Raw genomic sequence first — 123,382 nt, forward strand, 5'->3', positions numbered from 1 at the left:
CATACACACACACACTCTCACACACAGACACAGACTCACCATCCCCCGGCTCGGCTCCAGTACTCTCCGGTGCAGCACTGCAGGCCAGGCGCGCACTGCGTGACGTCACAGCTAGGAGACACGGCCGCGCATAGGGCCGTGTCTCCTAACAGTGACGCGGCCAGGCCAGCACACAGGGAAGTTAACAGCTGCAGTGCTGGCCCGGCCGGAGAAGAAGCAGTGGCCGTGCGCCGCTGCTGGGGGAGCGGTCCGGGGGCCCCCCCGCCACTGTCTGCCAGTATGTGCCGCAGCGCCGCACATATAATGAGGGCAATCCGGCCATAGATACCACGGAGCCCCGGGCCTCCTGGAGGCCCAAGGCCCCAGGCAGTAGCCCGGATTGCCCTCATTATAATCCGCCTATGCTGTCACCCAAAATTTTGAGAATGCGAGGGTCATGGGAAAGGCAGCGTAACATAAACTCAGCCATGCGTGCCAGACTACTAACAGGCAAGACTTCCGTGTCCTCACCAAGAGGATGACTGAACATGCTCTCCTCCTTCTCCTCCTCCTCTCTGTCCTCTGGCCATCCATGCTGAACAGACGGTATGACAGCTGTCCAGGTAGTACGGTCTATAGCGCATGAAACTAGCTCCTATCCTTCCTCCTCCTCCTCCTCTTCCTCATTGTCACCCAATCCACGTTGGGATGAGATGAGACTGGGCTGTGTGTAATCACCCTGTATGGTTCCTTGCTCCATCTCATCGTGCTCCGCCTGCAATGCATCCTCTTTGATTGTGAGCAGAGAGCACTTCAGAAGACAGAGAAACGGGATGGTGATGCTAATTATGGCGTCACCATCTTGGTGGAGTCCTGAAAGTTTTGGAGGATGGTACATATGTCTGACATCCATGTCCACTCCCAAGGTCTTATGTGGGGAGTCTGAACTGAATACCGACAGCCTTGTTGATGCTGGTACTCAACAACTGCCCTCTTCTGCTCACAAATCCTTCCCAACATCTGCAGTGTAGAGTTCCAACGTGTGGGGACATCACACACCAGTCTGTGAGCCGGAAGCTGCAAATGCTGCTGAAACACGGCTAGGGCGGCGGAAGCTGTAGGTGACTTTCTAAAATGGGCACATAGGTGGCGTACTTTAACAAGCAGATCCGGCAGCTCCGGGTAGGATTTCAGAAACTGCTGAACCACGAGGTTAAGCACATGGGCCAGGCATGGTACGTGTGTGATCTTGCCTCACCTCAGAGCCGCCACCAGGTTCCAGCCATTGTCAGACACGACCATGCCTGGCTGTAGGCTCAGCGGTGTGAGCCACAGATTTGCCTGCTCTTTCAGAGCTGTCCACAACTCTTCAGCATTGTGCGGTTTGTCACCTAAGCATATTAGCTTCAGCACAGCCTGTTGCCGCTTGGCCGAGGCAGTGCTGCAGTGCTTCCAGCTTGTGACTGATGTGGTCATTTCGGAGATGGAGGCTGAAGAGGAGGAGGAAGCTGAGGAGGATGAGGTGCAAGAGCTGTAGACCATGGGGGCAACCCTGATTGACCTAGGGCACGCAATTCTTGGCGTCGGTAGGACGTGTTCCGTCCCAAGGAATGACTGGGTCCCGGCTTCCACTATGTTAATCCAGTGTGCCATCAGCGAGATGTACCATCCCTGCCCACAAGCACTTGTCCACGTGTCCGTGGTTTGGTGGACTTTCCCGATAACTGCGTTGTTGAGGGCACGGCTAATGTTTTGGGACATGTGCTTGTGTAATGCGGGGATGGCACACCGGGAGAAATAGTGACGGCCGGAGGACCGAGTACCGAGGGACGGCCGCCGCCATCAGGTTGCGGAATGCTTCCGTCTCCACGAGCCTAAAAGGCAACATTTCGAGCGCAAGCAGTCGTGAAATGTGAGAATTTAGTAGTGTGGCCTGTGGGGCGTTGGCTGCATATTTGCGCTTGCGTTCCAAGGACTGTGGTATGAACAACTGAACGCTGCGCTGGGACAAGGACATGGACGTGCTTCCTGATGCTGCTACTCGAGAGTGTGCAACGACAGGTGCAGGGCAGGAGGCATCTTCGCATGCACCATGGACAGGGGATTGGCTTGCATGCACAACAGCGGAAGAAGCAATGGTGCCACCCGCAGACACTGTTCCTGGACCCTGGGGTTCGGCCCACAAAGTCGGGTGCTTTGCTGCCATGTGCCGGATCATGCTGGTGGTGGTCAGGCTGGTCGTTTTGCCACCCCTGCTGATGCTGGCCTGGCAGGTGGTGCAAATGGCCTTTTTGGGGTTATCGGCAGAGTCTTTAAAAAACAACCAGACTCAGGAAGACTTAACAGTTGTACTGGCACCTTCCTTCGTGTTGGTGTTACGGGGAACGGTTGGTTGCCTTCTGTCTGCGGCCACCACACTGCTTCTTCCTGCCTGTTGGGGTGCTCTGCCTCCCCTGTGTACTGCTGTCCTTGCTCTGCGTGTCCTCCTCCAGGTTGGGTCAGTTACTATATCATCCACAACTTCGTCTTCCACTTCCGCACCCTGGTCCTCCTTCTGACTTTTTGGCAATTGTGTCTCATCATCGTCCACCTCTTGTGACACTTTCCCACAGTCGCCTTCATGTGACCGTTGCTGCTCAAATATTTGGTTATCGCTACATGCGATCTCCTCTTGCCAAGCTTCAAGTGGACCGGGCGAGAGGCCCGAATCTATAAATTGAAAAGTGAACAGCTCTTCAGAGTGTCCAAGTGTGGGATCAGTTGTCTCCGGGCACTTGGCATGGTGGGAGGAAGGAGGATCAGGGTGAGGAATATGCGGTCCAGACTCACAGCTACTGAGACTTGACCGTGTGGAAGACAGGGTGGTGGTGGTGGCTAAGTGACTGGAAGCATTATCCGCTATCCAACCAACAACCTTTTGACACTGCTCTGGGTTCAATAGTGGTGTGCTGCGGTCCCCTAGGAATTGGGACAGGAAAGTCGGGCGAGAAGATGTGGGTGTTTGTTGTGGCACAATTTCAGCTTGCTCACGGCCTTGTCCTCGGCCTCTGCATGCACCATCACCATCACGTCCAGTTCCCCGTCCCTTGCCATGTGCCTTGCCCATTTTAAATGGAGGACAGTATCTTCCACGCTGACTACAAATAACTGACTTTGGAGCGAACTTATATCATAGAATCATAGAATCATAGAATGGTAGAGTTGGAAGGGACCTCCTGGGTCATCTGGTCCAACCCCCTGCTCAAAGCAGGATTCACTAAATCATCTCAGACAGATGTCTGTCCAGCCTCTGTTTGAAGACGTCCATTGAAGGGGAACTCACCACCTCTCGTGGCAGCCTGTTCCACTCATTAATCACCCTAACTGTCAAAAAGTTTTTTCTAATATCTAATCTGTGTCTCCTCCCATTTAGTTTCATCCCATTGCTTCTAGTCTTTCCTTGTGCAAATGAGAATAAAGATGATCCTTCTACAATGTGACAGCCCTTGACATATTTGTAGACAGCTATTAAGTCTCCTCTCAGTCTTCTTTTTTGCAAGCTAAACATTCCCAAATCCTGCAACCGTTCCTCATAGGACATGGTTTGCAGACCAGTCACCATTCTGGTCGCTCTTCTCTGAACTTGCTCCAGTTTGTCTATGTCTTTTTTAAAATGTGGTGCCCAAAACTGTACACAGTATTCCAGATGAGGTCTGACCAAAGAGGAGTAAAGACCGATAATGACTTCACGTGATCTAGACTGTATGCTTCTGTTAATACATCCCAGAATTGTATTTGCCTTTTTTGCTGCTGCATCACACTGTTGACTCATGTTCAGTCTATGATCTATTAGTATACCTAAGTCTTTTTCACATGTACTGTTGCTTAGCTCTATTCCTCCCATTCTGTATATGCTTTTTTCATTTTTATTGCCCAGATGTAGTACTTTGCATTTTTCCCTGTTAAAAACCATTCTGTTGGTTGCTGCCCACTGCTCCAGTTTATTTAGGTCTTTTTGAATCCTCTCTCTCTCTTCTCTAGTATTAGCTATCCCTCCTAGCTTTGTGTCATCAGCAAATTTAATCAGCTTACCCTCAATTCCTTCATCTAAATCATTGATAAAGATGTTGAACAATACAGGTCCCAGGACGGAGCCCTGTGGTACCCCACTTGAGACATTCATCCAGCTGGATGTGAAGCCATTTACAACCACCCTTTGAGTCCGATCACTAAGCCAGTTATGAATCCACCTAACAGTTGCCTGGTCCATTGCATACTTGGTCATTTTTTCAATAAGGATGGTGTGAGATACTTTGTCAAATGCTTTGCTGAAGTCAAGATATACTATATCTACAGCATTTCCCTGATCCACCCAGTCAGTGATTCTGTCATAGAAGGAAATTAAGTTAGTCTGACATGACTTGTTAGTTACAAACCCATGCTGACTCTGGTTAATCACTTCATTCTTATCCATGTACTTACATACATGTTGTTTAATAATTTGTTCAAAGATCTTTCCTGGTATAGAAGTCAGACTCACCGGCCTATAGTTCCCTGGGTCCACCTTCTTCCCCTTTTTGAAGATAGGAACAACATTTGCTCTTCTCCAGTCTTCTGGGACTTCTCCTGTTCTCCAAGAATTTTCAAAGATTATGGAGAGTGGTTCTAAAATTTCTTCTACGATCTCCTTCAGTACTCTGGGGTGTAATTCATCTGGACCTGGAGACTTGAACTCATTTATGTTAGCTAAATATTCCCTCACAATCTTTCGGTTTACAGATAACTTGGATTCCTCTATTCCGTTAAAAGGACAGTGAAGATCAGTTGATGTTACATTTTCTTTCTGAGAGAAAACAGATGCAAAATAGGAATTAAAAAGTTCGGCCTTCTCAACATCCTCTCTTACCATTTCTCCATTTTCATCCTGTAAAAATCCTATAGCATCTTTGACTTTTCTTTTACTTTTGACATACCCCCAAAATCCTTTTTTATTGCTTTTGACATCTCTTGCAAGCCTTAATTCATTGTCAGCTTTAGCTAACCTGATACGTGCCCTACAGGATCTGCAGACTGCATTATAATCTTCTTTAGATATGCCTCCCTCTTTCCATTTAATAAACATTTCTTTCTTTCTTTTTAGCATGTGTTTAAGTTCTGTGTTCATCCATCCTGGTTTCCTTAAATGCTTCCCATTCTTCCTACTTTTCGGGATTGTTAACGATTGTGCTTTGAGAATCTCATTTTTAAAAATTTCCCATCCTTCCTGGACATTTTTGTCCTTAAGGACATCCAGCCATTGGATCCCTCCTATTCTCTTTCTGAGTCTCTTAAAATCTGCCTTTCTAAAATCTAACCTTGAAGTTTGAGTCTTCACATGTCTTCCTCCTCTAGTTATCCAAAATTCTATAATAGCATGATCGCTGCCTCCTAGGGTCCCAGCCACCTTTACCTCCTCAACCATTTCCTCCCTGTTTATAAGGATTAGATCCAAAGTAGCAGATCCCCTTGTTTTCTCCCCTACCTTTTGGAAGATAAAGTTGTCAGCAAGAGAGGATAAGAATTTGCTTGACCTGTTAGTTTTACTTGAGAGAGATTCCCAACAAATGTCTGGATAGTTGAAATCTCCCATGACCACTACGTCATATTTTTTGGAGAACTTGGTCATTTGATACATAAAGAGTTCATCCATATCTTCAGCTTGCCCAGGTGGCCTGTAGTAAATGCCTTCAATGGTGTCCTTTCCGTTGTTCTCTCCTTGTATTCTTACCCAAACAGTTTCCACAGAACTCCCAGTCTCTGAAGCTTCAATCTCTGTGCAGATATACGCTTTTCTAACATACAATGCAACACCTCCTCCTCGTTTATCAAGTCTGTTTCTTGCAAATAAGTTGTATCCTTTTAGCCTTTTATTCCAATCATGTGTATCGTCCCACCAAGTTTCAGTGATTCCAATGACATCATATTCCTTTTGCTGCATTAGTAGTTCCAATTCTCCTTGTTTGTTGCCCATGCTTTGTGCATTTGTATAAAAACATTTTAGTTTGTGATTGGTTTCTCTTCCTCCCATATTTTTATTATTTAAATTGTTTTGTCTTTGTTCTTCTTTTCCACTTCCAGTAGCAGAGATCTCAATAGTATTTGTCAGCTGTATGACTTTTTCTGGCCTTTTGCTTCCCTTCCCACATTGTTCTATGTAATCCATGTGATAGAGAAAACAGTTTTAAATACCTGGCATGTAGGTAAGTAGTTTGAACAGCAAACTGGTGTGAATTGCTGCACTGACACACTGAAAGAAATTTTTAATGGAGGCCAGAAATAGCAGTATTTTCTGACAACGAATATGTGATCCATGTGACGGAGAAAACAGGGTTTTAAATACCTGGCCTGTAGGTAACTAATTTGAACAGCAAACCGGTGTCAAAAACTTCGCTGACACAGTGAAAAAAAAATTGGAATGGAGGTCAAAAATGGCAGTATTTTCTGACAACGTATATGTGATCCGTGTGACGGAGAAAACACAGTTTTAAATAGCTGGATTTCTAGCGCTGTAATATGCAAAGCACCTGGCTGTATTCTGCAGTGCCAACAAGCAAATGGCGCAGAAAAACGGTGTTCTCTGGATTGCTTTTTAAGCAAATAATGAGGATTAAGATCCAAAAAAAAGTATTCCTGGCCCGTGAGACCTGGACCTTTGTATAGAAATATCTAACAACAGCAGAAGGCAGAATTGGAATGGAGCCTCTTGTGCTATATGCACTGCAGTCTGCTATATACACTGCCTGCCTATATACTCTGCCTGCCTGATATCTCTGCAGATGGATTAGTTAGTCCTCAAAAGGACTGTTTGTTGAGATGGATATGTGTTATGTACGGTTTTTCTCCCTACATAACCTAATACACAAGCAAATCTCTCCTTAGCTTAGCTGCATCTCTCTGATACGCCCCCAGGGCCGTGGGGTACTCGGCAGCCAGGCCTCTGGATGCCGGTGGGGGATATCACGGTGGCTGGCCCGGTCCGTGGCCCAGGGCGGTCAACAAAAGGGGGGAATTATTTATAGAGGATTTGTAAAGTTTGTGACGCCACCTGTGGAATGCGGCTAAAGGGGGCTGCCGCTGCGGAGCAGTCCTCTGAGGCAGATGTTAGGGCAGCTTATGAAGGAATGGCTCCCCACAGGTGGAGCAGGCCTCAGGGCAGCGTGGGGAAATGTATGGTGGAACAGGTGGGAGACGGCCAGGACTGTCAAGGGAGAAATGACAGACACTCACACGGGGGTTCGCTTCGGTACCTTTACTGGTTTAGATGCAGGTATGGTCCAGGGTACTCGGTAGGCAGGGTGCACTTCTGGACTCTCCCCAGTGAGCAGGTATAGGGCCTCCTGATTCGTTGCTTTCACTTGCTAAGCTTCTGACCTGCCTGGAGCTAGGCCTGGCTTTATTACTGTCTCTGTCTCTCTCTCTTGCACCTGCTGACCTGGTGGTAGGGCCTTCTCTTGGAGATCACTCTCCCTGGACGCTGGGGCCTCTGTGACTCCTAGCCCTGGTACAGTAGTCAGCGTTGGTCAACCTGGGTCTTGTAGTCCTCCAGGTATCCGGTGGTCCCTACTGGGGATAAAGGGTCCCTGTAGGCACGGACCCGGTGTCCGGTGTATAGTTCGGGGTGAGCCTGGTACGCTCCTCTGCCCCCTCAACTCCTCTCTCCTTTCCTCCTTGCCATCAGCCACACTCGGGGCCCTCACTACTCAGCAGCAGACGAGCTGCATCTTCGCTGCTCTCAGCGTCAGCACGCTCTCTGAACTAAACACTGAACTAACTGAGCTGCCTGGCTCCACCCTCACTTTTTATATGTCCCTAACGGGCTCCCTCTGGTGGTCTGAGGTGGTAGAGTGGAGGTGTGTGAATGTGTGAGGGCCTCTTGTGGAGAAGTCCATCCATGCACCCTACTGGGTTCTGTGGCACCTGCACGCAGCAGGGCGCCACATTCCCCCCTAGTACAATTCAGTACTCCTGGACTGAAGCATTTTGTAACAGGTTAACAGCAATAATTATAATAATAACAATAAGTGTGACAACATTAATAAAGTTACAGTAAGTCCCGTAACCTGGTGTCCATTTCACCGAAGAAAGAACATGAGGGACCCGCATGAAAACCCTCAACGTAGGCCCTGGGTGTGGCTACAGGGCATAAGTGATCCAGGTGCTGGACCACGTCTTCGGCCACGGCAAACGGGTTTTTGTTCTGTGGTCACTTAAGAGGCACTTCAGGGAGTGCAACTATGTGCAGGAACAGTTTTTGGGCTGCTCACAGTCCTCAGCCAACAAGTCTTTATACTCTGACGGGTAACTAAATAAACACATATATTTCAGTTTATACAATAAACATTAGTAGGCAAAACCCCACTGGGTAACTATCTACACTGCAGGTATTTCTTACTTATTCCTTGTACCTGGCAGGGATCTGGCCTTTTGTACTGTGTGTTGACCTACGTAGTACTGGGGTGTTGTTGCTGTCTGTGTTTGCACTGTCTGCTACCCTGTCAGATCTAAGTGTGGGCAAATTGTAGAACTGCCTTAACCTCTCGATGGGACTGGCAAGTACACCGTTTACTGGGCCTTCTGGCTCTGCTTCTACCGGTGATCCTTCTTCCAGGGATTCTTCCTGAGCAGGCTCTTCTGGGGCACTTACAGGTCTTACTTGCAGTGGAGGGTCTTCTGGCTGTTGGTAGAAGTGCATCACAGGTATTATTACTGGCTCCATCCAGTTGAGGTCAATCTGCCGGGAAATCTCCTAAGACAGTATGGAGTACATCTTATTTGGGGTCTTCAGTCACGATAGGAGGTACTTCTTCCTGTGGTTACAATAGACCTGAGCACAACTTCAAGTGGTCTCTTGAGACTGTTACAGCTGTCTTACCTCCATCTTTACTGATTAGACAGGTTTTTCTATTGTCAAAACTGGAATCCAACACAGTGTAAGGCTCTCTTTCCCACTGGTCGTCAAGCTTGTGGTTTCTTCTCTTTCGCTTCAGCACAACTTCTCCAGGTGTTAAGGGTTCTGCGGGTGTACTCTTGTTGTACTGTGCTTCCTGCTTGTCTCTCACCAAATTTAGACTGTCTTCGACACAGGCCTGTACTCTCTTGTACTGCTCCTGTCGGGTCGTATCCCAGTCTTCAGTGGACATGTCTGCTTCTGGCTCTACCACTCCAAGCTCCAGGTCCATGGGCAACTTTCCGGGTCTTGCTCTCATGAGGTACGCTGGAGTACAATTGGTGGAACTCACAGGCATGTGATTGTACAGATCTACCAGGTCAGGTAGTCTGTCTGGCCACTGATTCCTTTCTTCTAGAGGTAAGGTCTTCAGCAGGTCTATGACGATATTGTTCATCTTTTCACATAGACCATTAGTTTGAGGGTGGTACGGCGTAGTCTGAATCTTCTTACACCCGTACAGATGGCAAAACTCCTTGAACAATTCGGCTTCAAAGGCAGGGCCTTGATCCGTCAGCACCTTATCCGGGTATCCATGAGGCCTGCAGAAGTATGCTTGAAACGTCCTTGCTGCAGTTTCTGCCGTCAGATCCTTTACGGGGGCTACCACCAGGAACCGGGAGTAGTGATCCACCATTGTCAGGGCATAGGAGTAGCCTGACCTGCTGGGCGACAGCTTGACGTGATCCAGAGCGACGATCTCCAGGGGCTGGGTTGTCTTGATGGACTGCAAGGGTTCTTTCTGGCTGCTGTAGTCTTTTCTTCTGAGGCTACAGGGTCCACAATCCCGGCACCACCTCTCTATGGAACTTCGCATTCCAACCCAATAAAACCGACTCTTCAGGAGGGTTTCCAGCTTCTTCCAGCCAAAGTGCCCTGCTTGTTCGTGGTAGGCCTCCAAAACCATCTGGATGTCTGTCCTGGGCTTTTCGATCTGCTATACCATCTCATGGGTCTTAGGGTTGACATACCTTCGGCACAGCTTCTCTCTATAGATGAAGAGCCAGCTTCTCTCATTCCACAGTTGCTTGGCTTGTGGAGGGAAGTCCTTCTCCAGGAAGGAGCCTTCCTGGGTTATCAGTTCTTTGATATGGCTGACAACCGGGTCGCTGTCCTGGGTCTCCTTCCAACTGTGATGAGGTAAAGGGTTTAGTGCGCTGCTCGTGGACCATCCCATTTCTGTGGAAGGCAGGTAGCTCAATCTCCTTCAGGTCATCCACTTCTTCTTCAGTGTCCGACTGGTGAGGCATTCTGGATAGGGCATCGGCATTGGCGTTCTTGTAGCCTGCCCGGTACTTGATGGTGAACTGATAGTTTGACAGCCAGGCCATCCAACGCTGTTCATTGGCTCCCAACTTGGCTGTCTCTAGATGTGTCAAGGGGTTGTTGTCAGTATAGGCCGTGAACTTAGTGGAGGCCAGGTAGTGCTTGAATCATTCAGTGATGGCCCAGACCAAGGCCAGGAGCTCCAACTTGAAGGAGCTATAGTTTTCTGGATTCCTCTCGGCAGGACGGAGCTTCCTGCTGGCATAGGCAATCACCTTCTCTTTGCCCTACTGCTTCTGGCTTAACACAGCTCCTAGTCCCTCGTTGCTGGTATCAGTGTACAGCAGGAAAGGTTGGCTGTAGTCAGGGTAGGCCAGGATTTCTTCACCAGTCAGGATCTCTTTCATCACTGCAAAGGACTCAGCCTGCTCTTTACCCCACTGGAAGGGATTTTTTTTGCCTTGTTTGGACTGTCCTACCAGGAGATTTTGCAAAGGCGCTGCCTTCTTGGTGTAGTCCTTTACAAACCTCCGGTAATACCCGACCAGTCCCAGGAACTGACATACCTCCTTAAGATTCTTCGGTTCCAGCCATTTCTGGATGGCAGTGACCTTCTCCGGGTCTGGTGCTACTCCTTCTGGACTGACGATGTGCCCCAGGTACTGAACCTTCTGTTTGAGCAGGTGGCACTTGGAAGGTTTCAATTTCATCCCATACCAGGACAATGTATCAAATACCTCCGCCAGGTGCTTCAAATGGTCCTCGTACGTCTTGGAGTACACTATCACGTCATCCAGGTATAGCAGCACGGTCTCGAAGTTACGGTGTCCAAACAGCACTCCATCAATCTCTGGAACATTCCAGGGGCGTTGCAGAGTCCGAAAGGCATACTGTTGAGCTCGCAGAATCCCATCGGGGTAGTGAAGGCCGTCTTCTCCCGGTCCTCCTCAGCAACTGCTACTTGCCAGTACCCACTAGTGAGGTCAAGGGTAGAGAAGTAATTTGCAGACTTTAGTGCAGCCAGGGATTCCTCTATACGGGGCAAAGGGTATGCATCTTTATGTGTTATGCGGTTTGCCTGTCTGTAATCTACACACATCCTCATGCTTCCATCCTTTTTCCTGACCAGGACCAGTGGAGCTGCCCAGGGGCTACAGCTATCTCTTATTACCCCTGCTTTCTTCATGTCATGCAACATTTCCTTCGCTTTCTGGTAGTGTGCTGGTGGTATGGGCCTGTAACGTTCTTTGATGGGTGGATGGTCACCTGTGGGTATATGGTGTTGTACCCCTTTAATCCTCCCAAAATCAAGTGGGTGTTTGCTGAATACCTGTTCGTATTCCTGGACCACCCTGTGTACACCTTGTTTTTGATGGACAGGAGTGGCGTCAGTCCCAACATGGAGCTGTTGACACCAATCCCCCACCTGGGTTTCTGAGTCATTACCCTCCACTGTGTCTGATGAGATTAAAGACTCTACTGTGTGTATGGCGTCATCATTCACAGTATACAACCTGGCAACAGTGGCGTATTTTGGTAATTTAACTTCATCCTCCCCACAATTTAGGAAACGTATGGATACCCTCCCATTGCGTACATCAACTACCCCTCTAGCAGTTAGGAGTGTAGGTCTGTGCTCTGACCTAATGGGCTCCACTACCGCCTGGTAGTTCTGTCCCTTGAGACCTATTGCTGCCCTACACCAAATCAGCATCTCGCTCATTGGGAGAATCACAATGAGTATCGGGTCTGTCACCCGTACATTACCAATCTCACCACCTGTTAGCTTTACCTGTTGCTGGTACAGGAGGGCTTGAATCTCTCTCTGGAGCACCTTCCTCTGCCCTGGTTTGGCAGTGTCAGCAATCTGTTGGAGTAAAAAAAACACTTCTCCCAAACAGTTACCAACAATATTTGTACCAAGTATCATATACAAGTCTGTATCACCAGGGTTAGATTCTACTACAATCAGTCCCTGGTCCTTTAGTTCCGCTCTCCCCACCTTCACTGTCACGTCCTTAACCCCGACTAGGTTAAGAGGAAGGCCGTTAGAGGCATACACAGAGAGGTTCGGGGCTGGCGGGCGGAGTTCATCTACGGACCAGTACCTTTTGTAGAGGACATCAGGTATGATGGTTACCTGTGAACCGGTGTCCAGTAACGCAGGTGTAGCAATGCTGTCCAGCACGATGGACAGGAAAGGCCTCCCTCCTACGAACCGATGGTACCAGCTTGATGGGCCTGGTTGACTTACTCCTGGGTGTCGGCCCTTGGCCCCAGGGTTTGCTCGTTTAAAGGACAGTTCTGAGCTGTGTGGCCTGCCTTGTGGCAGCGGTAACAGATGAAGTTTTCTAAAGGGCGACGTTGGTTGTTGGTCCTCCCACGGGGTGGCGTTGTCCTCCTCCGGGGTGGCATTGTCCTCCTTCTTCTCCTCATCCAGGGGACATCCTCAGGGCTATCGGCGAGTAGGATCCTCCCTTCTGGCTCGGGCTCAGTCTGTAGCTGCAGGGTGCTCTGGACAGTGGCCAGGGTTTTACTTAGCTGGCGCACTTCAGAGCGCATGCTGTCCAGCTCGCTAGAGGGCACTGTTTGCGTCTTTGTTTCAGCCGTTAATGAAGGAGCAGTGGGTGCTGCGGCCACTGGGGTGGCCCCACCCTGGTAACGCTGGATAGCAGTCCCTGATGTTTCCAGGGGCTGTAGACCCTTAATAGCCATGTCCTTGAGGGTGTCAAAGGTGGCGTCTGGATGATCTAAAGCCCACCACAGTACAGTTCTGCTCTCCTCCTGTGACCTCAACCCTCGGATGAACTGTTCCGTCAGCATTTTATTCTCATCCTGGATGCTGGCTGGACTAACCCGTTTTAGGGCCCGCAGGGCTTCCTGTAGGCGCCAGGCATAGTCCCGGATACTGTCCTCAGGTTTCTGGACACAGTGGTAGAACCTCATCCAGAGATCTGTCTCAGTGAGGTTTTCAAACACAGTTTGCAGTCTCTTAAAGAGGATGGATACTGATTTCTGGTCTGCGGCTGGCCAGGTTTCAACTTCCCGCTCTGCGGCACCAGTCAATTGTCCCAGCACAACAGCGGCTCTCTGCTTACCAGTCAGAGAATACATGTCCAGTTCACCGCATATTTTTCTCTTGAACCCAGACAGGGTGTCTGGTTTGCCATCATACTGGGGAAGCCATTTTGCTCCAGGGATATACGGCAGGGCCATGGGTATCAACGGAGTCATGACCCCTGCTGGTGGGGCGGCCGCTCCGGCCTGTGCAGCGCCGGGAGCAAGTTGGGCATCAGGAGCGTTAACCGGTGCTCCGGTGGCTTGCTGGTCGTCGGCCATGGTTGTGCCCCCCTAGTAAACCGTAGCCTACCTTCTTCACTTTTTATCAGGTAGGACGCAGCTCCGCGGGTGACTGTCTTCTTCCAGGACCTTGCGTCGCTCGCGTCTGACGTCAGAACGTCCACTGGACTCCTTCCAGGGCCTGACGCTTCCTGGTTCGACGTCAAGGGTGGGGCGTGTCCTGGGCTTCGCGCGCTTCCAGCGGTTACACCTCTCCGATTCCTGCGGTTCCGCCCCTCTTCTTCCCACACGGAGACTGGAAAAATGGCGGAAAATGACGGGAAACCTCAGGAATGGCGGGAAATCTTCACCACAGTAAGTGCTACAGTCTTTTAAGGCGCACAGTACGGGCACGGAATCCTGTTCGTGATGCCAGAAGCTGACGCGCCCCCAAGGGCCGTGGGGTACTCGGCAGCCGGGCCTCTGGATGCCGTTGGGGGATATCATGGTCGCTGGCCCGGTCTGTGGCCCAGGGCGGTCAACAAAAGGGGGGAATTATTTATAGGGGATTTGTAAAGTTCGTGACGCCACCTGTGGAATGCGGCTAAAGGGGGCCGCCGCTGCGGAGCAGTCCTCTGAGGCAGATGTTAGGGCAGCTTATGATGGAACGACTCCCCACAGGTGGAGCGGGCCTCAGGGCAGCGTGGGGAAATGGATGGTGGAACAGGTGGGAGACGGCCAGGACGGTTCAGGGAGAAATGACAGACACTCACACGGGGGTTCACTTCGGTACCTTTACTGGTGTAGATGCAGGTATGGTCCAGGGTACTCGGTAGGCAGGGTGCACTTCTGGACTCTCCCCAGTGAGCGGGTATAGGGCCTCCTGATCCGTTGCTTTCACTTGCTAAGCTTCTGACCTGCCTGGAGCTAGGCCTGGCTTTATTACTGTCTCTCTCTCTCTTGCACCTGCTGACCTGGTGGTAGGGCCTTCTCTTGGAGATCACTCTCCCTGGACGCTGGGGCCTCCGTGACTCCTAGCCCTGGTACAGTAGTCAGCGTTGGTCGATCTGGGACTTGTAGTCCTCCAGGTATCCGGTGGTCCCTACTGGGTATAAAGGGTCCCTGTAGGCGCGGACCAGGTGTCCGGTGTATAGTTCGGGGTGAGCCTGGTACGCTCCTCTGCCCCCTCAACTCCTCTCTCCTTTCCTCCTTGCCGTCGGCCACACTCGGGGCCCTCACTACTCAGCAGCAGACGAACTGCATCTTCGCTGCTCTCAGCATCAGCATGCTCTCTGAACTAATCACTGAACTAACTGAGCTGCCTGGCTCCACCCTCCCTTTTTATATGTCCCTAACGGGCTCCCTCTGGTGGTCTGAGGTGGTAGAGTGGAGGTGTGTGAATGTGTGAGGGCCTCTTGTGGAGAAGTCCATCCATGCACCCTACTGGGTTCTGTGGCACCTGCGCGCAGCAGGGCGCCACATCTCCCTACTCTGCCTGATTCCAGAGTGACTGTGGCGAGCATGGCAGCACCAGGTCTGATATAGACCTGATGACACTGTGCGGCCAACCAATTACTGTTATGCCACAACCACCATGGCTGCGGCATTACATTGAGTGGCAGGCAATCCCTGCATGTTGATTGAAGAGCCAAACATGCAGGGAGGGGACCCGAGCATACGCCCGAGCATCTCGCAAGTACTCGGCGAACTCCGAGCATCTCGAGTACTGAGATGCTCGGGCGAGTACCAAGTACTTGCGAGTATGCTCGCTCATCACTAGTTATCAATAATGATGAGCAAGCATGCTCGGCACTGCATTGAGCATCACTGTTTGAACGTCAATTTTCAACCACGAAACATGCGACGACTGCCTGCCAATCAGGGTAATGCCGTAGGGTAATGCCATAGCCATATTGGCTACTGGTATTAATGTGACTGGCCAGCCGGATAGTTTAATTGAGTCTATATAAGACCCGGAGACGCCATGTTGGACGCATTGTACCCGGATATAGTGTAGGGAGAGTTGCTGCTGCAGAAGGGGCAGTGTTTTCTCTAGCGTTTATTTACCTGCTAGATTAAACCAACAGCCCTTTTTAGGGCTAATTAAAATGTATTCTATTCTATAATACCGCAGTTAGCTGCAATTAGGGTAGGATTAGCTGCTGTAGTAGGAAAAGTGTATTACAGGCGCTTAGAGCAGGGTTGATTGCATAGCCCTAGGTGCTGCAAGGTTAAATCTTTTTAGGGTTAATTCAAATATATTCTATTCACTAATAATACCGCTCATATCTCAAAATAATTTAGGGTTTGGTGTTGGAGTAGGGATTAGCCCATTAGAGACATTTCAGCAGGTTTGATTGCGTTCCAGAGTTTGTTGCTTCACGTACAAGAAAAAATCCTTTCAGGGACAGTTACAACAGATTATACTCTAATATCACTGATATCTGAAAATAATTTAGGGTTAGCTGGTGAAGTAGGGATGGCGTATTACAGGCATCTAGTCAGGGTTGATTTCTTTACAGTCCTTGGTGCTGCCATGTACAAGCAAAACTCCTTTCAGGGACAATTTAAATATATTCTATTCTCTAATAATACTGCTCTTATCTGCAATTCGTTTAAGGTGAGCTGTCACAGTAGGGATAGCGTACTATAGGCATCTAGTCAGGGATTATTGCCTTATAGTCCATCTATTTTATTCCCTATTAATACTGCTGTTAGCTTCAGTTAGTATAGGGGAGGAGGAGGGATAGTTTTGAGTTAGAGGAGGAGGACGACAAGAAAAAGAAGAAACCATGGACCGTATGCCAGTTTTTTTAACCCCTTTAAAGCCTGGGGCATATTAGTACGCCCCAGGCTATCACTCTCGGTTCAGTGAGTGCTCCGGCGCTGAGCCCCTACTGAACCGGGCACATGTCAGCTGATTCTTACCACCCGATCTACCCGCGGCTGTTAACCAGTTAATCACTGCTGTCAATCTCTGACAGCGGCATTTAACAGCACCGCTCCAGAAGCGCGGCCTTATCCCTGCCCATCAATAACCCAGTCACGTGATCGCGGGTCAGCAGACCCCTGAGGTTGTCATGTCTTGCTAACTATGAGTGCCACCTAGTGGTCGGCGCTCATAGCACAGGAGCATTTCTCCTGCATACAGGCGATCTGCTCGTTGCCTGTATGCAATAGAAACGATCAGGAAACTGCAGCTTATAGTCTCCTATGAAGACTATTGAAGCAAGCAGAAACTGTAAAAAAAAATGGTATTAAAAATATAAAAAAAACTAAAAAAAATATAAAAAGTTTAAATCACTCCCCTTTCGCCCCATTGAAAATAAAATAATAATAACAAATTGTCAATATAGTGAATCTCATTGAAATAAGAGGTAATAGAGATGTATATATAATATGTACTATATGTGTCTCAAATATAAAATTTGGAAGGGTAGGTTGCCTGTAGACATTTAGTGTAGTCCTAGATGGTAGATTCTCTGGCTCAATAGCTACCTCGAGGTAGCTATTGAGCCAGAGAATCTACCATCTAGGACTACACCTAATGTCTACAGGTAACCTACCCTTCCAAATTTTATATTTGAGACACATATAGTACATATTATATATACATCTCTATTACCTCTTATTTCAATGAGATTCACTATATTGACTATAAGGTAGCCTCTTATATTTACTCTACTGCCCATTATCCTATACCCTAGACTCATGGTTTAAACAACATTGTAGTCCTGCTCACTGGTCTCCTACTCTATTGTATTAAGTTATGTCCTACTCCTATGTATATGTATAACTTTTTCTATCATGGTTTTAAAAATTTCTTTGATAAAATAAATTTGTGATATATAAAACATATTGATCTATTGCTCCCTCCTTTTGCTCGTGATTGGTAATACACGATATGGTAAAACTAGTGATGACGAGGTTTAAAAGTACAACTCGTCCCGCAAAAAATAAGCCCTCACATGGCCATATTGACAGAAAAATAAAAAGGCTATGGCTCTGGGAAGAAGGGGAGCAAAAAATGAAAACGCAAAAACGGAAAAACCCAAGGTCCTTAAGTGGGAAGTGGTGCATGCGAAAACACCAGAAAAAAAAGGACAAGTTCAATTGGCTTTATGTTCCTCTGCTTTCATCCGGTGGATTGAGAAGTCTGGGCCAACCTGGCCTTGTTCATTTTGATAACAGTCAGCCTGTCATGAGCATCCGTCTATCACCTGAAAATGCTATCAGTTATGCCCACGGTGGCACAAAAAACCCACTCTGACAAAAGGCTAGTGGCAGGGCAGGCCAGTACCTCCAAGGCGTAGAGGGACAGTTCATGCCACGTGTCCAGCTTACCCAATACTTTTACGGCACAGAGGAATCACAGAGGATGCTGGTACGGTCTTTGCCTCCTTGTCAGACTACCACGGGCATCAGGGCCTGGGCGCTGGCAGGGTCTAATGAAACTGTGCCAGACCTTTGATAGTGTTCCCCTTGCCTCTGTTGGACATGGTATGTCTCCCTCGTCTTTTTTCCTTGGTTTACCAGAAACTGTGACCTCTATCGCCAGTGTTGTCATATGGTAATTTTTGTACCAATTGTTCGACTCGCGCCTTCTGGTGTTGCACCATTTAATTAGCCTTCTCCACCTCAAGAAGGAAACATGGAAAGTTCTTCTCGCAGCATGGGTCGAGAAGGGTGAACAATCAGTAATCATTGCTTGTCAAAACTTGTATAACGTGACGGTCAGGGGAAAGGCAGCCGGACACAAAGTCAGCCATATGTGCCAGAATCCCAACATGCAAGACTTCCCTGTTGTCATCTGGAGGACATCTTTCCATCTCCTCCTCCTCTCTGCTCCTCCTGCTCTTCAGTCCATCCATGCTTAACAGATGGGACAAGTGGGAAAGCTCCTATGCTTACAAATGGGACATCCCCTGATACCATCAGGAGGTGCTCAAGTTTTTCAGCGAATACCAACTGGAGGGACACAAACCCACCTGGTAGAAAGAAACCAAAGACCATCCATAAGCTTATCAGAACAAAGGACACAAGGGAATCTATTCCAAGGCTCCCTGTGGCCACAGCTGAGACTGTGTTGAAAAACTTGGCTTCTAGCAGTTTAACCAATGGGCATAAAGACCTGGCATGGATGACTATTCAAGGAGGTCTGACCCTGAGAACTTTCATGCATGACCGTGGACTGTGTAATACTAGGTACTGCCTGAGATGCCCTTTTTCTGAGGAAACACCTTTGCATCTCTTCTGACAGTGCCCATTCACCCGAGCCCTGTTGGAAACCCTAGAAAATTATCTCAGAGTCTCTGTCCCCAGGAGCAACCTAAAGCACACTTCGGTGCAGAAACGGGATGGCTTCTCTGGTTATGGTGTCATCACCACTCATCATATTGGTTGATTCCTCAAAGTTTTGTCTAACCTCACAGATGTCAGACATCCATGCCCACTTGTTGGTTTTTATGTGCGGAGGCTGACCGGAATACCGATGGACATGTTGTTGCTGTTATTCAACTACTGCCCTCTGTTGCTCACAAAGCCTTGCCAATGTGGCGCCCCTCAGGGTTCAGTCGCCACAGAGGTACTGCACCTCACCCAGAGGTGTGGTGTCTCTTCTCTCAGGTAAGGAGGGAGTGCTGCCCGGAACCCCAAACACCTGCATCCAACACTACACTGCTCCAGGCCGGCTGGAGGGGCAACATGCAGAGCGCAGCAGCTGAGCCCTGTCCCTGGCTGGAGTGGGGGGAACCCAAAGATAGGGGGAACCAGTAGTGGGTGTGGGTGGAGGAAGTAGTTAGAGGGAACACTTTGGTAGGAGTATAAAATAGGGAAGCCATCTTAGAGTGGCAGATCAGTGCAGAAGATAAGTGAGAGCTGTTCAGAAAAACTGCTCGGGACAGTTCAGAAGAACAGTCCGGGGGCAGAGTCTTATTAGGAGCTCTGCTCCACAAGTAGGGCCAAGTCTGGAGGCCCAGGAGGGGAGCAGGGAGAAGGCTCTATTCTGTCAAAACGGATCCTAGGGGGTACGGTGAGTGCAGGACGGCACCCGTACGCCCCGAATCTGTCAGAAGACAGAGGGATCGTAAGCCGCATTCTAATCCCCAGGAGGGTCAAGCAGGTCCGAGATCCGACGTACAGGAAGGACTTCAGAGCACCCGAGTGGGATTGAGAGTGGGCAGCGCAGGGCTGGAGGGAGAAAGACCCAGTGTGAAGTCGGTCTAGAGAGGAACACGAGAAAGTGGGGTTCTGTCACGCATTCCTAATTCCCCTGAGGTAGAGCTGAACCCCTACCTGGTGAACGCAGTGCGACGTGGGAGGCTGTAAGCTGACAGTGCACCCTGTGGAACTAAAGAACTGTGAGTAAAGACACGGATGACTGCACTGCACCGCCTCTGTCCAGTTATTCTGTCCGCGCCATCATTCCCTCCCTGCACTACAACGCCCAGCGCAACCACCACACCACCTTACACTGCCCTGGAGCTAGCTCTACCCGTGGAGAGCCACACCATCCCTGCTGCTGTAACACCAGCTCCAGAGGACTGCTCCGCAGCGGCGGCTCCCTCTAGCCGCGATCCACGGGTGGCGTCACACACACTTTAAATCCCTTGTAAATATTCCCCCTTTTGAGTGACCGCCCTGGGCCACGGACCGAGCCAGCCACCGTGATATCCCCCGGCAACCAGAGGCCCAGCTGCCGAGTACCCCACGGCTCTGGGGGCGCGTCACCAACATATGTAAAGTGGAGTTCCAGCAAGTGGTCACGTTGTGTACCAGTCAGTCAGCAGGCACTTGTAAGTGCTGCTGCAGCACTGCCACACTAGCGGCAGCTGTAGCTAACTTGCGGAAAGGGGCGCACAAGCGTAAACTTTGAAAAGTAGCTCTGGCAAATCTGGGTAGGTTTTCAGAAACCGCTGAAGACTAAGTTCAGCATGTGGGCCTGGCAGGGTATGTGTGCGAGGTTGCCAAGCTTCAGAGCTGCCACCAGGCTAAGGCCATTATCACATACAACCACACCTGGTTGGAGGTTCAGCCACAGATCTGTCTGATCTGTTATTCATTTCAATAACTTGCTGCAGTGTGCGGTTTGTCTCCTAGACAAATTAGCTCCAGCAGAGCCTGTTGCCGCTTCACCGAGGCAGTGCTGCAGAGCTTCCAGCTTGTGACTAATATGAACTTCAGTTTGGAGACAGAGGATGAGTCCCTCCAAAAAGTATGAGTGAGGGCTGCCTCATGGCCCTCCAAAATGTATGATTGAGGGTGAGGTGGAGGAAATCCTGATGGAACTATGGGCCGCAATCCTCGGCGTTGGCAGCATGTGTATCATCTCAGGGTCCAACTCGGTCCCGGGCTCCAGCAGGTTCACCCAGAGTGCAGCCAGGGAAATGTATCGTCCCTGGCCAAAAGCACTTGTCCACTTGCTGGTTGTTAAATTGACCTTCCCAGTAGCTGTATTGGTCAGGGCACGGGTGATGTTATGTGACACATGCTGGTTTAAGCAGGTGCAGCTTTCCGGGAGAAATAGTGGCGGCTGGGGACCAAAAGGTTGCAAAAAGCGTCAGTGTCCACAAGCCTAAAAGCAACATTTCCAGGGCAAGCAATAATTTAGCATGAAGACCACCGTATGACCCTCCAAAATTTATGAGTGAGTGCCACCTGATGACCCTCCAAAATGCATGAATGAGGGCCGCCTTATGGCCCTCTACAATGCATGAATGAGGGCCGCAAAATGGCTCTTCAAAATATATGAGTGAAGGAAGCCTGCTGGCCCCCCAAAAATTTGGAGCGAGAGCCGCATGATAACCCTGTTGATATGGTGTAGGAGGAGGACAAGAAAAATACTAAACCATGAACCGTATAACCTTTTTGGAGTGGAAAGGAGTACATGAGAATACACCAGAATTTTTTTTTTAAATTGCCTTTATGTTCCTCTGCTGTCATTCGGTGGGGTTAAGAAGTCTTGGCCAATCAAGGCCTTGTTCATTTTGAGAACAGTCATGTCAGCATTTTCAGTTGATGCCTATTAGTTATTATGCCCCCGGTGGCACTAAAACCCACGGAATCAACTTAAGCAGGGAGGGAGCAGTGACTACGGCCATCCTTTCAGTTTTTGATAGGCCTTGCACTTACTGCATAGGCTTCACCAGTGTAGGAGTCCCACTCCTTACAAATGGGAAAAAATGTCAGAAATCTCATGCACACGATTCAAAAATAATAAGGAAAGCAATGAGCGAGTGCAAAAACGCTTTGTGTAAACATAGCCTAAGGGGTGGAGGAGGCTTTTTTTCTCTTTTTAATTTTGCCTTATATACAAGTCATTATACAATAAAGAAGCTTTCCTAATATTTTTTCCTGCAAAATCCATTTTATCTTCGGTTTGGTATGTTTAATTGTCAGTCTGTAAAAGTGGAGTAATACTTCCCATTCCTGTTTTCATTCCATTTCAGCGTGGTTTCCATCCATTCAGCGATTTTCCTCCCCCAATCAGACATCCTGGGAGGGTCCACCTGAAAAATGCTCCAGTTTCCCATTGACTTCCTTTATGCTCTTTACTTAAGATTGTAACATCCCTGGCGGCGTGCTTGCATGGTGCTCCACCTCCCACCATGCAAGACCGCAATCTTACCTGTCAGCCCATGCTGCACTCTTTGCTCCAGTACCTGCTCTGTCCATGTCTCTTGTCTCATTGCTTAGGGCGTCGGAGCGGCTCTCTGCTTGTTTCTTATAGCTACTGTGTGCACAGTCCTAGTGCATCCCCAGCCTATTGCTGTGAGTCACTGGATACTTAAACCCCCTCCACCCAGTAGGAGGTGCCTGAGCAACACTTTCACTCAGTTTGTCTTTTGCAACTGAGGTGCCAGGTCCTGTCCTGACTCTAGTCTGTCCGCTACCCTGGGGGCTGAGTACCCAGGGCCTTTTCATGTACCTGTGACTTCTAGTCTGTTTCTGCCACCCTGGGGGCCGAGTACCCAGGGCCGCTACCTGTATCTCTGACTTCTAGTCTGTTTCCGCCACCCTGGGGGCTGAGTTCCCTGACTCGTTCCTGTATCTTGTTGCCGGTTCAGTTCCTGTCTGAACAGTGTCCTAGCCCGTTACTTGTTTCTCTCTATGTCCGTACCTTCCCTTTTCCTGCAGTGTTTGAACCTGCACCTAACTCCAACTCGTTGTCTCTGTACTTCTGTTTGTGTGTTTTGTGTCCACTCTCTACTTCATTGTAAGTACCTTGCGTGTATCTGGTTATGCTTGTGCCCTTTCCCTGCCTCCGTATCTACCTTTTGTGTTCTACTAGGAGGTTCTGCCTTCACCTTCTGCTCTGTTCTGCTCTACTTGTTCACCGCTCCGGCGGTTCCGCTCTGCTCCGCTTGTTTAACGCACCTGCGGTTCTGTTCTGCTCTGCTCGTTCATCGTTCCGGCGGTTCCGCTCTGCTCCGCTTGTTTACCGCACCTGCGGTTCTGTTCTACTCTGCTTGTTCACCGCTTCGGCGGTTCCGCTCTGCTCCGCTTGTTTACTGCACCTGCGGTTTTGATTCACTCTGCTTGTTCACCGCACCTGCGGTTTTGCTCCGCTCTTCTTGTTCACCGCACCTGCGGTTTTGCTCCGCTCTGCTTGTTCACCGCACCTGCGGTTTTGCTCCACTCTGCTTGTTCACCGCACCTGCGGTTTTGCTCCGCTCTGCTTGTTCACCGCAACTGCGGTTTTGCTCCGCTCTGCTTGTTCACCGCAACTGCGGTTTTGCTCCGCTCTGCTTGTTTACCACAACTGTGGTTTTGCTCCGCTCTGCTTGTTCACTGCACCTGCGGTTTTGCTCTGCTCTGCTTGTTCACCGCACCTGCGGTTTTGTTCCGCTCTGCTTGTTCACCGCTCCTGCAGTTTTGCTCCGCTCTGCTTGTTCACCGCTCCTGCGGTTTTGCTCTGCTAGTCCACCGCACCTGCGGTTTTGTTCCGCTCTGCTTGTTCACCGCTCCTGCGGTTTTGCTCCGCTCTGCTTGTTCACCGCTCCTGCGGTTTTGCTCTGCTAGTCCACCGCACCTGTGGCTCTGTTCCTGTATCCTGTATCCCATGCCTGCTAAGTACCCACCTGCTGTCATACCAGCCGTGCCTGTCAGTACCCACCTGTCTGCATACCAGCTAACCTGCCTGTTCCTGCATTCCCCAGTGTGGGTCAACAGCTGTGACCGGGGTCTGACCTGGAGAAGCACCTGGTCCCTCTGCTCGGTTCCTCCCTGGTTCACGGAGTCGACTGAGCCGCCGTGCAACCTTGGTCGGATCGGGTTGATACTTAGTTACGCCCCTCCAGGCACTCCTCGGTTCATGATACAGTGGGATCACTAATCACGCTCACGCCAGTCAGTCCGGGTGCGAGCGCAACAGTTTGCTCAGGCCATGGTTCCAGTTGAGCCCCACGGCCCTTCGCTCTCAGAGACATTTGAATCCTTGTCTAGCGAATACGTGCACTAAGAAAAAATTTTTTCTCAAGCTGATGTTCAGGCGATTTACGCACCAGCCCCAAATGGAGCTATCAGCACTCGTTCCTGCGGATCCACCACGGCACTATGGGGATCCAAAACGAAGGCGTGCATTTGTGGAGCAATGCATGCTGCATTTCAAATTCTATGCTCACTATTTTCCTACTGATTGGGTTAAAGTAGCATTCATGATGTCCTACCTAGCGGGTGATGCCTTGAAATAGATCACCCCCCTATGGGAAGCATGGGATCCTATCATCTCTGACCTGCAGGCCTTCCTGGTGGCCTTTCTAATGGTCTTTGATGACCCTTATCCTGAAGCTTCTGCTAAAGCTTCCCTTCCCAATATCCTGGAGCAGCCCCGATGGGTGATGTGTGTAGGTAGCCTACCAGTTCTCCAGCCTGAAGAGACTGCTGCCCACACAGAATCCACACAGGATGACAATGCTCCACAGAATACTTCCCTTCCCAACCTCAAGAGGCAGTCCAGACGTGCAAGGCGTAGAGGTAAACCGTCACGCCAGGTTCTGTCCTCCCAAAGACCTCCTGTTCCCCAGCCTGTAGAGGCAGCTCTCTGCACAGAATCCATGAAGGATGACTATGTTCGTCAGGCAAAGCAGAGGCCAGTACTCAGTCACAAAATCGGATTGCGGTCCCGCTGCCGTTGTTTGGGACCTCCTGACGGTCTTTGTCCAGCGAAGGTTGGAGAATCCCAAGACATTAGGCCTGTAGGAGAGGCTGCCCTTGGCGTTAGTGTTTCCTCTCCACAGATGACCATGACTATCTCCGTGGCAAGTGAAGGCCTCGGATTAACCGGAAGTTTCGCGCTTTAAGCCTTGAAGAGTCGGTGTCTGATTCCCATCCGACAACTCCAGAACCCGGTTTGGGCATTGTCAGCAGAAGGACGAGCCCTACTCAGAAACAGTCAAAATATGTCTGTACAAATTAAGCTCCAGATTGGAGCATTACACATGAAGAAGTTCACATTCCAGGTGCTGTCTGGTTTACCCACAGGTCGTCCAGAGCCGAGAGATCTAGTGCCCGCTCAGGTCTGGAGATCCTGTATGGTGTTTCCTGGGGGAGTGCTGAGGTGCAAGGGGTGTCCAGTCCCCATATCTTCAGGACAGTCAGCAGTTTCTTCTTCTTCTTCACCAGATCTGCTAGTCACTGACTCGCTGTGCACTGAAGTCTCCGAAGGAAGGGAAGCGGAGGCATTGTTCCCACACAGTCTCGACGATTGTACCATTGATCTGGCTTTAGGCACCGCCCCGCCTCGCAGACATGTCATCTCAGAAACCAGACTGAAGTTGGTCCCTAATCAAGGATCCTCCATCTCTAACAAATCTGGCAATAAGTCCATCAAGACGGTGGCAACCTCCAAGTCTCTGCACCCCTCCAACCAGGCGGAGGATCTCCAGTTGCCTCCTGAATCCTCCGGGGTGCTATCTGATAACAAATGGAGAGAGACTTTTCTGCACCCTGTACCTGGTACTTTGCCCACTTCATCCAGTAAGCTTGGCAAAGTGCACGTCAAGGCAGTGGTTTCCCTCGAGTCTCTGCACCCCTCCAACCCGGTGGAGGATCTCCAGTTGTCCCGTGAATCCTTTGGGGTGCTACCCAATATTAATAAGTGGAGAGAGACATTCCTGTGTCCTGTTCCTGGTACCTCGCCCACTTCATCTGTTGCTGAGGATGGCCCGATGGAAGGAAGCATTCTAGTTACCAAGATGATGAGACCACCTTTGTTCCCTCTAGTGGACAGAAGAGGAAATCTTCTTGAGGAGAAGGATCGGCCTCCAAATTCTTTGCAGAAAATCCTTGCTGGCTGGAGGAAGAGGGGGCATAAAGGGGGGGGGTACTGTAACATCCCTGGCAGCGTGCTTGTGACTCGCCCCCTGGCCGTGGGGCACGCGGAACCGGGCAATAGGGAGACGCTAGGAGTAGTAGTGGCGGCCCGGTCCCGCGGCTCAGGGTGGTCAGACCAATGGTAGTCTGCTACTGTACTTTAGATAATGTCCGACTACGCCACCCGTGGATTGCGGTTATTAGGAACCGCCGCTGCATGCAGACCGCTGGGGCTGATGAGGCGTGCAGCTGGGGTAGTGTGACTCCCCACGGGAAGAGTGCGGCCCCAGGGCAGTGTAGTGGATGGTGGGAGTGATGGTGGTGAGAGTCCCAGTACCGGTAGTGCCGGAGGAGCGAAAAAGCACACAGACAACGTACTGCAGTCCAGGGTCTTTACTCACGGTTAATATTCAAGTCACTTCAGCTGGCAATGACTGCCCGAGCCGTGCTGCGTCCACCAGGTGTGGGGCTCGGTCAACTCCCAGGCAGTTCAGGAATATGGCACAGGACCCCCTTCTTTCCTTTCTCTGGCCTGCCTCACCAGTGACCCACTTTTGTCCAGCTGCCGCGGACCTGCGCAGGTAAACGTGGGCCCCGTTTCCCGCTGTCCTATATGGTGCCTTCCTAGCAGGTTTGATGAGGTGTCGCACCAATAAATGATCACGACGTCCGGTCTTTGGCTGAGGGTTGTTTCTCCTCCACCAACTTGGGATCCGGTACCCTTAATCTGCCTGACCCTTCACCCTGTATTCTCGTGGGTTCTTAGGGTCCCTTCCACCTTCTTGTTCCTGAGCCCCTCTGTTCCTCTCTCTCTTCCTTTCTTGTTCCTTCTCCTCCTGTTCCCACTTCTCCTCCTTCCTCGGCCTCTTCTCTAGGCCCACTTCTCCTTCTCCTCTCAGGCTCCGGCCTCTTCTCTAGGCCTGCCTCTGGAGCAGCACTCAGCCTGAGCTGCTGCTCCCTGTCAGCTCTCCTCTCAACTTCTCCTCATAGACTGAACTGAACCCAGATCTAAGATGGCTCCTCTCTTTTATACTTCCCTCTAGCCATGAGCCCAGGTGACCAGCAACCAATGGGCTCCTACCTACGCTCAGGAACCAACCCCTATCTGCCCCTACAGCACTGGGTGTTCCACCCCCCCTCCCCACTCCAGACAGAGACATAGTCGGTCGTGCCTGTACTTCTGTCTAGTGGGAGCACCGTTGAGCTGTCCCTCGGAAATGGGGTGTGTGTGCTGTATGCAGCTAACTGAGCCCTGGTCCATACTCCATCCTTTCCCGGGAGTGGAATATCACACCTCTGGTCTGAGGTGCAATACCCCTGTAGCGGCCGAACCCTCGGGGCGCTACATTCCCCCCTGGTAAAGCACAGCACGCCCTCGGGCTGGAAAAGAGCAAAAACAGTTGATTACAGGACATGCAAAACTTTTTAAAACTTTTTACATTTAGAAACGGACGACATTGTTCAATTCCTTTTATGGGACACACTTTTCTTTTCACTAGACATTATGAAAACACTTTCAATACTTCCGGAACTCTTTTGTATAAAACATCTCGTAAAACATTTGCATTATCACCTAGCAGCATATAAAACTTTCTCATGTAAAGCATTTTTAGGCAAGACACATTCTTGTATTCTTGGATCATGGCCGATGTGCAACTTGCGACCAGGTGTTCATTCTTCTAAGTGCAAAAGCTTTAGCAAACTTGTAAACGTGAGGGACTCTCTGTCCCGAGGTAGACGTGGTAGTCCTTCTTATAAAACCAGTAGGGGGCACTTTAGGAAGCGCAACTATATACAAGGGATTGGCCGTTCCCAGTCCTCGGCCGGATAGAAAGGGGGTGTGGCTGCTCTCAGTCCTCAGCCAAATAGGGGATGTAGGGGGTAACGTTAAACAGTTTCACGAAAGTCCTTTGTACCCCGACGGGTAACTATGTACATTGGCGCTTTTTCTTACTTTCTACAGTCGTCCTCCATATGCGCTTTGCTCCTCCTGGTGATGATCTTCAGGCCCGTCCGGGCCCTCTTGGTACTCAGAGTCCAAGTGGTACTGCTCCTCCTCTTCTACCATTCTGTGAACGTGCAGGGCGTACCATCCCTTCACGCCTTGGTGTCGGGTGTAGGACACCACGTCTCCTGGATATAGATCCCGCCCTCGATGACCTTCTGGCAGGTGGCTCTCTGCATCCCTCCTAGTCACGAACACGTTGCTGATGGTCTCAGGATCTTTAATGAAACCCCAGCCATGTTCCATGTGAAATTTCACGACAGTCCCGGTGACTTGGGGACCGCGGGCAGCTCGGGGATCTCGCCGGGTCTTCATCTTCCGCTCCGCACTCTGGACCTGCAGCTCCTCCTGTTTCATGCGCCGCTCCCGCTGCTCCCTCTCGAACATCTCCAGCTGTTGGCGGCAGTACTCCCGTCGACGGGCGGTGTCCGGGGGCGCTAGGCCTTTCGACCGGGCCTGCGATTGTGGTCTACTGATCACGCCCGGGGTCAAAGGGCACGGCGTGGGGCGGGGCTCGCTGGCGGTGTCGATGGCCTGGGAACCGGTTGGTAGCGGTGGAGGCACGGTGTCGACGGCGGGTTCAGGTATGTTGGGCTCCGCAACAGGGTGCAGGGGCAGGTCGGCGGCCCCAGGGTTCGGGGTAGGGGCGTCTCCGTTACCTGCCTCTGCTGTCGCGGCCTGCTCCGCGGCCTGCTCCTCGGCCTCCGCTCTGCTTTCACTGCCCTCGGTGGCTGGTGTGCCGCTGGATGTCGACGGCGCCTCCTGCTGCAGGATCACGGCCCGCCGGGCCATTTCTTCTTTCCACCCGGCAATCACGTCCCGCTGCGCCCGGACCATCCTCCGGTCCAGCTCCTCCAGCGCAGCCCGCACATACTCGGGGTCTTCCTTGGGGAGGTGTGCTAGCAGCTCCGTGAAGCTGCATGGGGATTCGGCCTGCAGCAGGCCACGCGCCAGGGCGCTGGAGCTGGTTCCTGTCTCTATCTTCGGGTGCGGCCTGGCCAGACTGATCCAGACCGCGCCCTGCCCCACAGTTTTCTTCTCTTTCCGCCCCCCAGAGGGGGTGGTCCTGGGGCATTCTGCTGACAATCACTCTCAGGGGCAGCACCCCACGTTGACGGACATCTCCACAGCCGCGGTCATGGCTGTTGGGGGTGGGCTCCTTCTTTGGCGCCATTCTGGGACCTGGTCCACGATGGGAGGTGGCTTCCTGTTGTCTTTTGGCGCGCACATTATGGCGCTCGTTCTTCTGGGGCGGGCGCCATCTTTGGTACAATAAAACAGTCTCTTTTCAGGCACGCAATACCCGCTTGTGGCGGGTGGGTAACGATCCTGCCGACTACGCCAAAGCTGACTCGGCCCCTGGGCCGTGGGGCACGCGGAACCGGGCAATAGGGAGACGCTGGGAGTAGTAGTGGCGGCCCGGTCCCGCGGCTCAGGGTGGTCAGACCAATGGTAGTCTGCTACTGTACTTTAGATAATGTCCGACTACGCCACCTGTGGATTGCGGTTATTAGGAACCGCCGCTGCATGCAGACCGCTGGGGCTGATGAGGTGTGCAGCTGGGGTAGTGTGACTCCCCACGGGAAGAGTGCGGCCCCAGGGCAGTGTAGTGGATGGTGGGAGTGATGGTGGTGAGAGTCCCAGTACCGGTAGTGCCGGAGGAGCAAAAAAGCACACAGACAACGTACTGCAGTCCAGGGTCTTTACTCACGGTTAATATCCAAGTCACTTCAGCTGGCAATGACTGCCCGAGCCGTGCTGCGTCCACCAGGTGTGGGGCTCTGTCAACTCCCAGGCAGTTCAGGAATATGGCACAGGACCCCCTTCTTTCCTTTCTCTGGCCTGCCTCACCAGTGACCCACTTTTGTCCAGCTGCCGCGGACCTGCGCAGGTAAACGTGGGCCCCGTTCCCCGCTGTCCTATATGGTGCCTTCCTAGCAGGTTTGATGAGGTGTCGCACCAATAAATGATCACGACGTCCGATCTTTGGCTGAGGGTTGTTTCTCCTCCACCATCTTGGGATCCGGTACCCTTAATCTGCCTGACCCTTCACCCTGTATTCTCGTGGGTTCTTAGGGTCCCTTCCACCTTCTTGTTCCTGAGCCCCTCTGTTCCTCTCTCTCTTCCTTTCTTGTTCCTTCTCCTCCTTCCTCGGCCTCTTCTCTAGGCCCACTTCTCCTTCTCCTCTCAGGCTCCGGCCTCTTCTCTAGGCCTGCCTCTGGAGCAGCACTCAGCCTGAGCTGCTGCTCCCTGTCAGCTCTCCTCTCAACTTCTCCTCACAGACTGAACTGAACCCAGATCTAAGATGGCTCCTCCCTTTTATACTTCCCTCTAGCCATGAGCCCAGGTGACCAGCAACCAATGGGCTCCTACCTACGCTCAGGAACCAACCCCTATCTGCCCCTACAGCACTGGGTGTTCCACCCCCCCTCCCCACTCCAGACAGGGACATAGTCGGTCGTGCCTGCACTGTCTAGTGGGAGCACCGTTGAGCTGTCCCTCGGAAATGGGGTGTGTGTGCTGTATGCAGCTGAGCCCTGGTCCATACTCCATCCTTACCCAGGAGTGGAATATCACACCTCTGGTCTGAGGTGCAATACCCCTGTAGCGGCCGAACCCTCGGGGCGCTACACTTGCATGGTGCACCACCTCCCACCATGCAAGACCGCAATCTTACCTGTCAGTCCTTGCTGCACTCTTTGCTCCAGTACCTGCTCTGTCCATGTCTCTTGTCTCATTGCTTAGGGCATCGGCGCGGCTTTCTGCTTGTTTCTTATAGCTACTGTGTGTAACGGGTCCGGGAGGCGGACTGTAACGGGTCCGGGAGGCGGAACCTCTGAGCTACTATACAAGGGGGCGGCCCTTGTAAGGGAGCGGGTGGCAGTCTCTGGGTGAACGGACAGGGAGTTACGGCAAGTGATCAGGGCAGTCTCTGGGTAAGGGGTAGGTACGACCTGTGATGGCAGAGCCTCCGGGTAGGCTAGCAGGCAGGTGGTAGATGTGTGCTCCCAGGTGAGCAAGCGAGAGTCTCTGGAATAGCAGGTGGTCACGGCACGTGACGGCGGAACCTCCGGGCTGGCAGGCAGGTAGGTAACGGAGAAGCGCTCCCAGGTGAGCGGGCAAGAGTCTCTGGAATAGCTGATGGTCACCGCACGTGACAACGGGACCTCCGGGCTGGCAAGCAGGCAGGTAACGGAGATGCGCTCCCAGGTGAGCGGGCAAGAGTCTGGAGTAGCTGGTGGTCACAGCACGTGACAACGGAGCCTCCGGGCTGGCAAGCAGGCAGATAACGGAGAAGCGCTCCCAGGTGAGCGGGCAAGCTGGTCCATAGACAGACTGACCGGAGTAGTAAGGCAGACCGTCGGACCTCAGGCAAGCAGGCAGGTAGCTGATATGCGCTCCCAGGTGAGCGGGCAGGCTGGTCCTTTAGACAGACTGACAGGAGTAGTAAGGCAGACCGTCGGACCTCAGACTGGCAGACAGGTAACAAGTATTCAGGCAGGAATCAGGCAGGTAACTGGCAGGTACTGGCAGGTAACTAGCAGGAAACTGGCAGGAAACTGGCAGGTAACTGGCAACGGGACCTGAGGGCTGAAGCACAGGTGAGACACAGGTGCAAACAACATTGCTCGGGCACCTCCATTTTGGAGGAGGTGCCTTATATATGATGAAGTCCTCCGGCCATTGGCCGGGGACTCTTTAGGGCGGCGCGCGCGGCCCCTTTAAGAGGAGGGGAGCGCGCGCGCGCGCCCTAAGCACAGGGACCGGGAAGGAGCGCGCGCTGAGAGCAGAGCAGGAGGAGGACGCCGGGACGGAGCGCGCGCTGACAGCAGAGCGGGGGGAGGAAGCCGGGCACGGAGCAGAGCGGTGAGAGGAGCAGCGTCCCTGCCTAGCAGAGGGCAGGGACGCCGGCACTACACTGTGTGCACAGTCCTAATGCATCCCCAGCCTATTGCTGTGAGTCACTGGATACTTAAACCCCCTCCACCCAGTAGGAGGTGCCTGAGCAACACTTTCACTCAGTTTGTCTTTTGCAACTGAGGTGCCAGGTCCTGTCCTGACTCTAGTCTGTCCGCCACCCTGGGGGCTGAGTACCCAGGGCCTTTTCCTGTACCTGTGACTTCTAGTCTGTTTCTGCCACCCTGGGGGGCGAGTACCCAGGGCCACTACCTGTATCTCTGACTTCTAGTCTGTTTCCGCCACCCTGGGGGGTGAGTTCCCAGGCTAATTCCTGTACCTTGTTCCCGGTTCAGTTCCTGTCTGAACAGTGTCCTAGCCTGTTACTTGTTTCTCTCTATGTCCGTACCTTCCCTTTTCCTGCAGTGTCTGAACCTGCACCTAACTCCAACTGTTTGTCTCTGTACGTCTGTTTGTGAGTTTTGTGTCCACTCGCTACTTCATTGTAAGTACCTTGTGTGTATCTGGTTCTGCTTGTCCCCTTTCCCTGCCTCCGTATCTACCTCCTGTGTTCTACCATCTTCCTGTATTTTCCAGTCTGTTCTATGTGAACAGAGCCCTGTCCTGTCTGCCTTCACCTTCTGCTCTCTTCTGGTCTGCTTGTTCACCGCCCCGGCGTTTCCGCTCTGCTCCGCTTGTTTAACGCACCTGCGGTTCTGTTCTGCTCTGCTCGTTCACCGCTCCAGCGGTTCCGCTCTGCTCTTCTTGTTTACCGCACCTGCTGTTCTGTTCTGCTCATTCACCGCTCCGGCGGTTTTGCTCCACTCTGCTTGTTCACCGCACCTGCGGTTTTGCTCCGCTCTGCCTGCTCACCGCACCTGCGGTTTTGCTCCCCTCTGCTTGTTCACCGCTCCTGCGGTTTTGCTCCTCTCTGCTTGTTCACCACTCCTGCGGTTTTGCTCTGCTAGTCCACCGCACCTATGGCTCTGTTCCTGTATCCCAGTCTGTACTGGTCCCTATCCAGCCTGCATTCATACCTGCCAGTATCTGCCTGTCTGCATTCCGGCCGTGCCTGTCATCACCCGCCTGTCTGCATTCCAACCGTTCCTGCCAGTAGCCACCTGCCTTTATACCAGCCGTGCCTGCTAAGTACCCACCTGCTGTCATACCAGCCATGCCTGCCAGTACCCACCTGTCTGCATACCAGCTAACCTGCCTGTTCCTGCATTCCCCGGTGTGGGTCAACAGCTGTGACCGGGGTCTGACCTGGAGTAGCACCTGGTCCCTCTGCTCGGTTCCTCCCTGGTTCACGGATTCGACTGAGCCGCCTTGCGCCCTTGGTCGGATCGGGTTGGTAATTAGTTACGCCCCTCCAGGCACTCCTCGGTCCATGGTACAGTGGGATCATTAATCACGCTCCCGCCAGTCTGTCCGGGCACGAGCGCAACAGAGATGAGCACGTAAGCATTACGGAAAGCTTTTTACAAGAAAAGAGCATCCAAGCATTTTAGTGCTCTCCCATCATCAGTTATCAACTAATCTGTTATTTATTATTTATTTATAATTAGTGATATCATAAAATATAGATGATGAAGAAAGAGAGGTGTCTCTTTAAGGCGGTACATTATAATTTGCATAGTTGACACTAGGCTTAAGTTTTAATCCTGTATTTGTGTATAAACAGGGGAGTAATTCGAAGCCTCTTGGTCTTTAAGGCTGTGTAAACTTTTGCACAGATTTGTTTTATTGTTTCTTTGCTTCCTAAATGCAAAGTTAAGCAAATTTCAAAATAGTCTTCATTATTATACTGTTTTTCTGGTTCAAGTGTTTGTAAGTTCTTTATCTGGCTGAGTACTTTTGCAGAAATGTTACCAATCCTTCAAAGCTCTTGCTCCTGGTTTTGATAACTCTATGATCCCCCTCTCTTCTCTCAGTGTTAGGATAGCAGGAGGGAGGTGGTTGTAGTGGAGAGGAGCGAAAGTGTCTCAGAGGGCACAGAAAATAGGCTAGTACAGACAAAGAGGAAAGAAAATGGTTAGTAATACTTTGTATATATCCTGCTGATACATAAAAGTAAGTGAATATAGCAGCACAGTGAATACATATACAGCCTGTAATACTGGAGGATACACTGGGAGAGGTGCAGAGCTCACATCCAGCCTATATTACTGGGAGAGGTGCAGAGCTCACATCCAGCCTATATTACTGGGAGAGGTGCAGAGCTCACATCCAGCCTAGATTACTGGGAGAGGTGCAGAGCTCACATCCAGCCTATATTACTGGGAGAGGTGGAGAGCTCACATTCAGCCTTTATTACTGGGAGAGACGCAGAGCTCACATTCAGCCTTTATTACTGGGAGAGGTACAGAGCTCACATTCAGCCTTTATTACTGGGAGAGGTGCAGAGCTCACATCCAGCCTATATTACTGGGAGAGGTGCAGAGCTCACATCCTGCCTATATTACTGGGAGAGAGACAGAGCTTACTTCAAGCCTATATTACTGGCAGAGCTACAGAGATCACAATCAGCCTATATTAATGGGAAAGACACAGAGCTCACAGGCAGCCTATTTTTCTAGGAGAGATTCAGAGCTCTTGTCCAACCTATTTTACTGGGAGAGCCATTTGTTTAATTGTAGCTGTATATGTTGAGGTCACTTTTACACTTGAAACGGGTTCGATACAGTCATAGGAGACCTCAGAGTGTTACATACGTCTTTCAGGGCTGCAAATTAATTCTCTGGAAATATAATTTTGGGGAAAAATTAGGTGAGCCAAGTGAGTTTGAATTTCAAACAATTGCCTCATCTCTAATCAGTGAATACGTGCTGCTTATTCAATTCTGCTCTCGTTTACCAGTTCTGTGGGATTTACTGAAAACTCTTCTGCCTATTAGTTACATAACCCTGGCTACTGCAGAATACGAAGGTCATGTTACATCACTATTGCTAAGGAATTTTCCATTTGATGAGACATTTAGAAATAAGGGCTTCCCCATGTAACCAGTTCAACCAGTTTCATTTGCGACTCAAGCACTGATGTGCTTATTATTTTACTAAAATATTATTTTACTGAAAGTGTAAGTGAATGTGTAAACACGACCTTAGAATAAAACTACAGAGTTTGTAAAATACATTTGTTGCACAAAGTATTCAACCTTTGCATTTTTTCAAGTACCGTACTTTCTTTTATGACTTGTGGTGTTTGTTGCTGCTTTTGGTTATTTTCTTCTTTTTATTTTTTGTTTAATTCTTCAGAAGGGCACATGTACGGTAAATCAATTTTATGCCAAAATTTAAGATGCTCCTTTTTAGGTCTTAGATTTTTTGTGCCTTTTTTGGAGCAAAAAGCTGGCTGATCCTTTCAAATTTCACAACTTAGTCTTCAACTGTGCAAAAATAAAAAAAATTACATTATATCCTATTCGCGCTCTGGGGTGCAATGGCGCAAAAATTTTGCAACATTTTGAATTAAAAGGTGCAAATGAACAAATGGGCTAAAACAACTGGATAACCAAAGCCAGGCCCCTGATGCCGAACAAAATGAAAAACAGACCAAGCCAAATATAAGTCAACTTAAAAAAAGGTGTAAATTAAATAATGAATAACACACAAACATAAAACAATTTTTCACCCAGAAAAAAAAGGTACAAAAGCAAGGATGAACAGGCATCAAAGTGTAAAAATTGTTCACTTTATTATTATTATTTTTTTATTTACAGAAACCATCAACAAGCGGATTTACTAATCTGCAGTTCCCGGGTCGCATTGCCATATCTGTAAGGTTACGTTCACACCATGAGTATTTGGTGAGTTTTTGATGTTGCAGATTTTCTGCACCATTTCTGCGCCTATTAGGTAAATTAATTTACTTTTCATTGCATTTTGAGTGCGGTTTGTTTACATGCTTTTTTTATAGCATCTTTGACTGGCTTTTGCCTCTTTTTGGTGTGTCATGTTTTCATTATTTCCTGGTATTTGGCTTTGACAAAACTTTTTTGGTACAGTCATGTGGATTATATGCCTTTTTTCCTGCGGATTTTTTTTGCAACTAATGCAATTTTAAGGGGGAAAATCAGCACATGTTGCAGATTTCAAATAACGTACCGATGATCAGTTTATGCAGCGAAAAAAAAAATAAGCACAGTGGGCATGAGGTTTTTATTTATCCCATCCAATTTTGCTGGAATTATAGGGTTAGGGTTAACCCTACACCACTGACCATGTGCCATTTATAATGCTAATGTTTTCCTATGTGGAAGAAGGACCTTGACTGTTACCTCTGCACCTTGACTCTGAGGACACTCGTCAATCATGAACGGAACAAGGTTCGCCTGAACCATGGAGACAACCCCAGTTCACATCTCAGCTTTCCAGGATGGTACCTGATATACCCATATCTCTGGAACCATATGGCGGATTTAAAAAAAAAAAAAAAGAAAAAAACACACAAAAACAGAATTTTTGGGCTCAGCGAGAATAATGTTAGAGCAAAAACTGGTCACTTCGGACTTGATGATCGGTACTCTTTAATGTTGCCATCAGTGTAGGAAAACGAGCAGGAGGTTTGTGGCTTTGTATCAGAAATCACGTTCCAACCTCAAGAAAGAAAAGCTTTTTAGCTAAAGTAAAATGACATTCAAGGGTGAACATGGCTTTTTTACCGTACGAGGTTTTGGAGTCTTTTTCAGGTGGATTCAGAGCTGGAGAAAATGGACATAGTTCACATCAATAGCAAAACAACATTGCTGTCCACATTCCATCTTACAATGCCTTGAAAAAGTATTCATACCACATGATCTTTTCCACATTTTTTTTTTAAATTTCACCCACATACTTACCGGTAAGTGTATTTTACTATGATATACCAACGCAAAGTAGCAAGTGGTGAAGTGTAAAGGAAATCATACATAGGTTTTCTAATTGTTTTCTAATTATTTTAAAAATCTAAAACTGAAAATGGTGATGTGCATTTCTATTCATCCCCCTGGCGTTCGATACCACTAAATAAAATCCTGAATGACCAATTCCAGAAGTCACCTGTGTGTAATTTATTCTCAGTATAACTACCGTTGTTCTGTGAAGGCCTCAGAGGTTTGTTTGAGAACATTAGGGATCAAACAGCATCATGGAAAGTAGGGTTAGGTTATAAAAAAATAGCCCAAGATCTGAACATCTCAGAAAGCACTGTTCAATCCATCATTCAAAAATGGAAGGAGTATGGCACAACTGAAAAGCTACTAAGACATGGCCGTCCACCTAAACTGACATCACAAGCAAGGAGAGCAGTAATTAGAAAAGTAGCCAAAAGGCTAATGGTCACTCTGGAGGAGCTGCAGAAATCCACAGCTCAGGTGGGAGAATCTGTCCACAGGACAACTATTAGTCATATACTTCACAAATCTGGCCTTTGTGGAAGAATGGCAAGAAAAAAACATTTTTGAAAGCAAATCATAAGAAGTCCCATTTGCAGTTTGCAAAAAGCCATGTGAGAGACACAGCTAATATGTGAAAGAAGGTGCTATGGTCAGGTGAAACCAAAGTAGAACCTTCTGGGGCTAAATGCAAAACACTATGTGTGGGGAAAATGTAACACTGCACATTATCCTGAAAACACCATCCCCACCATCACACATGGTGGTGATAGCATTATGCTGTGGGGAGGGATTTTTTCAGCAGGGACAGGGAAGCTGGTTAGAGTTGATGGGAAGATGGATGGAACTAAATAAAGGGCAATCCTGGAGGAATACCTGTCAGAGGCTGCAAAAGACACGAGACTGGGACGTAAGTTCACCTTCCAGGAGGACAACGACCCTAAACATCCTATCAGAGTTACAATGGAGGGTTTCGATGAAAACACATTCATGTGTGTGAACAGCCCAGTCACAGTCCAGACTTAAATCCCATTGAGAACCTGTGGCAAGACTTGAACATTGCTGTTCACAGACGTCTCCATTCAATCTCACTGAGCTAATTCACAGGGTATGAATACTTACTCAAGGAACTGTATGTCACTTCCTTTAACCGCTTTATAGTTCAGAAATCCTTAACCTTAAAAGAAGGCACATGCTCATATTTGGGGCAGAATCTGCCCAGAAGCCACCCGCTCTCTACAGTATACTTCACAACATAGCCGCCACAAATACAATGGATAAGCCACCTTAGGAAAATGACAGCCCGCATTCCCCTGAGGCATCTTTACCTGGGAAAACTCAACAGTTGTGCCAGCATGTAAAAGGAGCTTTATACACATAGCCTAAGTGCAAACTGAGTTTTTTGAGGAGTTTTGGGAGCAGAAACCTTCGTCCTAATTCCTCATTACTGTTTCTCTGGGATTCTGGAGTAATTTGCGCCTTTTTAGTGGCGTTAGTATTTACGCCACTTTTTTTTTTGCATTTTTTTAAGTCTGTTTATTTTAAAATCGACAACTCTGCTTCTCCAGATGTGATAGACAGATCAATGAATTGTGACATTTACCAAATGTCACCTTTTTTTTTTTGCCGCATCTCACTCCAGTCTCTGAATGGAGTAATGTTTCTGGAGTTCTCAACTTGGCTAATTTCTGCGACTTTTTAAAGGATTTTTGACCATCGGTGATTAAAAGTTGCTAAAACTAGAGACAAAAATAAAGAGCATTTTTTATTTTCCGCCAAATTCTTGAGCCATGTGAGCCATTTTTAAGAATTTAGAGCAAAAAAATCTCAGCGAATACCATAAGACAAAAAAAGAAAAAAATTATGTCGATAAATTGCAAATGAGGAATTGGGTCTTTTGATTTTCATTCAGATTCACTTTCTTCTCCGAAAACTCAGCCAAAAGACTCATTGTACACAGAATAAATCTAAATAATCATTCATCCTGGGAACCACCGAGGGGTTGGATTATAGGAAATTTTGCTCTTTCTTCCCAATTTCATATTATTGTAGAGAAGTAGAACTTCTTCATACTATGACCAGTAGATGGCAGTATACTGGGCACTGTGGGACTACCACTGCCCACTGATGTTGATCATGGTTCGGATTCTCAGAGGTACAACCCCGGGATTACATTTTTGTGCCAAACTAATCAGCCAGGTACTGTGTAAGCGCATTACAGGTTCGCTAATCTCCGGCACTGTTGTGTGAGTGTTCTCAAATGTTTTGCAAAGTACATCGCATTATCCTCTATGGGCAGATTTAGTTCTTCCCAGGTGAACTTAAATGCAGCTCAGCTTACTATATGCAAAGAAGTATTATTAGTAGAAAAAGTGACAGTGCCGGCCATCGTAGAGTGACCATCACAAATCCCAGTAATAACTGCCTGTAAGTTTTAGTTGGACTTAGTAATGCGTCGTTATGAGATTACCATGTACGGGGATGTTATTTGGTCCCGGCGCATGGGTGCAATATTAGGTATTTATGTAGACACAGACTGGCAATGCTGCATTCTTCCTTGTATGACCTGTTGCAGAACTCAGGAACGCTCAGCCCTGTGCCCCACCGATCACCCTGGTAGGCCATTGCCCACGTTAGCCCTGTAGCCTACAGGATGCACATAATACATAGTATGTACGTGCATTTATGGCAGCAGAGTGTCTCTGCTATCCAGCAGACTGCTCAAACTACAGGCACCAATGCGTGCAACGTGAGAAAGGGGTTTGTTTGTATTATTGGGTAGCTTTTTTTTTTTTTTTTTTTTTTTTTACTACTTTCTGGCACAAAGGTTTAGCGGCATCTCACCCATTTATCATCATTCCGGGGGTGACATCCTGAAAACGTTGAGAGACCCAAAATATCCATCTGCGTATGATGGATTGGGGAAAAATTCCTTCCCAGCTCTACATACGGCAATCAGACTAGCTCCTTGAATCAAAGTCCTATCACAAAGTCTAGTACCCATAACCCATAATATTATATGTCTCCTTGCACTTTTGTAGTGAATCAACCATTACAACATTATGTGGCAGAGACTTCCGTAGTCTCACTGCTCTTACAATGAAGAATCCATAGTCTCACTGCTCTTACAGTAAAGAATTTATAGTCTCACTGCTCTTACAGTAAAGAATCCATAGTCTCACTGCTCTTACAATGAAGAATCCATAGTCTCACTGCTCTTACAGTAAAGAATCTATAGTCTCACTGCTCTTACAGTAAAGAATCCATAGTCTCACTGCTCTTACAGTAAAGAATCATCAGTTTCACTGCTCTTACAGTAAAGAATCCATAGTCTCACTGCTCATATGGTAAAGAATCCATAGTCTCACTGCTCTTACAGTAAAGAATCCATAGTCTCACTGTTCATACAGTAAAGGATCCATAGTCTCACTGCTCTTACAGTAAAGGATCCATAGTCTCACTGCTCTTACAATGAAGAATCCATAGTCTCACTGCTCTTACAGTAAAGGATTCATAGTCTCACTGCTCTTACAGTAAAGAATCTATAGTCTCACTGCTCTTACAGTAAAGAATCATCAGTTTCACTGCTCTTACAGTAAAGAATCCATAGTCTCACTGCTCATATGGTAAAGAATCCATAGTCTCACTGCTCTTACAGTAAAGAATCCATAGTCTCACTGCTCATATGGTAAAGAATCCATAGTCTCTCTGCTCTTACAGTAAAGAATCCATAGTCTCACTGCTCATACAGTAAAGAATCCATAGTCTCACTGCTCATACAGTAAAGGATCCATAGCCTCACTACTCATACAGTAAAGAATCCATAGTCTCACTGCTCGTACAGTAAAGAATCCATAGTCTCACTGCTCTTACAGTAAATAATCCATAGTCTCACTGCTCGTACAGTAAAGAATCCATAGTCTCACTGCTCTTACAGTAAATAATCCATAGTCTCACTGCTCTTACAGTAAAGAATAGTCATCTGTGATGATTAAACCTTCTTTCCTGTAGATGTAGAGAATGCCGCCTTGTCACTGTCGCAGGCCTAGGTTTAAAATAATGATTAGAAAGGTCTTCATACATTATAATTGGAGACATTGCAGTGAGTTGCAGGTTGTATTGCAGCTAAGGGAAAGCAACTGTATTTAAGGCATCTGATATAGTGAGTGTGAAAGAGTTTGCGAGTGATTTGTTTTTAAGTGTGATATGGCTTAACTATTTGGAAATCCTGCACCAAATACCGGTGTGCATTTCTACCTGTTTAATTTAATTGTGCTTTCTTTCTGGTCTCAGATGGGAATGGCCTTTTTATTGTGGCTCTTTGGAGTGGATCTGACAATTTTTGCCCTTTAGCCACTACCCCAGTACCACACTAGACCACCATGGACAATTGATATCAATATTAACCAGTTTTTCTAACTTGGCGAATTATCACCTATCCTGCCCTTGCTGTTTGCTGGAGGTCTGAATTCTCTTACCCCCCAACGATCCCAAGAAAGATCCCATCCCAATAGAGTAAAGCAGTGGTCATGCATGATGTACTCTGCCATCACCGCCAATGTTATAGACCATAAAAGTGGTGGCATGTGCAGCCACCTCTATTCTAACAGGATCTTTCAGATTCTAGTCCTCGGAAAAAGTAAAGGGACCCCCAGCAAACAGCTAATTATCATATACCCTGTGGATAACTTTTTAATGATTTGCTTACCATGCACCAACAAAAATACAAAACATTATCTTTCAAACCAATCTAGGCCACCAGAAAAACGATTTGCTAACTCGTAAACCACCCCATGTAAAAACGTGTGACGTAACAACTGGAGAAAGAAGGTAAAGTGATTAAAATTTAGGGGAATTTTGCTATGTTCCTTGTAAGGAGCTAAGCATTTTGAATCCCCCCTCCCACCCCTCAAAAATAAACAAAATATCACGTTTGCCACTGAATTCGCCCTATAAAGCGACTCATAAAATGAAAGGACGTCCAGCATTCTTGAGAGGATCTGTACACTCCCGTATGTGGGTGTCATTGCCTTGTTAATAGGGTCCCTTTAAATGGCACCATTCGGAAACGCTCTAGAACAGGTTCTAGAAGTGATTTTGGATTTTATTTTCAACGTTGAAGGACCTTTCAATTTTTCTTTTATTGTAAAACTCCCATACAAACATAATCAATATTACAATGTACAAAATCCACAGGTCCCCCTGCTCTCCGCAGGGCGGTCGTGTGTAAGTGACCGCCTGTGGATGTGCCTACAGGGAAATGTACATCAGTCTTTTCGGGCTGTAATGTCTCTGATGCCAGGATCATCCCCCGAGTGACATTTGTAAGAAACCCATTACATATTCTCTCTCTTTTCATCTATTGGTGGCTATCAGATTCCAGCGGGTCCGTCTGGTTTGGCTCGTTCCAGGTTGTTATTGCCTCCATCTGCGGAATCCCAGGACTGTGCTGCACCCGTAGCAAGCAGTGGCAGCGAAGGCAAAAATCTGGGGAGAAAGGAGGAAAAGAAGAAAAAGGATTGACTAATGTGCATCGACTTTTTTTTTTTACTATATACCAAGGTTAAAGGGGTTCTCTATACACTCTGTGGATGTATGTGCGTCGTGGAAAAGGGGATCCTCTCAAGCCAGATTGGCACAACTTTAACGTCCGCTGACTTAAAGGGGTGCACCAAGATTGGAATTTATTCCCTACTAGAGTTGGTACGACGCAATTCACAGGACCAAGTCAATCGGCCACGACTGTAACCTTTGTTCGTTGGACGGAAGCCAGGAGAGCCATCTTTTACCGGATGGCATCCGTGCCTTTACTTTTGACTTGCCAGCCGTGACTGACATGTGACATCGCACCAGATCGGCTAATCAAAACAAGAGAAACCGATGCAGTCAGGTAGGAGGAGATTCTCAGGACTCCCAACCAGTGGCCAGAGATTACCAATGTGGTCGATGGACTGAGTCAGGAGAATAGATTCGCACCAAATCTATTCCCCACTCATAGGATAGGGGATAACTTGCTGATCGATGGGGTTCGACTACCAACTCAATCATGGGGGCTCTGCATAGCCGCATCGGAATAGAGTGGAGGTCAAGTATGTGCATGCAAAACCTCCACTCCATTCAGATGAGGCTTTCGCAGAGTAATGTCTCAAGAATTGTGGGGGGTCCCAGTGGTCAGACCCTCAGCAAACAAAAGTTATGTCCATGGAGAAGGGATAACATTCACTGTAGGAAGTATCCCTTTAAAAGGAGTTTTACTAAGATTTAAATGTATCCCCTGTCCATAGGATGGAGCAGAACTTACTGTTCGTTGAGGCTCCTACTACTGGAGGTCAGAGCTCTGCATAGCCTTGTCTAAAGGGGGTCCCAATGGTCGGTCCCCCAGCGATCAGCAAGTGATCTCCTATTGTATGGGTAGGAAATAACGCCTACTGGAGGCAGACTTCAAAACGCCGACTACGTCTTACTCTCCGCCTCCAATAAACGTATACAGACGGAAATGATGCACGACAGAGCACACGGTGACTCTGCAACATTATAGTCAATGTCCCTGTCGGTGCAGTCGCCATTTTTGCAGGGGTTCAGACATAAGCCCTACTGAACGTCTGACCGTAGCCTCAGGGAAAGACCCTGTGTAATCATCTGATAACCAGGACTGACTTTTATCCACTGGATGTAAACACAACCGGTTTCAATTCAATGATCAAGAACAGAGATCTTGAACACAGTGAGGAAATTGGACAAAAAGTTTATTGAAAAATTATAGAACTTTTTTTCTAGTATTCAAAAGAATAACATTTATTTGTGGAGAGCAGAATGCAGATGTAAGTAGACATCGCGTAATGCAACATTATAAATGCACTTTCTCGCAGCAATAATTAATGCAATATTCACTTTCTGCACATGCCCAGGAGCATGTTACATTTTCAGTCAAACCTCTTTCCCCTCTAAACTACTCCCCATTGTCGAATAAGCCACAATGAAGTGTCTAAAACATGTAACAGGTCTAAAACTTGATGTGATATTATGCCTAAAATTTTGTTCCAAACGCATTATTAGATACTGTATGTAACCGCTATGGGATCTGTTCACATTTACATATAGTAACTTTCACGAGACTTCTGTATTTCCAAGGCAAAACCAAGTACTTTTTTTATGCAACTTTGAGCGCTTCATGTACGGAGCGGCTATACAGATGTATCTACTTTCACAAATTAGGTTAAAGCCTCGACTTTCTCACCAAAATAATTCAATACAGTATTGCAGCATGCTACCAAAACCCTTTGCAGGTTGTAATTCACATCACAACAGCCACTGGATGGCAACATTTAGTAACATAAAGCACAAACGTCTCCTGACAGAGCATCTGAAAAATCGTTTTTTTTCTATGTTTTGATGATAGGACACCAAGTTGTCCACAACATTTTATTATTGGTTTGAAATGTAATACCCAAAACGAAAAATGTTTGGAGCCTTGACGGGGTGTAGATTCACATAGGAATTAAAAAAAAAAAACACAGAAAAGAGAAGGCATCCTTGTGCCATGCATCGCCCGGATAGTGCTTCAACTAAACACGAAATGATGGGAGAGATAAAAAGGCCAAATGTCGGTTTCATTTCCGTAGAAAAACAGGGGTACATACCTGGCAGCACATTGTGTTTTAGACACTTTTTTGTGCCTCACTTGACAAGTAGGCGTGGCCTTGTTAGAGATGGGCGTGGCTTAAAATGCAACAATGCATGCCAAAATTTAGCCTTAAAATATTGCCTACATGAACTGATTGACACACATTATTTGTTTATGAGCAGATACAATTTGCTACTGAGAGCACGGAGTGACGACATAGATGAAACAAGGGACTGGGAATAAAAATGTAAAAAGGGAGAACTTAGAAAAATTAGATTAGCGAGTCAATGTAATAGGCCTGCCTAAAAAAATATAAAGAAATAGCAATAGCAAAAGCCCCCTGACGAAGGGACATCCAATACGCGCGTCGGGGCTACAGCTCCACATGTGCATCTCTTCATCACCGCCCCTGTGCCCTGACTGCTTGCCCATAGGCTTCTCCTGTGACCAATACACTGGTACGTATAGGGAGGGCCCTTATGGGCTCTATATTGTTGATACATGGCTATCATCATTATATATATCTACTATTAAGGGCATACTACGATACTATATGTGTATTATATATATATATATATCTATATATATGGCACCCCAGGGGTCTGGTTACCACAGTAATAGAGATATTATGTCTGAGAGCAAGTGGGAGGTTTCTCTGGTCAGGAGCCCTAAGCATGCAACACGGCCCACCCAGACCTGGGAGGGGAGGAATCTGCCCTTATAAACTGGATCTGGGGCGGGATTAGGACAGTTCCAGACACAAGGAAAGGAAGAACTAGGAGCTCTGTAGGAACAGGAGCGAGTGCCAGAGGCTGGAAGCTAGAAAGCTCGCCTTGGCTGAAGACGCTAACCCGGACACGGAGTCCGAGGCTGTGGGGACATCCAGGTCCAGCAGCAGAATCCAACCGGCAGGGGATTGCATGTCCTCTGGCCTTAGAAACCCGAAGGCACGGTCACAAGTAAGGGACCAGCACCGCCATCGTGAAGCGAAGGCTGACGGAAGGCCCCAAGTCACCGGCCATATGGGTGAGCACCACATGGTATACTCAGGGACGTGGGCTACTTCTACCTGCATAGAGCAAGGTAGCCAGGAAAGAGTGCAGATAGTCGGGGAGGCCTACAACTCCACCTGGCCAGGGGAGATCCTGCTTGCTCACAGACTGACCAGGCCCCTACTGCTAACCAGTACTCCCGGGAGGGTCTGCTTTATACCATCAGTAAAGACCCTGAACTGCACCACACGTCTCTGTGATTCCTTGCAGCACCAGCACCATTACTACTGGGATGCTCACACCATCACTCCCATCATCCACATTAGCTGCCCTGAGGCAATACTTCTCCCGTGGGGAGTTATCCCATACTCGGCTGCGCAAACAACATCAGCCTCAGCGGTCAGCAGCGGCGGTCCCCACTGACCGCAATCCACGGGTGGCGTAGTCGGACAATTACAATACCAATAGACTGCCACTGGTTTTACCGCCCTGGGCACGGACCGGGTCACCGCCATGGAGGACTACAACCCCCAGCAATCCGGCTCCGGGTATCCCCCTGTACAGCACAGGCCCAGGGGGCGCGTCAACTTTGGCGTAGTCGGCAGGATTTCGTGCCCGCAACCACCGGGTACTGCGTGCCTGAAAAAGACTTTTGAACTTACCTGTGGTGAAGTTTCCCGCCATCCGGAGCCGATTCCCGCCATCAGACGCCATCTTGGACCGTTTCCCGCCGTCTTCTGCCTTCTTCCCGCCATCCGCAGCCGCTTCCCGCCTTCGGACGCCATCTTCAAGACGCCGCACGGGAAGAAGAGGGGCGTGGACGCCGAAAGCGCGCGAGATCCGAAGCTCCGCCCCACGCGCTGACGCTGCGTAAGGTCCTGGAAGGGAGGAAGAGCGACGCTGACGTCATCGGAGCGCGACGCCAGGTCCTCAACCCCGACAATCGACTGCGGAGCCGCGGCCTACGGAAGAAGAGCATCGCAAGGTAGGCCACGGTCCACTAGGGGGGGAAGGAGGATGTCGGACACCGAGGGGAGCTCCACTGCCACAGCCACCGCCAGCGCAACCGCTGCAGCGGTCATGCCATTCACCATGCCCTATATCCCGGGGGCAACCTGGCTACCCCAGTACTCAGGGGAGTCACATACCCTGAGTGACTTTAGGGAAAGACTTGATAGCCTCTTCCAGGTATACCCCCTCACAGAAGAGCAAAAAGTGAGCATTCTGGTGGCCCAGTTAATCGGGGCTGCCCAAAGGGAGGTAAAGTCCTGGTCACCTGGGAAGAAGAGGACTGTCAGAGAGATACTAGCCCGGCTGAAAGACACGTTTGACACCCGCACCTCAGCCGAGATAAAACTAAGATTTTATGGGTGCAAACAACGGGCACATGAAAGTATAAGAGACTATGCTCTAAACCTACAAGAGGCCCTGAGAGCCATTAAGCAGGCAGACCCTGACAGCATGGGAAATGAAGACAAGCTGTTGACTGAACAATTTATTGAGGGTCTACTGTGCAATGCCCACCGAACCCAGTTGCGGGCTATGGCCTTACAGGACCCTGACCTGGACTTTGCACAGTTCAAGGACAGAGCCATCCGGGTGCTCTGAGAACCGGCACCAGGTGGCGCTGTGACCCACAGGCGCCCTGCTATCACTTACCACCAGGAGACGGCGCCCTTGTCTGCAGGTCCTGTGGGAGCTGATGCGCAGGCTTTGAACAATGACCCGGCAACAGACCTGCACCACCAGGTCCAAGAGCTGACTAAGAGTGTTGCCGCGCTAACCAGAACTGTGCAGTCTTTACAGGTCTCTTCTCCAGAAAAGATCCAGCTGGCATCCGGACCGGAGGACGTCCCGTGGCGCCGACTGAGGAGGACCCCACCGGCCAGAGGAAGACCCAGCGACAGATACAATGAGGACGGACGACCCATCTGCCGCCGCTGCAACCAACCCAGACATATGGCAAGGTACTGTCATTTAAACGGGCACAACCTGGGGTAGAGGGCCAACCCCCAGGCATAAGATCATCAGGCCCATCAAACTGGCGTGACAAATACGTAGAAGGACGTCCAGTCTTGCCTGTGGTACTGGATGGCATTCCTATGAGTGCCCTACTAGACACCGGGTCACAGGTCACCACCATCCCGTACGTGCTCTTCAAGCAGTACTGGAATGACTCGGACATAACCCGCTACCCAGATGACGACCTGAGCATTATCGCCAGCAATGGTTAGCCTGTGCCACAGATAGGATTTAAGGAAATGACCATCAAGGTCAGTAAAGTTGAACTGCCGGCACAAGGACTTATCATTGTGGACATTGACCGTCGCGAGAGTCACCCAAAAATAACCCTAGGTACTAACGTAATTGAAAACTGTCTGGCAGAGGTGATTCTTGGCAACCTGCTGCAAAATAAGAACGCCAGTTCCAGCCAGCAACGTGTGCTCCAAAAAGAGATCCGGGCACTGATGAAACGGCAACAGGTGGAACTATCTGGTGGTGAGATAGGTAGCGTGAGAATGTGTGACCCGTTCCCTATTGCCATGCCCCCAAAAAGTGAGATGATGATTTGGTGCCGGGCAGCTATTGGTCTAAGAGGTAGAGACTACCAAGCAATGGTAGGACCCGTCTACTCAGACAGTAGGCCCACCATTTTGACAGCACGGGGGGTGGTCGATGTACGCCATGGGAGGGTGCCCGTCCGCATCATCAATATACCTGCCCCGGTATGCCACGCTAGCCAAATTGTTCACCATCAACCAGAACTCTGTACAGGCCGTGGAACCCTTGCCTCCATCTCAACCAGAGGAAGGTAACGGCTCTAAGAAACCAATGGAGGACTGGTGTCAGCAACTGCATTTGGGTACTGACTCCACTCCCTCACACCAAAAACAGGGAGTCTATCGGGTGGTTCAAGAGTATGAGAGAGTGTTTAGTAAACACCCGCTAGACTATGGGCAAGTAAAGGGGGTAGAACATCACATCCCAACGGGAGACCATCCTCCCATAAAGGAGAGATATCGACCCGTACCCCCTGCACACTATCAACACGCCAAGGGGATGCTAAAAGACATGAAGGAGGCTGGGGTAATTAGGGACAGCTGTAGCCCCTGGGCAGCTCCACTAGTCTTAGTGAAAAAGAAAGACAACACCATGAGAATGTGTGTAGACTACAGGAAGGTCAACTGTATCACACACAAAGATGCGTACCCTTTACCAAGGATAGAAGAGTCCTTAGTTGCCTTAAAATCTGCTAACTTCTTCTCTACTTTGGATCTCACTAGCGGGTACTGGCAGGTTCCTGTAGCAGAGGCGGACCGGGAGAAGACCGCATTCACCACCCCGATGGGACTCAGCGAATTTAACTGTATGCCGTTCTGGCTCTGCAACGCACCAGGAACCTTCCAACGGTTGATGGAATGCTGTCTGGGACACCGGAACTTCGAGACGGTCCTATTATACCTGGACGACGTCATAGTTTATTCCAAGACCTATGAGGACCATCTGGAACACCTGGCAGAAGTGTTTGAAGCCCTGGCAAACTATGGCCTAAAGGTAAAACCCTCGAAGTGTCATCTACTGAAGCCAAAGGTACAGTACCTGGGACACGTGGTGAGTGCTGACGGAGTAGCCCCCGACCCTGACAAGATCACCGTGATTAAGGACTGGCCAAGACCATCCAGTATAAAGGAAGTGCGGCAGTTCCTCGGGTTGGTAGGCTACTACCGAAGATTAATTCCCGGTTTTACCAAGAAGGCAGCTCCTATGCAGGACCTCCTGATTGGCCTTCCTGGACTGGCCTAAAACCAGAAGCCACCCTTCAAATGGGAAAAGTTGGAAGAGGAGTCGTTCCGCCAGCTTAAGATGGCCTTCACGGGGGATGAAATCCTGGCGTACCCTGATTACAGCCAGCCCTTTATCCTCTACACGGACGCAAGCAACATCAGGCTAGGAGCCGTACTGTCCCAGATCCAGCAGGGGAGAGAACGGGTAATTGCTTACGCCAGCCGAAAACTGCGACCCACGGAAAGAAACCCTGAGAATTACAGCTCGTTCAAGCTAGAGTTCCTGGCAGTGGTGTGGGCAGTAACCGAACGTTTCAAGCATTACCTTGCCTCTTCCAGGTTCACCGTGTACACGGACAACAACCCGTTGACACACCTGGACACTGCAAGACTGGGTGCCCTGGAGCAGAGATGGATGGCCCGCCTGTCCAATTTTGAGTTCACCATCAAATACCGGGCAGGACGCTCCAATACCAACGCGGACGCCCTGTCCAGGATGCCAAACCTACCGGACGAAGGTGAGGATCCAGAAGAATTGGAAGAGATTGAACTCCCTGCATTTCACCATCATGGGATTACCCAGTATTCCCACCGTGTGAGGGGCCAGCGAACCACTACGTTCAACCCCTTACCCCACTACAACTGGGCGGAGACGCAAGACAGTGACCCTGCAGTCCGTCTGGTGAAGGAGATGCTGACCCAGGCTGACGCCCGCCTTGACCCAGACGCTCCGGAAGAGACCAAGCAACTGTGGACGGAGAAGAGCAGACTGTTTCTCTACAAGGAGAAGTTGTGCCGCTGAATGGTCAATTCCCGGACACATGAACTGATCTGGCAGGTGGTGGTACCGAGACGGGACGCAGCTATGGTGCTGGAGGCCTACCACAATGGGACAGGGCACTTCGGATGGAAGAAGCTGGAGTTCCTGCTGCGTGAACGGTTCTACTGGATAGGCATGAGAGGAGCCATTGAGAGGTGGTGTAGAGACTGTGGCCCGTGCAATCTAAGAAGAAGGGACCGTGCCAGCCAGAGGACTCCCCTGCAGCCCATCATCACCAGGCAGCCGCTGGAACTGGTCGCTCTGGACCATGTTAAACTGGCTCCAAGCAGAAGCGGGTATGTCTACGCCCTAACCATCGTGGATCACTACTCCCGGTTCCTGGTGGTGGTCCCTGTCAAAGACCTGATGGCTCAGACAGCAGCCAGAGCCTTCCAGCTGCACTTCTGCCGCCCACACGGGTACCCGGACCAAGTGCTGACGGACCAAGGACCAGCCTTCGAATCGGAGGTCTTCCAGGAGTTCTGCAACCTGTATGGCTGCAAGAAGATAAGAACAACGCCCTATCACCCCCAAACCAATGGACTCTGCGAGAAGATGAACCAGGTGGTGATAGATCTGCTAAAAACATTGCCCCTGGAAGAACGCAGTCTGTGGCCTGAGAAACTGCCCGATCTGGTGGACCTGTATAACCACATCCCGGTAGGTTCCACCAACTGTACCCCGGCTTACCTAATGCTAGCAAGACCTGGTAAGCTGCCTGTTGACCTGGATATGGGAGTCCTGATACCCGAGGACACCTCACCAGAGACAGACTGGGATACAGAACGGCAGCAGCAGTACTGGAAAGTACAAGAGAGCGTCGAGCGAAGTCTCTGTCAATCAAGAGAAAGGCAGGAGAGAACTTATAACCAACATGCTCCCGTTGTTCCCCTGGTACCTGGAGAGCAGGTCTTGAAAAGAAAAAGGCGGCTCCATAAGTTGGACGACCAGTGGGAAAAGGACCCGTACACCGTACTGCCCTCAAGCCACAATAATCCAAAGGTGTACATCATCAGCAAGGATGGAGGAGAGACCACAGCCATTGTCTCCAGAGACCACCTGAAAAAGTGCCCCGAGAAGTTGCAAAGCACGGATGAAGATCAGGAAGACCCTCAACCCGTAGAGGAAAAGGAGGAAATGATCAGCACCGTACTCGGAGACTTTCCCCGGTCCTGGACACAAGTAAACAACGCTATCGTGGTGCCCGTCCTCACCTTTCTCCAGCCAGCCCCTCAAGTGCCTACAGAAGACCAGGTAGAGCTGGAAGAGCAGCCGGCCCAGGAGGCAGAAGAGTCCACACCAGCAGCACAGGAGGATCAACCCTCTGCTAGTAGTGAGCCTGCCGTGCCCCTAGTGAGCCAAAGAGTGTGCAGACAGCTGCCCAGCTTACTCATAACACCACCTACACCCTGTAGTGCAGGACCAGTTAGTGAGCTCCGTAGGTCCACTAGAGTCACTAGAGGTCAAATGCCCGCTCGCTGGAGAATCTAAACTAATGCACTGTGAATTTATCTGTTTAACTGTTTATGGTTTATGTTTGTTGCCTGTTATTAATTATGTTTCTCAGTTACCCTGCAGATTTATTTGGACTAACAGGTTATGGACACTGGATAACCGGAACAGTTTTGTAGATAGTTGCACCTTGGTGCCTCTTGTGAAGACGGCCGCGGAAGAGAAAACCTGTCTGGCGTGGCCTACTTGCGGCCCAATGTAGCTAGCTCCAGCCTTGCAGCCACGCCCAAGGACAACGCAAGGGGTTTGCTTTGGACAGGTCCCCTACCTCGCTTAAAACTTCACCTTGGGTGATATGGACACCCGGTTGCGGACACGCCGTAACCTTTAAAGAACTAAAGCTTCTTGTAAATATGTTATTGCATTATTGTTATACCCTGTATTTATGTTTCTTTAAAAAAAATGTGTTTAGTCCCGGAGTACTAAAATTTACTAGGGGGGAATGTGGCACCCCAGGGGTCTGGTTACCACAGTAATAGAGATATTATGTCTGAGAGCAAGTGGGAGGTTTCTCTGGTCAGGAGCCCTAAGCATGCAACACGGCCCACCCAGACCTGGGAGGGGAGGAATCTGCCCTTATAAACTGGGTCTGGGGCGGGATTAGGACAGTTCCAGACACAGGGAAAGGAAGAACTAGGAGCTCTGTAGGAGCAGGAGCGAGTGCCAGAGGCTGGAAGCTAGAAAGCTCGCCTTGGCTGAAGACGCTAACCCGGACACGGAGTCCGAGGCTGTGGGGACATCCAGGTCCAGGAGCAGAATCCAACCGGCAGGGGATCGCATGTCCTCTGGCCTTAGAAACCCGAAGGCACGGTCACAAGTAAGGGACCAGCACCGCCATCGTGAAGCGAAGGCTGACGGAAGGCCCCAAGTCACCGTCCATACGGGTGAGCACCACACGGTATACTCAGGGACGTGGGCTACTTCTACCTGCATAGAGCAAGGTAGCCAGGAAAGAGTGCAGATAGTCGGGGAGGCCTACAACTCCACCTGGCCAGGGCAGATCCTGCTTGCTCACAGACTGACCAGGCCCCTACTGCTAACCAGTACTCCCGGGAGGGTCTGCTTTATACCATCAGTAAAGACCCTGAACTGCACCACACGTCTCTGTGATTCCTTGCCGCACCAGCACCATTACTACTGGGACGCTCACACCATCACTCCCATCATCCACATTAGCTGCCCTGAGGCAATCCTTCTCCCGTGGGGAGTTATCCCATTCTCGGCTGCGCAAACAACATCAGCCTCAGCGGTCTGCAGCGCAGCGGCGGTCCCCACTGACCGCAATCCACGGGTGGCGTAGTCGGACAATTACAATACCAATAGACTGCCACTGGTTTGACCGCCCTGGGCACGGACCGGGTCACCGCCACGGAGGACTACAACCCCCAGCGATCCGGCTCCGGGTATCCCCCTGCACAGCACAGGCCCAGGGGGCGTGTCATATATAATATATATATATATATATCTCTATATATAAAAAATTAATGTATTGGGGTATTGGTGAGAATTCACTTTGCAAATTTGCCACTATGTATTTTAAAATGAAGCACATGGAGCTGTCAGTCTAAGGTTCACTCCTATTGTACCTGTACCTTACCCCCCCCTGTTATCATTCTCTAATAAACTTTGATATATTTTTGTATTGATGGCTTATTGATCGTTTTTTGCTTTTGCTATTGCTTTATGTCTTTCCCACGATTTAGCCTACAATAAGTCCATATCTTGGTAGTTTTTGACATTGAAATATTTAACGATTATGATATATACGATTCCCCTATTGGGGCAAAATATACTACCTCTTCCATGAATTGTGTGTACTGCCTAAAAAAATGCATTTTCACGGGCTCTTGTAAAACGGAGTACACTGAAAATTAATCGGATTGTCTGGGGAAGTGCATTTCACAGAACTGGCACAACATGAGAAAAATCTGGGCGACAGGAATGTGAGGTTCAAATTTTAGAGGATGTTAGGTTTAGGTCATAAAGGGAACGGAGAGCATCAGTAGGATGATAGACAGAGATGAGGGAGTTGATGTAAAGCAGTGCACAACTTTGTGGGTGACCGGGATAAGTTTATATTGTACTCTGTAATGGATGGGCAACCAGTGCAACAACTGGCACAGGATGGAAGCATCAGTGTAGTGGCTGGACAGAAATGTGATCCTGGCTGCTGCAATCACTATAGATTTGAGAGTGGAGAGGGGAGAGTTTAGTAAGAGGGAGACCGATTAGTACAGATGCAATAGTCCAGATGAGAACGAATCAGAGCAACCGTAAGAGTTGTAGCTTCAAAAAGGTAAAGAAAAACGTTAAAATCTGGCAATTTTGTGGGTTGCATATGACATTAGCATCCTAGCGATTGACTATAGAGTGTGAAGGAAATATCAGAATGAAAGATAACCCCAGGAGGGAGGTTAATATCAGGTTTAGGTAGGCTAGTAGAGGGAGGAAATACAAGAAGTTCAGTTTTTAAAATATTCAGTTTTACATACAATGAGGACATGATGTTAGAAACGGAGAACATGATATTAGAGACAGCTGACAGATTTCACTGAAATTTTGTAGTAATGCCAGGAGTATGTCAAGAGAATATGTGTATAATTTGGTGTCGTCAATATAGAAATGGTACTGTAATTCTGCTGATGGTTTCTCCAATAGGGGCGGTGTATAGAGAGAAGAGGAGGGGATCCAAGACTGAACCCTGAAGATTCCCGGACAGTAAGGGGAAAAAAAGCTGGCAGATGATACAGTGAAGGAGCGGTCAGAGAACTAGGAGGAGAACCATGAAAGAATGTTGTCTTTAAGGCAGATAGAGTGGATCATAGTGAGGAGTTGGTGGTCCATAGTCTCAAACCTCAATATTAGTTAGGATTAATAAAGCTGCCCTATTGTGTCAATGCTCCTTTAAGATATTAAGAAATCATGCGACCACATTTCCATTCCAATTTTTCCATCCTCAAGGAAAGAAACCTTTGAAGGTTGTATGCTGATATAACCCAGGCATCAAGTGTCCCGTAATTGCACTACAAATACTCAAATGCATTGAAACCTTATCTGCAGAATTCCATCACCGCATTCCAGGGTGGAGTATTAAACACTTACACAACAGTGCAGGACCTTGTACTCCAGAGGGGAACGCAAGACGAGAAAAATGTACACAGAATAAATCACAGGACCAGAAAATCAATACATAACTCCTACAAGAAAAGGAAGACTTTTGTTCAGATCACAATGTAGAGACGACTATACTATGTTAATAGCAGGATTTAATGAATGAAATTGCCCACAATTCCATTTCTCTCATGTTTTCTGTAAGGCAAGCATAGTGCTATCTATAACCATTGTGGTAGATCGCTCACTCAGCTGCACACGGAGGTAGACACAGGTACACAGTCTCTTTAAATCTTTTGTTGGTTTATTGTAATGGGGCATAAACCAACATTTAGTCCATGAAAATAAACACAGCCCGCTGGGCAAAAATGGGAAAAACAAGGCAAAATGGTAACACAAAAGCACAGTCTTTGTAGTAGCAGGGATCTGCCTGGTGAGAATTCAGCAACTCCAAGTGGTTCAGGAACTAACAAAACACAAGCTCTCCTCTGGAGCTCATTTCTCCAGACACTGAACTCTGAATACCTCAGCTGACCGAGTATTTAAACCCCCCAGACCACACCCTGGGGTGGAGATATGGTGAATGGCTTCCCGCCCTGCACTACGCCATTCACAAAAAACTGGCCTATTTAAATATGCCTGATTAACTCTCTCAGCACATACCCTTCAGGAGAAGACTTCCAGTTTCAAATCACTGAGGCTAATATCCTCAGTGAAACATATCTCCCTTCCGACATTCTGCCAGTGACTTTGTCACATATTCCCTTTCCCTGCTCAAAACCAGGGGTTTTGGCACCTTCACTCGTTAAACAGGGAAATCTGGACAGGGCATCTGCATTAGAGTGTAGTTTCCCGGGCCTGTGCTCCATATGAAAGTTAAAGTTCTGGAGCGCTAGAAACCAACTAGTCACCCGGGCATTCTTCCCCTTCCTTTCCCTCATCCATCTCAGGGGTGCATGGTCTGACACTAACCTGAATTTTTAGCCTAACAGATAGTATCTTAGTGGCTCAATTGCCCATTTGATGGCCAGGCACTCCTTCTCTACAATGGCATAGTTCTTTTCACAGGAAGAGAGTTTCCTACTCAGGAACAGGACTAGATGTTCATCCCCATCTATTTCCCAAGACAACACAGCTCCTAAACAGACCTCGGAGGCGTCCGTCTGCACCACAAACTCCTTAGTGAAGTCAGGCGCGACTAATACCGGCTGCTTACATAAGGTGAGATTCAACTCCTGGAATGCCATCTCCGCTTCCGAGGGCCATTTGGCCATCGATGTCTTCGTGCCCTTAAGAAGATCAGTTAGGGGGGCGGCTATCATGGTGAAATTTGGGATAAATTGCTGATAATATCACACAATTCCCAGAAACGTGCAAACTTGCTTCTTGGAGTTCGGTTGCGGCCACTTTTGGATAGCCTCCACCTTATTTACTTGCGGCTTTATTTCGCCCTCCCGACGATGTAGCCCAAAGTATTTTGCCTCTTCCTTCCCGATGGCACACTTTTTTGGATTTATCGTAAACCCTGCCTTCCTTAGCGAATCCAGTACCACCTGGACCTTCTGTGAATAACATCCCCAATCCGGGCTGAATATTATGATGTCATCCAGGTAAGCTGCGGCGTACTTTTTATGAGAGACTAGGAACCGGTCCATGGCCTACTGGAAGGTAGCTGGGGCTCCCTACAGACTGAATGGCATACTGGTGTACTGAAAGCACCGTCAGGAGTAGAGAAGGCCATCTTCTCCTTGGCATTTGGGAACAGGAGGATTTGCCAGTACCCTTTCAGTACCTGCAGGGTGTTGATACATCTGGCTGACCCTAGCCTCTCAATGAGCTCATTGTTGCGGGGCATCAGATACTTGTCAAACTTCGACACATTATTCAGCTTCCTGTAGTCATTACAGAATCGCCATTCTCCATCCAGTTTTGGCACAAGGACAATGGGGGTTGACCAACCACTTTTTGACTCCTCGATGACACCCAGGCTCAACATTCTCCTCAGCCCTTTGGAGGTCACCTCACGGTGGGCTTCGGGAATCCGATACGGCCTCCGATTCACCCTTACATGCGGCTCTGTCAGGATGTCATGCTCGACCACCTGCGTGCAACCTGGCAGCTCTGAAAACAGGTCCCATTTCCGCTGAAACAACTCTCAGCACCTGTTGCGTCTGAGCCGGCTACAGTGTCTATGCCACAGTGACATCCTCGACTCGTGCTTCGGGATGGGCCCCCAGGCATGTAGCTTCCACTGGTTCCCTGTCTCACCAAGGTTTGAGCAGGTGAATGTGGTACACCTAATATGGCTTTCTTCTCCCTGGTTGGTGGACCTTGTGGTTGACGTCACTCAACTTCTCGGCCACCTCATATGGCTCCTGCCACTTGGCTAGGAATTTACTCTCCACTGTGGGGATCAACACCAATACCCGGTCTCCAGGGCTAAATTGTCTCAGTCTCGCCAACCGACTGTAGACCCTTGTCTGCGCCTCTTGGGCTTGAAGGATGCTTTCCCTTACAATAGGCATCACCCTCGCGATCCAGTCTTGCATCTGGGCCATATGCTCGATGACGCTCTGGTGGGGTGTTACCTCGGCTTCCCAGGTCTCCTTCGCAATGTCCCAACAGTCCCCAAGGGAGCCATCCATAAAGTAGCTCGAAGGATGAGAACCCGTAGAGGCCTGGGGAACTTCCCTAATGGAGAATAGCAGGTAGGGGAGTAGGCAATATCAGTCTCGGCCATCCTTCTCCATGACCTTTTCAAGCATGGACTTCAGGGTCTTATCGAACCTCTCCACCAAGCCGTCCGTCTGAAGATTGTACACAGACGTCCTGAGTTGTGTAACCTGGAGAGCTTTACACAACTCTCTCATTACTTTCGACATGAAAGGAGTTCCTTGGTCTGTCAGGATCTCCTTTGGCAGGCCCGTCCGGGAGAAGATATGTACCAGCTCTTGGGCTATACCCCTGGCAGAGAAGTTTCTCAATGGTACTGCCTCGGGGTACCGTGTTGCATAGTCTAGCACCACTAGGATGTATTGGTGACCCCTGGCGGACTTAACTAAGGGCCCTACAAGGTCCATGGCAATTCGGTCAAACGGGACCTCTATAAATGGGTAACGGAACCAGGGGACTCCGGAAATGGGACATGGGAGCAGTTAACTGACACGTAGGACAGGACCGACGATAGTTGACCACCACCTGGTGACACCCAGGCCAGTAAAATCTTGGAAGGACTCGCTTTTGGGTTTTGTCTACTCCCAGATGCCCACCCAAGACATGAGAATGGGCTAGGTCTATAACTCTATACCTATAGGGCCCTGGTACCAACAGCTGTTCTAACACTTCCCCTTCTGTTTAGTGACCCGATATAGCAAATCCTCATTGACTGAAAAATAAGGAAACTTGGTGTCAGCCCCCGGCTCCTGGGCAATCCCATTTATCACCGTCACATTGTCCCATGCCCCTTTCAAAGTAAGATCCTGCATTTGTGTAGTACCAAAATTCCCCCCAGAAACCCCCAGTTCAGGAATCTTATCCTCATGGGTCCCTGTCTCGTCCTCGTCACCAGCAAGGACACACAAGGGGAACTCATCCGCCTCTGGATGTAATGGGGATTCTTCATTGACGAACCGGCTCCCGTCTGAGCTAGTGGGCAACCCTGCCTTTCCTCACAAGTCCCAGAACAGCCTGAAGTCCCGCCCGATTATGACTGGGTGTAACAAGTCTCTGACTGCACCGACCTCATGGGACTCAGTAACAAGGTTCGTTTTCATAGTCACTTGTGCGACAGGGTAGTCATTGGCATCCCCGTGGATAGAGCAGACTCCCACATATTTCCCAGGGATCAACTAGTGGGGCAGTGTGACTCTTATGAGAGTCACCAAACTTCCCGAGATCAAAAGTCCCGACACCAGTACCCCATTTATGGTCACTGGACATGACTACGGCCCCTCACTGGGCTGATTGCATACCCTACCTGCAGGTTGGACTAAGTATGAATAGTGCCACCCAACACTATAGTCCATCTTCTCAGAGGATATTGAACAATGGGGGGCTAGGTATCCAGGCCCGCGGCACCTCCAGCAGATCAAGTCTTTCCGAGCGGCTTTTGGAAGACCCTCAGCAACCCCTTGAGACCTCGAATTCCCTCCAGTGGCTCTAATACCCCTCTTTTGGGACTTGGGCTTCCTCAGAGTTCCCCAGTATGGTGATGCAGCACCACCCGGCTTCCTTATGGACCTCTCAACCACCTGGTATCTTTCTACGAGGCCGACCAGGTCATCCAGATTCCGGGGGTCTCCCTGGGCAACCTAGGTCTGCACCAGCCTAGGAAGGAAGTGCACAAATCTGTCCATGACAACCCGCTCGACCATCTGGGTTGGAGTGGAGGACTCCAGTTGCAGCCACTTCTGCACAAGATGCAGAATGTCAAACATTTGGGAGCAAGGGGGTTTATTATCATAATACGCCCAGTGGTGAACCCTTTGGGCTCTCACTAGCATAAATACTGGCACGTGCTGGAGTGACTAAGTTTTAAGTTGAATCCTGTAAGGCCAAGTCGTAATAGCCTTCTGGGGCTCATCAGTCAGATAGGGGACCAACACCTCCAACCACTGCCTCGGCGGTAGCTTCTCCAGCTCTGCCACCCTCTCAAAGACAGTCAAAAATGCCTCCACATCAGCACCCGGGGTCATTTTTTGCATGGCTCATCTTACCGCTTTCCGGACGTACGAGTCATCACCTGAAGTTAGGGGAGGGGCTGACGGCCTCCCACGAACCGCCTCTGCGAGCAATTCCATCTGCTGCTGCTGTTGTCGGAGCTGGTCTTGTTGGTGCTGTTGCTGTTGGTGAATCTGTTGCAATAGTAGCTTGCTTGTCTCCTGCTGGTCTAGCACAAGATGCGTGACTAGGTCCTCCATACTGTCTGTCTTAGTTTCCTGGCTTATGGCCGTCTTTACCCAGGACATGCGGTTTGTCCTCAGCCCTTACACGCACCTCCTGGGGATCTTGCCCACACTTCTACCACCACATGTGGTAGATCGCTCACTCAGCCGCTCACTGAGGTAGACAGAGATACGCCATCTCTTTAAATCTTTTGTTGGTTTATTGTAATGGGGCATAATCCAACATTTAGTCCATGAAAATAAACACAGCCCACTGGGCAAAAACAGGGAAAACAAAGCAAAATGGTAACACAAAAACACAGTCTTTGTAGTAGCAGGGATCCGCCTGGTGAGAATTCAGCAACTCCAAGTGGTTCAGGAACTAACAAACACAAGCTCTCCTCTGAAGCTCGCTTCTCCAAACACTCAATTGTGAATGCCTCAAGTGACCGAGTATTTAAAAAACCCCAGACCACACCTTGAGGAGGAGATATGGTGAATGGCTTCCCGTTCTGCACTATGCCATTCATATAAAACTGATTTTTTTGTGCTCCTCACTTTAGCCACTCTGATCTAGACGCTTCACTGCTGAGGAGACTAGATCATAGTTGCTGGAGCGAGGGCCTCAAAAAAATCCCCTCCGATGTACAGTACAGACCAAAAGTTGGACACACCTTCTCATTTAAAGATTTTTCTGTATTTTCATGACTATGAAAATTGTACATTCACACTGAAGGCATCAAAACTATGAATTAACACGTGGAATTATATATTTAACAAAAAAGTGTGAAACAACTGAAAATATGTCTTATATTCTAGGTTCTTCAAAGTAGCAAACTTTTGCTTTGATGACTGCTTTGCACACTCTTGGCATTCTCTTGATGAGCTTCAAGAGGTAGTCACCGGAAATGGTTTTCACTTCACAGGTGTGCCCTGTCAGGTTTAATAAGTGGGATTTCTTGCCTTATAAATGGGGTTGGGACCATCAGTTGTGTTGTGCAGAAGTCAGGTGGATACACAGCCGATAGTCCTACTGAATAGACTGTTAGAATTTGTATTATGGCAAGAAAAAAGCAGCTAAGTAAAGAAAGACGAGTGGCCATCATTACTTTAAGAAATGAAGGTCAGTCACTCTGAAAAATTGGGCAAACTTTGAAAAGTGTCCCCAAGTGCAGTTGCAAAAACCATCAAGCGCTACAAAGAAACTCGCTCACATGAGGACAGCACCAGAAAAGGAAGACCAAGAGTCACCTCTGCTTCTGAGGATAAGTTTATCCGAGTCACCAGCCTCAGAAATCACAGGTTAACAGCAGCTCAGATTAGAGACCAGGTCAATGCCACACAGAGTTCTAGCAGCAGACACATCTCTACAACAACTGTTAAGAGGAGACTTTGTGCAGCAGGCCTTCATGGTAAAATATCTGCTAGGAAACCACTGCTAAGGACAGGCAACAAGCAGAAGAGACAAGTTTGGGCTAAAGAACACAAGGAATGGACATTAGACCAGTGGAAATCTGTGCTTTGGTCTGATGAGACCAAATTTGAGATCTTTGGTTCTAACCACAGTGTCTTTGTGCGACGCAGAAAAGGTGAACGGATGGACTCTACATGCCTGGTTCCCACCGTGAAGCATGGAGGAGGAGGTGTGATGGTGTGGGGGGTGCTTTTCTGGTGACACTCTTGGGGATTTATTCAAAATTGAAGGCATACTGAACCAGCATGACTACCACAGCATCTTGTAGCAGCATGCTATTCCATCCGGTTTGCATTTAGTTGGACCATCATTTATTTTTCAACAGAACAATGACCCCAAACACACCTCCAGGCTGTGTAAGGGCTATTTGACCAAGAAGGAGAGTGATGGGGAGCTATGCCAGATGACCTGGCCTCCACAGTCACCAGACCTGAACCCAATCGAGATGGTTTGGGGTGAGCTGGACCGCAGAGTGAAGGCAAAAGGGCCAACAAGTGCTAAGCATCTCTGGGAACTCCTTCAAGATTGTTGGAAGACCATTTCCGGTGACTACCTCTTGAAGCTCATCAAGAGAATACCAAGAGTGTGCAAAGCAGTCATCAAAGCAAAAGGTGGCTACTTTGAAGAGCCTATAATATAAGACATATTTTCAGTTGTTTCACAATTTTTTGTTAAGTATATAATTCCACATGTGTTAATTCATAGTTTTGATGCCTTCAGTGTGAATGTACAATTTTCATAGTCATGAAAATACAGAAAAATCTTTAAATGAGAAGGTGTGTCCAAACTTTTGGTCTGTACTGTAGATAGTTCAGCACTGACACCACTAGATCGAAGTAGATTCCAGGATCCTCATACTCACTGCTAGTCGCCTCTACTGGCTTTTTAATGCTTTTCTTATGCTTTTTTATGCAATTGCTCATGTTTTTAATGGAGCAAACATCACAAGTCAAAAATGATTTCTTTACACTGTTATATAATTTATGTATTTTTACGCTGTTATTTATTTTACATTTTTATTGTCGCTTTATGTAATATAAAAAATTCCCCTTATCGCTGATTGTTCAGTTTTGCCAGAATGTGACTCTTCCGATTTGTCCACAGTCCTGTCCGCAGCACCGACATTGTGAAGAGTGGGCGGAGCTCCGCGGGGAGAGGAGTAAAAGAGCGCCCCCGACAGCCACCATAATGTACAACACAGAAGTGACAAATTATTACAGGAATGTCTAAGGTCACTGGAGAACTGTTATAATTTACACCACTTTTGTGCTGTACATTCTGTAGGCTGCTCCGTCATTGGCTGAGACTTGTGGACATACAGGAATAGGGGATATCCGGGACTTTATGAAAAACAAAAAATGTGCCTAAGCACGAACAGGCTGGTAATTGCTACTTACCTGCCTGGTGTGCCCGGCGGTGTTCTTCTCCGGCACAGAGCAGTCACAGACCGTTCCTGTCGGCAATTCAGCTGCCTCTGCTGACGGGGCAGAGAATGATATCCGACTCATTCTGATTGACAGCCTTCTCCCCCAGTTAGACAGTGGGAATCCAGCTGTCAATCAGAATGACGTTGCCAATCTCGCCCTGTCAACACAGTGGAGCGGAAAAGAAGCCTCCGCTCTGTCGACGTGACGTCAGCAGAGGCAGCTGAACAACAGGAACGGATATCCCCTTTAATGAAGGGTGACAGGGAGAAAGCTCGGCCACTTTGTAAAATTATTTTTTTTTAATTAATAAAGTGAGTTTTTTTATTATCGCTTTCTGTAATATAAAAAATTACACATAGCTCTGATTGAGCAGTTTTCATTGAATTCAAATTTTCCTGTATGTCCACAAGTCTCAGCCAGTGACGGAGCAGCCGACAGAATCATCAGAATGTACTGCACAAAATTTATATATACATATATTATAAAATTTATATACAGTCATATGAAAAAGTTTGGGCACCCCTATTAATCTTAAGCTTAATGTTTTATAAAAATTGGTGTTTTTGCAACAGCTATTTCAGTTTGATATATGTAATAACTGTTGGACACAGTAATGTTTCTGCCTTGAAATGAGGTTTATTGTACTAACAGAAAATGTGCAATCTGCATTCAAACAAAATTTGAAAGGTGCATAAGTATGGGCACCCTTATCATTTTCTTGTTTTAAATACTCCTACCTACTTTTTACTGACTTACTAAAGCACTTTTTTTGGTTTTGTAACCTCATGGAGCTTTGAACTTTATAGACAGGTGTATGCAATCATGAGAAAAGCTACTTAAAGTGGCCACTTGCAAGTTGTTCTCCTGTTTGAATCTCCTCTGAAGAGTGGCATCATGTGCTCCTCAAAACAACTGTCAAATGATCTGAAAACAAAGATTATTCAACATAGTTGTTCAGGGGAAGCATACAAAAAGCTGTCTCAGAGATTTAACCTGTCAGTTTCCACTGTGAGGAACATAGTAAGGAAATGGAAGAACACAGGGACAGTTCTTGTTAAGGCCAGAAGTGGCAGGCCAAGAAAAACATCAGAAAGGCAGAGAAGAAGAATGGTGAGATCAGTCAAGGACAATCCTCAGACCACCTCCAGAGAGCTGCAGCATCAACTTGCTGCAGATGGTGTCACTGTGCATCGGTCAACTATACAAGGCACTTTGCACAAGGAGAAGCTGTATGGGAGAGTGATGCGAAAGAAGCCGTTTCTGCAAGCACGCCACAAACAGAGTTGGCTGAGGTATGCAAAAGCACATTTGGAGAAGCCAATTTCTTTTTGGAAGAAGGTCCTGTGGACTGATGAAATCAAGATTGAGTTATTTGGTCATACAAAAAGGCGTTATGCATGGCGGCAAAAAAACACAGCATTCAAAGAAAAACACTTGCTACCCACAGTAAAATTTGGTGGAGGTTCCATCATGCTTTGGGGCTGTGTGGTCAATGCTGGCACTGGGAATCTTGTTAAAGTTGAGGGACGCATGGATTTCACTCAGTATCAGCAGATTCTTGACAATAGTGTTCAAGAATCAGTGATAAATATGAAGTTACAAAGTGGATGGATCTTTCAGCAAGACAATGATCCAAAACACCGCTCCAAATCTACTCAGGCATTCATGCAGAGGAACAACTACGATGTTCTGGAATGGCCATCCCAGTCCCCAGACCTGAATATCATTGAACATCTGTGGGATCATTTGAAGAGGGCTGTCCATGCTCGGCGACCATCAAACTTAACTGAACTGAAATTGTTTTGTAAAGAGGAATGGTCAAAAATACCTTCATCCAGGATCCAGGAACTCATTAAAAGCTACAGGAAGCGACTAGAGGCTGTTATTTTTGCAAAAGGAGGATCTACTAACTATTAATGTCACTTTTCTGGTGAGGTGCCCATACTTATGCACCTGTCAAATTTTGTTTGAATGCAGATTGCACATTTTCTGTTAGTACAATGAACCTCATTTCAAGGCAGAAACATTACTGTATCCAACAGTTATTACATATATCAAACTGAAATAGCTGTTGCAAAAACACCAATTTTTATAGAACATTAAGCTTAAGATTAATAGGGGTGCCCAAACTTTTTCATATGACTGTATATATTACAAAATGTATTATATATGTATATATATATTACAAAATGTATTATATATGTATATATATATTACAAAATTTATTTATATATATATATATATATATATATATATATATATATATATATATATATATATATATATATATACACACACACATACATATACATACACACACACACACACACACACACACACACACATACATATATATATATTTTGACTTGTGATGTTTGCTCCATTAAAAACATGAGCAATTGCATAAAAAAGCATAAGAAAAACAATAAAAAGCCAGTAAGCCAGTAGAGGCGTCTAGACAGCAGTGAGTATGAGGATCCTGGAATCTACTTCGATCTAGTGGTGTCAGTGCTGAACTATCTACATCAGAGGGGATTTTTTTGAGTCCCTCACTCCAGCAACTATGATCTAGTCTCCCCAGCAGTGAAGCACATTGCATCACTAACAAATCATTGGGGGCAGTGTACATAGCAACTAGGACATGACAGGTTCCCTTTAAATATGCCTGATTAACCCTCTCAGCACCATGCAGGAGAAGACTTCCAGTTTTACATCACTGAGGCTAATAGCCTCAGTGAAACATATCACCCTTCCGACACTCTGCCAGTGACTTTGTCACACCATCCATTTTGTAGAAGTTCCATTAAAATTGAATTCGGCATTAATAGGCCAATTTGATCCGCTAACCCACTGTGTCACTGTTTTTTTTATATACAGTAGAAAATGAATCACTACATAAATAAAAAAAATTCAGCACTTTCTAATATACTATACTTTTCAATTTTTTTTCCATATTTCGAAAAATTAGTTTGTTCAGTGCCATTTCCACCATCAAAATTGCCGTATATGCCGATGGAGCTGCTGACTGGGCTGCCAAAGGAACGCTGATGTGAACAGAGCCTAACAATTAGTATATTTCATCATTCAATATCTTACCGTTGCTGCAACATTCAGTCCAATCCTGCGATTATCTAGATGGATAACAGTCGAGTTTTCATATCTCATTAGACTTGCTAGAGATGTCACAGCAGCTTCCAGAACGAAGGCCCCAAAATAAAATACAAAGGCTAAAAAGTGGTAGGCAAGGTCCTAAAAAAAAAAAAATGTGAAAAATATAATTAATCTCATATCAAAGAAAAAACTAGTGTAGAAACATCACAAATATTGCTCAACCTAAAATCTAAGGCATGGCATATCAGCGACACCTACACATCATTGCTTTCTGATGTGGTGATGAATACGGTACTGTGGTCTTCTCTTTTTCTATTGTTTTGAAACTTTCCAATAGGTTTAAAATCTCTATTGCTTGCTATCATTTATCTGGAAGGCCTACTCTCCAACTAATTATTACTAACTAGATGGTGGCCTGATTCTAACGCATCGGGTATTCTAGAATAGGTATGCGGCCGACCAGGCGCAATCAGCAGAGCGGTGTTTAAATTTGGCGCCAAAATCACTGATTGGTCGAGGCCGGCAACCACGACCAATCAGCAAAGCGGTGTTAAAATTTGGCGGCAATAACGCTGATTGGTTGCGGCCGGCGGTCGCGACCAATCAGCAGAGCGGTGTTTAAATTTGGCGCCAATAATGCTGGTTATTCGTGACCGGTAACCTCGACCAATGAGCAGAGCGGTGTTTAAATATGGCACCAATATCGCTCATTGGTCGTGGCTGTCGACCGCGACCAATCAGAAGAGCGGTGTTTCAAATTGGCACCAAAATCGCTGATTGGTTGCGGTGGCCGGCCGCGACCAATCAGCACAGCGGTGTTTAACTTTAGCGCCAAGATCACTGATTGGTCGCGGTCTCCGCACCCGACCAATCAGCGAATCGTATTGGTGAGGACTGGGGAGCGCCGCTGCCTGTACCGCTACTTCCGCTGCGAGAAGCCGGCACATGAGCGACTGCTCGCAGCAGAAGTATCCCGACCCGCAGCGCCGCTCCCCGGTCCTCCCTTGACACCCTAGCCGCTGATCTCCCGACAGTAGCCGCATGGTGTTACTAAGGTCCTGACATTTGTGTTCAAAATCGCTGATTGGTCGAGGGGCGCTGCCCGCGACCAATCACCGATTTGGGCGCCACATTTAAATAGCGTCCGCGACCAATCAGCACAGCGGTGTTTAAATGTGTCTGCAAGATCGGTGATTGGTCGCGGGCGCTATTTAAATGTGGCGCCCAAATCGGTGATTGGTCGCGGGCAGCGTCCGCGACCAATCAGCACAGCGGTGTTTAACTTTTGCCGAAGACCGCGACCAATCACCGATTTGTGCGCCATATTTAAATAGCGGACGCGATTTAAATGTGGCGCCAAAATCGGTGATTGGTCGCGGGCAGCGTCCGCGACCAATCAGCATAGCAGTGTTTAAATGTGGCGCCAAGATCGGTGATTGGTCGCGGGCGCTATTTAAATGTGGCGCCCAAATTGGTGATTGGTCGCGGGCAGCGTCCGCGACCAATCAGCACAGCGGTGTTTAATTTTTGCGGCAAGATCGGTGATTGGTCGCGGCCGAAGACCGCGACCAATCATCGAATCGTATTGGTGAGGACCGGGGAGCGCCGCTGCCTGTGCGGCTCCTTCCGCTGCGAGAACCCGGGACATGAGCAGGCGCTCGCAGCAGAAGTATCCCGACCCGTAGCGCCGCTCCCCGGTCCTCCCTTGACACCCTAGCCGCATGGATGTCAGCGCTGCTGCCTGTGTGGCTACTTCCGCTGCGAGAACCCAGGACATGAGCGGGCGCTCGCAGCAGAAGTATCCCGACCCGCAGCGCCGCTCCCCGGTCCTCGCTTCCGCATGGAGGTCAGCGGCGCCGGCGGTCGAGGTCCTTCTGCTGCTACCGGCCGGGAGATGAGCGCCTCGCGCCGGTCATCTCCCGGCTGCATCTCCGTCCCGCAGATGAGCCGCTAACGGCTGCCATCTTTTTTCAGAAATCCCGGGGCGCTGATTGGCCGCTGCCGGACCAATGAGCGACGCGGGATTTCCAGGACAGACAGACAGATGGGATAAGACGATTATATATATATAGATTATAAATACTTATAGTAAATATAAAAAGTCTACACACCCTTGTTAAAAGCATAATTTCAGAACTTTTCCACCATTAATGTCACCCATAATTTGTACAGTTCAAATGAAAAATAAACTGAAATGTTTTCAGTTGGGGGAAAAAACTAAAATAAGGTGATTGCGTAAATCTGAACACCCTTAAACTAATACTTTGTGGAGGTACCTTTTGAATTGATGTCAGCATTCAGTCTTTTTGGGTAGGAGTCTATTGGCATGGCATGTCTAGAAAAGGCAATCTTCACCCATTCTTCCTTGTAGTAGCTGCATATCTGTCAGATTGCGAGGGCATCTCCTGTGTACAGCGCCCTCTTCAAGTCACCCATAGGTTTTCAATTAGATTCAGGTCTGGGCCATTCCAAAACGTACTTATTTTTCCGGTGAAGCCATTCTTTTGTTGATTTGGAGGTCTCCTAGTGTTGAGCAAGTATGTTCTATTAACCCTTTCGCCGAGTATGCTCGGGCCGAGCTCCTAGTATTTACAGCTGCTCGGTGATATGGTTAAATCACTCCCGTGTGCATGATTTGCAACTGTTAGACAGTTTTATTACATGTGAGGAATGTCTATTTCTTACACATTCCTCACATGTAATAAAGCTGTCAAACAGTTGCAAATCATGCACACGAGAGCGATTTAACCTTATCACCGAGCAGCTATAAATACTCGGAGCTTGGCCCGAGCATATTCAAACAGAACATACTCGCTCAACCCCAGTCTCTACGTGTCGCGGTCAACTGAAAGGTGAAATTCTTCTCCATCTTCAGCTCTATAGCAGAGGCCTGCAGGTTTTGATGCAAAATGGACTGTTATTTTGAACTATTCATGATTCTCCCCACCTTAACTAAAGCCAAAGTTTCAGCTGCCAAAAAACCTACCTAAAGCACAATGCGGCCTCCACCATGCTTCACTGTGCATATGGTGTTCTTTTGATGGTGCATAGTGTTGGCTTTGCACCAAATATACATTTTGGAATTATGGCCGAAGATTTCCACCTTGGTCTTATCAGACCAGAACATGTTTTCTCACATTCTTTTGGAAGATTTGATTTAGATTTTAGAAAAACACAGCCAGGCTTGGTTGTTTTTCTCATCAGGAAAAGGCTTCTATTTTGCCAACCTACCCCACATGCAAGACATATTAAGAATGTGGGAGATTGTTATCACAACCAGTACTTGCCAGAAACTCCTGCAGCTCATTTAATATTGCTGGAGACCTCTTGTCAGCCTCGTTGACCAATTTTCTTCTCATCTTTTCATCATTTTTTGAGAGATGTCCAATTCTAGGTAGTCACTGTTGTCCAAATTGAAGCCATTTCTTGATGACGTCTTGAAAGTGTTCCATAGTACAATATATAATGCCCTGGATTTTTACTGGATTTTTCTCCTGACTGATAATTTTCAACAGTGAGATCCCTTTGCTGTGTTGTAAGCAGTTTACGGACTTCAGTTTTTGCTTTAAAATGTCACAAAAGAAAATATCAGGAAAATCCTACTTAAACAGTTAAAATTTATATGGTGTTAATCAGAAATTGCTGTAAATGATGGCGATCATGTACTGATTACTACGTAACATGAGTAAATGTGAGTGGCTAATTTCTGAACACAACCACATCCTCAATTATAAGAGGTGTTCACACTTATACAATCAAATTTTAGTTTTGTTATTTTTATTTCCCCCCTTAAGGATTTCAGTTTATTTTTCAGTTGATTTGTACAGATTAAGGTGGAAAAAGTTCTGAAATGATTCTTCTTGATATGATTTTTTTTTACATGACAAAAACCTGGCATTTTAACAGGGATGTGTAAACTTTGCAAGCTATTTTCATGCAGAAATCCCTGGTGATCAGCTGAAACGTGGAGGAAAATCCAGAAGCAAGTGATTCATTTTGCTACAGCACCACCACAGGTGAGATTAAGCATTACATAGTTCTTATTGCTATTAATGGACTTTTTACATAATGCATGGACGAGCCAGGTCCTCCAAGGCAAGAGATGCTTTTTATGGTCTGTTCTCCACTCTGGCTGATGACAATTCTGAAAAGCGCAGCTTGCCCCTATTAATTCGGAATTCCCTAATCGCTTTGAAAATGAGATTTCTGAAGAGGAACATTGTTTTAAATAATAAAGGAGTATATTGATAATAGGGGGGAATGTCTCGGACTTGTCAGTAGAGAACACATTTATAGGTTTCCATATTTCCTTTTGACATAGATGTTCCAACGTATTCCAATATTGGTGTGACCCTTCTGACAGGGGTGGTTGACAGGTCACAAAATAGATACCTGCAAAAAGAAAACTCCTTCTATATTATACACTTTGTACAGTAAATGGTGTGTAAACCCAAGCACAAATTACTATTTATCTCTCACACTGTGCCCAGTAAGTAATAGGGTGGCTCCATGATTGTGAATCCTCCGACACACCCAGCTCATGCAACGAGACAACACCCAAGAGCTATGTCAGCCTTACACCATCTTTCCTGGAAAGGGCAACATTTCATACTTATCCAGTTTGGGTGAGGTTTACTAAAATTACACGTGAAATTAATACAACTCAGCTTGATGATACACAATCACGTAAATCTGAATCTCATCACTTCATAGGGAAACTGGCAGCTTTGTGCAAAGTAATGGAGACTAAACCTGGATAATGTATATTCCAAGGTACAACTGTAGCACCCTGAGGATTCGGCTGCTACAGGGGTATTGCACCTCAACCCAGAGGTGTGATATTCCACTCCCGGGTAAGGAAGGAGTGTGGAACTGAGCTCGGTAGGCTGCATGCACTACACACATCCCATTTCCGAGGAGCAGACCGACGGTACTCCCACTTAGAAATGTGCAGGTACGACCGAGTCTGTTCCTGGCTGGAGTGGGAGGGGGGTGGTACATCCCAAGTAGTGTAGGGGCAGATAGGGGGAGCAGCCTGGGTAAAGATAGGAGCTCATTGGGTGCTGCTCACCTGAGCTCACACATAGAGGGTGTATATAAGGTGGGCACCAACTAAGAACAGGGTCAGTTGCAGAGAGAAAGTCAGCGAGCTGAGGAGAAGAGAGACCCAGAGTGAGAGAGGAGAAAGAGAGACCCAGAGGGGGAAACAGAAGAAGAGGACTCTAAGAACCCAAATTAAATCCCCGGGTGAAGAGTCGGCACAGGGTACCGGAACCCAAGCTGGTGGGGGCAAAAACACACCCCAGCCAGAGACCGGAGGCCGTGGGCAGCGTCTGCCACGGCCACCCACCACATCCACCACGAAGGCATACCACGTGGAGGGTCAGGGAACCCAAGGCCAAGGGTCTCCCAACAGAAGGCCCGAGGGAGCTGGACCTGGGTGGATCAATAGTGGGGACGGCCAGAGAAAGGACAGAGGAAGGAGAGCTCAGGGTCACGCTCCGGACTTATTTGGGGGTTGGCTGGATCCAGAACCTGGTGGACGCAGCACGGCTCGGGAGGTCACTCGAAGCTGGAGTGACCGGAACATCAGCAGTGAGTAAACATCCTAAACTGCATAACCCGACTCTGTCTCTGATTGCCGTCTACACTGCATCACCACAACCCCCATCCTCTGCACCTGATCCCCCTGAGGCTATACCCCACCCGTTGGGGGTTATATCACCAAAGCTGCACCTACACCATCAGCCTCAGCGGACCCTGCTGCAGCGGCGGCCGTAGTGACCGCAATACAACGGGTGGCGTAGTCGACATTAAGAACTTATTAACATCTGTAGGACTGCCACATACAACTGAGTTTGACACCCTGGGCACGGACCGGGTCACAGCCACTCGGAAGACTACAACTCCCATCTGATCCGGCTCCGGATATTCCCCCTAAAGAATATGGCCCAGGGGGCGCGTCAACTTTGGCGTAGTCGGCAGGATTACGTGCCCGCAACACCCGGGTACTGCGTGCCTGAAGAAAAGTGCAAGTTTACCTCAAAAAGAAGTCTCCTGCCGGTTCCGGAGGGTCCCCGCCATCGGACCCCATCACCAGTCGATTCCCGCCGGTTGTCCGCCATTAACAGCTTTTTCCCGCCATCTGCAGAGTTTCCCGCCACTGGGAAGCGATTCCCGCCATTTCCAAAGGTTTCCCGCCTTGGAAGAGCGGACGCCATTATGGGCGTGCCAGAGGGTGGCGAGAGGCCACCTCCCATCGTGGGCCAGGACCGAAAATGGCGCCAAAAGTGGAAACCGCCCCCACCAACAGAGACTGTGATGCTAGAGGTGTCTGTCAGCGTGAAAGAACTCCCCCTGGAGCTGACAGTCACCAAGTTGCCCCGGGACCGCCCTCGAGGGGGGAGGAGACGAAAGGAGAGAGAAAAGATGGGTGTCGCCTGGAGCGGTCTGGAGCGAGCGCACCCGGAGGCAAGAGGCCTGGAGAAGAATATCGGAGGAGCTTACCCGGAGATGGCGAGAAAGCAGAGCAGCACCGGCCCGTTGGCCAGGAGCCTGCTAGAAACCGAGGAGGGAGAGCAGAGCAGCACCGGCCCGCTGGCCAGGAGCCTGCTGGAAGAAGAGCAGAGCAGCACCGACCCGTTGGTCAGGAGCCTGCTGGAAACCACGACCCCACTAGGCCTAGTGGAGGTCCTCGCACAGCTCCCCCGAGACCGGGAGTGTGCACAGACTGCCCTGGAGGGCCTCGCACGGAGGATGGCCCGGGTACAGCGAGAGACATTGGCGGAGTGGAGCCGAGAGATGGCCCAGCAAACCAAGACCCGGAGCACGCCAGCCAAGATGAGGAGACAGACCGCCTCTGAGGATGGCGCGGGAGGACCCAAGGCCGGAGACGGCGCCGAGAAGGGAGCCGAACGCATGGAGGCAGGTAAAGGGGACGTCTATACCCCAAACCGGGAAACCGCGTACCTGCCCCAGCTCCCCGTCGCAGAGCCCGAAAGTCCCCCTGCTGTGCCCGAAAACGCCATGTCACCGACGCAGACTAGGCCCCAACCGGAAGCCGCCGCCGCGACCCCTGTGACGCCATGCGCAACGACCCCGAGCGTGGCAAAACAGGAAGCAACACCAGCCTGGTCGCAGGGCCTAGAATTCCCGGGCGCCGCAATACCAACAGCGCCCCCTACCTCCGCGGAGCCCCCGGCCTGGTCGCAGGGCCAAGTAGCCCAGGGCGCCGCCGTCCTTACGGTGCCCTTTACCTTCCAGATACCCCAGGCCTGGCCGCAAGGCCTGGGCAACCCGGGCGCCACCACCACCGCGCCCGCGCCCGTAAAACCAAGGGTGCCGCGTCTGGGAGAGGACTTGTTTGCCCAGCACACGGGGCCGGACGGGCAGCCTTTCATCTGGCCCCAGGAATATTATGGACTGGAGCACCAGAGGAGGGTTGGGGCCATGTGTGCACCCCTGATTCCGGCTCCGAAGCCCGTGATAAGGATCTCGCCCCCGCTTGAAGAGACCCAATTTGAGTGGGACCCCACCGGAGAAGATCTAATGGGGTTCACTCAAGAAACCCGGGCAGCTGCAGCGGAGCGTGCTGAGTGCTGCCGACAGCAGCTCGAGGAGTTTGCGAAGGAGCGGAGAGAGAGGCGGGTCCGGGAACAACAGGCCCAAATAAGGAGCGCCGAGCAGAAGAGCCGGACCAGGAGGGACCCCCGTGCAGCGCACAGTCCCCGCACCACCGGGACTGTAATCAAGTTCAACATGCAGCACGGGTGGGGCTTCATCCGAGACCACAACACCCCCGGCGACGTCTTTGTCACGCGCAGAGACGTGGAGTCCCATCTGCCGGAGGGGCACAGAGGTCGTGACCTTTACATCGGGGACGAGGTCACCTTTACCCGGCACAAGTGTGCCAAAGGACCTTACGCCCTCCATGTGCATCGCCTGACAGAGGAGGAGCTGCGATGTGAGGAGGAAGAGCAAGAGGACCCGGACGGGTCTGAAGCTAAGATCCCCAAAGAAAGAGCAGGAGGAAGACGTCGTTAAGTACAGCGGAGCAGGTGCTGTAAATAGTTACCCGACCGGGGTACAAAGAAACTGTTACTGCAAATATAGTCCCCGTTGGGACCAGCTGATGTGAACTGTTCACCCGTTTACCCTTAATCCCACTGACCGAGGACTGAGAGCGGCCACACTGTCCCTTGTACATAGTTGCGCTTCCTAAAGCGCCCCCTACTGGTTTTACTGTAAAACCACCTTAAGGAAAAGAACTGTCGCACTTTGCCCGGTCAACAGTTGCCCAGTGACCGGAGGAGGAGCAAGAGACGACGAGAATGTTTATTATAAAAAGTTTTATTGATGCTGCTAATTTATATGATGTTTTATATGTTTTACATGTTTTTATGGAAAAAAAAAAAATTTGTATGTTTGGATGTTTTTGTCTTACAGCCCGAGGACGTGCTGTGATTTACCAGGGGGGAATGTAGCACCCTGAGGATTCGGCTGCTACAGGGGTATTGCACCTCAACCCAGAGGTGTGATATTCCACTCCCGGGTAAGGAAGGAGTGTGGAACTGAGCTCGGTAGGCTGCATGCACTACACACATCCCATTTCCGAGGAGCAGACCGACGGTACTCCCACTTAGAAATGTGCAGGTACGACCGAGTCTGTTCCTGGCTGGAGTGGGAGGGGGGTGGTACATCCCAAGTAGTGTAGGGGCAGATAGGGGGAGCAGCCTGGGTAAAGATAGGAGCTCATTGGGTGCTGGTCACCTGAGCTCACACATAGAGGGTGTATATAAGGTGGGCACCAACTAAGAACAGGGTCAGTTGCAGAGAGAAAGTCAGCGAGCTGAGGAGAAGAGAGACCCAGAGTGAGAGAGGAGAAAGAGAGACCCAGAGGGGGAAACAGAAGAAGAGGACTCTAAGAACCCAAATTAAATCCCCGGGTGAAGAGTCGGCACAGGGTACCGGAACCCAAGCTGGTGGGGGCAAAAACACACCCCAGCCAGAGACCGGAGGCCGTGGGCAGCGTCTGCCACGGCCACCCACCACATCCACCACGAAGGCATACCACGTGGAGGGTCAGGGAACCCAAGGCCAAGGGTCTCCCAACAGAAGGCCCGAGGGAGCTGGACCTGGGTGGATCAATAGTGGGGACGGCCAGAGAAAGGACAGAGGAAGGAGAGCTCAGGGTCACGCTCCGGACTTATTTGGGGGTTGGCTGGATCCAGAACCTGGTGGACGCAGCACGGCTCGGGAGGTCACTCGAAGCTGGAGTGACCGGAACATCAGCAGTGAGTAAACATCCTAAACTGCATAACCCGACTCTGTCTCTGATTGCCGTCTACACTGCATCACCACAACCCCCATCCTCTGCACCTGATCCCCCTGAGGCTATACCCCACCCGTTGGGGGTTATATCACCAAAGCTGCACCTACACCATCAGCCTCAGCGGACCCTGCTGCAGCGGCGGCCGTAGTGACCGCAATACAACGGGTGGCGTAGTCGACATTAAGAACTTATTAACATCTGTAGGACTGCCACATACAACTGAGTTTGACACCCTGGGCACGGACCGGGTCACAGCCACTCGGAAGACTACAACTCCCATCTGATCCGGCTCCGGATATTCCCCCTAAAGAATATGGCCCAGGGGGCGCGTCACAACGAACAGAGGCCAACCAAGAATTGGTACCCAACTGTTGTCTAAAATTTCCAATGACTAAATTAAGGCTTCATAAACATAGCAGATACTGGACTATGATACATGGATCTGTAATATGGTGCTAAAAAAGTTAATGGCCCTATTTGTCTTCCATAATTATATGATAACAGGTTCCATCTTAAACTATATTACTACAAGAAATATTGCTTCTAGAGAACAATACAGAAACCATTCAGTAGCACACCAAGCCACAACGTAACTGTAATAAGCAGTGGCTGAGCTAGAGTCCAATGGGATCTGGTGTAAAATTTGGATTTGGGCCCCCACAATCATGTTGGTAAGATATATGGGATCTTTTAAAGTTCTAAATCCTATAAAGAAATGTGTCCCCTATATAGTAATGCTCCTCTTTATCGGCACCTTTCTGTAATAATGTAGCCCATCCTGGGCTCCTTCCTGTAATAATGTCCCACATCTTGGGCTCCTTCTTGTAATAATGTCCCCTATGCTGGCCCTCTATTATTCATAATGTCCCCCATCCTGGGATACTTCCTGTAATAACGTGATGGCCCCATCCTTTAATAATGTTCACCATCCTCACTCTTTCCTGTAATAATGTCCCCTATCCTTTCCCCTTCCTGTAATAATGTCCCCCATCCTTTCCCCTTCCTGGTCTAATGAAGTCCCCCATCCTGGGCCTCTACCTTTAATAATATCCCCCATCCTGGGCCCCTTCCTGGTCTGATGTCCCCCATCCTTGGCTCCTTCCAGTAATAACGCCATCCATTCTGCAGCTTTTCTCCAACACATTTAAAAATGAAATAAACAACTCTTTTTACCTTTCTCTGCTCCGAAGACGTGCGGTTTATTCTTCCATAGCTGGCGCAGAGGTCTGCAGCTGATATCGGTGTGTTCGTCACGGGCGTTGCGTGAGGTCACTGCCATGCGCCGCTGTGATGGGCACCCCAACGTCAGCTGCTGGCCTGTGATTGGCCGGTGGCATGTATTGCAATGCAGGGAGCCGGCGGGTCTCTGTACCTCAATACATTTTAGCTTAATGCTGCATGGGCTGTAATTCCCCTGGTAATAAGGGATGTCTTGTGCTAGGATTGTAAAAGGTGCTAGTACACATAAAGGGAAAACTCAACGAAGCCATCAGTCGAAGATGTATATTTCCTTGATGGCAGAAGTCAGGGGAACAAGGATGAGGAATGTTGGATTTGCAGTGTCTCCCAGCATCTTTTACTCTTTCTATTAAACTTCCTAGGTTGGCCAAAAAAAAAGACCATGAATGCTATAGGGCAGTTGTGAGAAAGACCTTCAGCCAGCAGTTTATATAAGGTCACCTTGAAACACAAAGTCAAAACTTTTTTGTAGATGCTGAGCTTTGGTTTGAAAGCTGGGATGGATGTCCAAGATGCCATGAAACCCTATAACTGGACTTTGAAAAGGTCCAATGCTCTCACAAATCCATTTTCCAGGGCCTTACAAATCTTTCCCAGACTATTAGATGTTTTGGGGTGTTTTTTCCCCCATTACTAAGGTTTTATCATTATGTACATTTATGTAGAACATTAACTTTTGTAATTCTTGGTCACATGTCACTCGTTTGTCACAAGTGCGTAATCTAATCTCTGTATCTATACAAATGGTATAACTAAAAAAACCCTCCTCTAACTGGTATATAAATAACCTTAAACCGAAGATGACCAAATCTAAGCAGGTGATCATCACCTGAGCATCATTCATACAAGTCATAAACTTGTTTGTCACAGATCATATGATGAAGATTGAAATGTTGCAATGATATTGTATACAATTAATCTTTTATGATACGGTTTGTAACTCCTTTTCATTTCAACACAGTCAATTTGAGGGGCTAGTGGTCATTGTATTGGATTTTGGAAAGGCTCATCTCAAACTTTGTGCTTCTTTGATTTAATACAATTGTGTCTACCCTTCAGGAGTTCCACGAATTTCATTCCAATTTCTTACCATACAAATGCAATTCATACTGCTAAAAAAACAAACATTCTCAGACTCCAAATCACATCACTAATACCGGGTGGTCACATAGATCATAAACATCTGCCAACACAGTACCACAATATCATGTGCCTCCGACGAAGAAAGTAAGAGAGGCACGAATGTGTTGTGAAAGTAGCATAACTCCTATACATAGTTGGCTGTGCTGTTGATTCTGTTATAGCTTAGATAGCAGATGCAGATGGGTAGGTGATTGTGGCTGTATATGGCAGACTAGTGTGTGTAGAGGGGAGAAAGCATCCAAGTCTTCATAGAGGACCCATCTCATGGGCTGCACTGAATAGACAAGAAGGAAAGCACAGAGGCAGCGGGGAAGGAAGGATAGATCACAAAAGCTATTTGTGAGTTTAGAACCTAAAACAGACTCTGCAGTGGAGGAAGGGGTAAATCACTGTCTCCTCACCATCAGTATGTCAGCACAAGGAACAAGGGAACTTGCATGGTCTGTAGAAAGTGCTGGTACATGAAAGTCACTGAGCCAGTTAGAGACGACATATTAGGGGTTCTGGAATGGAATCATAGAATGTTAGAGTTGGAGGGGACCTCCGGGGTCATCGTGTCGAACCCTCTGCTCAATGCAGGAGTCACTAAACCATCTCAGACAGATGTCTGTACAGTCTGTGTTTGAAGACTTCCATTGAAGGAGAACTCACCACCTCCCGTGGCAGCTTGTTCCACTTTTTTTTTATTAAAGGAAACCTGTAATTCATGCATGTAGCTAAAACCACGAGCAACATAAATCAGAGCCTGACTGCAGGACTGCAGCTAGGTATATTTCTCTCTGAAACGAGCTCCCGGCTGGTTTCTTCTTGCACCACTCTAGCTGATTGACAGGTCTCTCCCTATGTACACAAAAGGGAGAACCTATCCATCACGTAGCGCAGTGCAATGACAAGCAGGCCAGGGGTGGTGTCGGACTAGTCACAACTATTCTTCTGCTCCCCGATAGGCTCTTCAAACTTTATTTTCTCTGAAATGCTGGAATGTTTCCGACAGACATAACTGGCTGCAATCATTCAGCCAGGCTTGGATTCAAGCTGCCTTTGATTGGGCAACAATCGAGCGACAGTTTCCCTTTAACAAAAGTACTCAAAGTAAAAAAAAACATTTTTTTTATATGTTAGTTGTTCATGAACTTGGAAGGGGGGGGTATATAATCTTTAAAAATTGATTGAAAATGGTTTACATATAGTAAGACTAGTTCTATGCTAATGTACTGTCTGTGGAGGAGATGCTTCTGTAGTGGGGGCATTTAGTGAGGTGGCCATACTTTTGATGTCTATCCCTTGCTTGTGTGAATGTCCTATGCTCATCTCCTCTCGTCCCATTCCTAATGTATGGGGCATAATCTTATAAACCCGCTGTCCCCTAGCTTTCTCCCGGTGGCAAGATTGTGTTTCTCATGCTGGGAAGCAATGCAGCTTCTCAATAGCAGAACTGTGCTCCGTGAAGACAGGGAGTAATTACAGTACTACTTTGGGATAAAGGATAGGTACATTTTGCTTTTCATAAGCTTGGTAAAAACCCTTTAAGCTCAAACATAAAATCTGATTTTAATTTACATATTTCATATCACATACAGCACAATAAAAAGCTACGCATCCTAAACTACATGAAGAAAATGTGAAATCGTGGTAGGCACATGGTCAATTCCTGTGCAGTTTTCCAAGGGTTAATCACATAAATGAGATAAGTACAGCTGATTACTCATATTCCTGCAGCTCTGCCTTTGTTAATCATTATGGTGCAATCATTTGTGCCAAATCAATGGGTGGAACATGTGAAGTTTTTCCTGCTCAAAATACCAAGCTGCATTTTATGAAGACACAACCAGAATTTCTCCATCGTACTCAACATGCCCCTACCTGCATTGTGCTTACAACCTGCAGAACTATAAGCTATGATCCTCGTAAAACTGGGGAGCGACACATGTCAGAATTAAGGAGGATTTATCTATTGTACGTAAGATGTATATGTAACAAGTGATGGCATTTTCACTTGTGTCCTGTATTTAAAGTCATATTTCCTCAGAGAAGTTTTGATCTGGCAAATAGGAGAGATTTCCACATAGGGGTACACCTATAACCTATAGGGAGCACATATCATAAGGTCACCCTAACTTCAGGTGCTCAATGAAGCTCAAAAACCCCAATCTTAAAAATGGTGCAATGTTACAAATTTTGCATAAAAGGACCAAGGTCTTCCAGTTACAATTCTGATTTTAACATGAAGGATCAATTGTAAGAACTGTAATCCTATGTATCGATGAATAGCATTGCACTCATGGTGTGGCCAAACATTTAAAGAAGTTGTCCACTACTTTTACATTGATGCCCAATCCATAGGATAGGGCATCAATGCATGATCAGCCCGGGTCCCGCACGCGGCACCCCCACCGATCAGTTGTTATCGGTGCTGGTGGCCGCCAGCCAGAAGCGCTCACCTGCGGAGCTCCGCCGTCAAGTGGTAGTGGCCGCCGCGGTGTACTGCACATCCGCCTCCTATTCAATTGAATGGGAGGCGGATGTGCAGTACACCGCGGCAGCCACTACCACTTGACGGCCAAGCACTGCAGGGGAGCCCTTCCGGCCGGCGGCCGCCGCCGGCACTGATGACAGCTGATCGGCAGGGGTGCCACGTGCGGAACCCCGGCTGATCATACATTGATGCCCTATCTGTAGCATAGGGCATCAATGTAAAAGCAGTGGACAACCCCTTTAAGTGCACCTTCCCACCTATTTGTTTTCCCTCTATCCCCACCCTTCTGTTGTTTGATTGACAGCTATGGCTTTATAGAACCAGAGAAGGGCAGAGACAGACTGAAAAGAAGTGGATGGGAAGTTGCACTTAAATGCTTTGCCACACCAAGGGTGTGTAAGGGGGAAGACCGGGGTGTAAGTACTTTCAGAACAAGGGATCCGGAACTGCCGGGGACGTACCTCTGGCTGCAGGGGGAAGACAGACTGTGAGCACGGGAGTCAAGTGACTGGGAAGCTGGGGGCGTGTCCAGAGTGAGAGCTGGGAGGTCAGGTGACCGGAAAACTGGTGGCGTGGCTAGAGAGAGGGAGAGACGAGGACTTTTGCGCGGGAAAGCGAGAGCAGAGTCCCGCTCAGGAGAGCAGTGTGAGAGGGTCCAGGCTCCTGGCTCAAGTACTGGAAGCAAGATAAGAGTGCAGTGGACCGGAGGAGTCAAGCTGACTAGAGGGAGAAGAGACACAGGGTCTGTGGAGCCGAGTACGTGAGGTGCTGTGTTATGGACTAGGGGCTCAGCGGGTAAAACCGGAGACCGCCCACTGCCGCCAGAAGACGGAGCATTGTTTAGGCGGGGAACCCTGAAGAAAGCAACACCGGCATCAGCTGGCAACTGCCTTGTGGAAGAAAAGAGTCAGCTAAGTGTAAAAACTGTCGATTACAACCGGTTCGACTCTGCTACATCTAGCTAAACTGTGAACTGTCAGTTATAGACTTTTACCTGCTACTTCCCTTGTTTTCCCCCATATTTTCCCCCGTTACTCCCTGCGTGGAGATTGACCCTGTTATCATAAACCTCCCCTGTTTATTAACCCTGTATTGGCTGCTCTGTGTTTCTGTGTCACTGCATCTAAAGTACCCGTATTACAGGTGCACCGAGCGTCTGTACTTGGTTTGAACAGTTATTCTGTGCTGACAGACTCCTGTTAAGGCCTAAAGGGCATTAAACGGGCTGTCAACCCTTTTTTTTTTAACTTAAATATTTGAATTTGGGGTTAAAAAAAGCTAAATAATTTTTGCAATTGGTTTTCATGAAAAATTTTGCACTGTTTTGCATTTAGAGGCTTTTTCTCTCCCTCTGCACTTTCAACTTTGCTGTGGTCTGTGGTCACAAATCAGTCGAAAGGAGCTCAGAAAAAGATAAACAGAGTTGTAAACTCCCTGTCAGACAGTAATAGTGTTCTAACTGACTGATCCTCAGTTTACTTATTCTGCGGTCAGTAGTAGACAGTGCAGCACAGAGGCTAAAGAAAGCAAACGGTGCAAAATGGTTAATGAGAATCAATTGCAAAAATGACTTACATGGTTTTAGGCAAGCAAAATAAAATTGCACCCAAAGGCGAATAACCCCTTGAAAGTTGTTGTCCACTACTTGGACAACCTTTTCTCAATCCCTGTGTTTCCCCCATGTAAATAATAACATCTATACTCACCTCTGGTGTCAGCACGGTTTCTCCTGGGGATCACAAGACAGGAGCCAGTTGGTTGATTATCACTACATTATCTGGACCTTTCCTGCATCTGATAATCCAGATAAAGTTAATTGAGTTCTACATATGATCAGCCTCATACTGTGATGTATAAAGTCTATGAAGTTGTATAGATTTTGAAATGCTGCAAAAATGAGTGATAGCAAAGAGAGTGTCTACAAAAAGTGCCTAGATCGCTGGAGGTAATTGCATTTTTGTAGATATGGCTATAAATGTATATTTTGGGCTAAAAATATTTTATAGGCTCTTTGTTTCTCTCCACATTCCCGGTTGCAGAAAAAAAAAGTTAACTGGGAATCTGTCAGTGAACTCGTTGTGAAGGAGAGTTTGTAAGGCTTATCTGCTTTTTTTTCTGAGCTCCTTTAAACTGATTCATGACCTCAGACCACATCAATGTTCTCCTCAACTTTGATGTGGTTCAAGATCATAAATTCTGCAAAACTGCTAGGCACATTACAAAATAATAATAGATGACAAACTCAATCTTTCCTACCGACGCCTCCTATTCCCTACACGTCCTGGTATATTCTGCCCCACTGATGACAAAAAGTTTTTTCCTTGTCGACGGTCTAGTGTGTCATTTCTGGTTTCGTAGACCAGCCCTATTCAATCAACTGGGAAGAGTGGCGCTGTTTCCATTAAAGATCATCCAATTTTTTTCCCATTACGAATCATCCAATTTAATCAAAGGATCGTTGGGATTTTTTTTTCCTTTTTTTCCCCAGGGCTAATGACAGATAAAACATTGCTGTCATTTTATGCTACACTATAATAGGTAACCTAACAGCAATGAGGTTTGTGATTGCCGGTCATAAAATACAGGATCATCAGGAGAACTTAGTCACATGGAAATAAGTCAGGAAAATCATCTCCATCACCTTTGCTTCCACACACATAGCATTAAAGTTCCTGATGAAGGACGCAGATAAGGCATTTTTTTAGTATAAGGTCAACATTTGTGGAACCAGGACTACCATATACTTTAAAATCTGTGGTCTAAAGCACCTCCCCTTTGTCAGTTAGTTTGCCCAGATCCACCCCCTCCTTCTTAATGGACAACACAGTCTTCACTTGGACAAACTTTGACTCGGCTGAAATTGCAGCCGTTCCTCTGCGAGTTCTGAACAGAAGCATAAAGGATTTGGTGGCCAAAGGTATGATGATTATTCTTAGGGCAAGATGTCCTACATTGGGGCTCTGCATAGTTTTGGTAGGGTTGAATTCTGGGACAACCACCTAAATTTGCCTGCACAGCAGCAGCACCATAGCCACCAGCTCCACGGGAAAAGCAGCTAAACATCAGCAACCTCATGTAAACAGTGTACGTGTCAGAAACCACTGAAGCTGTATGGAGCGAAACACTGGAGCTCCATCACGCTGAGCTGCTGTGTTTTACTCCATGCAGCTGGTTTTGGACTCTGCCAAACCGATATTGGTGACCTATACTAAGGAGAGATCATCTATATCCTAATGGTTGAAAACTTCTTTTAAAGGGTTGTCTGAGACTTTAACAATGATAACCTATACTTAAGATAGGTCATCAATGTCTGATCTGTGGGGGTGCAACACCCGGCATCCTCGCCGATCAGCTGCTCCCGGTGTCGGCAGCCCCTCGAACTACTGAGTTACGGAGCTACTCAGCTCCATCGACTGTATAGTGGTTGCGGCCAGGTACTGCACATTTTTCCCCTATTAAACTCAACAGGAAGTGGATGTGCAGCACCCTGCTGCGGCCACCATTGACAGAGCTGTGAAGCTCCACAATTGAGCAGTACTGGCGGACACCGACACTGGGAACAACTGATCGACGGGGGTGACGGATGTCATACTGTCACCAATCAGAGACATTGATGACCTATATTAAGGTTAGGACATCATCGGTAAAGTTCCAGACAACCCCTTTAAATACAATAGATAAAAAGATACACCTAGGCAACAAAACTTTTGTTTGAGACAGCTCGAAATGTAAACGTCACCACATTTAGATATTCAACGATCTCCCAAATGGTACGTAGTAATAATTTAGAATCATAGGATTCTAAAATGTCCGGTTAGCAAACACTCGAAGATTATCCTTAGATTTTCTTTGTGTGTAGTTTGTGAGTGTAACCAAGTGAGGTTTAAACTGTAACTGTCGTTTTAGAAGAACCTGAAGCAGAATGTCTGTTTCTAGCTCCTCCCCTTCCCTCACCATAGAATTTCATATGCACCAACTGTCATCTCTTATCTTATTAATGGGAAGATCTGTCTTCCTTGAGCACAGATATTCCATATTTTACCCTTGACTTGAAAGTGAAAGAACAATCCAGGAGGCGAAAGAAGAAAGATTTCTCTATTAAGATATATTACAAAGTTGCTTGTCTTCATGAGTATTTTTGATTTATGAAATAAAAAATTAAAAAGACTCTTTCTCTCAAAGGAAATCCGAAATTCTGTAGAGGTTAAAGGGGTTGTTCGAAACACAAATGAATCTTCATTCTAAATCCGTATTTGTTTTAGGCCATAATCAAGTCTATATTCTAATATACTTCAATTAAAAAGTCCCTATCCTTCCCACACTACACTAACTGCTTTATTTATTAGGTTTTTTACTACTTCCTTTTTGAGGATCCTTTGTTTGAGAATCCCAATGCATGGGTTCTGCCTCCTCCCTGAAAAGAAGTGACATCAGTGACGCCCATTTCAGGGGCTGGACTAGTCTCTGCTCTACTAAGCATGCAATGATTGTCAATTCTGACGGATGGTCGTTGTCAATTCCGACAGATGGTCCGTAGATTCTTGTCAATGTTCGATGTGCACAATGACAGTGCGCTCTGTTGCCAGCTCTTTATTTCTTATCAGAGCCAGCGAGAGAGTGCACTGTCAGTGCACATTGTAAGATGAATACCCGGCAAGTGATTTCACTATAATCCCTGGTTACATACATGTGTCCACCCTCACCTTTTTTTGGCTGATTTCATAAAACCACCACTCCTGCATTTTTTTTTTTTATTTTACCGATGGAGTGGTCCCACTAATCCAAGTTCACAGCCGCAGTTTTCATCTGCAAGTATAAGCTGTTGGTAAGTATAAAATTATGGTCAGGGAACTTATATTAGTGGCACCACTCCAGAGCAGAAATAAAGAAATGCTGGAGTGGTGCTTTAAGGACTTCAGTTTCTTACAACACAAATTGAATGCATGATCGCTGAATGCTAGCAAGACTCTTCGTATTCCGCAATCCACTAGGTGGCCACATTTAGACACATGTAGTCTAAACACTTCCTGACGGAGTATCGGAAAAATTAAAGCTTTTAATCTCACACCACCGATCTCTGCATATGAGAAGCCAAGATAACCAATGTGTTGGAGAGGATTCCGCTATCATTTATCTTCTGATGGGTTACATAGTCACATCCTGACCATGACCATCAGACCATTAATGGCATCATTTAGGGCAACAAAAATAATTGCTGCCCTTATTCTATGAGTGCAAGCGCAGAAATTGAATATTTGAATTATTTAGAAATGCCAATCTTGATACTTACCACAAAGTTCCAGTTAGTTGATATCCTATGAGCCAGGCCACACAAGAACACGCACAGAAATAAGATAGAGCAGAAGAAGGCCGTTACTGACACAAACATCACCCATCCTTGGACAACTGGCACCGGCACATTGGAAGCTGCCACCAAAATCCAGACAAGTCCTCCAAAAATCTGTAAGACATTACATATAAACATCAATAATAGTCATAGGGAAAATATCACCATATACAGTATAATGGTACATTTAAGAGAAACATTCTGAGCCATCGACCATATTTATTGTTTTAATCTATAGATTATTGGCCTTCAAGCTGTGACTCTCAAGCTATTAAGAAATTTCCAAATCCCACTGACGCGCCCCCAGAGCAGTGGGGTACTCGGTGTCCGGGCCTATGGATGCTGGGGGAATATGTCACAGTGGCTGGCCCGGTCCGTGGCCCAGGGCGGTCAACAAAAAGGGAATCGTTTATATGGGATTTGTAGTTTGATCATGACGCCACCTGTGGTTTCTGGTAATTTGTACCAGCGCTGCTGCAGACCTCTGAGGCAGTTGATAGGCAGCTAGGATGGAACAGCTCCCCACAGGTGGAGCGGGCCTCAGGGCAGTGTAGAGTTTGATGGTGGGTGGTGATGCTGGGGCTTGTAGTGCAGTCGGGATGGCGCAGCAGGAGTAACTGACAGACAGGGGATTCGCTTCAATATCTTTACTGGTGCGGATGTCAGGTACGGTCCAAAGTGCTCAGTAGGATGGGTGCACTTCAGGACTTCTCCCCAGTGAGCGGGTATAAGGCCTCCTGGTCCGTGTCTGCCTCTCTGTATGCTCCTGGCCAGCCTGCAACTGGGCCTAGCTTCTGTGTCGTGCTGCTCTCTCCACCTGTCACTTAGTAGTAGGACCTTCCGCTGGCAACCACTATCCCCGGGTGCCAGGGCCTTCGTGGTTCCTGGTCCTGTAATGGGTTTAGCTTCAGGTCGGCCAGGCACTTGTAGTCCTCCTGGTATGCCGGTGATCCCTACTGGGTATAAAGGGACCCCTGTAGGCGCGGACCCGGTGTCCGGTTTGTATACTCGGGGGTGAGCCTATGATGCTCCTCTGCCCCCTCAACTCCTCTCTCCTCTCCTCTTTGCCTTCGGCCACACTCGGGGCCCTCAATACAGCAGCAGCCGTGCTGCGTCTTCGCTGCTCTCAGCGTCAGCACGCTCTCAGACTCTCTGACTATGTCTGACTGAACTGCCTAGCTCCACCCTCCATATATATACCCCTAACTTGCTCCCTCTGGTGGTATGAGGTGGAAGGGTGGAGGTGTTTGTATGTAATGAGGGCCTCTTGTGGAGAAGTCCGTCCATGCACCCTTTTGGGTCCTGTGGTACCTGGGAACAGCAGGGTGCCACATTACCATACTTGGACAACAGTGGAAAGGATCAGAGATGTGAAGGAAAAGCCTCTCTCTAGTGCAACCTATTGGAAATAGGTACTATGTAAAGTTAAAGGGGTCCCCACTTAAGTGGACTATTTTTTATTACTTAAATGTATGTAATTGGGACTAAAAATAATTTTTGACATTGGGTTTCATTAAAAATTTCGCACCGTTTTTATTCCACAGGCTCTTTGTTTCCTGAACATATAACATTAATGTGGTCTGTGGTCATAAATCAGCTGAGAGGAACTCAGAAAAAGAAAGATAAAAGTGTTACCAGCTCTGCCATTGAACCGTCAGAATGAGTTCACTGATGGATTCCCAGTTAACTTATTCTGCAGCCAGCAATAGACAGTGCAACACAGAGGCAATAGAAAGCAAATGGAGAAATTTTTTTTAAAGAAACCCAATTTAAAAAAGGATTCCTCGTCAAAAATAGATGCATTAAGGTAGGGAAAAAAAGGAAAACAATTTTACTGAAGCCTTGCAACATAACTGGAGATATTCAGCAGGAGAGGCACTCTCCTACAAACTGCCGTTTCAGGGTTCTTGCCTCTCATCAGTGCAAGCTGACTTAGAAAAATGACTGTCTGTACATAGGATTTCTTTCCAGGAGCAAGTTCATTTATTAGTTTTCCCTATAGAGCATTACCAATAAGACTCCATAATTAACTCTCTGCTAAAGATAAGTGTGTAAAATTTAGACTTTACATCCCAAAAAAAGTTTCATCATGTTTTTGATGTCTTGAGTGCAGGATATAAGAAGACTTATATTCAAGTAGATAATTCATTACATAGGTCTTATCTACTGCTCTTGATATCATTGTATTTATGGCAATAAACTAGATTATCAATAATACATGCAAAATGTTCATCTTTGTTTAACCTACCCCAAACATACAGTCAATATAAAAAGTCTACACACCCCTGTTAAAATGCCAGTTTTTTGTTCTGTGAAAAAAAAAATCATACCAGGAAGAATTATTTCAGAACGTTTTCCAACTTTAATGTCGCCCATAAATTGAAATCATTTGAGGGGGAAAATAACAAAACTAAATTAATGTGGTTGCATAAGTGGGAGCACCCTCTTATAATTGGGCATGTGGTTGTATTCAAAATCAGCTGATCACATTAACACTAATGTTACATAGTAGTCAGTACACAGCCACTATAATTTACAGGGATTCTGATTAACTCCATATGAAGTTAAGTGGTTCTAGGAGGATTTTACTAACATTTTCTTAGTTGCATTTTAAAGCAAAAACCAAGGTATGTAAACAGCCTACAACACAGCAAAGGTATCTCATTGTTGAAAGTTGTCAAAAATTCCAGAGCATGAGATAGATCATGGAACCTTGTGAAGACATCATCAAGAAGCGGCTGGAGCCGCAGAATTTTTTTACAAGGACTGGTTGTGTACAGCATGTGACAACAAAAGGCCCATATTTTTCATATGTCCGGCCAATGGGGTAGGGTGGGAAGACGGTTATTTTTCTTTGTAAGAAAAGACTTCAAAGTCCGGCTATGTTTTGCCAAAACCTACATCAAGTCTGCCAAAATCATGTTAGAAAATGTGTTATGGTTTGATGAGACCATGGGTGGACTATATAGACAAAATTCCAAAAGGTACGTTTGGCGTAAAGTCAGCACTTCATATCACCAAAAGAAAACCATACCCATAGTGAAGCATAGTGGAGGAAGTGTTATGCTATGGGGTCGATTTTCAGCTGCTGGAACTGGGTCTTTAGTCAAGGTAGAGGGAACTATGAACAGTTCCAAATATCAGTCAATTTTGCAACCAAATCTTTAGGCCTCTACTAAAAAGAAGATGAGGAATTTTACTGTTTTGCAGGACAATGATCCTAAGCATACCTCCAAATCAAAACAAGAATGGCTTCGCCAGAAGAAGATCTAAGCTTTGGAATGGCACAGCCAGAGCTCAGACCAAGTAATAATCTGTGGGTGACCTGAAGAGGGCGCTGTACACTGGAGATGACCTTGCATTCTGACAGATGTGTAGCTACACCAAGGTAAAGTGGGCAAAGATTGCCAATTCTAGATGTGCTGTGCTGATAGACTCCTACCCAAAAACACTGAATACTGTCATATTCAAAGGGGACTTCTACAAAGTATTAGTTTGATGGTGTGCATGCAGTGTAAAAATACTCATTCCATACAGTGCTGAACTAAAACCATCCTATAGTATGGTGAGTGGTGACCAAATTACAGTGCCATAAGTTGGCACTTCAATATAGTTGCATAAATAATAGTGCTGTTCTTTGCTACAACTTCCACCTGCTGTAAAATCCCACATCCCCAAAGTAGCAGTGCCACACTATAAGTACATAGCATTATATAGTAATAATACTATTATATAGTGACCAAATAAAAGCTTTCACATTTTGTGTACACTCATTTCCATCAACCTAAGTCTTGCTAAATTACCAAATTTATGCTAGGGAGAAGTAGTGGACAGATCAAGGAATGACTATGAATCAGACTACACAAGATTTGTTTGTAGTCTGTTACCAAAGACCGGAGCGGCGGCGGACAGGCGGCCCTTGACCCAGAGAGGCGGCGAACAGCCGGCCCTTGACCCAAAATTCCGGAACGGCGGCGGTCAGCTGGCCCTGGACCCAGAGACCGAAGCGGCAGCGGACAGCTGGCCCTGGACCCAGAGACCGGAGCGGCGGCGGACAGCCGGCCCTGGACCCAGAGACCCAAAGCGGCAAAGGACTGGCAGCCCTTGACCCAGAGACCCAGCGCGGCGGTGGACAGCTGGCCCTGGACCCAGAGACTGGAGCGCCGGCGGACAGCTGGCCCTGGACCCAGAGACTGGAGCGCCGGCGGACAGCTGGCCCTGGACCCAGAGACTGGAGCGCCGGCGGACAGCTGGCCCTGGACCCAGAGACCGGAGCGGCGGCGAACAGCCGGCCCTGGAAAATTACTCACAACGGATATTGAAGTTGATTTAAAAAAGAAAAACAAAAAACACAGTTCTTTCCTCACCCTCCACAGGTCCAACAGCGAGTCTCCACTGCTACTCCTGGTGTCTGTTATTGTCTGCAGGGCCGACGTCATGTCAACACAGCTGCAGCCAATCAGTGAACTCAGCATCTTTGAGCATCTTCTGCAGTAACTTTCGTAGACCCACTGAGTTCACCGATTGGCTGCAGTGCTTTCAACATGACATCAGTGCTGCAGACAATATCCGACACCGGGAGCAAAAACGAAGGCTCAGTGCTGAACCCGGAAGGGTAATGATTTTTAAGCATAGACTGTGGTTTTCCAGAACTGGAAAAACCTTTTAGGTGATTTGCAGCGTTACTCGTATTTGATTTTAGATCGATTGGAAAAATAAAATAAATTATAGAATTGAAGGTGGATGTGGGCTTTACAGCAATGCCATTGTATTATATATAGAATACTAGCTATTGAACCCATCCTACGCCCGGGTGGCGAGCATTTTTATTGGTATATGGTCTCCCATGCTGGTATGTGTGGTATGTGCTGCCCCCATCCTGTCCCCACCATCCTATCCTGGTATGTATGGTACCCCACCCCTCGCCCCCAATCCCGGTATGCGCGGCTCCCCTCGCCCCCAATCCCGGTATGCGCGGCTCCCCTCGCCCCCAATCCCGGTATGCGCGGCTCCCCTCGCCCCCAATCCCGGTATGCGCGGCTCCCCTCGCCCCCAATCCCGGTATGCGCGGCTCCCCTCATCCCCAATCCCGGTATGTGTGGCTCCCCTCATCCCCAATCCCGGTATGCGTGGCTCCCCTCACCCCCCAATCCTGGTATGCGTGGTACCCCTCACCCCACAATTCTGGTATATGCATGGTCCCCTCACCCCACAATCCTGGTATATGCATGGTCCCCTCACCCCACAATCCTGGTATGTGTGGCCCCCTCATCCCTTTTACACTGTACACACATACAAAAAAAAAAATAAACAGTTATACTCACCTTTCTTCTCTGTACTCCAGCGCTGCAGCGTCCTGTTCTGCCGGAGGCCGGGGGAGGAGTGTGGCGCTGGAGCACTGCGCTGTCCGGCGCCATTTTGCTGAAGACACACTGTAAATGTGTCTTCAGTAAAATGGCGAAGGATAGCGCCATGCGAACGCGCCGATCCGACGCCGCACTCCTGCCCCCGATCTCCGGCCAGAAGAGAGGCGCTGCGGCAACGCTCCTCCCGGTCAGGTAAGTATGTAAGTATGGCGCCGGAGATCGCGGTATGTGTTCAGTGTCTATGCATACCGCGATCTCCGGCTCCATACACTCCTCTTACCTGTAACGGCTGGATGCGTGCTTCTGTCTGGAGCCAGACTGCGCGTCACGCATGCGCAGTCTATCGAGGCTTCAGACAGAGGTACGCATCCCCGGTTATATTATAGATATGGTATTCAAGAGCTTAAAGCCCTTTCTATATGTTCCAGTTACATTAGATGTCAGTTTCTCTTCAATCAGCAGCTAATTGTATGAGAAATGGCATCCAAGTGATTACTTGACCTTTCATTCAAGGAAAATATTCACAAATGTCAATATTTTTGGGCGACAAAAGAAAGAAAGTGTTTATACAAAAGCGCAAAAGTTACTAGACCAGAAAAGGTATTAGCAAAGCAAACGATGTATATTTGTCCATATGTCATATTTACATGGTAACACATTCTGCATGGGGACAACTCCTGAAGATCATTATTTAGAGGATTCTTGAGTATTTGCTATCTAAATGGTTTAAACAACATTTATGAAATACTCACATGATAGATGATAAATGTATAAACTCATCGATCCTAAGATTTGGGTGCAAAAGTCTCTTATGTGAATGGAGCAGTAGTGAGCATGTGCGACCACTGCTCCATTCACTGTCCAGAGGGATAGTGGCCGCATGTGATCACTACCTCTTCATTCACACAGGGGACTTGTAGTTGGTAGGGGTCTCAGTGGTCAGACCCCCCACCCCCACCATTATACGGATGGATGGATGAATGAATGAATGAATGAATGAATGAATGAATAGATAGATAGATAGATATGTATGAAGAAAGAATAAAAGTATAATTTTTTTTTCATACATATTGTCATCATCCGTGTGTCTATTTTTCCATCAACAATCTAAAGCATAATGACTGTATTTATCCTATGGTGCAGTGGATCCATAAAAAGATGTTATATGGAGGTGTCCATATGACAATTTGTATTTTTACTTTTTTTTCACTATTTTTTAAATTGCAGCCATTGAGTTTAATGGGCAAGACTGATTCTGACTAGTGCATGCGGCAATTTTTTTAAAGTGGACCACCAGCTTGTGTTTAAAAATGTTCAAGACCGCTGACTTGCATTGGTCCGTTTTTTGCTTCCGGACAGCACATAGATGTATAATACACTCGTGTGAACGAGGCATGGGCTGCATGGTGATGTTTGGTCATGTGAGATTCACAATACAAATTTGTGAGACCAGGATGTAACCTCAGTGTTGTCCTACAGAAAACAAGGCTGTGGGGTTCTTGCAAGACTCCTTACCAGTCAAAATTTGACTATGGTCGTTCCTGGCTTTGAATGTGGTGTGCGGATCCCATAATTATGCCACAACTTTCGCACATCTAAATGTCAATGCGTAACTCGTCTGCCAGCAATAATTGACCACTCATACCAAGGACAGATGCTTGGTGGACCCTTAAAGGGGGTAAATATTGTAGTTCAGTGCATCTTCCCGCCTACTTTTTTTCCCCATCTATTTCCCACCTCATCAGGCTCATGTAAAGTCAGAGCCGTCAATAAAGGAAAGGGATAAGCCATCAGTATCAGATTGATTGGGACGACCCTCGCTTACACTTAGTAGTGGCTGTCCTGCTACATATTTTACAACAATCAGGTAGATACAACCATGTAAACAATGAAGCTGCCCCAGGGCTCTGCTGAGTGCCAAAATCCTTCAAACAGCTGATGGGTGGAGGTGGCAAAAGTGGAACCCCTATATAGGAATAGGAGTCACGATGCTGTTGTCTGACAACCCGGGACCAGGGGCTCCTACCCTGTCCCTAACACTAGGGGTGCCCTATCTATCCCTGTTCTCCAGGTTACTTCAGATGGCGAAGATGCTGGGGCCACGTACCCTGATGTTCTCCTGAATCAGCCCCTGTTGGTCACCTCCCCCACCCACCCAGGGAAGTGGGGAGGATAGTGTATGTAAATATACCAAACACACAATGGAGGACGTACAGGTACAAATGAAAACACACAAAATATGCACTCACAGACAACAGAAGGAAACACCGAAGGGATGAGAAAGGTAAACAAAAATAAAAGAGAAGAGGAAGGGACTATGCACACAACCAACACACCAGGCAACAGTCAGAGAACAACTCTCCTTAAACACCTCTCCCGAATACCGAATCCTCCACTCCTCACCAGGCAGTACAAGACATAACACTTGCAATCCAGATTGCCAGAGCAGAGACTACAAAGGAGAGGGGAGTGATACTGTACAGCTGAGAACTTCCAATAAGGAAGCTACAGAGACTCAAAGCTAAGCAGATTAACTCATGCACTGCTAAAAGAAACCAGCACCATTTAATAAGAGGGAGAGGTGCTTCTACTCAATGCAAGAGTACGTGAACTCAGATGCTACAGTCTTCTGGCTCCTCTCGTTCGTGGTAAACCCGTGATCAAAGGTCATAAATATTGGAAAACCCATTTAATGGACATGTCCTCTTTTGCATGCAATTATTTTTACTGCTTGAGAGCATGTGAAAAAAAAAAAGCCAACAAACCCTGTAATCTCATAAGAGTCTGCCCCAGGAGCTTCCTAGTTCACCATGCTGTTTATGCTATTTACACATGAAAGCATATGACTGAGCGTTTGTAAACAGAGTTCATCTTATTGAGTGCAGTAGTACGATATGTTTGTTAATACAAATGCCTTTAAGCTATGTTCACGTTATGTATAACAATATTGTATTGTCTCTACACTGCACACTGAATATGTACCTGCAATTGTTCCCTGCTGCCACTATAGGGTTATAGACTATAAAAAGGGATGTGAGCCAGGAAGTTAGTACGTGTGTGGCTGAGGCCACATGGAGAGCTTAGGGAATCTGTGCTGCCTGGATAACAACTATTGGTCCCAGGATGCTGGGAAGAGTTAAGAGAGACAGGTCAGAGATCGGTGCTCTATGCCAAGCTAGGAAAGACAACCAAGGAAAGAGAATTTCGGCAATGAAAGGGCCACTTATGAAAAAGTGGACTAAAAAGGACTGGAATAGAGTTGTCCAGCTAGGCAACTGAAGTAAGTAGTATGATGCTAGAAGAAAACAACCAAACCAAGATGGAGTTGCTGCAGGTGAATGAGCACCGGCCAGAGCAGTGGTAGCAGAGAGCCATTTCAGTTAGGTATTTGTAGAACAGCGTAAAAGCCCATAGTGCAGGTGAATGAAGGAAAGTCCCTGCTAGAGATACCCCTAGACAGAGGGATAGCTACCAATGCAGGGTCAGCTCCCATAGATCACATGATCTATTTTTACCTTGGACCAAGTGGTCCGCACAACAGCACGGAGACTTGTCTGATATTGATCCAATTGTCAGATCAAACTCGCCAATGAAAGACTATAATTCTGTGAAAAAAAATAAAAACAAATCAGACAGCTCTCGAGTGCCATCAGTGTGCTGTCAATTTTTCACAGACTGCTGGATCGGAGAAGCTTAAAAAACCTCCAGTGCCTTTTTTTTTCATCCAAAAAAAAAAACTAATAAAAGTTTGACCAAATTCTGATCAAAAACGCTAATGAAACTCCGACCGTTTTTTCCGTACGAAAAAAAAATTACTGATGTCGGAAGGTGGCCTCTCCAGAAGGAGTTTTGCCACAGTTTATGTGTAGCCATCAAGCTTATACCTTCAGGAAAGTTAAAAGTATCCATACTCTAAGACTGCCAGAGATAGACGAGTATAGAGCTCAGCTTTTCCTATAGTCACAGAGAATGAATGGAGCATTTCAGAGAACCATTTTCAAAATTAGTAAAGGTCAAACTTCCACTAATCTGTAAATTTTATCCTGACCAAAGGGTGGGTAATATCTTTTAATTTTGAGAATAACTTCTACATTTTCAGAATTTTTGAATATCAAATTTGACTAATTAAAGGTAACCTGTCATGAGGATGCTAAACATCAAACTAATGGCATTAAGGTAAAGGTGCTTTCATGCTGATTAAATCCATACCTTTATTGTAGAAATCCATTTTGTCATCTATGAGAAATCCAGTGTTGAAATCTTATGCAAATGAGCCTCAAGTGCTTCCAGGTGGGACATTGCACTTGCAGCTCTGCTGTCCTCCCTTCCTGGTGACCTACCTCCCCTGACCAAAATCTCGTGCAAGCGTCATCAGTACCTGAGGCGGTGTATGCGCAGTAATGTCCTCATAAAGTCGCTAGACATAGTGTATTGATCTGCGCATGCACTGCCCTGATCTGAGGAGATGAGCGGCAGTGAAGAAGTGTCAGCGTCATGACAATAGAAGCAGGTCACTGAAGCAAGAGCAACCTGTCAGTCAGACACAGGGGCAGGCAGTAGGCAGGGAATAGGGAGGGAGGGCAGGGGTGCTGCAAGTGCAATGTCACACCCTGAAGCACTTGCAGCTCATTTGCATAAAATGTAAATCCTGGATTTCTCAGAAATGGTAAAACAGAATTTTACAATCAAGATATAGATTTCATCAGCATTAAAGTGCCTGTACAAATATACCATTAGTTTGAGGTATAGAATCCTTATGACAGGTTCCCTTTAAGCAGGGATATCCATGGATTCTATATTGTTGGTTATACAAAAAAAATTAACCTTTCACAGGGGCAATCAGGAGGCGAGGTAGGGGGCATTGCAATCATTTTTAAAGAAACACTTGTCGTTAAGGGAAAAGACAAAGACAATGATTGTGCCAATGTTTGAACAATGGAGTTTTGTGTAAGGTTTAGTCATCCATCATTCTGATTGGATCTGCCAGTAGTTCTAAGTCAGCTAGTAGTTTGGCCATATGGCATTTAACAGTTTCCTAACCATTCATACATTAGGTGGCAATAGTATAGAATAGTTGCCAACATTCCACGGAAATTTGCCAGGACTCTCCTGGGAATGAGAGAACAAAAAAGTGGCAGGGCGTAGGAAAATGGCACCACTATACACATTAGAAAATGTCAATTGTCTCAGCTAATTGTCTGTCATTTCACTAGCACACTCTTAGGCAGAAAATGATAGAGGGCTTTTGCATTATTTTTTTTACCAACAGTTCTTGTTAACAGGTATGCGGATGCAACAACACAATCAAGCCTTCGGCACAATATCAGGAAATAACTCAAACAGTGAAAAATGAAACAAGGTATGTTACAAGGAGAGAATACAGTAATTCAGATGAACAGGATATTAGCACAATGCTATTGACATACTATTGTTCTACTATTACCATTTAAACAACTGTTATCATTGGTGATAAAGAGCATCACTGTCACTACTGGACCCGTCACGGTCTCCACTCTTTTGGCAATGCAAAATGTCACACAGGCCCTAATGGGGGTGTGAAGAACCAGGGTCTTCCGTGGATGTAACGCTACTCAGACAACACAGGGTGATGGTAAACAATGTGGCAATACTTTATTGAACCACAAAGCGGTCAATAAACAGAAAGAACAGTCCCAGCAAATACAAATACCCAAGATGGTACAACATTACATAGTCTCACCCTTCTGCTGGCCTGCCTGGGATAGAACAACTGCGACTTTCAGGGCCAACTACCTCAACCAGTGGCCCCTCGCTTTTGGCGGGCCCCCCACAGAGAAGAGGTAGCGGCAAGCTTAGGAAGCAGACAGTCCATCAAGGTACAAGGCCAGGAGACCTGAGGGTTCCACCCTGGCCTCTCCGGGAGTTTCCATGGGGCCAGATGACCAGCTGGTCCCAATATGGCTTCTCCGAATGTCTCCATGGGTTCCAGGCAACCGGAGGGTCTCACATGGCAACCCTAAACAATATATCCATGGGGCCAGGTGACTTCATCGTCCCAACTTGGTCTCCCCAGATGTATCCATGGGCTCTCTGATGGTCAATGGAGCAGATCCGTATCTTTCCAGTCAGGGCCATATACCCTTAGGCTGGAATCTTGTAGAATCCAAATCTGTGTCTCTTTGGATAAAGCCATGCTACCAAGCTGATGGTCTGAAGAGAGTCTGATCTTTTATTCTCCTTGTAAAGTCTCTTTCAATTCTGCCTGCTACAGAGGCATATGTTCCTTAAATAGTTCACATTTGTTCTTTCAAGTACACACCCACAGGGCTAGGGTTAGGGAGGGTATTATTCCACAGGGCTCAATGTTTGAGCATTTAATCAATTTACATAGTTTGTGTAGCAGGGGGCTCTTGTAAATAAACATCTAGCTGGCTTTAGTACAATATGCTATTCACATAGTATCCAACATCATAGTTTCAGAACCAAGAGAAGACACCATTCAGGGTTATACAAATACTGGTCTGTCCTTGACCCACCAAAGAAACACACACAAGTTCTAAAGTCAACACAAACACAATAGTGCATTTCTCTTGGCTTAACAAATCTAGATGTCTGGCTGATTAAGAGTAGAAGCTGTTTCGTCACGGGGGTGGGGGGGGGGTCGAATATACTACCCGTTAGGACGCAAGTCCCAGATTGGTGGGTTACTCTGGACACTCGGCACGCTGGCCACGTTTCTTCCCTGAAGCACATCCCTAGTCTCCACTTTGTACTGTACGTCTACACTGGAAGCGACGGCTCACACAAACGTCCCTCCTCTGTGGCCTAGTCATCACTCTCTTGGTCCTTACTCTGCTCAATCAGCTCAGCTCTCCCGATCCTGGCTTCTGTCAGATCTTTTCTCAAGTCTTACCTTTCTCGGGTCTGGTCTCTCGTAATGGCAGCTATTGTACATCATGTCAGTCCTGCTTCAGGTCCAGGTACTGACTCCTTCCCTTTTTGGCCCTTACGAGCCTTTTATAATTATTAACTGCGCCACAGCTGTCACCTAACCCGGCGTCTCCTCCAATCTCTTCCCTGAGGGAATATGCACTTCACTCTTCAGTTCCTGCTGATGCCATTCTTTCTGCTTTTCCTTTCTCTATCATCTTTGACCAGCAGATGTCAGTGTTCACTTCCAGACACTCTGCTAGGCATTAAAGGGCTATTTCCATCTCCAGGATCCTATCCCAGTATGTAGTAGGTGTAATAATAATAATATTAGCAAATGCCTCAAAGAAGTAGTATAGTTCTTCTGATTCGCTATACCTTTCCTCATGTGCAGGCATTGCAGGACCTTAGGTATCCATGGTACCAACTACTGATATAGTGACAGTTAGCTAGATGCTAGTGGTCATAACCATGGATACTTAAGGTCCTGAAATGTTTGCTCATGAGGAAAGAGACATAGCGAATCAGGAAAAATATACTACATTTCTTATTGGAGGTATTTGCTAATATTATTATTACACCTACTATATATTGGGATAGGATCTAGGAGATGGGAATACCCCTTTAACGGTGTTTGTCTTCTCACTTGTCCATCTCCTTACATTCTCTGCGATGGGTATGAGGTAAACCTTTAGTACAGATGGGTGACCAATTAGTAGTCCACTTGTCTGACCATGTTTTTCTAGGATGTAATAGCCTTTATATTTGTCTCCTCATTGAAACAAAAACTAAAACTGGCCGTAAGCAAGAGAAATATAATTACAGAACATCGGCAAATCCATTACATATTTTGCAAGATCTGCTGACTGTGGTGACCAAACACATATGATTAACAGTAGGTGCTACCAAAATAAGCTGGAGCTTCCAGGGATCTGCAAATAAATCTTCTGTAGCCCCCCAATCACTAACCCGTGTCTCCCATACACGAGTGCTCACTTTGCTGAGCGCTCCTGTGTTCTCTCTGAGAAAGCCGCGGTCAGACATCTCTAGCAGCGGCATATCTCTTAGAGAACAAGAAGATTGGCATTCTGAAATCAGACATGCTGGATCTTTAAAGGGGTTGTCCACTACTTTGACATTGATGCCCTATCCGTAGGAAAGGGCATCAATGTATGATCGGTCGGAGTCCCGCATGCGGCACCCCCGCCGATCAGCTGTTATTGGTGCCGGCAGCAGCAGCCGCCGCCCGGAAGTCCTTACCTGCGGTGCTTGGCCGTCAAGTTGTAGTGGCCGCCGCATGTAACTGCACATCAGCCTCCCATTCAATTGATAGGGCATCAATGTCAAAGTAGTGGACAACTTCTTTAACTCTCCTGGGAGCCCTTATACACAATTGACTGTCAGCTGAACCTGTCAATATTGTCACTTTTGGCCAATGCTAGTCCTAAAGTGTATGGGGGCCTTAAAGGGAGGTGCCCACTATTCAGACAACCAATTCTGAAACCCTAGGTTTCTCCTCAGTAAAATAACACTTATACTCACATCCAATGCCAGCGTAGTTTCAGCAGTGTTGGTGTGTCACCCTGGCCTGGATGCCACAAATATAATAAAGCTGTGTCTGAGAGCATGCAATACCTCCTGTCTCAGGCCAGTAGGGGGAGCAGGCTGCCCCTATAAAAGCTGGAACTGGGGGCAGGGTTAGGGAGAACTGGACGACCTGTCTCTGGATTGAGAGGTGTCCCAGAGCAGAGAGGGACAATTGTATTGCACCCTAAGAGGACGTGTGGCAGTAGGAGAGCCACAAGCCAGGGACAAGAGGTGAAGTACGCCTGTCCTGGCAGACAAAGAGACTACTCCGCCAGACTTTGGTGTCTGAGGCTGTGAGGATTCCACGTCCTACAGCAGATAACCAGTCCGCAGGGGACTGTATGTTCCTTGGCCTAAGAAGCCCGGAGGTTCCGCCACACCAGAAGGGACCAGCAGAGTGGGCTGTTACCCTACTAGGAGGAGATAGCCAGAAGGAGCGCAGAGAGCACGGTAGGCCTACACCCTCACCCTGACCAGGGCCAATTTCCCAATTGCTCTCAGACATCCAGGTCCCCTCCCAGCCGGGACTGTTTGTGGGTCAGCTCACCTGTTCTAGTAAAGACCCTGGACTGCAACCTGTTGTCTGTGTGCTTCTTGCTCCTCCAGCACTAACGGTACTGGGACGCCCTACACCATCACCCCCATCTTCCATTATACTGCCCTGGGGCCGCACTCTTCCCGTGGGGAGTCACACTATCCCAGCTGCATACATCATCAGCCCCAGCGGTCTACCTGGCAGCGGTGGTCCGCACTGACCGCAATCCACGGGTGGCGTAGTTTGACACAACAACAGCGCGTCGCTGACTACCACTGGTCTGACCACCCTGAGCCACGGAACCGGGTAGCGACTACTACCCCCATCGTTCCCCTATTGCCCAGATCCGAGTGCCCCACGGCCCAGGGGGCGAGTCATTGGCACTGGATCTCCAGAGGCTTGCGTGACTTTGGCCACAGGGATCACATGACACAATCAGTGGCCGCTTTACTTATCCTATCCTTCAAACGAAGCTGACATCCCAAGAAAGTGAGAGATGCATCTACAGCTCTCACTTCCTCCGGGTGTCTGATTTTCCCAAAGGATGGAACAGTGAAGCGGCCACTGATTGGCACTGGTTCTCCTGGGGTCAACACCACTAGAACAGCGCTGGGGCCAAATACAAGTATAAGTGTTACTATTTTACTGGGGGAAACACATGAATTCAAAAAGGGGATATCCGAGTAGTGGACTGGACAACCCTTTTAAGGCCAGAATTAAGCAATCGAGATAGGTGTAGGCCAAATGCTCATTTGGTCGTAATACCTGCTAACCTCCCACGCCCATATGCGTGTTAACAATTCCAGGTTACTAGTCTAAAGACTTGTCCGCTTTAGGCAAGAAATACATCACATCAGGCAATAAGCTTTAAGTCAACTTTTCCTTAGGGTTTTCTGGTTGAAGTACCAATTAGATGGCCGATCCTGTAGAGTAAATCCAAGGCACAATTCATTATTGGAATCTACAGTGATTTCAACCAAACGACAGTCTTAATGCGCTAACCGTGGATGATGCTCAGAAAGCGTCTCTCTTACATATGTAGAGTATCGTCAGCCTTAGATGTAGAATAACAGCATTTTATTGTGGCAATTACCCCCTTTGACTTGCCTATAAACAGAAATAATTGATAAAAACAGAACAGAGGTCATTGGTCCCACAAATACCTAACCCTATCATTGTTCAACCATTGTAGACAGGAAGGTCTGGGAAAACAATAAGAAACCTCCCAGACTTCTGCAACAGATTGCAATTCTCCCGAGTGCTGCAAAAGCTGCCCACCCAATACTGTCCTTTCATGGAGTCAACTGTATCCTCATCACTAAGACATGGATGCAATTGAATATGGCAGTGGCAAAATGGGAAGCTCAGCTCAGCTACCGACTTTGTTGACTAATGTCTTCTAATGGCCGAAGTTAGTGCAATGATATAATTTTGCCGTGTGAATCACTCAGTAGAAGCAGCTAGTGGAAGGTTCTAGGGCTTTATGCTTTATTGCGGGGATCAATATGGAAATTGTAAACTTAGGAGGGGGCGCAGTCTGTGGTGGTATCATTTTTATGGGGCACGTAGTAAAGATGTGCTTTAAAAATGAGGAGCCATTGGTATAAAGTGGGGTGGTCTGTAAAAATGGGATGTGGTTTGCGAAAAGGACATCGCTTCCGCAAAAAAAAATAAAAAACTCCTTAACCCTCATTCAGACGTCTGTTGTTCATATACGTCATGTTCTGTCCGAGGTTTTCGCAAATAGAACACATACCCATTACAGTCTGTGGGGCTGTTCTCATGTCTGTTCTCTTGCAGACCATGTGTCACGGATGTGTCAGGTGTAATAGACAGTCACTCTGGATCTGGCTGTAGGTCACTGTGTTTGGCATTGCAGACACCTTCTTATAATCCTTCTTCCTTTAAGACCCAGCGGCGACCTCCATCCTGCTGCTGATTGACACACCCTTGCATGGGAGTTAAAAACCCTCAGTTTGCTCCAGGCAATCGGTACTTCTATGTCCAGGCTTGGAGCACTAGCAGTCGGCTAGCATCTTTTCTGGTGCCCTTGGAGGACAGTTGGGGTTACTCCTCTGGTGTCTGCTCAAGCTAAGTTAATCCCCTTTGTTTGTCTACCTCATTGTCTTTAGTTTGTAGTGGGGCCTGACCAGTGCTCACCCCTCCCCCTCCCTATCTAGGGCCAAGCTCTAGAGTCATCCAGGGTTTAGGGTCCTGCTCGGCTATAAGTGTGGAACCTATATAGGGACGGTAGGGTAGGCAGTGTGATATTAGATCTGCCTAGGGGTCTCCACTCCCCCTTCCCTAGTGTTTGGGCTTCCTCTCCCTCATCCCTTCTTGTTGTACTTAGTCTTTCCCACACCTTGCCTGACACCATGTGTCTGGGCAAGAAAAAAAAAAATCAAGGAGACGTGTTTTTTTACCAGCCCATTCAGGTTTATGGGTCCCTGAAAATCCCATATAGCACACGGATGACATACCACACATGTGCTGTCTGTGATTAACATTGCAATGGGTAACCAAAATGTTGTCATTTATTTAACTATCCATGCGTGAAAAATCACTGCAGAAACTGACATGGACCAAACACTGAGTAAGCTTGTATCCAAAACCCTATTAATACTAGGACCTTGTTCCCAGAATCAAGTGCAGGGAAGTTCCTGGTCCGTGGAACAGTGATTAAAAAAAGAAAACACAGCTTTTTTTTTGTTTATGTTATTCTCTCCCTTTTAGGAGTTTGTGATCTGGTGTAATTAACAATGTGATATCTTGGAACAGATATGTAAACTTGTATTCTACTTCCTTGTCATGTGCTTTCTCCAATTATGACCCATGGTCAGTTTGTTTTATAAATACTTAATGTTTCTCTTCATCTGTAGCTACGATCAAGCTTCAGCACACTCGAAATGTGTAGGCTCTGCTTATGACCATGGCACATAGCTACATGTATTTTTTTTAAAGGGCACCTGTCAGTAGGATCAACCCTCCCAAGTCATCTATAAAAAAAGCTGAATAAAATGATACCTTAATATATGTGATCCTATTTTTTTATTCCAAAGAAATCCACATTTTTCTTAATATGTAAGTGACTTGTTAAGATCTATGGGCCGGACATAGATCTCCCTGAGAATCTGCCTTCAGGACTTATCGTAAATGAAAGGGGACGTTATCAGTGTGAGACATGTAATGACTGACAGACTGCTCTCCTCATCTACATGTCTCACATTGTTAACCTGCCTTTGATTTAAAATTAGCTTTGGAGGCAGATTCTCAGGAAGATCTATGTCCGGCTCATAGATCTTAACAGCTCATTTACATAAAAGAAAAACGTGGATTTCTCAGGAATAAGATACCGAATCACAGATATCAAGGTATCATTTTATTTAACTTTCTGTGACCTACATGCCCATATAGGCAACTTAGGAGGGTTGATTCTACTTATAGATTCCCTTTAAGCATGATTGAATAAAGGACTGAAAATTCTTCGATAACAGAAGCAAGAATTTGATATTTTTTTTATTCTAATAACTCCTGATCTCAAAAATGCTATCACTAGACTACAAGGGAGAAAATTTGTGCACTACGCTAAAGCTGTGTGAGATACCTTTATACATTGTAGGTTACTAGTTTATATACTTTGGTAGTGTAACACAATTTCTTATTAATTAATGGTTCATGGATGGAAGTCGCTTATCTGATGGAATCACCATGGACAAGCAGCTAAAGTTGTGCTCAAATGTTTACATACCCCGGCAGAATTTTTCCTTTCTTGGCCTTGTTTCAGAGAATATGAATGATAACAAAAAACTTAATCTCCACTCATGGTTATTGGTTGGGTGAAGCCATTTATTGTCAAACTACTGTGTTTTCTCTTTTTAAATCTTAATGACAACCAAAAACATCCAAACCACCCTGATCAAAAGTTCACATACCCTGGTGATATTGGCCTGATAACATTCACAGAATTTGACACAAATGGGTTTGAATGGCTACTAAAGGTAACATCCTCACCTGTGACCTGTTTGCTTGTAATCAGTGAGTGTGCATAAAAGCTGAATGTGTGTCTGGGATCCAGACAGACTCTTGCATCTTTCATCCAGCCACTGACGTTTCTGGATTGTGAGTCATGGGGAAAGCAAAATAATTGTCAACTGATCTACGGGAAAAGGTAGTTGAACTGTATAACACAGGAAAGGGATACAAAAAGATATCCAAGGAATTGATAATGCCAGTCAGCAGTGTTCAAACTGTGATTAACAAATGGAAAATCAGGGGCTCTGTAAAAACCAAACCACGGTCAGGTAGACCAACAAAAATTTTGACCACAACTGCCAGGAAAATTTTTCGGGATGCAAAGAAAAACCTACAAATAACATCAGCTGAAATTTAGGACTCTCTGAAAACAAGCGGTGTGACTGTTTCAAGATGCACAATAAGGAGGCACTTGAAGAAAAATGGGCGGCATGATCGAGTCGCCAGAAGAAAACCATTACTGCGCAAATGCCACAAAGTATCTTGCCTACAATACACCAAACAGCACAGAGACAAGCCTCAAAACTTCTGGAACAAGGTAATTTGGAGTGATGAGACCAAAATTGAACTTTTTGGCCACAACCATAAACGTTACATTTGGAGAGAGGTCAACAAGGCCTATGATGAAAGGAACACCACACCAACTGTAAAGCACAGAGGTGAATCGCTGTTTTTTTTTTTTGATGTGTGAGCTACAAAGGCACAGGAAATTAGGTAAAAGTTGAAGGAAAGATAAATGCAGCACGTTATCAGCAAATACTGGAGGCAAATTTGCACTCATCAGTCCGGAAGCTGCGCATAGGACGTACTTGGACGTTCCAACATGACAGCGATCCAAAACACAAGGCCAAGTCGACCTGTCACAGCAGAGCAAAGTGAAGGTTCTGGAGTGGCCATCTCAGTCTCCTGACCTCAATATCATTGAGCCACTCTGGGGAGATCTCAAGCGCGCAGTTCATGATAGACAGCCCAGGAATTTACAGGAACTGGAGGCTTTTTGCCAAGAAGAATGGGCAGCTTTACCATCTCAGAAAATAAAGAACCTCATCAACAACTACCACAAAAGACTTCAAGCTGTCATTGATGTTAGAGGGGGTAATACACGGTATTAAGAACTGGGTTATGTGAACTTTTGATCAGGGTCATTTGGATGTTTTTGGCTGTCATTAAGATTTAAAAAGAGGAAACAGTAGTTTGACAATAAATGGCTTTACCCAACCAATAACCATGAGTGGAGAAAAAGTTTTTTTGTTATCATTCATATTCTCTGAAACAAGGCCAAGAAAAGAAAAATTCTGCTGGGGTATGCAAACTTTTGAGCACAACTGTACTTATTAGCTGATAATAGTAGTAAGCAAACTCACACCACAGGCTTAAGTGCTCCTAAGTACATGATGGATGGTAGCCTTTCTTGTTGCCAGCATCCTGCTCTGGTCATCATGCTTCCATGGTGGAGTTTTGTTCTTTTGTTCAATACACCTTACGCCACGCTAAAGATCAGATATTTTGGCAGTGCTCCAGGTCACTATGTACACAAGTCATTTCACAAAGCATTTACCTTCTGACCTGGACAACATCTTGTTACGTGGTTTACTGGGCGGACACAGCTCAGTTTATCTATAAAATACACGGAGAGGTTTGTTTTGGCACACCGGGAAAGATTGAAACAGGAAAAGGATTACAGTCTCCAAGCGCTAAAGTTGGTGAAGAAGACTTTTGAGAATCCTACGTATTATTGTTAAAATTAAAACTAATCTTCCACTTGACCCAAAAAACAGACAAAACGTTACCCCATTTTGGATCTACTATATAGAAAACTTGATACAGTCAATATTGCTTAGGTAGTGACTAAAAAAGAAAAACAGCAACATTTTGGATTGAAACAACCAATATTGATAAACATGGAGGCCAAAATTGTAGACATTTTTCTATAGACGCAGTATGGTTAACTAGGATTCAAATGGGACCACCCAAGACTTGAAGTAGTTGTGTCTGTGGCGCCCCTGAGGGTTCGACCGCTACAGGGATGCTGCACTTCGCTAATGAAGTGTAGTGTTCCTCCTCTGAGGTAAAAACAGTGTGATGATCGGGACCAGACCTTTGCATCCAACACCACATTTCTCCACCAGAGGGGGCTAGTATGCACTAGGTGCTGCCCTCCTGGTTACAGGGAGACTGGGGAACCAAGAGTTAGGGGAACCAGTTAGTGGGTGAGGGTGGAGGACTTACAAGTTAGTTACACTTTAAATTTCATATTTAATAAAAAGCCATCTTGGTTCTGGGTCTTTTGATCGTCTTTGTGCTGTCAAACACTGAGTGGTACTGTGATCTCCTACCCTGAACGCGGATCCTGTGTGGGCCTGCATCAGATGGGGACACAGCCCTCGTACCCTGGCCTTGGGACGAGGGGCAGGTTGCAGACTAGGAATGTCTCAACCCGGTCAAAGACCATGACCAAGAAGGCCCGGAGCTTAGGAGTGTAGCTCCACAGCAAATGGATCCCAGGGAGGATGCAGACAGAGCGGAGTACGCCACCTGTCCTCACCACCTGATATATTCAGAGGGAGTCCAGCTGCAAAAGGGATACCGGCCCCCGACACCCGACCTTGCTACTCCATGTCCTGGTCGGGAAAGCCCGGTAGGCCCAGAGGATCCCACCGGGTATCGGAAGAAGCGGAGCTGCCACCCGTGCCCTTGTTCTGAGAGGAGCTCAGAGGGAGACCCGGCCTATTCGCACACACACGGACAGGAAAGGATTCGGTCCGTAGTTCAGGAACACTCTGGTTCAGGGTCCCGATTGAATGCTGGACTTACTTGGAGGTTGTCGGACCCCCATCCCTGGTGACCGCAGGACTCCGCGGGGAGCAGGGAGTTGCCTTCCTTCTGCCATCTCTAAAGTGAGTAAAGCCTTGGAAGTTCACCCCTATGGCCTCCGGACTGTTTATTCTGCGCTACACCGCGCGACGCGGCATCCGTTCTCTTCCTCTACTACTACCCCCTCCATCCTGTCCCTCTGCCCTGAGGCCTTGCTCCGCCTGTGGGGAGTAGTAATAACTTTGGCCGCCATAACACCATGCCTCAGCGGACTGCAGCGGCGCTGGTGGCCTTCACCAGGTGCCACAGGTGGCGTAGTCGTTAATCAGCCAGTCAACCCGGATAAGCCCACACCATCCTTTTTAATGTGACGGCCCTGAGCACGGGTCGGGTCCGGGCACCCCATCTCTCCATCACAGGACCCGACTCTGAGTCCCCCATCTCCTAGGGTAAAGAAAATGGCTTTGCGAGTAGAGGCGTCACATGTCCACCGAATAAAACCTTTTTAGAATGAAGTAACCTTGGTGATGATTAGCCTTGACTCTGGGTTTCCTAACCCTCCAAATTGTCTGGCTAATAGAGGGGGTTTTCTGAGCAGATTAGCCCCCTATATAGTGTCGATATATCACAATAAGGCTTTTGTAATACAATGTTCTACCAACTGATGATACTTTTCAGACTAGAATACAGACTTAGGATGCAAATCATATGACCGTATGTTATAGGTTGCGTTAGGGCCAGAAATCTTTGGCCAACCACAGGTCTTCTGACCAGAACAAACAACTGTTACCCACCTGGGTTGGCCGAGTGATTTGACATCCTCCTGCTTTGGTCAGCTCTCGTTCTCTTATATTGTTGTACTTTTGTAATGTTATATTCCCAGGTTATATGGGCCAGCTGAGGCTGCGAGAAACCACCTGAGTATTCAGGTAGTTGATGTCCACGCAGCTGCAGTGGACTGGTTCTCCCTGATCCACCTGAAAACTTTGCTCTTCAAGGTAATATAGCTGGGTAACCCTGCCGTAACACTTCATCAGCTCTGCATTGTAATCTGCTACACACTCATCTATGTCACGACGTTGAGTTTAGTTTGGACCAGTCCTACCTCAGAATCACCGGTGCAACTGAGCTCTCTTACACCAGTTACTCATCGCTGAATGTATCCCGCTTTCCTGTAGCATGCAACTACCATGCCTGGCCAAGCTGTGCCACATGGGTCACCTTGCTGCATCAATGCCATCTGTCCATACTGCATAATAGCTGCCCATCTGGACTAGGGGCTTCGGGGAATCACCTCAACAGGTGAAATATAACAGCCTCATAGCCAGATACAAGGCGCTTATTTCAAGTCAGGATACCACTGGTCAGGAGGAGAATCAAGGTTCAAACACAAACCGTAAATTATGGCCATGTTAATGCAACCGGTATGAGGAAAAAAGCTGCACCCATTACCCAAACACACACCCATTACCAGAGTAACACCCACATGGTACATAGCATACCAACTAAAAAGAGCGACGCTTCTCAAATGCCAGGACAATCACTTGTCCAGGGAATCATCTAAAACCAAACTTCCTAGCATACTGCTCCGGATGGAACATAAAAAAAGCCAGTGATACAAGAACACCACCAAACCAAAAACCAATACAGAAGGAAGAAGCTGCTTGGGAAAAATATGGCATTTATAAAAACACAGTTCCTTTAAGAATCTGAGTTTACTGACAGACTGCAGGGCCATCTATTTGCACTGTGGAGAAAATCATTAGCGGTGACTTTTATGCCCTAGAGTATGTGTGATGCTGTGACTGGATGAAGGAATGAGTGGCCTTGTATGTTGGTCTAGCTAGGTCTAGGCTGGTACTTGCTGGGAGCACAGAGTGTGACAACGCCGATGCACTGTGTCGTCAACCTGTCTGGTGGAGAACAAAGAATGGCCCATGTAAAGACACAGTTAGGCACCATTCCAAGTTGATCAGGCCATTTTACTAGGAGAGGTTCTAGACCAGGTTGCAGTTGATTTAACCCACACATGTCAAACTCTGGCCCGTGGGCCAAATTTGGCCCTCGGTGATTGTATTTGGCCCACGACGTCATATGGAGGACTGTGTGGGGTCATTATTCTGTATGGTGGACTTTGTGGGGCCATTATTCTAAATGGAGGACTATGTGGGGCCCATTATACTGTGTGGAGGACTATGTGGGGCCCATTATACTGTGTGGAGGGTCACCACACTTTGCCAGGTGAGTTGAAGGGGTGTGGTGGGAGTACAGTAGAGTCATACGTGTGGAGGGTACTGTGGAGGAATTCATTATGGATGTTTCATACTGTTTTGCTAGGGGCCTAAAAAACTAACAGACAGGTAGTTCCTAACTTCCTGCCTGTTTAACCGATGAAGGCTCAGAGCGGTCATAGAATCATAGAATGTTAGAGTTGGAGGAGTCCTCCAGGGTCATCATGGCCAACCCCCTGCTCTATGCAGGATTCACTAAACCATCTCAGACAGATGTCTGTCCAGCCTCTGTTTGAAGACTTACATTGAAGGAGAACTCACCACCTCTCGTGGCAGCCTGTTCCACTCATTGATTACCCTCACTGTCAAAAAGTGTCTTCTAATATCTAATCTGTATCTTCTCCCTTTCAGTTTCATTCCATTGCTTCTCATGTTTCCAAATGAGAATAAGGATGATCCCTCCACACTGTGACATCCCTTCAAATATTTGTAGACAGCTATTAAGTCTCCTCTCAGTCTTCTTTTTTGCAAGCTAAACATTCCCAGATCCTTTAACCGATCCTCATAGGACATAGTTTGCAGTCCGCTCACCATCCTGGTTTTTCAATGTCTTTTTAAAAATCTGGTGCCCAGAACACAGTAATCCAGATGAAGCCTGACCAAGAAGGAGTAGAGGGGGATAATTACTTCACGTGATCTAGACTCTATGCTTCTCTTAATACATCCCAGAACGGTGTTTGCTGGTATGCTCCTGCTGGTGTTTCAGCTTCTCCACGCCAACAGAGCAGCTTTTCCTTTTCCATGCTGTTTTGTTGAGGGGCGTGACTGCCGATGTCATGTACATTGACAGTCAGCTCCCCATAGTTAGGCAGCGGGGAGCCAGCTGTCCATCAGCATAGCGTCGGAAGCCACGCACTGTCAACAACATAGCAGGGTGGAAGAGAAGCCACTGCTCTGTTGACGTGAGGTCAGCGGAAGCTGCTGAATCACCGGGAGGAGTGGTGTGTGACTGCTCTGTGCTGGTGGAGATCAGAGCTCAGCACAGTTCTTCGGCACATAGTAAAAAAAATTAAACAGTCCCAGATAACCCGTTTAAAAACACTTTTAGGTTGCATACGCACATTGAGGATCAAGTTATTTTTTTCTGCATTTATGGCAAATATGCAGCATTTTTCTGCAATTTTGAAAAATGCAACGTGTAAACTCAATTTCATTATGTCTTGGGCAAAATTAGTGTATAGAGAGACATGTCATCAAGGAATTTTGCTTCATCTCAGTCATCATTTGTGTTGTTTCACAAATGCTTAATGTAGTTGGGGTAGACTGACCATTTGGGTATTAGACAGAACATGAAGGCTCATGGCCAGTGGAGTCTTCCCTGTGGCTCTGAAAAGTGATTATATAGTTGTCAGGAATAGTCACCGCATTTGGTGCCCACCGTTTTCCTCCCATTGCCCTCCCCTATTTGCAGGACCTAGGTGGTCCATATGGCCACCAGACCAGTTCCTAACACCTGTCCCCAGCAGTGCCTCTTCTGATCAGTAGGTTTAATGCATAAGTGTAATGTCACACCAGGCCTCTTTATACAATTAGGTGTTGGGGATGTCAGCACGTAGGAGGATGGTCGCAGAGTTCTGGTCTGGCAGACACAGACTACTGACTTGGCCACTGCACCAGTGTTTGGTGACTCGTTTTGATCGGCTCTACTCTCATATTTCTATAAACAGTGATGTCACAATCAATATTCATATACAGTACATGTGCATTGTGTGTCGTAACCTGTGCACTCCTCTGTGCACTGTGAATGGGAATTTGGAACATAGTTTATCATTAATTAGCTACATTGATTGTTAGGTAAATGAATGGGAAGGGTTCTCTAAGAAAAATAATATACTTCTCAAAAAATAAAGGGATCACTCAAATAACACATCCTCGATCTGAACGAATGAAATAGTCTCATTGAATACTTTGTTCTGTATAAAGTTGAATGTGCTGACAACAAAAAGCACACAAAAATTATCAATGGAAATCACATTTATTAACCAATGGAGGCCTGGATTTGGAGTCACCGGCAAAATTAAAGTGGAAAAACACACTACAGGCTGATCCAACTTTGATGTAATGTCCTTAAAACAAGTCAAAATGAGGCTCAGTATTGTGTGTGGCCTCCACATGCCTGTATGACCTCCCTACAACGCCTGGGCATGCTCCTGATGAGGCTCAGTATTGTGTGTGGCCTCCACATGCCTGTATGACCTCCCTACAACGCCTGGGCATGCTCCTGATGAGGTTGTGGATGGTCTCCTGTGAGATCTCCTCCCAGACCTGGACTAAAGCCTCCGCCAACTCCTGGACAGTCTGTGGTGCAACGTGACGTTGGTGGATGGAGCGAGACATGATGTCCCAGATGTGCTCAATCGGATTCAGGTCTGGGGAACGGGCGGGCCAGTCCATAGCTTCAATGCCTTCATCTTGCAGGAACTGCTGACACACTACAGCCACATGAGGTCTGGCATTGTCTTGCATTAGGAGGAACCAAGGGCCAACCGCACCAGCATATGGTCTCACAAGGAGTCTGAGGATCTCATCTCGGTACCTAATGGCAGTCAGGCTACCTCTGGCGAGCACATGGAGGGCTGTGCGGCCCTCCAAAGAAATGCCACCCCACACCATTACTGACCCACTGCCAAACCGGTCATGCTGAAGGATGTTGCAGGCAGCAGATCGCTCTCCACGGCGTCTCCAGACTCTGTCACGTCTGTCACATGTGCTCAGTGTGAACCTGCTTTCATCTGTGAAGAGCACAGGGCGCCAGTGGCGACTTTGCCAATCCTGGTGTTCTGTGGCAAATGCCAAGCGTCCTGCACGGTGTTGGGCTGTGAGCACAACCCCCATCTGTGGACGTCGGGCCCTCATACCACCCTCATGGAGTCGGTTTCTAACCGTTTCTGCAGACACATACACATTTGTGGCCTGCTGGAGGTCATTTTGCAGGGCTCTGGCAGTGCTCCTCCTGTTCCTCATTGCTCAAAGGCGGAGGTAGCGGTCCTGCTGCTTGGTTGTTGCCCTCCTACGGCCCCCTCCACGTCTCCTGGTGTGCTGGCCTGTCTCCTGGTAGCGCCTCCAGCCTCTAGACATTACGCTGACAGACACAGCAAACCTTCTTGCCACAGCTCGCATTGATGTGCCATCCTGGATGAGCTGCACTACCTGAGCAACTGTGGCGCCCTGCTGTGCATTGGTGCCACAGATCCTAGAGGGGTGCATGGACGGATTCCTCCACAAGAGGTCCTCCTAGCATTCACACACCTCCACCTTCCACATCAGACCACCAGAGGGAGCCCGTTAGGGATATAAATAGGGAAGGTGGAGCTAGGCAGTCAGTCTGTAAGGAGTCTGGAATCTACAGCCTGGAGTATGCAGTCTAAAGTCTGCTGCAGCCAGAGAGCTTGTCAGGTCAGTACAGACTCAGGGAACTCAGTTAGTGAGCCTAGGGTGTGCCGACACCGAAAGAGCGGTGAAGAGTAGCGAGGCCTACTGCCAGTGTGAAGCCTAATGAGGGCCCCGAGCGTGGCCGAAGGCGAGTGGAGTAAGCAAGCAACTTAGGGGGCAGAGGAGCTTAACCAGCTCACCCCAAAATCATTTACCGGACACCGGGTCCGCGCCTACAGGCGCTTATATCCCCAGCAGGAATAACCGGAACCCCTAGAGAACTATATGTCCCAGGAACACCAAAAGCTGACTGTTATACCAGGGTCAGGAGTCACGGAGGCCCAAGAGACCAGGGAGTGTGATCTCCAACAGAAGGCCCTACCACCAGGTCAGCAGGTGCAAGACAGAGACTAAGTTAGGCCTAGCTCCAAGCAGGTCAGAAACTCATCAAGGAAAGGCAAGGAACAGGAGGCCCCACACCCGCTCACTGGGGAGAGTCCTGATATGCACCCTTCACCCTAAAGTGCCCTGGATCGTGCCTGAAACACCACCAGTAAAGGTACTGAAGTGAACTGTCATGTGTGTGTGCCTATTCTTCCTCTGACCCGGCTGGTCCCCTCTGTCCTGCATCCTACACTTTTGCTGCCCTGAGGCCCCGCTCCACCTGTGGGGAGCAGCACCAACTAAGCTGCCTGAACACCAGCCTCAGAGGACTGTCGCAGCACTGGTGATCCTCACCAGACACCACAGGTGGCGTCACGAACATTTCCCAATCCCATACAACTTCCCCCCTTCTTTTAAGAGTGATCCCACGCTACGGGCCCGGGAGCCGACCACCGCGACATCCCCCAAGATCAGGCAACAACAAGGCCCGGGCGCCGAGTCGTCCCCATCCCCTGGGCGCGTCACAACTTCTGTGGGTTGTAGAGTTCGTCTCATGCTACCACGAGTGTGAAAGCACAACCAACATTCAAAAGTGACCACAACATCAGCCAGAAAGCATTGGTACTGAGATGTGGTCTGTGGTCCCCACCTGCAGAACCACTCCTTTATTGAGTGTGTCTTGATAATTGCCAATAATTTCCACCTATTGTCTATTCCATTTGCACAACAGCATGTGAAATTGATTGTCAATCAGTGTTGCTTCCTAAGTGGACAGTTTGATTTCACAGAAGTTTGATTTACTTGGAGTTATATTCTGTTGTTTAAGTGTTCCCTTTATTTTTTTGAGCAGTGTATAGTATAGTATAATATATATATATAATCCCGGGCAGCACGGTGGCTCAGTGGTTAGCACTGCAGCCTTGCAGCACAGGGGTCCTGGGTTTAAATCCCACCAAGGACAACATCTGCAAGGAGTTTGTATGTTCTCTCCATGTTTGCGTGAGACTGATAGGGAATTTAGATTGTGAGCCCCAATGGGGACAGCCATGATAATGTATATAAAGCGCTGCAGAATATGTTGGCGCTATATAAATATATACACACATACATACAGTACATATACACACATGTATTGTATGTGACTCACCTACACTGTGGTTAGTGTATAAGCGTTTTCTAATCTCTTATTGACTTTAAAGAGAAGCTGTCACTTGTCATAAGTATTTAACATTTCTATTGGTGTAAATGCCGCCGTTCTCCTGAATCCGGCATCGTTTTTCCTTTTGTTTCTGCCCCTCTCCGTTCCCGAGATATGGCCTTTTCTTACTTCTATGTAAATCTAAATTTATTAGGCAAGTGGGAGTGGTAATTAACTCTTCACGCCCCCTTGGATGACAAGACTAGATTAACATACTAGGAAGAGGAGGTCATATCTCAGGAACGGAGAGGAGCAGAAACAAAAGAGAAACATCGCCGGATTCAGGAGAACAGCGGCATTTACACCAGCTAAAAAAAAAATCACATATTAATGACAAGTGACAGGTCGTCTTATAAGAGAATGTCTGGACCATTTACATCGAGAATGTAGACTGGTCACCACCACTCCCAATCAGTGCTCAGATCTGATTAATCAGAAGTTTGTGTCATGTCACGTGTATGAGTGACAGAGCCACAAAATGGAGAAACCAGCAAGCAGTGCACAAGTAATACTGACATACAACGACTCTAGGATGTGCCCTAACTATTCATGGAGGGTCTGACCTCACCAATCCTGAGAATGGAGAAGACAGCTGGGCTGATTCATTGGTTTTCCCTGCACAGTGGTGCTCCCGACTTCCCATCCCCATTCTCCTCATTGAAGAGGCCGGGAATGTCTCTGTGCATGGAAAAAAAACAGCGAAGTGGACTGACTTAGCACTGCAGACCCTTTATACTCAGGATCTATGGGGGTCATTAAGTGATGGCATACCCTAGCCGCATGTCATCATCTGCAGTCCTTGGGTGTCAGGTTGAAAGTGGAGCCCCCTTCTGCAGGAATGAGTAATACACTCTATGTTATAGACCAGCCTGCAGACCCCTAGTGTCGGCCTTGCATAAAAGCCACATATATAATAAATGAGGGTACAGGTGAGAGGTGACCACACTAAAACTTCACAAAGAGGGTGCACAGTGCTTACATAGAAAAGGTCAGCCATGCATACAATCCAGGCTCCAGGCAATGCATGTCTCCGACCTATTGTGCTGCCATATACACGCCCTGCATGCCAGATAAGCACACATAATAGCGTCTCAGCCCTATATGTGACAACATGAACAGAATGGAGATCACTCCCTAGCAAACAGCCTCGTACGGTGAGACTCTCCACAACTTGTTAAACTTCTTTTGTCGGCCAGACTTGCCCATAACAACCAGGATTCAGCCGGCAAGCAAAGGATGTGTGTGGGTGCCCTGCCCTAAAAAATGCTGGCTCAGCCCCAGATTTCACAGTCAGAGATAGTTATGCAGATTGCAAGCCAAGGTTGTCATTTTTATCATTCTATTGAAAAAAAAAAAAATTCTAAAAAACATTCTGATAATAAAGCAAAATTATTTCGATGACACCGAGGATTTATAACTTGTGACGACGCTTACAAAACATTTTTGTCACTCCTGAAGTGTCCCTGGTGGAGAAACTAAACTCCAAGAGGTTTCATATCTGACACTCCCTCAAGATCCGAAGGGAAGGAACATTCACATGACGGGGCCCATTCATTATTGCATTTCTGACACTTTTTTTGGTGTGAAAACCTCTCAATTAGTGACTTTTTTTTATTTGCGCCAAATTCATCAAATGATTTGTACCTTTTTTTCCAGTCTACATACTTTTCTGAGTTTTACATCAATGCAATTTTTCCAAATATTTTAGACTGAATCATCAAATGCAATTTTTTTTTTGCCGTAAAATTTAGCGTAACTGTACTCCAGTCCCTCTCACTGGAGGGATTTTATGTACGGCAGGTATTTTGGTGCAATTTTTGAGACATTTTACTCAATGTGCAACTTTTCCCGCTATAACCAGTTAAAGTTAGCAAAGAAAAAGGACACTTTTGGGCTTTGCGCAAAATTTATGTACCATGAATCAAGTGTGCTATTTTGATGAATTTGGCACAAAAAGTCAAAATAGAAAAGTGTCTCGCAAAAAAAGTTGCAATTGATGAATCCGTGCCCAAATTCAAAAAGTTACATATGAAATGACACTCAACATTTAAAGCATCCTGCAAGGAGAATCTGAGTAGTAACATAAGGATAAGTCCTCTGCTCCCACCAGAACCACAGAGGCAGAGACTGCAGCTACATCTTCCTCCTCCTCCCACTAGAGCTTTGGGTGAGGGACTGGCTCTTCCCAACAGAACCATCTGTGTATGGCGTCCGAATGTCAATGCTCCATAGAAAAGAGCATGCAAATTAACTCCCTTTCAGAAAGAAAAGCTATCCAAACACTGCAATTACGATGGGCGTCTGTAGGCTAATATCCTGTAGTTTTCTTTTTTAGAAAGAGTTATTTTACATGGAGCAATGCCAATTCCAAACTCCGTACACAGCTGTTTCCCCTAAAGTGGTTGTTCCCTTTCAAATATAACTCCTCCCTTGTTGCACTTTATTTAAAAAATTAAAACTGGGCTATACTCACCTTCTCCAGGTCCACCAGCCAGTATCTGCAGCTGCTCCCAGTGCCTAGCTTTGGCTGCGGTGTTGACATCATGTCGACAGCCAAACAGTGAGCTTAGCAGCTCCGTCTACACTGGAATGCTCAGCTCATTGATTGGCTGTCAAGGTGATGTCAGCGCCACAGTAACTGTTGTTGGACCTGGGGAAGGCGAGTACAGCTTGTTAAAAAAAATGATGTAAGTGACGAATTATATTTGAAAAAGAACAACCACTTTAGGGAAAGTCAGATACCTCCACGTCTCGAAAGCTGCATCAAGGAAAAGTACGATGAAACAGCTGCCTGTAGATGGGTGTATGACATGGTAATATCTCTAGTGTTTGAATAAAAAGTTGGACATTTATTGTTCCCATGTAACATTGCGAATAAGACTCCATTTACAGCTTGTCCCCTTAAGAGGAGCCATCCCACCTCGAAAATGCTTCAAGGGAAAGTACCCCAAAACAGCTGTCTGTAGATGGGTGTCGAACATGATTAATATCCCTGGTTATGTTAATGGATCAGGCATTGACTTACAGGGTCACAATCTCCAATAAACTTCATCCACAGGGTTCCTTTCGATAACACATTAATCATTTTTATGACTAGAGATCTGCACAGGATCCATAATATGCTGCCCATTGACTGCTATGGTCCAAAACGCTGCATCCATGTCCCTTTCATTTTAGGTGGAGCCATGCAGAATTTTCTTCATGGATTTATGCCCTACACAGCAGCACATGGGTCCGTAATAGGGACTGTAGGGACACGTCGAGTCCCCATACAAGGTGACTGCACCGCCTTGGCCGAACACCACTCGGAGATGTGTTTGGTAAGAGAGCATTGAGTGGAGAAGACATTAGACCTTCTTCTAAGCTGTTGATAGTACAGATGCCATTCAGGATCTCCAGGAAGAGATGGGACTCCTGATACCATACAGCAAGGTCCTGAATGCAGAGATTAGTTTACACCACACACAGATTACCTCTGCCAAGATAAATACCGCGCTCCTCCTTCCTTTCACACAAGACTTCCTTTGTCGCCTTTGAAGACTCAGGACCAGAATTATGCTTTATATAACATATCTGTGGAAAATTATTGCATTGAAAGTTTGGTGGGAGCTAGAAACTAGAGAAGACATGGTCCTCGATAGATTTAGCCCACATGTCCTGCTGGTCTTTAAAGCCAAGGTTTTTTTTTTTAAATTTTAGTATTATTCTAGTGGGGTGGAATATTATCCTCCATGAGCACTGAAACCAAAGCCATCTGCAATTCTACTGAGCTGAACATAGAGAGCACTCTAAGGTGGAGGGTCAAGGGCTATGCCATAAATATCTTATAGATGTATTTCTGTCTTGGATGTGGCCCACTATCTCCCAAATAGGGTTCCCCTGTTTCATGCGACCACCAGTGAGAGTGTAGAGGTCCCGATGCACTGTCCGACTCCATTTCCTGCTATAGGAGTTGCGAATGCTGCCAAGACTAGTTGCTCCTCCATATTCAGAACTCCTATAGCAATAAATGGAGCCGGAGCGCACATAGGGACCTCTACACTCACTTCGACTATAACTAGGGATTAGTCCGGGTCCCTTGTAGATGTGCCATTAGTGTTTCGTGGGAAAACCTCTTACATTTTTGCATGCCTGACAGCTATTCTTACCCCTACTTTCCATATACATGTACACTTAGTCTTTCTTTTCCCCGACATCATCTGTCAGGGAGAGTCAGGAGGCCAAGACCACCATACTCATAAGAAATGCTTGCCAACATTCCCCAAAAGGGGCAAGCTTGAGCAAAACCATGCCAATAAGTGAGCGTTTTAGATGAGTTTCCTTTAGACTCATGGGGGCTTAAGTATCCCAATTTTTGTATCAGATATGTTTGAAAAAAATGTAAGATAGTCAGCTGGTCCCAATGAAATTGGAAGAAATTTTAGTAATATGTATAGTGGCTTTAAAGGTGTTATTCAGTGACATCCAAGGCTGCTCACTTCTTCTGTGTCTTACTGGGTCGTAAAGTTATCGGCACCGCTCGCTTCAGCATCAGAAGTGAGAGGCTCTGGACGTTGCCGGATTACCCTTTTAAGGTTGGTGCCCTGTGCAGTACTTTATTGATGTTGTCCTCTGTAGAGTAGATCTACCTGCATATGTGTTAGGGAAGAGTCAGATGGCCGTATAACTTGGACGGGGATTTTAATGCAATGCTCGGACTGACCGACGGCTCTACAGACCTGAGCGTGACAGCTGCATAAAAATACATGCTGTCACTCTTGGGTTGGAAGAGCCGCCGGCCAGTCCAATCATTGCGTTGTGACTATACAGCCGATTCTCCGCAAATCTCATCACTGCTCATTTAAGTTGAGGCTATACAACGACAGCAAAATTGCAGTGTTGCATTGCGACATCCCACCTAATGATTTCCTACGTTGTGGCACAGAGTGGCAAACGTATTACATTTTCTGTCTCTGTTCTCAAGTTGCACTTAACACACTTGCAATAGACTTTAATGTAAGTCAAAGGCAACGTATACACTATTTGGCCATTTTTTTAAAAGTGCAAAATCACAGCTCTAAAATACGTCATGTGAAAGCAAGTTGCACAGGTGTTTATGCTCATGGGGCGCAGCGTCCAATATTCAGATGCAGATGGCTCATCATCATCATGCAAATTACATAGTGTACTCAGTGCCAATTATACCCAGGGGTGAACTAGCCATTCGGGCAATGACTGAGGGCCTGTGGCCAGAAGGGACCTACAGTCCTTCAACAAGATGCATTAAATTCTAAGGCAAAAAGAGATAAGGCACAGACTTTGTGTACTATAACTATGGTTGCTGGTAAGGGCCCCCATGATCGTTATCACCCCGCAGGGGCAGACATATCATTGGTGCAACCTGTGTTAACTCATAGGGGCCCAAGAGGTCAGAGGGCCACTTCCACTTCCAAAGCAGGTAGAATTGTGCATTTTGGCGAGTTATTGTAGTGCAAAGGGCCCATATATTGTTCTTGCACAGGGGCCCTCTTCTGTCTGTGTCCCCCACTGTCACTCTCAGTCCACACCTGAACACAGACTCAGTGTAAAATTACTAAACACCGCTGCAAATGATCATTCTCAACCCTCTCATGGCAGATCACAGCATTCAGAGAGGATCAGAGCCTAACAACCTGCCGTGCTTACTTACAATTTCCAGACAGATAAATGCTCCAGAGTAAGTCCTCAGCACATCAGGTCCAACGGGCAAGCCAACAGTGGCCGCAGGGTAGGACATAGCAGCGGGGCTGGGCACTGGGGGGACTCCTTGTTCAGCCATGCTTGCTTTGTTTGTGTGACAGTGTGTCAGGTAGCAGCATGCACAATGCACTGTCAGGCAGGTACACCTGAGGGCGTCATGTGACCGGCGACAGGTACAGCCCAAACCCCGGCCCTGCCCAGAAAGTCTGAATGCTGGCTTACATTTCAGCCATGGGAAAAGAGGGCAGGGCAGGAGAGGCGACGAAGCAGCTAGTGCAGAAAGGAGCAAGGCAGAAAAATGTCAGGAATTGAAGCAGAGGCAGGTGCCATAAGGCATCAAAGGTGACGGTAAACATGTCTGATGGCTGCCCCCATTGTAGGACAGTGCAGTTCTGTGTCTGCAAAAAGAACGAGGAAGCCAATATAATGCTAAAAGCGTGTAACGATACGGATATACGTGTACACGGGTCGGATACGCAGCGGATTTTCCATCCAGGCGAGCATTCAGGATGAGATTTTAGGAAATGTCATCCAAGTTCTGCAGAGAAAATCTTGGGCGTAATCTGAGCAGCTCCGAGGATCTGACACCGGCGCCACCTCAAATTCTGCTGCGATGTTCACTGCAGATTGAATGGTGAAATATGAAGTAACCTCGCAGCATGTCCACAGTGAAACCTGTAACGTGGTGCAGATTTTACCACCACACGTTCACCGCAGATGTGTCCTGTGTGGACGCACCCTTAGGTCGATTTCACACATCCAACTTTTACCGGCCATGATGTCCAGACTGGCCGCATGTGTCCTGACCCGAACTCGTCAGGATGACATATGCAGCCTATGAGGTTGTTGAGTTCAGATTAGGAGATCTGTGGCCGTCCTGGACATCGTGGTCTGTACTCGGACTGTGAATGTCGGATGTGCAACGATAACCTCAAAGTATGAACATATGACATCTATCAGACATCGGCGTGCCCGATGAGTTTTTCCTGCAAGAAACCAGCTTCAGGTGCTTTCCTGGAAACCTCTTTTTTGCCGTCCTCGCTGACCCTTTTTTTTTTTTTTCTCAACTTGTACATATTAAAGACGCACTCCCATGAAGATTTTTATTCATTAAATGTGTGTATATATGCCTGTAATGTAGTGTGGGGGGAGAATCAGACGGCCTTATAACTTGGACGAGGATTGCAACGCAATGCCCGGACTGGCCATCGGCTCTCCTGACAGGAGCGTGACAGCATTTCTTTCTATGCAGCTCAGGTTGGGAGAGGCAACGGCCAGTCCGAGCATTGCGTTGCGATCCTCGTTGCGTTGACTCTCCCCTAAGTTTATTAATATACTCGCCTACTACTGCTCTCTCCGGTGTCCAGCGCCATTTTTCTCCTCTTCTAAGTGACTTCACCGTTCTGCGTGACCCAGATGTGACTCTTTGGCTACGTGAACACGATGAGTATTTGGTGAGTTTTTTACCTCCAGTATTTGTAAGCCAAAACCAGGAGTGGAACAATCACAGGAAAAGTATAATACAAACACGTCACCACTGCTACATTTATTACCCACTCCCGGTTTTGGCTTACAAATACTGAGGTCAAATACTGAACGTGTGAACTTGGTTTTACATTGTAAGGCTATGTGCCCACGATTTTTGTGCGCATCAAAAACGCTGCGGAAAAATCCGCAGCATGGGCATAGAACTTGCGGATTCTCATTGGGGACCATGGGGTGCGCAATAACAAGCGTTTTAAAAGCGTTTTCGCTGCGGAAATTCCGCATCAAATACTCTTGTAAAACGCTACGTGGGCACATACCCTAAGACTATGGAGCGTCAGAATGAGGCCCCATAAACTGACATTGTAAGGGTAGGTTCACACCACCATTTTCTGCACATCCGAGAAAAATGGTCTGATTATTCTGATCAATCAGACTCTGATCAGAGCTTGATCAGACTGGCATCAGTTTTTTTTCAGATGAGGAAAGAAAGAAAAAAAGTTTCTCCATATTCTGTGAAAATGCCATGTGAGTGCCGTTCAATTTTTTCACTGACCCATAGACTTGCATTGTTGACTTTGATCCGTCACTCGGATCAAAATCAGACATGTCACCGATATTTTTTTTTACGCAGACCACTCAATCCAAGGGAAAAATCGGACATGTTCACAGCCCCCTAGAATATCATAGGTACGAGTGCTATCCGTTAAAACTATGGCTAGCACTCATCCGTGTGCACGAGCCCTAAAAGAGACTTCCGGCTCACTCCATGCGTGTCACAAAGAAGAGGAGAAAAGCGGCGCTGGATCCCGGAGAGAGCAGCGGTAGGTGAGTATATTAATATATTCACACTATATTACATGTACATACACACATTTAATGAATAAAAAACGTAATGGGTGTGCTTATTTAATACTGAGCACACGCATTGGACCGGTCACTTTTTATTCGCTTCGTGGCTTTCGAAACCTGAAGCGATTAAAAGAAGTTCAAACAGACTGAACATGTGCTCAGCAAGTTGTTTTTACATTGCTGTGTTCATTATTTTTGGTTGTTTTTTTTTAATACTTTTTCGGACAACTTCCAGATGGATTCTGCCTGAAAAAGACATTGCATGCATATAACCTCGGTGCATGTGCACATTGTTTATTTGAGGAATTATTTGGAGCTTTAAAAACACTTGAAAGACTCTTAGGCTATGTGCCCATGGTGCAGAAATGAAGCAGAAAATTTCCGCTTCATTTCTGCATCTCCTTGCCTGGAAAAACGCGTGCGGAATTTGACATGCGTTTTTCGCGCGTCTTGCACATGCGGAATTGCCTTGCGCTTTCTAATGCATTGTAGATGGAAATTCCGCATGCGTAAACGCACAAATAATGGACATGCTGCGGAATTTTCCGCACATCAAAAACGCTGTGGAAAATTCCGCAGCATGGGCATTGAAATTGCAGATTTACATTGGGGACCATGGGGGAAGGATTACCAAGCGCTTACGCTGCAAAAATTCCGCAGCAAAAACGCTTGAAAAACGCATCGTAGGCACGGACCCAAACTATTCCTTTTTTTTTTTTTTAAACCAACGTGCTGTTCTTATGTTCAGTTTTTTCAGTGTTTTTTTTCTACTTCAGCATTTTGAAAAATGCCTCCTAGTAAAAAAAAAAAAAAAAAAAGTGCATATCACATCTTAGTAGCTGCTCCCCATGGAATCCGCTCCAAAAAACTCTTCAAAATCTCTTCAGGAAATGTAAAAAAAAATCCTCCAAAAATTCCCCATAGAAGGAGGCTTTCTTGGGGTATGTGCACATGGCGCCTTAATGCCGAAGAATGAGCAGCCAAAGCTTTCCTAGCTGGCAGTCTTTTTCCAAAGCGGCTTTGTTGGTGGTTTAGCCATAGTTATTTGCTGTGTATTTTACCTAATCTTTGAACTATAAAGAGCCAAACGAAGAATGAACATGTTGCTTCTTTTACGTTTTCGAACTGTGAAGTTGTCATGTCCCATGATTTGGGGATCATACAGACAGTATTCTATGATCAGTGTGCTGTTTCATTGCTATGCAATAAGGTTTGCTCTCTTAGACATTTGTCCTTCCTCTCTCCCTGTCTCTCTCTGATGTAGCTCTGATGTCAGTAACCCCTCCCTTCTTCCTCCTTCTTCTTCCTCCTTCTTCTTCCTCACTCACTGTCTATCAGCCATCTTAGAAGCTCATGTGTTTGCAGCCCTGTTTCTGAAAAGTCTTTTGTTACCTGCTGTATGTGTGCATATCTACAAGAATTCAGCTAGAAAATAACCCTTCTTCTGGAATCTTCCTCCTACAGTCGAGTTCAAGCTATCTGAGGACATCACTCTGTGTGAGCAACGGTTGAGAGAGGCAGCCTAGAAACGGTGTCTCAGCGCCCTACACTTGCAGCTTAGTTATGGAGTCAGAATAGAAGTAGTTAAAAGAAGTACAGTAACAAGACAAAATATTGGCACACAATGTCATTGTTACTTTCTGGTGCATTATGCTAATTTTTTTGTGGTTTTTCTTCAGGCACATTCCACCTGAAAAAGACACTGTGCGCACATTGCCTCAGAGCAGTTTCCACCAGAAAGTTTGGCATTTTTGACCATCTCCCCACAAAAAATGCCCCCTGGGTTCATACATCTTTGCCTGAAGCATTTTACATGGATTTTGGAGCAGATTCTGCTCCAAAATTCATATAACCTCCCCCTCCCCACACTTCAAACACTCTTATGGGAGTATGGGATTATTCAGATGTCAGTAATTTTTCTCATATGCAAAAAAACGATCTGAGTTTCATCAGTGTTTTGAATAAATTTTTCTCGTATGATAAAAAAA

The 123,382-nt window shown here is 47.3% G+C and overlaps 1 protein-coding gene across 2 annotated transcripts; it reads right to left on the reverse strand.

Annotated features, from left to right (window-relative positions):
• Positions 1-41,698: 41,698 nt before the first annotated feature.
• MAL2 (mal, T cell differentiation protein 2) lies at positions 41,699-119,218 on the reverse strand. 2 transcript variants are annotated; one of them, XM_073679822.1, is made up of 4 exons: positions 119,008-119,218; positions 84,795-84,965; positions 65,301-65,453; positions 41,699-42,063 (listed from the first exon to the last, which is right to left on the reverse strand). In XM_073679822.1, the coding sequence occupies exons 1-4, from the start codon at positions 119,134-119,136 to the stop codon at positions 41,992-41,994; spliced, it is 525 nt and encodes a 174-aa protein (XP_073535923.1). In that variant the 5' UTR covers positions 119,137-119,218; the 3' UTR covers positions 41,699-41,991. The 2 variants fall into 2 exon arrangements, with proteins under 2 accessions (XP_073535923.1, XP_073535924.1); XM_073679823.1 differs by lacking the exon at positions 119,008-119,218 and adding an exon at positions 115,813-115,899.
• Between the last annotated feature and the right edge of the window lie 4,164 nt (positions 119,219-123,382).

The sequence above is a fragment of the Phyllobates terribilis genome, unplaced genomic scaffold (genome assembly GCF_046119375.1).
Source record: "Phyllobates terribilis strain yellow unplaced genomic scaffold, ASM4611937v1 Scaffold_4__5_contigs__length_816908805, whole genome shotgun sequence".
Taxonomy (NCBI): Eukaryota; Metazoa; Chordata; class Amphibia; order Anura; family Dendrobatidae; genus Phyllobates; species Phyllobates terribilis.

Excerpts from the sequence above, each read along its gene's own strand:
- MAL2 (XM_073679822.1), bottom strand. The coding sequence starts at position 119,136 with ATGGCTGAACAAGGAGTCCCCCCAGTGCCCAGCCCCGCTGCTATGTCC. Across the intron at positions 65,454-84,794 it reads CAACTAACTGGAACTTTGTG|GACCTTGCCTACCACTTTTT; the intron begins GTAAGTATCAAG and ends TTTTTTTTTTAG. Across the intron at positions 42,064-65,300 it reads GACTGAATGTTGCAGCAACG|ATTTTTGCCTTCGCTGCCAC; the intron begins GTAAGATATTGA and ends CTTTCTCCCCAG.